This window comes from Salvelinus namaycush, chromosome 16, assembly GCF_016432855.1.
Source record: "Salvelinus namaycush isolate Seneca chromosome 16, SaNama_1.0, whole genome shotgun sequence".
Taxonomy (NCBI): Eukaryota; Metazoa; Chordata; class Actinopteri; order Salmoniformes; family Salmonidae; genus Salvelinus; species Salvelinus namaycush.
Window position 1 is genome coordinate 12,291,062 of NC_052322.1, and position 119,724 is coordinate 12,410,785.

The 119,724-nt window shown below is 42.5% G+C and overlaps 1 protein-coding gene across 2 annotated transcripts; it reads left to right on the forward strand.

Annotated features, from left to right (window-relative positions):
* The first annotated feature begins 48,008 nt into the window (after positions 1–48,008).
* Positions 48,009–113,835, forward strand: stat6 (signal transducer and activator of transcription 6, interleukin-4 induced). 2 transcript variants are annotated; one of them, XM_039010457.1, is made up of 22 exons: positions 48,009–48,332; positions 62,682–62,825; positions 68,261–68,403; positions 68,557–68,701; positions 75,483–75,566; positions 75,909–76,098; positions 81,704–81,813; positions 82,157–82,305; positions 86,995–87,111; positions 88,229–88,405; positions 96,902–96,989; positions 97,250–97,372; positions 97,998–98,090; positions 98,248–98,451; positions 104,021–104,115; positions 104,493–104,626; positions 104,847–104,996; positions 105,221–105,287; positions 105,478–105,546; positions 105,717–105,764; positions 108,067–108,174; positions 110,801–113,835. In XM_039010457.1, the coding sequence occupies exons 3-22, from the start codon at positions 68,273–68,275 to the stop codon at positions 110,859–110,861; spliced, it is 2,343 nt and encodes a 780-aa protein (XP_038866385.1). In that variant the 5' UTR covers positions 48,009–48,332; positions 62,682–62,825; positions 68,261–68,272; the 3' UTR covers positions 110,862–113,835. The 2 variants fall into 2 exon arrangements, with proteins under 2 accessions (XP_038866385.1, XP_038866386.1); XM_039010458.1 differs by lacking the exon at positions 62,682–62,825.
* The last annotated feature ends 5,889 nt before the right edge of the window (positions 113,836–119,724 follow it).

Here is a 119,724-nt window from a genome sequence, read left to right on the forward strand (position 1 = left end):
GAACTTAAAGCTTGGTCGCAAATGGGTCTTCCAAATGGACAATGACCCCAAGCATACTTCCAAAGTTGTGGCAAAATGGCTTAAGGACAACAAAGTCAATGTTTTGGAGTGGCCATCACAAAACCCTGACCTCAATCCAATAGAACATTTGGGGGCAGAAACTGAAAAAGCGTGTGCGAGCAAGGAGGTCTACAAACCTGACTCAGTTACACCAGCTCTGTCAGGTGGAATGGGCCAAAATTCACCCAACTTATTGTGGGAAGCTTATGGAAGGCTACCCAAAATGTTTGACCCAAGTTAAACAATTTAATGGCAATGCTACCAAATACTAATTGAGTGTATGTAAACTTCTGACCCACTGGGAATGTGATGAAAGAAATAAAAGCTGAAATAAATCATTCTCTCTACTATTATTTTGACATTTCACATTCTTAAAATAAAGTGGTGATCCTAACAGACCTAAGACAGGGACTTTTTACTCTGATTAAATGTCAGGAATTGTGAAAAGCTGAGTTTAAATGTATTTGGCTAAGGTGTATGTAAACTTCCGACTTCAACTGTATGTAGCAGAAAGGTTGTAAAACAACAAAAATATATTTGTCCTCCACAGAGGTGGGGTGGTGGAGGGGATAATAAAAACATACAAAATAAATGAATAATACATTCTGTTTTTTAAACGGCCCCCTTAGAACCGCCTAAATTCGTTGGGGCATGGACTCTACAATGTGTCGAAAGCGTTCCACAGGGATGTTGACTCATGTTGACTCCAATACTTCCTACAGTTGTGTCAAATTCTGGATGTCCTTTGGGTGGTGGACCATTAATGATACACACGGGAAACTGTTGAGCATGAACAACCCAGCAGCGTTGTAGTTCTTGACACAAACCGGTGTGCCTGGTACCTTCTACCATATCCTGTTCAAATCCACTAAAATATTTTTTTATTACCCATTCCCTCTCTGAATGGTACACATACACAATTCATGGCTCAACTGTCTCAAGGCTTAAAAATCCTTCTTCAACCTGCCTCATCCCCTTAATCTACACTGATTGAAGTGGATTTACCAAGTTTCATCAATAAGGGCTTTCACCTGGATTCACCTGGTCAGTCTATATCATGGAAATAGCATGTGTCTTTAATGTTTTGTATACTTGGTGTACACTGAAGTTGCATACCAAGACGACATTGAATGTTCCTGAGTGGCCTAGTTACAGTTTTGACTTAAATCGCCTTCAAAATCTATGGCAAAGGCTTGAAAATAGCTTTCTAGCAATGATCAACAAACAACTTGACAGAGCTTGAAGAATTTTTAAAAGAATAATAATTGTACAATCCAGGTGTGCAAAGGTCTTAGAAACTCAGCCAGAAAGACTCACAGCTGTAGTAGCTGCCAAAGCTGATTCTAACATGTATTGACTCAGGGGTGTGAATACTTATGTAAATGAGATATTTCTGTATTTAATTTTCAATACTTTTGCAAACATTTCTAAAAACATGTTTTGACTTTGTCATTATGGGGCAATGTGTGTAGATTGGTAAAAAAAACTACAATTTAATTAATTTTGAATTCGGGCTGTAACAACAAAATGTGGAATAAGTCAAGGGGTATGAATACTTTCTGAAGGCTCTGTATGTCTCGTGACACAGGGTGACATGGGGGAGAAATAGCTCAGTGTAATCCTACTCCAAACATTTTGAGACCGGGGCCAAAATGGAAAGGTGATGTAGAGAGTCATGAGGATACCTATTGACACCTGTGGGTATTTTACATACGGGAGAGCACGCGGGAAGTCAGGAACATACACACGGGAACATACTATATACGTACTGTACACATGGGAACACACAAGCACCTGCACAGGAACATACTTATTCCAGACATACACACATGGGGACATACTTAGTCCACACATACACAGATGTTCTCCTTCAAATATACTATGACATTTTACTGGAAAATAGATCTACAGTTCTTGAACAATTTGAACATTGTGAAATATTTTAGTGAGACTTTCACTGGCTAATCCACTTTGCTACACAGTTTACACCGTTTCTATGCCGACATTCCACATGGCTACCTGACCAATCACTTTCAATGATCATTTACATGATTTGCCGTTTTCCTCAGTTCATGCTGTGTGTGTGAGTGTGTGTGTGTGTGTCTGTGTGTGTGTTTATGCTCCTGTACGTGCCATTGTGTGTGTGTGTCCTCTCCTCAACAGTTCATGTGTGGTGCTGTACTTGTCCATGGGGTACTATTGATCAGGGTCCTGCTGAAACTTGTGACTAAAGCTTAAGTCTGTCCCAAGAGAATAAATCACAGAATTGCCCCTTTGCTTATCAATAAGGAAGTGTGTGTGTGTTTATCAATAAGGGTAATGACAAACATCATGGCCCCACCTCGACAGAGGCTGCATCCCAAATGGCACCCTATTCCCTACACAGTGCATTCTTTTTGACTAGAGCCCGATGGGAATAGGGTGCCATTTCGGACACACCCAGAGTCCTACTGGCAGGAGTCCAGCACTGGCTACTCATGGATTGGCTTGATCTTTCTTAGTGGGAACCTACTCTTTACTATGTAAATGAGACAAGATAAAAGCAGTCACAATCTAGAGACTAGGCAGGATTTCTATTGAACGGTGTCAGGGATAAAGGACCTCTACATTCTGTTGAGTGAGTTTCACTTCACAACGAGCCTGTTTAGACTTGACTATGAGTTAGGTATCTCCATTCAGAAACTGTGTATTTGTAGTGTGTCTCTGTCAAGCCTGGAAGGACTAAGTGAGGAGATCAGATTTAATCATTGCGAGTCCACAGAGATCTAGAGATGTGCTGAGCTGGTGCTTTAGGACGGACGAACAGACAGACATACAGACACTGCAGATGCAGCAATACGTCCTATCCTGGCCTGCATGGCCTGGGCTCTCTGGTCTCTCACTGGCAAAACTGGTTGCAATGTATCATGTCATTCTGTCAATTTGCCTAAATAGACAAAACAAATTCAAAGAGGGAAAAGACATAAGGTAGTACAGAGACACAGTAGTTATTTTCCTAGAAAGTTATTGGGTCGGCCCAGCCAGTGAAATAGTATACGTGGTGACTCATAAAAGCCAATAAAATGTCTCCAGGTTTCTGTTTCCACCCTGATGATTCCTGTTGGGTCTCCACGTCATTAAGTGGATGGAGAACAACACAATGAAGAGGTTGACTTGTAAAGCAGGGCCTGGCTGCTTAACAAACACACACACTCATGCGTGCACGCGCGCACTAAACGCAGGCAAAATCACTCATGCACACACGTGCACAAAAACACAGGGTTTACTAGTACCATTTCATTATGACAGAGTTTAGGGCCCCCAGTGGTCTTCCCTTGAATCAATTCATTTAAACTCCAATAGGATCTCCACACCACACACTTGTGTGCAGATACAATATACACTTCTAAGACCCATAAGCACGCATGCAATACACAAAGGCACAATCACACACACACACACACCCCAGTGACGGTCGCAACGTTTAAGATGAGGGTTGACTAGGGCTGTGGTAGTTCTGAAATTTCATCAGCTGGTGATTGTCAAGCATATAGCTGTCGGTCTCACGGTAATTGAAGTTAATTAACATAAACACATTTAGTCTTTTCTGGCTTCCACACATAGCTTACAAGCCACCGATGCTGACCTTTGGAACATCTACATTTTAAAAAGTCTAATAAATCCATGTAATATAGCCTACACCTTCACAATAAATCCATGATTTATTTTAGACAGGTCTAAAGAAGCACAATATAAAGAAAATGTAGTCTATTTCAGAAGAACAGAATAGCATTCTCTGAGTTTTGGCTATGTCAAATGGCTGTGTAGCTACACTAGTTAATGTAGCAGACAAGATGTTCTTAGAACTCCGTGGCATTATTTTATAAATTATTATTTTATAGTATGAAGAATACAATTGAACAAAGCTGAATAAAATAGAAACTATATTTTCTCCAAATGATTCTGTGTTGAGCGGTTAACAAAGAAATAGGTACTCCTATATGCTTAATTTAGAGTTTTTCATGAAACTTTAGTTGTTCTACAAACATTGGGCTATATGCTTTGATTTTTAATACATTGTAAGGCTGCATGATGCGACTCTAATGATGATTTGAAAAAAGTCGCTTGAAAAGCATGAGCTCTGCTTTGTCTGTACACACTATCAGTCTCTCATTCACAATTTGTCAAGCACTTGATAATGCCTAAAACTTTACGGCGGCATCCCCTTTGTGTGGCAGTAATGCACCCTAAAAAAATCCATGCCTTTTGCAGCCATTGACCATTGTGCCCTTCTCCCTGCTGCGCGTTCCAAAGCACCTTTCACTCACATGGCTCTCCATCCTGTCTTTCTCACAGGCTACAAGTGAAGACAGAAACATCGGGGACGCAACTGCGCGCATCCTTATCCAATTCTAAAGTGCATATTGAAGATATTGGAAGAACTGTCCACATTTACTTTTTGTCAGCCAACAAACAGCAAAAGCACTAGCCTATGTCAGTCTACTATCCCACATAGTACAAAAGTTTACCTATTCTATTCGAGAAATAAATATTCCAAACATGGTCTGGGACAGTTGTGGGATGCGATAGATCCCAAATTAATACAACCACTATCATCCCAAACATGTTTTTACGCAATGTGGCTGACGCAACAGATCAGAACGTTTAGCTTTAAATGTTGATAAACTATTAGTCTATTTCGTCACATTATAAGTGCAGCAAATGCACACATGGCAGTAGGCTATAAGGGTGAATGTTCCATTAGCGGGAAAACACCATTATCATAAGTGACCGCAAATGCGATTATGTATGTTTGTATTTTAAAGGTGTATTTTTATAGTGAAAATTATTTTTCCCAAACTTGAAATTCACGCGCTGCTTATGTATGCCAGTTAGGCTCTACACCCCTTGCAAAGCGGATTAAGGTGCTTAATTTTAAGAAATGATTTGGCCACTTTAGTTGTGATACAAATCTTATCAAAACATATAGGCCTATGGGCTAGGCTACATGAGGTGTGCGACTGAGTCCAAAAAGTTGCACAAAAAAAAAAGAAGGTATTTGTTTCTTATGCTGGGCATCATTCACAAGTGATTATTCAGAATTCACAAGTGATAGGCTAATATTGTCACCAAATCAGATTATTCTTGATTTAATCTTGTCTTTACATATACTAAATAATATATGTGTGAAATTTGTTTTGATTTAGAATGGACCATTATCTTGCACCTGTCTCGAAACAGGGGCAGCGGGAAAAAATATATGTCATCTATGCACTTAAATAGCGAATGGAAGATGCTTTTTCCCTGGTTCATTTTCATGCCAGCCAGGTAGGCTATACTTCTGTTGTAAAGAGAAGCAATGTGCTTAATATTAGGAAAGTTGAGAAATAAATATAGTAGGCCTAGCCTATGGAAAGCTGATGGGAGCCCCCTCTTTTTAATAGAGGCCATCATTCTTTTTTCTCGTGCAATTGCATAGCCTATAGAAATGTTGCACAACATGAGCTTGTGAGCCCTCATGAAGTGTTTGATTAGATTTTCCATTTCATTTGCATTAATGTCAGAGTGATTAGAGGGACAATAAAGTGCTGAGTACCAGGAAGTTAGCAAGTTTGGTAGGCTACTAATGACCATCAGCAGCATCAGAGCTTGGAGAAGCCTAATTACTGTGACTCAACGGTCACGTGGAATTTGACTGCCTTCATGACTCGTGACCGCCGGTGTGGCAGTAATTCAGTCACCACAACAGCCTTAGGGCGGGCGATTAAAAAAAAATGTGTATGGCCTTATTTCTATTACAGACTGTCACTCATATTCCATTCACCCAGTCCAATGTAACATCGATAGGTTTAGGCTATTACATGATACAACTATTTTCCCTATACCCATCATGAGGTTGCTACAACCTAGACTTTCAATGAAAGTTTATAACGTAGGTGCACAGGTCAAGAGAAATATGTGACTAATCAAGGTGACAGTGACACATTCAATACCGCCTTGCACACTCTTGCCTTCATCTAGCTGATCTAGGGTGTAATAAATAGTCGAACAGTTGCAAACAAGAGTTTCTATTGGACAAACTCAGGTATGTTTATCCCCATTTCATTCCATTAGCTTCCGTTTAAGAAACGTTTTTCAACAAAATAAGCAGAATGAATACGTCCCTGATCACACGCAAACACAATTACTTTCATAGCAGCCACTTACAAACAGCATGATCATTTTGCTCGTAGTAGCATTCCTTCTCGCATCTATGCACTCTCCTCCTCTCACTTTTTCCCTTCGCTTGTGGACATCAATGCACAACACATGAGCTGTCTGTGACCAGGCAAAAAAACCTTTCCAAGCCAAACCTCATCATAACCGCTAACTGCTACACACAGCCTACCTACATCGTTGTAGCTACTAGAACTAACGCATTAATAAACCCGCTACAATCATGCAGTAGAGTGTACAGTCAGCAAGGAGTTTAGTAGTTCACTGGCAGGGCCCAGTGGCAATAAATGAATTCAACCAAAACCTTACATTGACTAGCTAAGTGCAAAACTAGCTAAGTGAAAGTGAACAAAAAAAATACAACTAAATATAGTTAGCTCTCTCTCTGGCAAGCAGTGCGTTGCCAAAGCAGCGAGCTAAAAGTACAGGGTGGACACATACGCACACACACACACACACACACAGAGTGCATGCAGAAATGTAGCTGTGTCTGTCACAAATCACATCCACCGGCCCTGTGTACAATGTATTATCAGAATGCTAAGAGAATGTAGGCCAAGCATGGAACTCTGTTCCATTTTTACGGCATTACTTTTGACCATGGCTCATAGGGCTCTGGTAAAAAGTAGTACACTATATAGGGAATAGGGTGCCATTTGGGACGCATATTCCAAAGTAGCAGCCACATAGCATTGCCTGGCTACAGGATTAGAAGATGGTTTACAGATCAACATGATCAACAAGACAAGTCACGCAGGTATTAAAATACTACAGTGACGTACAGTGGCTGGAGCCTTTGCTCTTTATCTCACGACAACATTACAGCATTATCTATCTGAAGTCTGGACCACAGAACACAACACAGAACAATTGGATTGAAATCTTAGGCTATGTTCCAAATGAGTTTGTGTGCACGTAACATTTGCATAATCGCTTACATTTAACATGTGAAACCATATTTTCACATATATTAACTTTAGAGTTCATATGTTAACACCACCTTTAAAGTTTCACATGGAAATATGTTTATAAACAAAGTAAATGTAAACATATAGCCTAAAAACATTAAAACTATAATTTTGATATTATGGATGGTCAGTACTTGAATAGAGAGTGTTTGCATTTCTCGAGCTCCATCCCTCAGCTTTTTACCAAAACTGTGGCAGGGAGTACACTTTGTTAATATTTCAGTTAAAGAGGCAATCGGCAGTTGAAACAATAACTAAGCATTCTCCCCACTTGTTTCTGTAAAAAGAGAGATTATTATATCCACGTGTCCGAAAACGATGTGTTTTTTTTCAAAGTCATTTTGTACGGGAGAGACATGACTGTAAACTGTTTGTATAGAAAAAGATAGTCCATTGTTTTCTGTATCTTAATTTAATCCAACGCTTACTGGAATCAAATGGTGTGTTTTTGGTTCACAAGACAAATTGTGTGGTTCTGGCGTAGGGAGGAAAGGTCAGCATCATAAAGGTCTTGTGAATGTTCTTTTTCATTTACGGGAAGAAAGAGAGAGGCCGTCTGGGCAGAGCAGAGTAAGGCAGTATAACTGGGCCTCCCGCTCCGAGCCTCCAACCCTACCTAGACTCCAATCCTGTTATCGTGGGGATTTGTTCTGCTGGCCCTATAATAGATTACTCCTCAAGGAAAGAGAATGTACTTGATTAGCTAGACAGCAATTTAATGGGATTGTCAGAATAGGCAGCGATAAATCAGCTTTTGTGATTAAATGGAATCTCCAGTAAAAGATGTACGTCTGTCTCCAAATCAATAACTATTGAATGTTCTCCATTTGTTCCTATGTAGTGGAGGAGAGTGGGAAAAACCCAGAGAGAAACAAAACCAACAGTTCCGACAAGGTAATGATCTCAGCCAGGCGCCGGTGGCGAGAAGCGGCCTTCTTGTTCTACAGGGAGGGAGGGAGGAGAGAGAGAGAGGGCAGGGGAGGGGAGACACACAGACTGGAGGCAGAGATATGAGAAAGGGAATGATAGAGAAAGAGTTAAAGAGAGAGAGAGAAAAGGGGCAAAAACATTTGTGTTTGAGATAAGGAGCGCAGCATTGAGGGAGAATTGGAATAGTTCCGATGCAGTCAAATATATTGGAACCCTTGCACTTTAAAATGGAGTACAATATTCTGTTTTTTCTTTTAAAAACTGGTCGTAGGGCTATGTTTTTCATATAGGTCACTGCAATTTACCACTGGTGAGATAAATTACACATAAACAAGAATCATTGCCTCTAACCAAATTAATTTTTTTCTTTCTTTGAAGTGAAAAATCTCACTTTCAGCTTAGATATTTTTTTCTTGGTCCTGTGCAGTTGTAAATCAAACAAAAACATGGGTAAACACCAAAAGTTGTTCAATTTAAATTTATTCTAGGAGAAATAGTGAATTGTGCAAGGGTGCCAATACATTGGACCGCATCTGTTATTGGTCTGATATAATTTCCTGGTGCCTCTACTGCAGCTGCAGCCATAGCTCTGATACTGTGAGTGAATGCATGTGGGTGTTTCTTAGACTGAGCTGAGCAGCAGAGAAATACACCATTAGATTGTTACGAGGTGTCTCTCTCACTGTGATTTAACACTAGTGGGAAGCAGCGTTTGCTTGGTCTATTAGAGGGAAATGAAACTGGACTGTGGACTGGAAGCTAGAGGCCAAATACTGCCGGCTAGCCTACAGCCTATGACCCCATGCAGTGATGGAGTGCTGCCCTGTTCAATTAGCCAGCGCTGCTCTCTGATTGGCTCATACAGAGACAGAGATCAACGCCCAGGCAGTGGACTGAACACACATTCTTACAATGTATTGGTTCTTCTCACTAAATAGATAGACTTTTCGTTTTGCAGAGGTCATCCCAAGGTTATGGCAGAAAGAACAATGGACTTGTATATAATCAGATGCCATATCAATACATACTGTGGCTACATGCAGTAAACCATGTAAGTCAACAGAAATATTACAAGTTAGTCTATTCAGTGTCACACACAATCTTTCAGAGCCTATTGAAACCATAGACTTTCAGTGAAAGTGGAATGGCTGTATGTATAATTTGAAGGTCAGTAGGCTGTACACTGTGAAGGTGTGGTAAACATCTGCATGGATACAGTCTGCTCTGTGTCTCACTACTCTACAGATCAGAGAGAGAGAGGAGAGAGAGCAGGGCTATAATGAAGACTAGTAGGAGGGGGGCTGAGGGGAGATGGGAGCAGCAGGCTCAGAGGTTCCAGGTCCCACCGGTCTCCTGCTCTACATTCCTGCTGCTTTGATACTGGGGGGTTCCCCATGTCTGTCCATCATCATCCTAGCCACCACACACGCGCAAATTAACGCACACATGCATGCATACACACACACAATCCCCCCCTCCAACACACACACACACACACACTACCCTCTGCCTTTCCTCCCCCAGTTCAGAGGAATTCAGTATCTCTGGACAGTGTTCCATTTCTCACAGGCCACATCCTTGATAGCTTAATGGCCCCTGGCTGAGGAGAACATGGAGCTGGGATAGACAGTGCTGTATCCCAAATGACACCTTAATCCATTTATAGTGCACTATATAGGAAATAGGGTGTCATTTGGAATGCGGGTACCGAGGGAGTACCAGGGAGCCAAACATAAAAGTCCTCTTCTGTATTCAACTCATGTAAAACCCAGGGAATATTGATCTTAGCTATGGAGTTATTATCAGATGTTACAAAAAGGCCATGGTGGGTCTGTTGAAGAGGACAGTGGCTTTCATTCAACACTATCCATGAGTGCATAGCACATTCAGAGAGGGATTTAGAAGCAAATTAAAACAGATGAAACACTTCAAATACACAGATAGTCCCAAAATTTGGGCACTTTTATCTCAATGAAGTTTAAAGCCAAGGAATGTTGGATTATGGTGTTATTGTCAGATGATGTTACACAAAGACCATGGTGTCGGTGTGTCGCAGCTTAGAGGCCAGAGGACACTGAGTTCTGATGGATAGAAGGTCTGTGCTGTTTGTCCTCTTCTGTTTACCTGGCAATACAACCCTTTCTCTCTGCGAGGTACAAGAGGCCACACCGAGGGGGTCTTTCAGATGCAATAGTTCTCTCTGTTAGGTACAAGAGGTCTATATTGGCTACAGAGGAGCACAGCCTTTCATGGGCTGTAGTGGTGCAACACAAGGCCAACAGACAGACAAGGGTCCAGTGCCTCGAACATTAGAGAAAAACAAAAACACTGAGCGTCAATGCATTGCATGCATGCTGTAAACAATGTGTCAATGCATGCTGTTACTCTGAAATGGACACAAGAGCGGACCCAGAGCCAATTCAATCTCTCTCTTTCTATTCAGCCCTGTTTCATGTTGTCTGTACATAAAGATGGAGATGGAGAGATGAAGAGTGAAGGAGAGGGATGGAGAGTAAGAGGGAAGGCGTTGGTCCTCTGCTCTCCCACTCGTCTTGGCATCCTACCGTCTGTATCACAAGGGGACAAAGAACACAGCTATATTTAAGGCCACTCCGTATAAAAACAAACATGGACACACCCACACAGGTTCCTAGGTCCATTCAGCCATAATTTAGGCCACTGTGTTCAGTCAGCTCTGCTCTGCTCATTGTCAGTGCTATTTGCAAGGCCTTTTACTTTGACATGAAGAGGACTGTGCCGTCCGCACCTCCAAGGTTTGTTCATTTTCTGTAGTGAAGGCAGAGCACTGATGGTCAGCCATGTTAACATTGATCTGTACCTCTTTACGGTAGGGAAGGCTTTTGTTCAGAGATGGAGACCAGTCTTAGAAAGATGTCATTTTTCATGACACAAAGCAAATTTGTGGGAAAAAAACGATAACATTTATATGAGATGGAAGGAGTGGAAGACCACATAGTTGATCAATGGCTAGATAGAGGTTTGAAAAGGTTTGTACATTAATTCATTTGTTTGGTTACCATCTCCTCTCCACATACGATTACGTCCACACACTTTTAGACAGTCCACTCCTCTCACCCAGCTACCTCTTGTCCTTGGTCTCACCTTTTAGTCTATTACAGTAATAAACGTGCACTGTGTACGCTCATAACTGCCAACAAGGGTCAAGGGAAGCAAAAGGCAAAGCACTATGACAAATGTGGAATATATGTCAATAAATAAACTCATACTGAGTTTCTATGTAGACTACAGGGTGGAAGAACATAAAAAAAGTGTCACCTACTCATAACACAGTGGTGTTCAGCGTCCGTGCTCACAATACTTCTACGTAACGTTAGATTTTTTTTTTTTTTAAGTAACGGGATAATAAAATAATAAAATATGAAATAGTTTTTAGCAAGGCTGAGAGAGAAAGGCAGAGAGACCTGCACTACCCTGTGCTGGCTGACCTACAGGGCTCTATAAGAGGACCATGAGAAGATTTTACAGCCTGTACTTCTGCTGCTGCTCTCTGTCATTTCTGTGTTTAGTGTGTGTGTGTGTGTGCGCATGGTTGTGTGTATAATGGCATGAGTCATGGCTATATGGCTGTGCTCAGCTGTGGGTCTCTTTATGGCACTCATACCTATGATTGGGAACCAGAAGAACGTCAATGTGGACTATCGTTACCCCAAGTGTAGGCTGACCTCGAACCAGCAACCCTGTGTCATTGGTTCTGCTGAGTGCCATGTACATGGGGGCCGGGAGAGAGAAGATAGAGAGAGAGAGAAAGGTGAGAGAAAGATAGAGAAAGAGAGAATACAGATTATTGGAGGAGTGGTGGGATCCTAGGTTAATTTCAGGTGTTGTGGAACAGTTTTTAATATATGTGTATATGTGCTCCTGTGTGTGTGTGTGTGTGTGTGTGTGTGTGTGTGTTTAATACAGATCCTGCAGCAGTGTGGTGGACAGAGGAGGGGTGTGTGTTATAGGGGATAATTGGTTTTGGGGTTGCCACAGATGGGTCCGGATGATCTGGTAATGAAGGCGAGGACAGAGGAAGGGACCATCAAGGACAAACCAGTTTTAATGCTCAGCTCTCCCTATCTATTCTTCACCATCACACCACCATGGCTCTATCAGTGTTGCTGGGATGGAGATTCAATGGTACTGTGTTGTGGTTGTTGCCCACTTATTTGGTCCATATTTTCAGGTGCAGAGCTGTCTTGATCCACAGCTGGATTTTCTGCAGCATGTCCTACACTGAAACATATGCTACAGTGTATTTAGGGAGTCTGAGCTTGCTCCCATCACCACAGACATTCGGAGTGAGTGTTTACCCTATAAGAACTCACCACCAGGCGGGATGTCTCTGTGGAGTGAGCTGTTATAACAGCACGCCTGGAGGGCCACTGGATTCAGAGATGGCACCATAGGTTGAAAAGTGGTGTGGCATAATTCGTACATGTCTTTTCTGGGGCCTGGAGTTTTTCCTAATTTCATAATCTGGTCAGGTAAAACTTTGGGTCCTATTTGTAGGCTATGACTGTCACGACCTGACCGTAGAGATCCTTTTTATGTCTCTATTTTGGTTGGTCGGGGCGTGAGTTTGGGTGGGCATTCTATGTCTGGTGTTCTATGTTGTCCTTGTTTTGTATTTCTGTGTGTTTGGCCTGGTATGGTTCTCAGTCAGAGGCAGCTGTCTATCGTGGTCTCTGATTGAGAATCATACTTAGGTAGCCTGTTCCCACCTGTGTTTGTGGGTGGTTGTTTTCTGTTTAGTGTATGTCACCTTGCAGAACTGTTCGTTTATCGTTTTTGTTGTTTTGTTCTAGTATTCGTATTCATTAAAAGGAATTATGAATACTTAACACGCTGCACCTTGGTCTTCTCCTTCTCCTCTATACGACGATCGTTACAGAACCACCCACCAACAAAGGACCAAGCAGCGTGGGAACATGGACTCCTGGACATGGGAGGAAATTTTGGACGGCAAAGGACCATGGGCACAGCCGGGAGAGTATCGCCGTCCGAAAAAGGAGCTGGAGGCAGCAAAAGCAGAGCGGCGACACTACGAGGAATTGGCGCGAGGTAACGGGCACGAGAGGCAGCCCCATAAATCTTTTTTGGGGGGCGGTACACGGGGAGATTGGCGGACTCAGGTAGGAGACCTGAGCCAACTCCCTGTGCTTACCGTGGCGAGCGTCGTACTGGTCAGGCACCGTGCTATATGGTGGAGCGCACGGTGTCTCCAGTACGTGTTCATAGCCCGGTGCGCTACATCGCAGCTCCTCGCATCTGCCGGGCTAGAGTGGGCATCGAGCCAGGAGTGGGCATCGAGCCAGGAGGGATGATGCCGGCTCAGCGCATCTGGTCGGCATCATCTCCTCGGCCCGGGTTATCCTTCGCCAGCGTTGCGCACTGTGTCTCCAGTGCGTCTGCACAGCCCAGTGCGTCCTGTGCCTGCGCCCCGCAGAGCCAAAGTCACCATACAGCCAGGACGGGTTGTGCAGGCTTTTTTCTCGAGACCTCCAGTGCACCTCCACGGCCCGGTGTATCCGGTGCCTCGGCCAAGGACGAGGCCTCCTGCATGTCTCCCCAGCCTGGTGAGTCCTGTGCCTGTGCTAAGCCCTAATCCTCCTGCATGTCTCCCCAGCCTGGTGAGTCATGTGCCTTCTCCCAGAGTCAAGCCTCCAGTGATGATCCATGGCACGAAGCCTCCAGTGATGATCCATGGCCCGAAGCCTCCAGTGATGATCCATGGCAAGGAGCCTCCAGTGGTGATCCATGGCACGAAGCCTCCAGTGATGATCCATGGCACGAAGCCTCCAGTGATGATCCATGGCACGAAGCCTCCAGTGATGATCCATGGCAAGAAGCCTCCAGTGAGGATCCATGGCACGAAGCCTCCAACGAAGGACGTCAGTCCGGAGCCTCCAGCGACGCCCTCTAGTCCGGAGCCTCCAGCGACGCCCTCTAGTCCGGAGCCTCCAGCGACGGGCTTCAGTCCGGAGCCTCCAGCGACGGGCTTCAGTCAGGAGCAGCCAGAGTCTCCCTCCTGTCCGGAGCAGCCAGAGTCTCCCTCCTGTCCGGAGCAGCCAGAGTCTCCCTCCTGTCCGGAGCAGCCAGAGTCGCCCTCCTGTCCGGCGCAGCCAGAGTCTCCCTCCTGTCCGGCGCAGCCAGAGTCTCCCTCCTGTCCGGAGCAGCCAGAGTCTGCCTCCTGTCCGGAGCAGCCAGAGTCTGCCTCCTGTCCGGAGCAGCCAGAGTCTGCCTCCTGTCCGGAGCAGCCAGAGTCTGCCTCCTGTCCGGAGCAGCCAGAGTCTGCCTCCTGTCCGGAGCAGCCAGAGTCTCCCTCCTGTCCGGAACAGCCAGAGTCTCCCTCCTGTCCGGAGCAGCCAGAGTCTCCCTCCTGTTCGGAGCAGCCAGAGTCGCCCTCCTGTCCGGAGCAGCCAGAGTCGCCCTCCTGTCCGGAGCAGCCAGAGTCGCCCTCCTGTCCGGAGCAGCCAGAGTCGCCCTCCTGTCCGGGGCCCACTGCGAGGGTCCCCGGTCCGGGGTCGGCGGTAAGGGTCCCCGCTCAAGAGGCGCCACCTAAGTGGGCCAAGACTAAGGTGGAGCGGGGTCCACGTCCCGCACCAGAGCCGCCACCGCGGTGAAATGCCCACCCAGACCCTCCCCTATAGGTTCAGGTTTTGCGGCCGGAGTCCGCACATTTGGGGGGGGGGTACTGTCACGCTCTGACCGTAGAGATCCTTTTTATGTCTCTATTTTGGTTGGTCGGGGCGTGAGTTTGGGTGGGCATTCTATGTCTGGTGTTCTATGTTGTCCTTGTTTTGTATTTCTGTGTGTTTGGCCTGGTATGGTTCTCAATCAGAGGCACCCCCCTTGTAAATCGGATTAAGGTGCCTAATTTGAATAAGTTATTTAACCACTTTAGTTGCGATACAAACCTTATCAAAACATATAGGCCTGTGGGCTAGGCTACATGAGGTGTGCGACTATGATTCGATTAAGACGCAAAAAAAAGGCATTGTTTCTTTGCTGGGCATCATTCACTAGTGATAATATATAATTCACAAGTGATAGGCTAATATTGTCACCAAATCAGACTATTCTTCATTTAATCTTGTCTTTACATATACTAAATAATATGTGAAATTTGTTTGGATTTAGAATGGACCATTATCATGCACCTGTATCAAAACAGGGGCAGCAGAAAAGAATGTGTAATCTATGCACTTAAATAGCGAATGGAGGAAGCTTTCCCGTGGTTCATTTTTGTGCCAGCCAGGTAGGCTTTCCTCCTGTTGTAAAGATAAGCAATGTGTTAAATATTAGGAAAGTTGAGAAATAAATATAGTAAGTCTAGCAACATGAACTTATGCGTTCTCATGAAGTGTTTGATTAGATTTTCGATACATTTGCATTGATGTCAGAGTGATTAGAGGAACAATAGAGTGTTGAATACCAGGCAGTTAGCAAGTTTGGTAGGCTACAATCACGTGGAATTTGACTGCCTTCAATACCGCCAGTGTGGCGGTAATACGGTCACCGCAATAGCCCTAGGCTCAACTAACTCTTTGGCTCATTTTACCTCACTCTACCCCCTTTTATGCTGACAGGAAGACTTCTGTATCTCCACACACACGCGTGCACATGCACGCACACACACACAGCTTGCCCAGCCAGTGGACTTGAACCAATGAAATAGTCCCAAAAGTGCAGGCTCCAACAATTTGGTAATCTAGGCATGCTCAAGCCTCAATCTAACGTTTTAAGTATTTGAAAGAAAACAAATTTGAAGCCATGTCTAGCTCACTCACTCTCTCCTCACCCTTTCCTCCCCTCGTAGTTCAAACCTGATTGGGGTGAAAGTTATGTGCAGCCATAAAATATCTAGTATTTACTAAGCAGATAAGACAGTTTGAATGTACCATACTCTTCTCACTATAATTATTATTACCAGGATTTTTTAAACTGTTCTAAGAATTATGAAAAGTGCCCATTGATGGAGACTGGAATTTGAAGATCACATTTTTACCTGTGGTACTAAAAACGTACATGCTTTACCTTGCATGTCATAGCCAGCCAGCAGGTAGCGAAACTCCCCAAAATAGAAGAAAAGTGGTAGCACAACACCACAAATAAGAGTCCTGTCCAAGGTGTGTACTTGTCCATCAAGCTGCCTCGCTGCAGAAACAGGAGCTAGGCTCCTGCCCTTTGGGCACTGGCTTAGTTACTTACCCTACAGCAAATACAAAGATAACATACACATTCTTACTTACCCTACAGCAAATACAAAGATAACATACACATTCTTAGTTACCCTACAGCAAATACAAAGATAACATACACATTCTTACTTACCCTACAGCAAATACAAAGATAACATACACATTCTTAGTTACTTACCCTACAGCAAATACAAAGATAACATACACATTCTTAGTTACTTACCCTACAGCAAATACAAAGATAACATACACATTCTTACTTACCCTACAGCAAATACAAAGATAACATACACATTCTTAGTTACCCTACAGCAAATACAAAGATAACATACACATTCTTACTTACCCTACAGCAAATACAAAGATAACATACACATTCTTAGTTACTTACCCTACAGCAAATACAAAGATAACATACACATTCTTAGTTACTTACCCTACAGCAAATACAAAGATAACATACACATTCTTAGTTACTTACCCTACAGCAAATACAAAGATAACATACACATTCTTACTTACCCTACAGCAAATACAAAGATAACATACACATTCTTACCCTTTATCTCAAGTATGAAAACAAGTTAAATATGAATAAGAGCATCTGCCAAATTACTAAAATGTCAAATGTAAAAATCTCTCTCTCCTTCTTCACCGCTCTCTCCCTCTCCACTTGGACACACACAGATGGGCCAGTGTTGTTACAGTATGCTGGGCCAGCCACCGGAATGTGTGTGTGTGCGCGTGTCCGTGTGTGTGTGTGTAAGGCAGTACCATACACAGATGCCAGCTCTCCTCTGATCCACGTCCTATTAAAACAGCACCAATAGGACCAATCAACCGATCACTTTTTCAAACAGCCCTTTGTTCCCCTGAACCAACAACAGCTGGGAACTATTATCTGTCAGGACAGGACATAGGACACAGTGGCAGAAAGTATTGCCTTAGTTGCTAGTTAGTCCATTACATTGTGTCTGGCTAAAACTGTAGCGCTGTAAATTATATCTGTCCTACGGACGGTGTACCCCTCCACTCCCTTGTTGTATCGTTGCATCTGCCACAGTGCATCCTCAATAGGGTTGCAAAGGCAGGGTATATTATGGGAAATCACCAGTAAACTACCATAATTCCGGTAACTTAAGGAATACATGGAATTTTATCAGATGACATCTGATAGTCTTTTTGGGTACTTCAGATGATCACAGGTGTCTGTAATTTTCTCTGACGCTCCGTGTGGCATTATCACATGTAAAATATATTTTTTAAATCTAATAGAATGATTTTCAAATATAAAAATTGAATGACAAATCTGCATCCTAACTACACTGAACAAAAAATATAAAACGCAACGTGTAACAATTTTACTGAGTTACAGTTCATCAGTCAATTGAAATAAATTCATTAAACTCTAATCTATGGATTTCACATGACTGGGAACACAGATATGCATATGCTGGGCACAGATACCTTAAAAAAAGGTAGGGGCGTGGATCAGAAAACCAGTCAGTATCTGGTGTGACCGCCGTTTGTCTCATGCAGCACGACACACCTCCTTCTTGATCAGGCTGTTGATTGTGGCCAGGCTGTTGATTGTCCCACTCCTCTTCAATGGCTGTGTGAAGTTGCTGTATATTTGCGGGAACTGGAACACACTGTTGTATACGTCAATCCAGAGCATCCCAAACATGCTTAATGGGTGACATGTCTAGTGGGTATGTAGGCCATGGAAGAACTGAGAACTTTTACAGCGTCCAGGAATTGTGTACAGATCCTTGCGACATGGGGCTTTGCATTGTCATGCTGAAACATGAGGTGATGGCGGTGGATGAATGGCATGACAATGGGCCTCAGGATCTCGTCACGGTATCTCTGTGAATGCAAACGGCCATCGTTAAAATGCAATTGTGTTCATTGTCCATAGCTTATGCCTGCCCATACTATAACCCCACCGTCACCATGGGGCACTCTGTTCACAACGTTAACATCAGCAAACCGCTCACCCACATGACGCCATGCACGCTGTCTGCCATCTGCCCGGTACAGTTGAAACCAAGATTCATCTGTGAAGAGTACACTTTTCAGGCGTGCCAGTGAGGAGGTGAGCATTTGCCCACTGAAGTCGGTTACGACGCCGGATTACAGTCTGGTCAAGACCCTGGTGTGGACGACGAGCAAGCAGATGAGCTTCCCTGAGACAGTTTGTGCAGAAATTCTTCGGTTGTGTAAACCCACAGTTTCATCAGCTGTCTGGGTGGCTGGTCTCAAACAATCATGCAGGTGAAGAAGACGGCTGTGGAGGTCCTGGGCTGGCGTGGTTACACGTGGTCTGCGGTTGTGAGGCCGGTTGGACGTTCTGCCAAATTCTCTAAAATGACGTTGGAGGCGGCTTATGGTCTGGAAATTAACATTCAATTATCTGGTAACAGCTCTGGTGGATATTCCTGCAATCAGCCTGTCAATTGCACAGTCCCTCATAATTTGAGACTTCTGTGGCATTGTGTTGTGTGACAAAACTGCACATTTTAGAGTGGTCTTTAATTGTCCCCCAGCACAAGGTGCACCGGTGTAATGATCATGCTGTTTAATTAGCTTCCTGATATTCCACACCTGTCAGTTGGATAGATTATCTTGGCAAAGGAGAAATGCTCACTAACGATGTAAACAAATGTGTGTAAACAAAAGGGATGTAAACAAATGTGTGCAAAATACATTTTTGTGCATATTGAACATTTCTGGGATCTTTTATTTCACATGTTGCGTTTATATATATTTTTCAGTTTACAGTAGAAACCATTAACTTAGTGAATACCATTGGTGTTTAATATGAGGGTTTCCGCATGAAATATCCTTTATATATTTTGACACACTTATTTTTTTTATTTCACCTTTATTTAATCAGGTATGCCAGTTGAGAACAAGTTCTCATTTACAACTGCGACCTGGACAAGATAAAGCAAAGCAGTGCGACAAAAACAACACAGAGTTACACATAAACAAACGTACAGTCAATAACACAATAGAAAAATCTATGTACAGTGTGTGCAAATGTAGAAGAGTAGGGAGGTAAGGCAATAAATAGGCCATAGAGGCGAAATAACTACAATTTAGCATTAACACTGAAGTGATAGATGTGCAGATGATGATGTGCAAGTAGAGATACTGGGGTGCAAAAGAGCAAGAGGATGAACAACAATATGGGACAATATAACAATATAATATTTTATGGCAACATGTCTTCCAATGTGTCTGTAAATGTTTTGCGGGCCAAACTGGTGGCATTTCTGAAAAAAGACAATAGTTAGAAGAGTTGCAGAGGTAACAGAAAATAATGCCATTGTTGATTAGATGTTATTTCTATTAATTAGGCTATTTTCTCTTGAACCATAGTCTATCCACTAGAAACTCATGAACACGGATAAAATAATTAAATAAGAATACTATATTATTTGTTATTCAAGTATAAATTACCTAAATTACCATAGATTACCTGTTAATTATCAAAATTACAGTAACTTTGGTAGATTACCAACAGTTTTGCAAGCCTAATCCTCAATCTCTCCACTCCTAGCCTGGTCCAATACTGCTGTAGAGTAGCCAACTCTTCTGTCATTGTCAAACCTTGTATTCGCATCAGTAGGCTAAGTGACTGAAATGCATCAGAAAAGTATTGGAAAGTTTAGGAAAACATCAGAGAAGCTCATCAGGCCTAGTGTGTGTGTGTGTGTGTGTGTGTGTGTGTGTGTGTGTGTGTCTGTGTGTGTGTGTGTCTGTGTGTGTGTGTGTGTAGACAAGATCTGGATTGCTTTCAATTGCTAGACCAATGATCATGAGCACTCACCTCAACTTAGCTAACATTTCCCAGCCTAATTGTACCAAAGATCCAAAACGGAGATTCAGTGAAAACCAAAAATCTGACATTGATTGATTTATCAAGATGAGTTCCCATGCTTGTCTCAAAGCAGCGCAATGAATCTGTCCCAATCAAAATGGTTCTGAAATTATCAGTTGACCACACATGGCAATTGCTTTAGATTTATGGTAACCAGTGGTCTAGTGCTATTTTTATAGGTAGCCTACCAGAGCACTATTTTATTACTATTATAACTAAGCCATCATTTCTGAATGAAAGTTGGTACCGACATGAAGCCTATTGTATAAAATAATTTTAGAATAGGCCTATACATCAAATGCATCATCCAAATTGCATGATTGCCTACACATACTGTAAGTGGCTAAAGGGGGAAAAAAGAATACAATCCTAAAACACCAAATTAGGCCTACCTTATTATAAATTAGGCCATCATCACTGTCAATCGTGTTTTAGAGCAGATTAAGTTAAACACAACTACAGCACGAGAAGAAAAAAAACGTTTCAGCACAATCATCCTAAATTGTCATAAGAAATTACGTTTTTTTTTGTGTAACATTATCATGCTATTATATTATATTTGTTATGTAGAATACTGATTCATTAGGTGATCTTGGGAGACATAGCACTATTGAGAAGTGGCGTGCTCCGCTGCACACCGGCAGAACTACACCCCTGATTCTAACGTTGGATGACTTTGTGAGTTTCACATAACCACAGCTCTATGAATTAAGTGGCGCAACCATTTTTTTACACCACAGCAGCAGCACAAAATATTCAGGGCTGTCCCAAAATCATTCGGGGTTAAAGCCCTGAAAGCTAGGTCCTGGTAACGTCCATGCTGTGCACCTGCCAACTTTCCTTCAATTTGCAATTTGCTGAAACTATGTCACCAGAAAAAGCATCCGAGTGAGCGAAACAGCGCCCCTCTGTCTTACTATATGTAGCCCATGTATCTGATGCTGTCTGGCCAAAAAGAGTATGACATGCCATAATCTTTTTATTGAGACAGCATCAGACGCATGGGCTAAGCAAACAGTGGTAAGAAAAAGTATGTGAACCCTTTGGAATTACCTGGATATATGCATAAATGGGTCATCAAATGTGATCTGATCTTCATCTTCATGAGGTTAAGAAGAATCCTAGAGTGTCAGCTAAAGACTTACAGAAATCTCTGGAACATACTAACGTCTCTGTTGACGAGTCTACGAAACGTAAAACACTAAACAAGAATGGTGTTCATGGGAGGCCACCACGGAAGAAGCCACTGCTGTCCAAAAAAAACATTGCCGCATGTCTGAAGTTTGCAAAAGTGCACCTGGATGTTCCACAGCAGTACAGGCAAAATATTCTGTGGACAGATGAAACTACAGTTGAGTTGTTTGGAAGGAACACAAAACACTATGTGTGGAGAAAAAAAGGCACAGCACACCAACATCAAAACCTCATCCCAACTGTAAAGTATGGTGGAGGGAGCATCATGGTTTGGGGCTGCTTTGCTGCCTCAGGGCCTGGACAGCTTGCTATCATCGACGGAAAAATGAATTCCCAAGTTCATCAAGACATTTTGCAGGAGAATGTTAGGCTCTCTGTCCGCTAATTGAAGATCAACAGAAGTTGGGTGATGCAACAGGACAATGACCCAAAACACAGAACTAAATCAACAACAGAATGGCTTCAACAGAAGAAAATATGCTGTGGCATGACCTCAAGAGAGCAGTTCACACCAGACATCCCAAGAATATTGCTGAACTGTTTTGTAAAAAGCAATGGCCCAAAATTCTTCCTGACCGTTGTGCAGGTCTGATCAGCAACTACAGAAAACGTTTGGTTGAGGTTATTGCTGCCAAATGAGGGTCAACCAGTTATTAAATCCAAGGGTTCACATACTTTTCCCACCCTGCACTGTGAATGTTTACAATGTGTGTTCAATAAAGACATGAAAACATATAATTGTTTGTGTTTTATTAGTTTAGGCAGACTGTGTTTCTTGTCTATTGTTGTGACCTAGATGAAGTTCAGATCAAATTTTATGATCAATTTATGCAGAAATCCAGGTATTTCCAAAGGGTTCACATACTTTTCCTTGCCACTGTGCATGTCCTTCACATACAGTTGAAGTCAGAAGTTTACATACACCTTAGCCAAATACATTTAAACTCAGTTTTTCACAATTCCTGACATTTAATCATAGTATAAATTCCCTGTCTTACGTCAAGTTAGGATATCCAATTTATTTTAAGAATGTGAAATGTCAGAATAATAGTAGAGAATGATTGATGCCCGCTTTGATATCTTTCATCACATTCCCAGTGGGTCAGAAGTTTACATACACTCAATTAGTATTTGGTATCATTGCCTTTAAATTGTTTAACTTGGGTCAAACATTTTGGGTAGCCTTTCACAAGCTTCCCACAATAAGTTGGGTGAATTTTGGCCCATTCCTCCTGACAGAGCTGGTGTAACTGAGTAAGGTTTGTAGGCCTCCTTGCTCGCACAGGCTTTTTCAGTTCTGCCCACACATTTTCTATAGGATTGAGGTCAGGGCTTTCTGATGGCCACTCCAATACCTTGACTTTGTTGTCCTTAAGCCACAACTTTGGAAGTATGCTTGGGGTCATTGTTCATTTGGAAGACCCATTTGCGACCAAGCTTAAACTTCCTGACTGATGTCTTGAGATGTTGCTTCAATATATCCACATAATTTTCTTTCCTCATGATGCCATCTATTTTGTGAAGTGCACCAGTCCCTCTTGCAGCAAAGCACCCCCACAGCATGATGCTGCCACCCCCGGGCTTCACAGTTGGGATGGTGTTCTTCGGCTTGCAAGCCTCCCACCTTCTTCCTCCAAACATAACGATGGGCATTAATGGCCAAACAGTTCTATTTGTGTTTCATCAGACCAGAGGACATTTTTCCAAACGGTACGATCTTTGTCCCCATGTGCAGTGGCTTTTTAATGGCGGTTTTTGAGCAGTGGCTTCTTCCTTGCTGAGCGGCCTTTCAGGTTATGTCGATATAGGACTCGTTTTACTGTGGATCTAGATACTTTTGTACCCGTTTCCTTGAGCATCTTCACAAGGTCCTTTGCTGTTGTTCTGGGAATGATATGCACTTTTCACACCAAAGTACATTCATCTCTAGGAGACAGAACGAGTCTCCTTCCTGAGCGGTATGACGGCTGAGTGGTCGCATGGTGTTTATACTTGCATACTTTTGTATGTACAGATGAACGTGGTACCTTCAGGCGTTTGGAAATGGCTCCCAAGGATGAACCAGACTTGTGGAGGTCTACAATTGTTTTTCTGAGGTCTTGGTTTTTCTGAGGCACCAAGTTTGAAGGTAGGCCTTGAAATACATCCACAGGTACACCTCCAATTGACTCAAATTATGTCAATTAGCCTATCAGAAGCTTCTAAAGCCATGACATAATTTTCTGGAATTTTCCAAGCTGTTTAAAAAGGCACAGGCGACTTAGTGTATGTAAACTTCCAACCCACTGGAATTGTGATACAGTGAATTATAAGTGAAATAATCTATCTGTAAACAATTGTTGGAACAATTACTTGTGTCATGCACAAAGTAGATGTTCTAACCGACTTGCCAAAACTATAGTTTGTTTACAAGAAATTTGTGGAGTGGTTGAAAAACGAGTTGTAATGACTCCAACCTAGGTGTATGTAAACTTCCAACTTCAACTGTACATGTCCTCTGCCTCGATGACGATGGCAGTATTTTCAGCAGCACCTGTCTTTTACTAAATAAATGTGTATTGTATCCTGCTAGAGTCTAAGGCCTGGGTTTCTACTAAGCTAACATATGGAATTGTTTTAAGATGGTCATACCGAGGATCAATTTGCTATTTGATTTAGAATTTTAAGACTGCTGTAGGTATCAAAAATATGATTTTTTTTAAATGAAACATTGAATTTGCCCTCTGCTGCTATCAGCCCATAGAAACGCGTAGAAAAACAGATTGATACATGGAAAAACAGATCATTTTGAAGTTACTGTCCTACAGTATATCTGAGTAATATCAGAAAACTCCGATTTTTTTACCGTAGAATTACCAGATTACCTTTCATGTGGGAAATGCCCTTTCACTTCAATAAATGTTTCTGCCCGGTACCAGGTTACCTTCAGGCAAGACCCGTGACACTTGTGGTGGTTGTAGAGCAAAACAGAGAACATCATGTTCATGAGAGTCTCATCTTTCCATAGAGGGGTCATATTAGTGTGTAGCCAAAACCGTTCGAACGCTACAGACGTTTGAATTAAAACATTTTAAGCTCAGCTCATGAGGACCCTTGATAATGTGAGGCATAAGGCAATTTCCTCTTCTTGCCTAATGGTAAGTCCGTCAGTGTGTTCACTGTCTCAAGTTGGCGAACCAACATCATCCGGATGAGTTTACCCATCGGATGTAGAAGTTTCCCCTTGAAAAGTCTTGTTGCTGACACCAATAACAAATTGCAATCTGACTCCAATCAATCGTGGACCGGATTGAACCCCTTAAGTCTTTAAGGGAGGCAGGGGAAAATAATCCATTTACAATTTACATCAGCCTCTGTCCAATGTGTTGAAAATGGTAAGAAAGAAGACAGTGCCAAGGACTGCATCGTAATTACATCCTAACACACACACACACACACACAAACGCACGCACGCCCACACACATATGCACGCACATGCATGCAAAAACACAGACATACAGTCACACGCACACACACGCACACACAACCAACAGTTGTGGGTGTGATAATCAATGGTTCGGGACCACAGCTCCAGGTATCCACAGGCCTGCCATTATTATACACTGGCTGGTCAATACATTGATACACACACAGACACTACAGACACACACTGACAGGTCTCAACCAGGGGGGAACGGATTTGTGTCGCACCAACGGGCAGTGTGTGCTATGTAGCTGCATCTTACGTAGAATTGACTTCCTGGAAACTGGGGATGGGCTGACACACAATGGAGGCGATGGGAAGAGGACACCATTGAGATAACTGTAACAGATTGAGGGACGGGAGGGGAAGAGGAGAGGTGGTTTCCTAGTGCCAGAGGCTATAGCCATGTTGTGCTGCAAGGGGCAAGATGTGATGGGAAATAAGAGACGTGTGAAAGTGCTATGCAAGGCAAGCGCTGGAGTGTGAGGCTTAGTTTGTCTCAGTTTATTCCTATAGTCCAGGACCACACCATGCAGGAATCTTCTCTATACACGCACACACTACAACAACACAGCAGCTGCACATCTAGAGACAAAGCAGCAGAGAATCAGAGAGCAGGAGGTGGCGAATAGTCAAATAGGTTTTGTTTTCCAGTGAAGACAGAAAGATACATAGAGAGCGAGCGAGGGAGGGCAAAAAATGAGCAGGCTTGAAGGGCTAAAGCGTTGGAAAAGTGTGGAGGGAGGGAAGGAGGGAGGGGGACAAAAGGGCCATTGTAAAGGGGAAGAAGTGTCCCCAGAAAGGAGGGAGAGAGAAAAGAAAGAAAGCCACCACTTGCTGGTCCCTTGGCCCTATTGTGAGTGGAGCTGCGGAGGGAAAAGCAGCCACGCATGACAGATGTCCCTGGCTATTGTTCTAGCCATCAGCTAGATCGCTCTCCCAGGCTCCTACCATCAGCCTCCTCTTTCTCTCTGCCTCCTGGTCAGCCTGGGTCTGGACAGGATTCCATGAGACAGCCTCCCCTCCTCTGGGACTGGGAGAGCTGGGAAAGACATCCCACTCTTTCTCGACTCACGGTCTCGCCACTCTCCATTCTGCAGCCCTGTGGAGTCGGAAGTCTGGGACGGGCGTTGTGTGTGTGTGTGCGCACCACACACACACTTTTCCCCCATTAGTATTTAGGCCTACTTCAATTAATTATAATTGATTTGTACACACAGACAAAACAACACACATCCCAGAACAACAATGCAAAGTGCTGTGTCATGCTTTTGTTATTGTTGACTTGAGAATGAGAAGGTGTAGCTAGACGCTGCATCTTGAGTCAGAGCGGCAGTGATGCCATGCATTCCTCATTCAGTCTACTCACCATGTGGCCAACCTACAGAGCCAGCGTGTCAGCCTGTCACTCAAAGCAACACTGTGCCAGTGGGGATGTGAAAATAACAATGGGCCAGTCTGGTTAATGGCTGAGAGAAACTAGCACACAATCAGTCATTTCTCACACTGTCTGCTCTCTCCTCTGTTCTTTCAGACAAAGATACACACACACAAACACACTCAATCCCTCTACAATCAGTTACCCCTAGAAAACCCCACCCCCCCATGCCGGTTAACGTTAATTTCAAAACATAGACACGCACAAGCACAAAAGCACATTCCAATTTGTAATGCCTTCACAAGCTGTGTTGGTATTAAGGGGGAAATGTGAGAGAGACAGAGACAGACAGACGATCCAATCAGAGTGAAAAAGGCTTTTTATGTACGCAATTAATGTTTACCACAAGAATCAATGGCCACCTGTTTAATCATTCAGTGAATTTAAGCAGTACAGAGACACAGAAGCTCTACAGTAACACCCAGGAGGTGTTTCACCTTCAGCACAACAATAGTTTCTGTCTATTAACATCTCTTTCCTTCCCCTGTCTTTCTTTATCAAACTTAGCTTCCGATGAGATGGCCCAATTGACCTATATTTCTCCTTAACGGCAGTCAGTAAGTCAGTCGATCAGCTCTCAGTAACGTCAACAGAGGAGCAAAATCAGCATGCAACTCTTACACAACATTGTCATTAGTCAGTAAACGACCCACACAGTCTGAGTGTGTACTTGACTTCACTGTTGAAACCCAGACTCGTCACACATAACATTGATTTCTGGATTTCTTATTTTCCGCTTTGAAAGAGCCAAAAGCTATTTCTTGCACTGCAGGAAATGTAGAAGAGCCTTGTGACTTAAAACACATTCACTGAAAACCCACACTAACACACAAATACAGTGCCTTCGGAAAGTATTCAGACCCCTGGACTTTTTTCCACATTTTGTTACGTTACAGCCTTATTCTAAAATTGATTAAATTGTTTCCCCCCCCCCTCATCAATCTACACACCATACCCCATACTTCTTGGGTATGACGCTACAGTACAAGCGTGGCACACCTGTATTTGGGGAGTTTCTCCCATTCTTCTTTGCAGATCATCACAAGCTGTCAGGTTGGATGGGGAGCATTGCTGCACAGCTTTTTTCAGGTCTCTCCAGAGATATTCAATAGAGATCAAGTCCGGGCAATGGCTGGGCCACTCAAAGACATTCAGAGACTTGTCCCGAAGTCACTCCTGCATTGTCTTGGCTGTGTGCTTAGGGTCGTTCTCCTGTTGGAAGGTGAAGCGCCGCCCCCAGTCTGAGGTCCTGAGCGCTCTGGAGCAGGTTTTCATCAATGATCTCTCTGTACTTTACTCCGTTCATCTTTGCCTCAATCCTGACTAGTCTCCCAGTCCCTGCCACTGAAAAACATCCTCACAGCATGATGCTGCCCCCACTATGCTTCACCATAGGGATGGTGCCAGTTTTCCTCCAGATGTGACACTTGGCATTCAGGCCGAATAGTTCAATCTTGGTTTCATCAGACCAGAGAATCTTGTTTTTCATGGTCTGAGAATCTTTAGGTGCCTTTTGGCAAACTCCAAGCGGGCTGTCCTGAGAAGTGGCTTCTGTCTGGCTACTCTACCTAAAAGGCCTGATTGGTAGAGTGAATTCACCACAGGTGGAGTCCAATGCACCTGAGCTACATTTCAAGTCTCTCTGAATACTTAATTTGAAATCGGAAGTTTACATACACTTAGGTTGGAGTCATTAAAACTTGTTTTTAACCACTCCACAAATTTCTTGTTAACAAACTATAGTTTTGGCAAGTCGGTTAGGACATCTACTTCGTGCATGACACAAGTAATTTTTCAAATAATTGTTTACAGACAGATTATTTCACTGTATCACAATTCCAGTGGGTCAGAAGTTAACATACAAAGTTGACTGTGCCTTTAAACAGCTTGGAAAAGTCCAGAAAATTATGTCATGGCTTTAGAAGCTTCTGATAGGCTAATTGACATCATTTGAGTCAATTGGAGATGTACCTGTGGATGTATTTCAAGTCCTACCTTCAAACTCAGTGCCTCTTTGCTTGACATCATGGGAAAATCTAAAGAAATCAGCCAAGACCTCAGAAAGAAAATTGTAGACCTCCACAAGTCTGGTTCATCCTTGGGAGCAATTTCCAAACGCCTGAAGGTACCATGTTCATCTGTACATACAATAGTACGCACGTATAAACACCATGGGACCATGCAGCCATTATACCGCTCAGAAAGGAGACTCGTTCTGTCTCCTAGAGATGAACGTACTTTGGTGCTAAAAGTGCAAATCAATCCCAGAACAGCAAAGTACCTTGTGAAGATGCTGGAGGAAACAGGTACAAAAGTATCTAGATCCACAGTAGAATGAGTCCTATATCGACATAACCTGAAAGGCCGCTAAGCAAGGAAGAAGTCACTGCTCCAAAACCGCCATAAAAAAGCCAGACTACAGTTTGCAACTGCACATTGGGACAAAGATCATACTTTTTGAATAAATGTCCTCTGGTCTGATGAAACACAAGTAGAACTGTTTGGCCATAATGAACATCGTTATGTTTGGAGGAAAAAGGGGGAGGCTTGCAAGTCGAAGAACACCATCCCAACTGTGAAGCATGAGCGTGGCAGCATCATGTTGTGGGGGTGCTTTGCTGCAGGAGGGACTGGTGCACTTCACAAAATAGATGGCATCATTAGGAAAGAAAATTGTGGATATATTGAAGCAACATCTCAAGACATCAGTCAGGAAGTTAAAGCTTGGTCACAATTGGGTCTTCCAAATGGACAATGACCCCAAGCATACTTCCAAAGTTGTGGCAAAATGGCTTAAAGACAACAAAGTGAAGGTATTGGAGTGGCCATCACAAGCCCTGACCTCAATCCAATAGAACATTTGTGGGCAGAACTGAAAAAGCGTGTACGAGCAAGGAGGCCTACAAACCTGACTCAGTTACACCAGCTCTGTCAGGAGGAATGGGCCAAAATTCACCCAATTTATTGTAGGAAGCTTGTGGAAGGCTACCCAAAACATTTGACCCAAGTTAAACAATTTAAAGGCAATGCTACCAAATACTAATTGAGTGTATGTGGGAATGTGATGAAAGAAATAAAAGCTGAAATAAATCATTCTCTACTATTATTCTGAGATTTCACATTCTTAAAATAAAGTGATGATCCTAACTGACCTAAGACAGGGAATTTTTACTCGGATTAAAATGTCAGGAATTGTGAAAAACTGAGTTTAAATGTATTTGCCTAAGGTGTATGTAAACTTCCAACTTCAACTGTATATAAATAAGGTATTTCTGTTGTTTCTTTTCAATACATTTGCAAACATAAAAAAAAAAAATGTCTTCGCTTTGTCATTATGGGGTATTGTGTGTAGATTGCTGAGGATTTTTTATTTTATTTAATCCATTTTAGAATAAGGCTGTAACATAACAAAATGTGGAAAAAGTCAAGGGTTCTGAAGTGATTCCTCAAGAAAACACAGACAAAAGAAGACTAATCCCTAGAATAGTCCTTTGGAGGAAGTATTGTTGACATATATTTGACATGTGTCTAAAAGCATAACTGAGAAATGATTGATAAAAGTTAGCATATTTATGACATTTTGGCAAAAAATGTTTCTTTTCAAAATATTGTTGAACATAACATACTCTACGTGGAAATCAAAGTTCAAGAGTAGGATTTCTGCTACTTTTAGAGTTATGATCCAATTTGTAAGCATTACCAACAGAGTGAATGTGAAAATGGATTCAAAATGGACACCCTTTGCTGGTGATTTGCAGGATGTGCAATGATTGTCTATCATGCCAATTTCTCTGTATAAGATGCTTTGTATAAAATGTTTGCTTTGTAGCATCTACAGTTGAAACATTATGGAGTCTTGAAGGAGGCCTGGGTATGCCCCACATATCATGAATATGCCAACTTTGCTTAATTACTTCTCAATTATGATTTTAGATACAAATGTAAAATATATGTCAACAATCCTTCCTCCATGTAGCCTACTTTTGACCAGCTAACAGACTAATCACAGATCAAGCAACATGATGGACTAAACGTTCAAATCCTGTTGCGGCAAGATTATTTAGCTGTGACAATACAAGTCAAATTAAGATCCTATATCTGTAAGGCCTAGAGTCTGTACCTCAGCCTAGGCCACCAGTCAAATTAAGTCAAATGAATGAATGTAAACGTTTAGCCCCCTGTGTGCACCATCACGCACACACACACACACAGCAATACCCTGGTCCCCTGGTTCCTACAAGTTTAGGTGACCCCAGTCAACATCAATCAGATAGGACACAACAGGGAGAGGCGACACTGGGGAAAGCCCTGGTCCACAACGGTTTTAATAAGCACATGCTGGATCGGATGGTATTGTTGGATAGAAGGATGCAGAGCAGATCGGCTCCTTTTCTCCTGGCCCAGCGTAGGCTATAAGCCAAGCATTGTCCTGTCCAGACCTGGGTTTAAAATCATTAAAACAAATTTAAAATCATTAAAACAAATTAATCTGTGCTTGATTGAGATAGCCTGGCTTAATGGACCAATATAATAGTCCCAAAACTGCTAACTCTGCCCAATTGTTACTCCTGGCAGGCTAAAGTAAACGCTCAAAAGTACTTGAAAGATATCAACCATTATTTGAACCCAGGTCTTGTCCAGCCTTCACCACAAATCAACAGCAATTATGCTGAGGCCCTGGATGCATGAGCTATACAGATGAGTGGATCATCTATTTGGGAGGATTTAAGACTAATCTGCCATTTCTGTTCCACAAATCAAATCACAATGGGAATAGAATACATATCACATAAAGACAATGCACCGAAACATTGGTTAAAAAGCACATGGAAGCAGACAGAAGCGGACCGGGATTCTGAGAATAGACAGGAAGAAGAATATTTGTAAGGAGTCGGGGAATGGGACAAGATATAGAAAACAGACAACAAAACGGAAGCTCTAAGTTTCAAGAAGCCAAAATGACCTCCTGCTAGTTTAAAGCCCCTGCATGGACACACTGTGCTGTGCTATGTTGTGCTGTGGGCCTACATGGGAATCTGTAGGTGTCTTTTTAGAGGCAGGCTGAGCTCTGTAATATCTTTCAGAGACATAAAAGTTATTTTGACTGTGGGGAACACCATTATACCATAATCCCATGTCTTGTGTTAGAGATAAAAGTTATCAGGAGAGTATGAAATACCAAAGCTTGCCACGCCTTTCATCCTGCAACGTGTGTACCGCAGTAATGGTGTCATGGCCAGGGAGAAAGGGGAAGTGTTGTTCTGGTCTGTAGGGTATTGCAGGTTGTCTCTGTCAGTTAGCCCCCCCCCCCCCCTCCCCTCCCTTCCTTCCTTCCTCAGTTCCTCTCTCCCTCTGATTGCTCTGGATGGTCATTTCATTACCCTTCATTCCCAGACACTTACAATCCTATTACCTAGCTCCAGCCTTGGCTTTCAGCCACAGCTCCAGTGTGTGTGCGTGCGTACGTCCATGTGTGTGTGTGTATGATCCGTCCTCGGCCTCCGCTCTACCGTACCACAACGCAGCAGACACAAGACATTGATCTGGGTTGTAAAGGCACTGGGCAGCTACAGCATGGACGCATCGAAGACATGACAACTCAGAGGTTCACAGCATCAGCAGGATCAATAGAGAGGAGACAGGCGCGAGGCTTCAAAGGACATGCAGGGGAAGAGTTAACACTGTCGGATAATGTCATCAATGGACTGCTAGGCTATAGAAGAACTCTGTAGATGAACAGCCAGATTAAATGGTTAAATCACACTGTTTCACAAATATTATTTGTGTATTTTTTTCTACAATTAGTTTTTATTGCTTTTCCATTTTACTCAAATCGAGCATATTTTAACCTCGTACAACATCAACATACAGTGAGCTCCAAAAGTATTGGGACTGTGACATGTTTTTTTTGCTCTGTACTCCAGCACTTTAGATTTGAAATAATATGGTGTGCATACTGTAAGCTTTAATTTGAGTGTATTTTCATCCATATCGGGTGAACCGTTTAGAAATACAGCACTTTTTGTAAATAGTCCCCACATTTTAGGAGACAAAGTATTGGGACAAATTCACTTATATGTGTATTAAAGTAGTCAGAATGTTTGTATTTGGTTCCCAATTCCAAGCATGCAATAATTACATCAAGCTTGTGACTCCACAAACTTGTTGGATGCATTTGATGTTTGTTTTAGTGGCATTTCAGATCATTTTGTGCCCATTAGAAATGAATGGTGAATAATGTATTGTGACTTCTATTGTAAATAAGAATAGAATATGTTTCTAAACACTTCTACATTAATATGGATGCTACCATCAAATTAAATTAAATTTTATTGGTCACATACACATATTTAGCAGATGTTATTGCGGGTGTAGCGAAATGCTTGTGTTCCTAGCTTCAATATTGCAGTAGTATCTAAAAACGATTCACAACAATACACACAAATCTAAAAGTTAAAGAACGGAATAAAGAAATATCAGATTGAGCAATGTCGGAGTGGCATTGACTAAAATACAGTAGAATAGAATACAGTATATACACATGAGATGAGTAAAGCAGTATGAAAACATTATTAACGTGACTAGTGTTGCATTATTTAAAGTGGCCAGTGATTCCAAGTCTATGTAACAGATGTATAATGTACTCTCCGTGCGTTGTGTTTTCTCAAAATAAATCACTTCGGCCAGTGGTCCCAGTTGAGCATCATTTATTTCTGTTGTTAAATGGAAAACAGCAAGTTAGCTGTGCAGGGCTTAACGGTGTTGATGGCTGTCGATGGCAAAATCCCTTGCATCACATTTTCCTACTGGGCGAACAAAATACACAAATACAATACAAAATATAACATGTGTAAATACCTGTTGTTAAATGGGAAACAGCACGTTAGTTGTGCAGGGCTTAACGGTGTTGATGGCTGTCGATGGCAAAATCTGTAGTATGAAGACAACTGTGTTAGCCGTGGCTTATGTGACCATGACATCGGTGTATGCTAGCTAACACAATTATTTACAGCAATCATATGCCAAAGCACATCCCAGAAAGCCCCTCAATCCCTAACAGGTACCATATACCCACACATGTATAAATCAGTAACGTACAGCAAACTTGTACACATTGTAAAATAGAAAACAGTATTCAGAACGTGACCTACCCCTTGCATCACATTTTCCTACTGGGAAGACCTGACGTTCGCGATCTCCATCTATCTGCAAGCGGGGCCAATCACAACACACCTTATTGTCATCAGAGTTGAACTAACCAATAAGAATGCTTGAACATTAAATACACATTTCTTTAGACGCAAGTGGAAACATAACCAACCCTGTTACATCTATGTACATTTGAAGTCGGAAGTTGACATACACCTTAGCCAAATACATTTAAAAACTCAGTTTTTCACAATTCCTGACATTTAATCCAAGTAAAAAGTCCCTGTTTTAGGTCAGTTAGGATCACCACTTTATTTTAAGAATGTGAAATGTCAGAATAATAGTAGAGAGAATTATTTATTTCAGCTTTTATTTATTTCTTTCTTCACATTCCCAGTGGGTCAGAAGTTTACATACACTCAATTAGTATTTGGTAGCATTTAAATTGTTTAGCTTGGGTCAAACATTTTGGGTAGATTTCCACAAGCTTCCCACAATAAATTGGGTGAACTTTGGACCTTTCCTCCTGACAGAGCCGGTGTAACTGAGTCAGGTTTGTATGCCTCCTTGCTCGCACATGCTTTTTCAGTTCTGCCTACAAATGCTCTATAGGGCTGGGGTGAGGGCTTTGTGATGGCCACTCCAATACCTTGACTTTGTTGTCCTTAAGCCATTTTCCCACAACTTTGGAAGTATGCTTGGGGTCAGTGTCCATTTGGAAGACCCATTTGAAACCAAGCTTTAACTTCCTGACTGATGTCTTCAGATGTTGCTTTAATATATCCACATAATTTTCTTTCCTAATGATGCCATCTACTTTGTGAAGTGCACCAGTCCCTCCTGCAGCAAAGCACCCCCACAACATGATGCTAGCACCCCCGTGCTTCACAGTTGGGACGGTGTTCTTCGGCTTGCAAGCCTCCCCCTTTTTCCTCCAAACATAACGATGGTCATTATGGCCAAACAGTTCTATTTGTGTTTCATCAGACCAGAGGACATTTCTCCAAAAAGTACAACCTTTGTCCCCATGTGCAGTTGCAAACCGTAGTCTGGCTTTTTATGGCGGTTTTGGAGCAGTGGCTTCTTCCTTGCTGAGCGGCCTTTCAGGTTATGTCGATATAGGACTCGTTTTACTGTGGATAAAGATACTTTTGCACCTGTTTCCTCCAGCATCTTCACAAGGTCCTTTGCTGTTGTTCTGGGATTGATTTGCACTTTTCGCACCAAAGTAAGTTAATCTCTAGGAAACAGAACGCGTCTCCTTCCTGAGCGGTATGACGGCTGCGTGGTCCCATGGTGTTTATACTTGTATGCTATTGTTTGTATAGATGAACGTGGTACCTTCAGGCGTTTGGAAATTGCTCCCAAGGATGAACCAGACTTGTGGAGGTCTACAATTTTCTTTCTGAGGTCTTGGCTGATTTCTTTTGATTTTCCCATGGTGTCAAGCAAAGAGGCACTGAGTATGAAGGTAGGCCTTGAAATACATCCACAGGTACAACGCCAATTGACTCATTTAGCCTATCAGCAGCTTCTAAAGCCATGACATAATTTTCTGGAATTTTCCAAGCTGTTTAAAAGGCACAGTCAACCTAGTGTATGTAAACTTCTGACCCACTGGAATTGTGATAGTGAATTATAAGTGAAATAATCTGTCTGTAAACAATTGTTGGAAAAATGACTTGTGTCATGCACAAAGTTGATGTCCTAACCGCCTTGCCAAAACTATAGTTTGTTAACAAGACATTTGTGGAGTGGTTGAAAAATGAGTTTTAATGACTCCAACCTAAGTGTATGTAAACGTCCGACTTCAACTGTATATTGGGCAGCAGCCTCTAAGGTGCAGGGTTGCGTAACCGGGTGGAATCTGGCTAGTGATGGCTATTAAACAGTTTGATGGCCCTAAGATAGAAGCTGTTTTTCAGTCTCTTGGTCCCAGCTTTGATGCACCTGTACTGACCCCGCCTCCTGGATGACAGCGGGGTGATCAGGCCGTGGCTCGGGTGGTTGATGTCCTTGATGATCTTTTTGGCCTTCCTGTGACATCGGGTGCTGTAGGTGTCCTGGAGGGCGGGCAGTGTGTCCCCGGTGATGCGTTGGGCAGACTGTACCACCCTCTGGAGAGCCCTGCGGATGCAGGCGGTGCAGTTGCCGTACCAGGCGGTGATGCAGCCCGACAGGATGCTCTCAGTTGTGCATTTGTCAAAGTTTGTGAGGGTCCAAGCCAAATTTCTTCAGCCTCCTGAGGTCGAAGAGGCGCTGTTGCGCCTTCTTCACCACACTGTCTGTGTGGGTGGACCATTTCAGATCTTCATTGATGTGTACACCGAGGACATTGAAGCTTTCCACTTTCTCCACTGCGGTCACATCAATGTGGACAGGGGCGTGCTCCGTCTGTTGTTTCCTGAAGTCCACGATCAGCTCCTTTGTTTTGTTGACATTGAGTGAGAGGTTATTTTCCTGGCACCACTCTCCCAGGGCCCTCACCTCCTCCCTGTAGGTTGTCTCGTCATTGTTGGTAATCAGGCCTACTACTGTTGTGTCGTCTGCAAACTTGATGATGAGTTGGAGGCGTGCGTGGCTACGCAGTCATGGGTGAACAGGGAGTACAGGAGGGGGCTGAGCATGCACCCTTGTAGAGCCCCTGATTTGAGGGTCAGCGAAGTGGAGGTGTTGTTTCCTACCTTCACCACCTGGGGGCGGCCCGTCAGGAAGTCCAGGACCCAGTTGCACAGGGCTGGGTTCAGACCCAGGGCCCCGAGCTTAATGATGAGCTTGGAGGTTACTATGGTGTTGAACGCTGAGCTATAGTCAATGAACAGCAATCTTACATAGGTATTCCTCTTGTCCAGATAGGGCAGTGTGCAGTGCAATGGCGATTGCATCGTCTGCGGATCTATTGGGGCAGTAAGCAAATTGGAGTGGGTGTCAGGTAAGGTAGAGGTGATATTATCCTTAACTAGCCTCTCAAAGCACATCATGATGACAGAAGTGAGTGCTACGGGGCGATAGTCATTTAGTTCAGTTACCTTTGCTTTCTTGGGTACAGGAACAATGGTGGACATCTTGAAGCAAATGGGGACAGCAGACTGCGATATGGAGAGATTGAATATGTTACGGTTAACATGCTTAAAATGTCTTACTCACGTCGGCCACAGAGAATGAGAGCCCACTGTCCTTGGTAGCGGGCCGTGTCGGTGGCACTGTGTTGTCCTCAAAGCGGGCGAAGGTGTTTAGCTTGTCCAGAAGCAAGACGTTGGTGTCCGCGAGGTGGCTGGTTTTCCCTTTGTTGTCCGTGATTGTCTGTAGACCCTGCCACATATATTTAGTGTCTGAGCCGTTGAATTGTGACTCCACTTTGTCTCTGTACTGAAGTTTTGCCTGTTTGATTGCCTTACGGAGGAAATAACTACACTGTTTGTATTCGGCCATATTCCCAGTCACCTTGCCATGGTTATGTGGTTGTTCGCGCTTCCAGTTTACCGCAAATGCTGCCCTCTATCCACGGTTTCTGGTTTGGGTAGGTTTTAATGGTCACAGTGGGTACAACATCTCCTATACACTTCCTGATGAACTCAGTCACCGTATATTCGTTGATGTTATTCTCAGAGGCTACCCGGAAACATATCCCAGTACGCGTACTTCCTTATTACAGGTAGCCCTGAATGAATCGTGAATAATGATGAGTGAGAACTGTTCCAGTTGTGGTTTAATACTTTAGACATGTTAGGAAGAGGATATAGTTTTGTTGATGACTTGTCTAGAGTTGCATCCGCTCACAATTAAAATACCACCCTCTCCATATAATATTCCGGTTACATTGAGAAAGATTTAGTATAAGATCATTAATGAACATTGGGTCCTCTTCATCTGGGCAATAACAATTCAGTAGAGTGACTTTTTAATGTGCTAAGTTTCCCTTATAAAACGTCCATTTGGGTTTGTAGTAAATTCTGTAGACTTCAATGGGATTTAGTTTTTTTATCAATGAAAATGTATACTCCTCTGGATATTAAGTAGTAGGTGGAGGAGAATGACAACCCATCCCAAGCTTACCTAAACCTGATGACGGTGGTTGATTTTTTTTTTTTAATTCTTAAACCTTAATTCTTTTGACAGCCTCCACAATTCCATTGACATTCCATGGCACACATGTTCATGTATTCATAACACATTATATTGAAATGGGTCTTTACTAGGGTTGTGGCCGTCATGAAATATCAGCCGATTATTGTCATGCAAAAGACTGCCGCTCTCACCATCTTCACAGTAATTGAACGTTAATTAATATAAACAATATAAAAAGTCTAATAAATCAATGTAATATACACCATCACAATAAATCCTATATTTATTTTAGGCAGGTCTAAAGAAACATGATATAGAGAAAATGTATTTCAGAAAATGTATTTCAGAAGAACAGAATATGAGTTGGCCTACTGTATGGGCCATGCCATAGGCTGTAGGTTTGTCCATTTAGTAGATAAGATAGTCTTATAAATCATATGCCATTATTTTATATTATATGGTTTTATAGTAAGAAGAATATAATGATAACTTTGCTGAATAAAATAGAAAGGATATTTTTTCCATTCCGAAGCTAGTGCGCATATGAAGTGGCTATGTTGACCGTAAAAGTCATCATTTGAAACAGGTCCTATGCGCTAGATTTAGAGTTATTTGGCAACTTTAGTTGTGAATGATACAAACCTTAAAACATAGATGGGCTGCATGATGTGACTATATGATATATTGATGATTTGAGAAAGTGCTCGGTTCCTTGCCTCAGGCTGCACTGTTCTCCCATCAAGTGATCATATTTTCACCCATCAGACTATTCTCAATTGAATCTGTAAAAGCAGTTCAGATTTAGAATGGCCACTTATCAAATGGGCAGGGGAAAAAAATATGTCATCTGTATGCAAACAATAGCAAACAGAGGCCGCTTTCCGCTTGTTCGGGTAAGCTACTCCGGTTATTTCACTCCACTCATCAACCACTGTTTGATGAGCATGCAGCCTCTCTGCCAGACAGGTGATATTTCACTCAAACTCTGTATGCCTTGGGCTCTCCAATCCTGTTCCTGTAGCTACCCAATGCTTCATTTGGGAAACCAATTGAAATCTATTTGGGAACATCAATACTAACATGTTTTCACAGCGAAACATGCTCGCTCAAGAAAGGAATGAAGGAGAGAGAGATGGAAACGCACAGTGGTGAGATATTCTGTAGCTAAAAAAGGTAATGTGTAAGCCTATTAATTATGAAAATATTAAAAAGTTCCACATTTCTAGGCTATTCAAAATCAAATACAAATTCATTAGAATTGTAGGCTAACTCTGCACAATCAATGAACCAACAGCATTGCCTAGGCCTATATGTTCTCTCCCAGACTCATGGATAGAAAGTTTGGAGCTTAGCATAAGGTAACCAGTCCATCCAGGATGCATAATAATGCAGTCAAAGGTGATTACTAGAATTTGTTTAATTTTGGAGCATAGGCTAGACCAACTATGTTCAGCTTTTTAAAATGTTTTTCTTTCTGCTGTGCGTAATATGTAGTAGGCTATGTATTGTATAATGGCTCAATCACTATTTATTTTTGAATAAATGGGGGGGTGCTTGGGCTCATATATAGGCCTATGCATAAGATTGAATATGCATATAGTGTTTTGAATGAATCATCACATTAGAGAGCACTGTCCATTTTGTTGTGTTAGGCTTTCAAACAACATCCACAACCACCATGTTTTCCACTCAGCTCACAGTGAGGTGAGTTTTAAAAGCACATACTGTTTTGATGATGTGTTTGATGTGATTTTTGATTGCATTTGCATTGATGTCAGAGTGGTTAGAGGGACAATAAAGCCCTGAGTACCAGGCCATTAGCCAGGTCGTTAGCTAGTTGGGTACTACCAACACATGTCCAGAGAGCATAAAAGGAGATTATCATGACTCAATGGTCACGTGGAATTTTACTGTGGTCACCGCAATAGCCAAAGTCTTTACATAATTTTTGTCTCATATTGACTCCATACATTATGTAAGTTGTTGATTCACTACATAAATAGCTACAATTAAAATAGTATTGCTCAATCCTCAAGCTTCTTAGTGGGCATATATTAACAAGACAATAAATTCCTCATGTTCCTTTTTCACCTCTTCCCCTTTGATGCTTCCCATATAAACCTGTCCTGTTCTATTGCACAGATGAGAGAGCGACCTTATTGGTGCCGCTGTAGAGGTCTTTCCCCTTAAATGCAGGTTATTGGTCAGTGACTATGTCTCTGTGCAATACAAAATAAAATATATACATTATAAAGTCTTGACCAGACTTAAAGTGGAACTCGCAGCATTTTAGCAATAAGAAACCTTATTAAAATCTGCTCATATACACCCCCAGGAAGAATATTATGCTTTTTTTTCTGACATTGGAGCACTTCTGTTTACAGGCAGTAGCAACAGCGCAACTTTAGATCATTAGAAAGCATTCGCCAAAAGCCCCAATACACCTGAATGGATTTCTGAAAATATGTAAATACCACGGGAGTCCTCTTACATTTGGGAACTATTCATCAACAACAAAAAGATCAACAACAAATGTTGGCCAGAGCGAGATGAGCTAAAATCTAATAAGGGAACAGCTTGTAGTTGGTTGATAGAAATTGCACTGATAAACAAATGGGGAATAGTAGTCTGCTCGCCCTTCTGCAGCTTGCCTGCCAGTGCATGTTTGTCCCAACCCACGTTTTGACAACTCAATGGGAACTTGCCTGCCTACCCGCCCATTTGATCGATGCCAAATACATTTCATTGACAACTAAGAGGTATGCTAACTGCGGATAAAAGCCGTTCAAGTTCAGCATAGCTAGCTAGTAAAGTGAATCACTGAACAAAAATATAAATGCAACATGTGAAGAGTTGGTCCCATTTCATGAGCTGAAATAAAAGATCGCAGAAATTGTCCATACGCACAAAAAGCTTATTTCTCACATTTTTTTGCATAAATTTGTTTACATCCCTGTTAGTGAACATTTCTTTTTTGCCAAGATAATCCATCCATCTGACAGGTGTGGCATATGAAGAAGCCGATTAAACAGCATTATCATTACACAGGTGCACTTTGTGCTGGGGACAATAAAAGGCCACTCAAATGTGCAGTTATATCACAAAACACAATGCCACAGATGTCTCAAGTTTTCAGGGAGTGTGCACTTGGAATGCTGACTGCAGGAATGTCCACCAGAGTGGTTGCAGAGAATTTTATGTTAATCTTCTCTACCATAAGCCACCTTCATCGTCATTTTAGAGAATTTGGCAGTAGGTCCAACTGGCCTCACAACCGCAGACCACGATTAACCACGCCAGCCAAGGGCCTCCACATCCGACTTATTCACCTTTGGGATCGTCTGAGACCAGCCACCCGGACAGCTGATGAAACTGTGGGTTTGCACAACCGAAGAATTTCTGTACAAACTGTCAGGGAACCATCTCAGGGAATCTCATTTGTGTGCTCATCGTCCTCACAAGGGTCTTGACCTGACTGCAGTTCGGTGTTGTAACCAACTTTAGTGGGCAAATGCTCACCTTTGATGGCCACTGGCACGCTGGAGAAGTGTGCTTTTCACGGATGAATCCTGGTTTCAACTGTACTGGGCAGATGGCATGTAGGGTGTCGTGTGGGCCAGCGGTTTGCTGATGTCAACGTTGTGAACAGAGTACCCCATGGTGCCGGTGGGGTTATGGTATGGGCAGGCATAAGCTACGGACAACAAACACAATCACATTTTTATCGATATCAATTTGAATGCACAGAAATACGTAACAAGATCCTGAGGCCCATTGTCGTGCCATTCATCCGCTGCCATCACCTCATGCTTCAGCATGATAGTGCACAGCCCCATGTCGCAAGGATCTGTACACAATTCCTGGAAGGTGAAAATGTCCCAGTTCTTCCATGGCCTACATACTCAGACATGCCACCATGAGCATGTTTGGGATGCTTTGGATCGACGTGTACGACAACGCGTTCCAGTTACCGCTGATATCCAGCAACTTCGCACAGCCATTAAAGAGGAAAGGGACAACATTCCACAGGCCACAATCAACAGCCTGATCAACTCTATTCGAAGGAGATGTGTTGCGCTGCATGAGGCAAATGGTGGTCACACCAGATACTGACTGGTTTTCTGATCCATGCCCCAATTTTTTTTTAAGGTATCTGTGACCAACAGAGGCACATCTGTATTCCCAGTTATGCGAAATCCATAGATTAGGGCCTAAATAATTGATTTTAATTGACTGAGTTCCTTATATGAACTATAACTCAGTAAAATCTTTGAAATTGTTGCATGTTGCGTTTATATTTTTGTTCAGTGTAGCTAACTAAATGACACCTGAATCAAAAATGATATGAGTGGAAAAAGTTGGCCACTCACCCACTCGTCCAATGACAAAATCATCCCAGCAGCTAGCTAACTTCATGCTCTGAGTTTTTATCTGGCTAAATAAATAGCTACATAAATAGATACGCTAGCCTATTAGCCACATTATGATTGACTTGTTAGTCTGATTGTATTGACATTCCCAGCCTTATTTACATTCATCAGTTTTTGTCCAAAATATTGAGTCATTGAAACTGAAACAGTCTTTCCCGAATGGCTGGAGGAAGCAAACAATGTACAACACCAGCTGTGATTTACAACCTGCTAGAAGATACCCATGGACTTCAGTCAGTGTGCTAATGCTAGTTAGCAATTGCGCTAGTCTTAGACTTAAACTTCCTTCAAAATGCACGCATCTGTCTCTAGGGAAGTAGATAAAGGGCCTCATTCCCAAAATATCCCTTTAAGCAATGTGCGTTATGAAGGAGAATAAAAAATAAATAATACATAGTATATATACACACTTATGATTCCATTGCCCAACTAGGACTAAATGAGACACTTCTTTTATGATTATTATTTTTTATACATTAAAAGAATGTCATTACACATAATCTCTGACAGTAAGGGGGTCTGGGTCGTTGCATGTTCAACTCCCGTACCCATTCCCAACCACTGCGGAGTGAGTGTCAGCACTATGTGTCTATGCTATGTGCAGTCAACTAGCATAATTAGTGTTTTTGAAGTATGTAAATATAGTGATAATTATTAAGGAGTCCTGTCTAGGTTCTGCCTTCTGAGATAGATTTGGCACTTCTAAAGTAGACATTGATCCTTTATCCTGGCCAGCATGATAGGCCTACCTCTTGTTTTCTTTTAAGCCAAAGGAAAGGAATAGGCTATCCCTCGTAGGGTCAATAAGAGAAAAACACTCTCCATATAATTCTCCAATTAAATGTATGCAAACAGATGCAGGCCTATAACCACTGGAGTAGCCTACGCTTCCGTTGTATTGCACGCAACCACATGTGGGGAGCATTCGCATTTGACCCATCGGGGAACAAAGCGGGCAGATCATTAAGAGCGGGGTGGTATAATGACTTGTAACATCAATGCAACATCTGTCAGCTCTGGGCACCGGTAGAGCCTAAGCGAGTGCGTCCATTTATTCACCTGATTTTTCGGAGTTTATCGGCTATATGTTCAGTTGGCCAAGCTACATTTCTTGTACATTCCACCTTGGGATTCAGTTAATGAATGAATGTGGATATAATTGTTCAACAAAGAGCTAGAGATAATAATTGATATGTGCTATAACCTTGAGAGGCTGTAGAGCCATCAGGGGTGTTCACTATTCAGGTGCTCATGCCTCCAGTTGTCTGAAGCTTCCTTTAAACTGTGGCCTGCGTCGTCCAGCAGTTACAGCCACTGACCCCGGCACACATGTATGCCAGAGTCGACATGGGTTCGAATCTGGCCCACTCACTGCCCTTTGACTCACCCTCCCCCATCTTTACTATCACTTCAATAAAAAGCTCAAAGAACTATGAAAGGAGTGGTCCTGCACTTCAAACCCCTGAAAATACAACTCTGAATAGAACCTGAAAATAAAACCAACACCTCATCTGCTCTCTATAACTACCACCTCATCCCCAACTTGAGTGGCAGGTAGCCTAGTGGTTAGAGTGTTGGACTAGTAACCGAAAGGTTGCAAGATCAAATCCCTGAGCTGACAAGGTACAAATCTGTTGTTCTGCCCCTGAACAAGGCAGTTAACCCACCGTTCCGTAATTGAAAATAATAATTTGTTCTTAACTGACATGCCTAGTAAAATAAATAAATAGAGAAAACAGTCAGAGCCAGTCTGCCCACCCACCAGGTCCCCTGTGGAGAAGAGGGCCTTGTAAGGTATTATCCATGATCCCCAGCTTTTTAAGCTTTTATTATCTCATTACAAGACAAGACCGGCAACCATTTTTATGTAGCTAGCATCCCCACCAGCCCCAGTCCCAGCACTGGACCACCAAGCCTCTTCCTCCCATCCCAAACCCCAATAAATCTGTCTCCCTAACCCCAGCCACTTGGCCCTCTCCATTTCATTTATACTACCAGACCTGTCCCCACTGTTTCCCCTAAAACAGAGAGAGAGAGAGGACGGGAAGAAGAAATAAATTGGGGAGAGGACAGAACATGAAATTAGATAGTATACAGCAGGAAAGGTGAGACTCTGAAAAGAGCCTCAAAGCTAGTGGCCGTGTGATAAACTCTGTGGTCTCCCAATATTCCCAACCCCCTCTCCTACTCCATCCCTCCTGCCTCTCCATTTCCCTGCCTGCCTGGCCCTACCCCTGCACCTCCTTTTCCCCTGCCTACCCCTACCTTGGTAGGCCTGCAGTGCAGTGCCCCATGCCCTGAGTGCGCTCACTGGAGCGCAGGCCCCCGTAAGAAAGGATCCCATTCACACAGCCTGACTCCAGATGCTGGCTACAACACTCCTCCAGGCTATGGCAGGGAGAGAGAGAGCAAGGGAGCGAGTGAGCAGGAAAGAGAGATAGGAATCTGATGGCCATCATTAACAGGCTAAATACATTTTAAAGATGACGTGCTGAACTGTTGACCCCTGGTGGTGATGTTAATAGGCCTGACCGTTATTGTTTTGTCTCAAACCATATATCAAACTGTAATATTAGTTCCCATTTCAAAGGTTTATTTGCTGTGAGGGACAAATTCTGTTATGTGTTACATCCACTATAATGACTGATTTAGTATTGGGCAATGTAGAAACAGGGAAGCTAAGGGGCTGTGTAAAGAAAGAGAGAGAGAAAGAAAGAAAAATAAATAAATAATTCCTTCTCGCTTTCAAGCAAAATAGTCTTACCTTTATCAAATCAATACTCTGGCTCTATTCTCCACCCTTCTGTGGCGCTGTTCAAAACCTGTAAAAAAAGAAAACCTTGGTTAAGACATAAGAAAACAACCAAGTACAATATCGTGTGTGTGTTGCTAGTGTTTCACTCATGACAACCTTCAGCTGAACTGTGTCTTTCTGGTATGTGGACCATCTCAAACAGTGTTTCAATGGTGCAGTCCTTCAGCCATGCAGAAAATGAAAATAGCCACGAACAGGACAGGGCAAAATACTACAAAACACACACATAGGAAACCCTAACTGCGGTACTTCTGTTCTGAGAGAGAAAGAGAGTTGAAAGAGAGAGGTCTGCCAGGAAATGGTGTGGGTGTTTGTGTCAGTAAGCACAAGGAGCTGATCGTGGACTACAGGAAACCGGGGGGTGAGCACGCCCTCATCCACATCGATGGGGCTGCAGTGGAGTGGGTTGAGAGCTTCAAGTTCCTTGGTATCCAAATCCCTAAGGACTTAAAATGGTCTACTCACACGCGCACAGTCGTGAAGAAGGTGCGACAGCACCTCTTCCCCCTCAAAGTTTAAAAGGTTTGGCATGGTCCCTCAAATCCTCAAAATGTTCTACAGCTACACCATTGAGAGCATCTTGACTGGCTGCATCACTGCTTGGTATGGCAACAGCACCACCCTCGATCGCAAAGCGCTACAGAAGGTAGTGTGGACAGCCCAGTACATCACTGGGGCCACACACTCTGCCATCCAGGCCCGGAAAATTGGCCTTGAGTGACTCCAGCCACCCAAGCCATAGACAGTTCTCTCTGTACAGCAAGCGGTACCGGTGCATGAAGTCTGACACCAACAGGCACCTGAACGGCTTCTATCCCCAAGCCATAAGACTGCTAAATGGCTAACAGAATGGCTACACAGACTGAGTTGACCCTTGTATTTTATTGTTGTTGTTGCACTGTCTCTATGCACAGTCATAGGACGACACACTCACACACACTGACACTTCAACACACACATAACATGCACACACATTTATACTGACTCTACACACACGCACTCTTCATTTACCCTGCTGATACACTGTTAATCATAACATGTCCTGATGCTTAGTCACTTTACCCTTACACATATCTACCTCTATCAACTTAGTATCCCTGCACATTGTAAATATGGTATTGGAACTGACCCTGTAAATAGTATGCCTACTTTCTCATGTTCTTCTTATTGTGTGTTTTTATTCTACCTTATGTTATTTTAAGTGCATAATTGATATTGATTACAGCATTGTGGTGCAGACACATTAAGCTTCATCACTGCAAACGTTACTAGTACACCATGATGCACACACACACATACACACAACCAATCTGTACACACACACAGGAAGCCTTTACATACAAAAACACAGACAAGAACACAAAGAGAAACACATACAAACATACTCAGTGAAACACGCAATTTAACTGTTTTTAGCGGTCCCCTATAACCAACCCGATCACTGATCTAAAAAAAATAATTAAAAAAATCAGCATTCCCTGTCCTAATACTAACCCAAGCAGGAAGAAGCAAACACTGACAGGACCTAATCGATCTACAACCAGGCTTATATCATGGTGGTTCTATGTCCAACACATCCACTGACCATGTTGAGGTCATTGCATACATCCCAATTGTTCTATCCATCAGAGAACATCTCTCCACCTCATGTAGTGCCCTGGCCTCCTCGCTGCCTCTGCTGAGGGCAGTGAATGAAGAGGAATCAAATTTAGGCGGTCTAACAACTCCCTCTTGTGGCATCTCTATGGTCTCACATCTAAAGTCAAACACATTTGCACATTGCATCCGCAAACACATTTGCAATGGAAAGTTACAGCAAAGATACTGATAACTTCCCCTTTCATCTGTGGTTACAGTAGCATACCCTAAATGTTTAGATAACACGCTCATGGTTAGGCCGTTGAACGATATTTAAATGAAGTTAATTTGGACTTCACTTCAGCCTATGATGTATTATCATGTTCAATCGAATTTGCTCTAGTGCCCACCAGCGTTCATGTGGGCATGGTGGCCTGTCAGATCTGGAGGTTGAGGCGCACGCAACTAGAAGGCAGCAGACATCTAACTTGATTACATGACACGTAGGCGGTGGCTAAAGTAGCCTAATTGGCAAATGGCCTTTGTTCTAATATGATTGTAGCCATACACTTAATGACGGATATGGAAATGTACCCATCTTACCTTGTCTGCTCGTGGGATTCGAACTAGGGACTTTTCGGTTACTGGCCCAACGTTCAAGTGTGCCAAGAAAGGTGAAATGACGCGTAAGGATACAAGTGTCTGGTCATCATTACACATGAACCAAAGTAAATATGTACATGTCTGTGGTTTGTATATGTCATTACTTTTTAAACCAATATGCTATGACTATGTCCCCCAAAGATGATGCACCATTTATGTCTGTCTATTCACCTCATGAACGTATGCCAACAGTACTGCGTGGGCGTGCATGCCGGAGTCCTGAGAACCCAACAACAAACACCTGTTTTACTGGAAGTTACTGTGTGTAGTGTGCGGCAATGCTTTCGTCCGCCTACCGTTACCATTCAATGGACCTTTACTATGTCTGTTACTATAATATCATGCCCATTGGCTAGCACTGTATGCTTGGTTAGTTTCGTTTTCAGAGTGCCAGCAGCTTAAAGTCGTTTACGCAGTCATTTTACACGGATATGCAATGGCAAAGTAAACTCAACTCCGTCCTATGGACGGTATCCATATTACAGGGATCTAAACTAGAGCTATGATATGCATATCGAATGTATTTAATGCTTCCTCAATAGCAGATAGGCCAGTATGTAAATTCTATAGTAGTTTCAAATGGTCTCTATTTTACAGATAAGCCACTGACTATATCATTTTTGTAGGACCCTTAATTTGAATATATGTAGAGGTGGAATGGTATTATTGAAGTATGATAGACCATATATCCGTATAATAATACATAATAACTCCATATATCATTTATAAGAAGGGGATGGTTTCTTGCACAATTTAGAGCAAACCGAAACAACTCACTAATTTGTGGTAAATTTGTAAAAAAAAAAAAGAAAAAAAAAGTGTGAATACAAACCAAATGTTATTGATACCATGAAACTGTTGTTCCATAAGATAAGCAGGCTACCCTGCTATGTATTTTTTTTATTCCCCCCTCCCCCTTAAGTATGTGAACGTAAACGTGATCCACGATCACTTCCGTAGACTACATTATTAAATGCGTTTATTTGCGTTATGCCTAACAGGGAAGTCCTCTCCTCCTCGTTCACCTTATTGCACCAAAACCTTATTCGGCCGCGACATTTTTATTTTCCTTTGCTAAACTTTTAAGAAATAGCCTAATAGTCAACAGGCTATGCTGTTGTAGATGGATTGACGTTACAACTGTACGATATACATATTCAGCTGTCTTCACATGAGTGAGGGAAGACGGAGAGAAGAAACGGAACGGAATTATATCTAACTCTTTTGAAATGTTTATAGCTGACTTTTATTGAGTTTGTGAACGGTAAGTTATTGATATCCTAAATATGTCTGATATTGTAGTTAAATTATGCAATAACTACACAGAAGATCGATTTTTATCAAACATTCAAGTTTTAATCGTTTTGGCAGCCTGTTGGTGCGTTCACTGCGCAATCGAAAGTGCTTTCTTCAGTTGAAGTTCGTCAACAATTTATAAGATCAAATATTTTTAGAATACAACTACCAACACTGTCATATAATTGTAATTTATATCAACATGCATAAGCAGATCCATGATTATTCAGGGTATGATTATTTAAGGTCGGCCTTCCTCACTCTGTTTATGTCTTGACGTTATGTCTTGAGTTGTCTCTATGTTCTGCTATTCTAGGCCGACATGAAGTTCTCAAACTAGTGATTTTCAGTAGTCTAACTTATTTAAAATCATCATGGTTATGATCACTGTGGCTTATTAACCCATTATTATATGGTTGTTAACCCTAAGTAGTTTAACTGTAAGAAGTACAGTGTAAGAATAAGTAAGTACCATAGGCTAGCTACACTGTACTTACAGGAATAATTCAACATTAGCCTAGGCCACTGTAATGTAAAGTGTCACCAGTGGTTGCTGTTGTTGTTGTTGTTGTCTGAGTTGCATGTGTATCAGGCCTACAATCATGATTGATTGTATGGTTTTCAAAACCCCCCTTTTTATTGAATGAACAAATGCATGTAAAAACAATTTATCTTACCCTACCATCCAGTGTTGTTTGGTCTCGAGACCATACATTGAATGTCTCGGTCTTGTATCAGTGTCGGATACATTGACTAAGTCTCCTCGTAATTTCTTCCTGAGACCAGCGGAGTAAAAAACGAATAATTACACTATATATACAAAAGTACAGTTGTTTTTCACCCACTCCACAATTTTCTTGTTAACGAACTATAGTTTTGGGAAGTCGGTTAGAACATCTACTTTGTGCATGACACAAGTCGTTTTTCCAACAATTGTTTACAGACAGATTATTTCACTTATAATTCACCGTATCACAATTGCAGTTGGTCAGAAGTTTACATACACTAGGTTGGCTGTGCCTTTTAAACAGCTTGGAAAATTCCAGAAAATGATGACATGGCTTTAGAAGCTGCTGATAGGCTAATTGACATAATTTGAGTCAATTGGAGGTGTATCTGTGGATGTATTTCAAGGCCTACTTTCAAACTCAGTGCCTCTTTGCTTGACATCATGGGAAAATCAAAAGAAATCAGCCAAGACCTCAGAAAAAAAATGGTAGACCTCCACAAGTCTGGTTAATCCTTGGGAGCAATTTCCAAACGCCTGAAGGGTCCAGTGCATCTGTACAAACAAAAGTATGCAAGTATAAACACCATGGGACCACGCAGCCGACATACCGCTCAGGAAGGAGATGCGTTCTGTCTCCTAGAGATGAACGTACTTTGGTGCGAAAAGTGCAAATCAATCCCAGAACAACAGCAAAGGACCTTGTGAAGAGGCTGGAGGAAACAGGTACAAAAGTATCTATATCCACAGTAAAACGAGTCCTATATCGACATAACCTGAAAGGTTGCTCAGCAAGGAAGAAGCCACTGCTTGAAAACCGCCATAAAAAAGCCAGACTACGGTTTGCAACTGCACATGGGGACAAAGGTTGTACTTTTTGGAGAAATGTCCTCTGGTCTGATGAAACACAAATAGAACAGTTTGGCCATAATGACCATCGTTATGTTTGGAGGAAAAAGGAGGATGCTTGCAAGCCGAAGAACACCATCCCACCGTGAAGCACGGGGGTGGCAGCATCATGTTGTGGAGGTGCTTTGCTGCAGGAGGGACTGGTGCACTTCACAAAATAGATGGCATCATGAGGAAGTAAAATTATGTGGATATATTAAAGCAACATCTCAAGACATCAGTCAGGAAGTTAAAGCTTGGTCGCAAATGGGTCTTCCAAATGGACAATGACCCCAAGCATACTTCCAAAGTTGTGGCAAAATGGCTTAAGGACAACAAAGTTAAGGTATTGGAGTGGCCATCAAAGCCCTGACCTCAATCCTATAGAAAATTTGTGGGCAAAACTGAAAAAGCGTGTGCGAGCATGGAGGCCTACAAACCTGACTCAGTTACACCAGCTCTGTCAGGAGGAATGGGCCAAAATTCACCCAACTTATTGTGGGAAGCTTGTAGAAGTCTACCCGAAACGTTTGACCCAAGTTAAACAATTTAAAGGCAACCAAATTTGCTACCAAATACTAATTGAGTGTATGTAACCTTCTGACCCACTGGGAATGTGATGAAATAAATAAAAGCTGAAATAAATCATTCTCTCTACTATTATTTTGACATTTCACATTCTTAAAATAAAGTGGGGATCCTAACTGACGTAAGACAGGGAATTTTTACGAGGATTAAATGTCAGGAATTGTGAAAAACTGAGGTTAAATGTATTTGGCTAAGGTGTATGTAAACTTCCGACTTCAAATGTATGTGGACAACCTTTCAAATTCGTGGATTTTGCTATTTCAGCCACACCCACTGCTGACATGCGTCTAAAATCGAGCACAGCCTCAGCCATGCAGTCTCCATGAAAAAACATTGTCAGTAGAATGTTCTTACTGAAGAGCTCAGAGACTTTCAACGTGGCACCGTCAGGGATGGTACCTTGACAGCAAGTCAGTTCATCACATTTCTGCGCTGCTAGAGCTGCCCTGATCAACTGTAAGTAGGAGCAACAACGGCTCAGCCGCGAAGTGGTAGACCACACAAGCTCACAGAACGGGACCGACAAGTGCTGAAGCTCGTAGCGCGTAAAAATAATCTGTTCTCGGTTGCAACACTCACTACCGAGTTCCAAACTGCCTCTGGTAGCAACGTCAGCACAATAACTGTTCGTTGGGAGCTTCATGAAGTGGTTTTCCATGGCCGAGCAGCCGCACTTAAGCCTAAGATCCCCATGCGCAATGCCAAGCGTCGACTGAAGGGGTGTAAAGCTCGCAGCCATTGGACTCTGGAGCAGTGGAAAAGTGTTCTCTGGAGTGATGAATCACGCTTCACCATCTGGCAGTTGGATGGACGAATCTGGGTTTGACAGATGCCAGGAGAACGCTACCTGCCCCAATGCATAGTGCCAACTGTAATGTTTGGTGGAGGAGGAATAATGGTCTGGCACTGTTTTTCATTGTTCAGGTAGGGCCCTTAGTTTCAGTGAAGGGAAATCTTAACACTACAGCATACAATGACATTCTAGGTGATTCTGTGCTTCCAACTTTGTGGCAACAGTTTGGGGAAGGCCCTTTCCTGTTTCAGTATGACAATGCCCCCATGCACAAAGCGAGGTCCACACAGAAATGGTTTGTCGAGATCGGCTTGGAAGAACTTGACTTGCCTGCACAGAGCCCTGGCCTCAACCCCATCGAACACCTTTGGGATGAATTGGATCGCTGACTGCGAGCCAGGCCTAATCTCCCAACATCAGTGCCCGACCTTAATAATGCTCTTGTGGCTGAATGGAAGCAAGTCCCTGCAGCAATGTTTCAACATCTAGTGGAAAGCCTTCCCAGAAGAGTGGAGGATGTTACAGCAGCAAAGGGGGACCAACTCCATATTAATGCCCATGATTTTGAAATGAGATGTTCGATGAGCAGGTGTCCACATACTTTTGGTGATGTAGTATATCGGCTTCATTCATTCAGCGCATAAAAGCGATTCGCCAGGCAAAATATATACACCCTTTTCTTGAAACAATATTATCTTATCGCCTATTGAAACCTTGGATTCCTACTTTAATAGTAACATTACTGTCCTTTACTTTAATTAAAAAATATCCTCAAACTTTGTCAGAATTTCGTTGACTCGCTGGTAGGGAAGAGTGGAGGAAATAGTTTGACATTTGCAAGCTCACTATTAGTAAGGGTTGACAGAAGGTAATATTAACAGGCTTTATGTTATTCCCTATTATAGACATGTTTGCACAGTAGCAAACCTATAGGACATAGGCCTTCAGTGTGTGATTGGACCTAGGCCTTCAGTGTCTGACAGGCTCCTGATGCTGAAAGGACAGCAACCGTAATACCAGCGCACTCATGTAAGAGAGTGCACTTTTTTTTAATCACAAAAGGCCAGTGGTGTAGTAGAGGCTATACGCAGGTATAAGCCATATACCCACTTTGTTTTTCAGTGGGCATTGCCTATACTCACTTCTTAATCACTTCTGTTACGTATCAAAGTAATTTAGTGGAGGTATACGACTTATTAATTATGTAGTACAATAGAGAAATCATGCACGAAGTAACCTACACAATTGCAAAGCATGTGAAATATATTCACATCCGTGCAGCACACATAGCCTAGTTTCAGCAGAATATAATCTGCAGGCAGCAAGAGCATGCAGCTCTCAACTGGTTGTCACATGGAGCAGCTCACAGAATAATGACATCGGTAGCTGGTAGGTAGGAAAGAATTAAAGGGCAATTACACCCTCCAAAAATATATTTGTCAATTTTTCCAAGACCTCAAAAATGGTCTCATGATGTGGTTTAAGCATTGTTGTGGACTTAGAAAATCACATTTCTGTCATTTTTTGTATTTTATTTTAAAAAGTGTGATTTTGACAGTGAAAATCTGAAAAATCTATAGGAAAATCTAGGATTTTTCACACAGGGCACCTTACCTTCACACAGGACCCACTTCTCCAGGCACCGCTACACTACTGCATAGGGCAGATGGAAAGACAGCAGTCTTATCACTCTGAGATAATAAGTTAGTAGGTCCCAATCATAAGAATACAAAAACACAACCATTAGGCTAAGCATTTCCCAATCTCAATTTACAACTATTACTTCACATTGCAAAAAACATTTCACATTTTGCACCAAAGGTGATGTAAAGTTTAAATGCAACAATGTTTCACACACAAGTTATTTTCAAAGCGATGGCTAACAACAGCATGAGAGTTGCAATAATTAACACAGTTCCACTCACCACATGATGATAATTTGAAACTTATTTTTGAAAGTTATTCTTGAAAAGGGAGAAGCTAACAAATTAGCAACAACGTCCTCTTCGATAACACCTGGTGCAGCTGCTGCAAACTAGCCTACAACAAAAGCTAGCTAGCTAGACTGTGGGAAAACTACTTCTAGCTATTGCACAGTGACCTGTTGGCCGTCGAGAAGGCAGAAGTTTCCATGTTTTCGTAAAAACGGTCCCACCCATTACGAGTCAATGTAATTGGTTGATTCCACTGTCACTCCAAAATGTGGGGTGACACTAATACAGTTGAATGGCAGATGCCTTCAATCAAGCTTCTGATGGCCTAGCCAATGACAGACATAGCTAGCTGAGACCACCAAAGAAAAATCCTGATTGAATTTTTTTGCTAACCCTTTCCTTTCTAACAAAAACTGAAAAGATTGAATCAGAACATAATTGAAAATAATAATATTATTATTATTATTTTTTAATTATTTTATAAATCCTTAGCCTTTCTCTGAAAGCATAGATGGCCCTCATTGTTCCCCACTGTCTTTGGGTTAGTAGAAATTTGTAGAGTGGCTCTATTTGCAATCGGCATGCATTTTTTTCGCCATTCTGAATGTGTAAAGAATAAATGTCCATACAGTATGTTCTTCTGAAATATGAACACAGAAATATTGGACATTTTGAACTTTTATTATGTTGATGATTTGACAAAATTACAGTCATGGTCTTGCATTGGACTCACATTTTTCTGGTGTCTGTCTTGACTCTGTTTCGGACCTCTCGCTCCCCTCCTGGTATTGGTCTTGAGTCGGTCTCACCCCCCTCCGGTCTTGGTCTTGACTCGTACTCGATTCGCCCCGGTCTTGATCTTGAATCAGTCTCGCTTTAAGTGGTCTCGAACACAACACTGATATCCTAATTGAAGTAAACTAACAGACAAATAATACTTCCACTGCTACTTACAGCTATTTCACTTCACATCTACCTGTAGTTAAATAATTATACATATATTCCTAATTTCCTCTTTCCACAAGTGCTGGATTGTCACCCACAGTGGCCAATCCACCATTCATTCTGGGTTTGATACCATTCTGGTATGAATGCATGACTGTAAATTTGTATTGGGACTATGTATTGTATTTTTTTTTTTTTTAAAGACTAGGGGACATAACATGTAAACCAGTTATTTTTTCAAACAAAAATCATTTACATCCAGTGATTTATAAAGTTCTCAATGAATATGTACAGTTTTCATATATAAATAGGACATATGGAATGTCATTTACACAAACACAAGGCAGGTAAAGGTAGAGCACATCCTCCGATAATTCTTATTTAGAAATCGTTCAATAATTATTTACTGGGCAATACAGCAAGCTTGTTATAATATGTAGCTGCTATTTTAGATGGAACTCAACATGTCAGCTGTGTGTTCTCTCAAATGTCTAATAAATGAGTCTTTATAAACCAAGGTTGAAGCAAAGCAGATACTGGTTTGTATGTAACATCACGGAGAAGAAAAAATACCTTTTTTTATTTTTTATCCCCTTTTCTCCTCAATTTTCGTGGTATCCATTCGCTAGTAATTACTATCTTGTCTCATCTCTACAACTCCCGTACGGGCTCGGGAGAGACGAAGGTCGAAAGCCATGGGTCCTCCGAAGCACAACCCAACCAAGCCGCACTGCTTCTTAACACAGCGCGCCTCCAACCCGGAAGCCAGCCGCACCAATGTGTCGGAGGAAACACCGTGCACCCGCCCCCCTCGGTTAGCGCACACTGCGCCCGGCCCGCCACAGGAGTCGCTGGAGCGCGATGAGACAAGGATATCCCTACCGGCCAAACCCTCCCTAACCCGGACGACGCTAAGCCAATTGTGCGTCGCCCCACGGACCTCCCGGTCGCGGCCGGCTGCGACAGAGCCTGGGCGCGAACCCAGAGACCACTGCGCCACCCGGGAGGCCAAAAAATACCTTCTAAATAATGGGCCATTTAGTTTTATTACGTTTTATATTAAGAACCTATGCATATCCCAATGTTGTGATAGTTACCACTCGGATACAGTACATAAATAACAATGTTAATAATTTTATAATAAAATATTAAAAGTGCAAGCTTAACACTTGCGGTGTACAAACTTAACATGATGAACAGGAAGGACATTTTTAGACTGAAGGAACCATTTATTAGAATGTAGGTTTACACCTACTACCTATATGGGTTGCTGTCTGGAATGAGGGGGGATGTCACATATTAGCCATTTTCAGTTTGACAAAGTGATATGTTTTGGACCAAAGTTTCCAATATGAGACCAATTTGAGTGATAGTACCCCAACTGGTAGGTACAGTATCTTTGTAAACCTTGTGTGTTGTATGTATACTTCAATGCCAGACCTGACTTATACACCATTGACAGTAGGCTACCTCAGGGATACACCAAACATGGTTGATAAGGAGAAACATTGTTAGTATCATCGTTAGGCCTAGGCCCAGATTTAGAAGTTTCTAGGAACTTAAATGTGCTTTTGAGTCATCGTCCAATCACAGATCCTTTCCTTAGAAATCCAAGAACTCGAGCACATTGCATACATACTCATTGAGCAATAATGCTTGGTGCAGGTTCAGACATAGCAAACTATGTTTATTTTGCAGTGGGAGGTCACATCACAGTGTTCTTAAATCACTTTGGCACATTTATCAGGCACAAGTGGTTCTGGATTTGCCGTTGGCAAAAACAGAGATTTCTGCACATGCATGATCCACTAGCCTAATTCCAGTGTTGGGGAATGGGGAGTAGTGAACTACATGCAGTTCAACTAGTAATTTTAATAACTTTTTAAATTTTGAGGTAGCTTGGTGGTAGTTCCAACTATATACACTACTGTTTGGGGTCACTTAGAAATGTCCTTGTTTTTGAAAGAAAAGCACATTTATTGTCCATTAAAATAACATCAAATTGATCAGAAATACAGTGTAGACATTGTTAATGTTGTAAATTACTATTGTAGCTGGAAACGGCAGATTTTTTATGGAACATATACATAGGCGTACAGCCCATTATCAGCAACCATCCCTCCTGTGTTCCAATTGCACTTTGTGCTAGCTAATCTAACTTTTAAAGGCTAATTGATCATTAGAAAACCATTTTGCAATTATGTTAGCATAACTGAAAACTGTTGTTCTGATTAAAGAAGAAATAAAACTGGCCTTCTTTAGAATAGTTGAGTATCTGTAGCATCAGCATTTCTAGGTTCGATTACAGGCTCAAAATGGCCAGAAACAAGGAACTTTCTTCTGAAACTCGTCAGTCTATTTTTGTTCTGAGAAATTCCATGCGAGAAATTGCCAAGAAACTGAAGATCTCGTACGACGCTGTGTACTACTCCCTTCACAGAACAGCGCAAACTGGCTCTAACCAGAATAGAAAGAGGAGTGGGAGGCCCTGATGCACAACTGAGCAAGAGGACAAGTACATTAGAGTGTCTAGTTTGAGAAACAGCAAGTCCTCAGCTTCATTAAATAGAACCCACAAAACACCAGTCTTAACGTCAACAGTGAAGAGGCGACTCCGGGATGCTGGCCTTCTAGGCAGAGTTCCTCTGTTCAGTCTGTGTTCTTTTGCCCATCTTAATCATTTTATTGGCCAGTCTGAGATGTGGCTTTTTCTTTGCAACTCTACCTAAGTGACCCCAAAGTTTTGAATGGTAGTGTACATTCAAATCTTGGTAGTGTTTTCTGTAGTTAATTACTTTTTTGCCATGTAGTGGTGTAGCTAACTAGTGGAACTACACACAACTTTTTTTTCAAAAATAAAATTACATATGTATAAAGTAGGCAAGAATTTCCTTCTTTTCTGGCATCAGACCTGCCTAATTCTCACAAGAAACACTTTTTGTGTGCCGAATCTCACTTTTTTTCTTTAATAGGCTAAATCCCACATACTGTTACCATTTGACTACAGAGTGATCTGCAATTTGTAGCCTATGAGATTTCAGATTTAGATATTATATTTTTTCACGAGGTTGTTTGGAAGTATCGAACTGTAACTTTAGTTAAGTAAACTATATTTTTCTTAAAGGTTGTACAGTAATTTCATGTTATTTTTTCTGGAGGGGAGTGACATGCAGCTATTTAGGCAAGCTATATGTAGCCTACACAGCATATCAAACAAGCAAGACACAGACAGTCAGTCAATAGCGATTTACTGTTATTTTTTCATCATCATTGCGAACATTGGCTAAACAGGAGGCAGACTGCTGGCTATACAGTGCATTCAGAAAGTATTCAGACCCATTGACATTTACATAAGTATTCAGATTTAGGTATAGGTGACTTGGGGGGGTTGTATAGCTCACCATTGGTAGAACCGCCACTGATTACAGCCTTGAGTTTTTTGGAGGTATAACGCTACAAGCTTAGCACAGCTGTATTTGGGGAGTCTCTCCCAGTCTTCACTGCATATCCTCTAAAGCTCTGTCAGGTTGGATGGGGACCGTTGCTGCACAGGTCTCACCAGAGATGTTCAATCGGGTTCAAGTCCGAGCTCTGGCTGGGCCACTCAAGGACATTCAGAGACTTGTCCCGAAGCCACTCCTGTGTTGTCTTGGCTGTGTGCTTAAGATCAATGTCCTGTTGGAAGGTGAACCTTCGCCCCAGTCTGAAGTCCTGAGCACTCTGTAGCAGGTTTTCATCAAGGATCTCTTTGTACTTTGCTCCGTTCGTCTTTCCCTCAATCCTGAATAGTCTCCCAGTCTCCCTGCCACTGAAAAACATCCCCACAGCATGATGCTGCCACCACCATGCTTCACTGTAGGGATGGTGCCAGGTTTCCGCCAGACGTGACTGTCATGGTTCCACCTGTCACCAGTGGGCGGCAGAGACCGTCCTAGAGACATTAACGACACTCAGGTGTCTCCAATTTACTCATTATGGTTTCTCTGTTAAAAGAAGTGTGTTTTCTGTTGTCCTTTGCAGAAGCTTGAAATGTTTACCTTGTGTGTTTGTTTCCTGAGTGAGGTTTTGGAGACTTAGTGGGATTTTTTTCTCAAATGTACTGTGATCTTGCGGCTACTGTTTCTCAGTAAAGTAATATGTTTATCCTTAACCACTGATTCCTCGTCTGGTCTCTTCTCTGCACCTGGGTCCAACCTTACCACGTCACAGTGACGCTTGGCATTCAGGCCAAAGAGTTCAATCTTGGTTTCATCAGACCAGAGAAGCTTGAGTCCTGTAGGTGCCTTTTGGCAAACTCCAAGCAGGCTGTTGTGCCTTTTATTGAGGAGTGGCTTCTGTCTGGCCTCTCTACCATAAATGCCTGATTGCTCAGTTTGGCCGGGCGATTGCTCAGTTTAGCCGGTTCCAAACTTCTTCCATTTAAGAATGATGGAGGCTGCTGTGTTCTTGGGCACCTTCAATGCTGCAGAAATGTTTTGGTACCCTTCCCCAGATCTGTTCCTCGACACAATCCTGTCTCGGAGCTCTACGGACAATTCCTTTGACTTCACGGCTTGGTTTTTGCTCTGACAACAGTTGGACCTTATAAAGACAGGTGTGAGCCTTTCCAAATCCAGTCCAATCAATTTAATTTATCACAGGTGTACTCCAATGAAGTTGTGAAACATCTCAAGGATGATCAATGGAAACCGGATGGACCTGAGCTCAATTTCGAGTCTCATAGTAAAAGGTCTGAATACTTAAGTAGGGTATTTCTGTTTTTAATACATTTCTAAAAACCTGTTTTTGCTTTCTCATTATGGGGTATTGTTGTAGATTGATAAACTAATTTCATCCGTTTTAGAACAAGGCTGTAATGTAAAAATATTTTGAAAAAGTCAAGTGGTCTCAATACTTTACAAATGCACTGTATATATTTTTGGAACCTTCGGTCAAATCGCAGCTGTTCTGAAATTTGAGGCAGAGAGATAGGCTACATCATTCTATCGACCAAATTGGTTGAGGGTTCAGAAGAGGGTGAGTAAAGAGAGAAACGTGTCACGATCGTCTATGGGTGAGAGAGGACCAAGGCGCAGCGTGTGCAAAATACATTCTCTTTTATTTAGAGAAGGGAAAACACGAAACGAACACTGAATACAAACTAAACAAAACAACAAACGACCGTGAAGCTAAATGACGTAAGTGCATAGACAAGCAACAAACGTTTAACATAGACAATTACCCACAAAACCCCAATGCCTATGACTGCCTTAAATATGGCTCTCAATCAGAGACAATGAACCACAGCTGCCTCTAATTGAGAACCAATCTAGGCAGCCATAGACATACAAACACCTAGACAAGACACTGACCCCTTTACCATACAAAACCCCTAGACAATACAAAAACACATACATTCCCCATGTCACACCCTGACCTAACTAAAAAACATAAAGAAAACAAAGAATACTAAGGCCAGGGCGTGACAGTACCCCCCCCCCCAAAGGTGCGGACTCCGACCGCACAACCTGACATTGAAGGGGAGGGTCCGGGGTGGGCCTTATTATGGCGGCGGCTCGGGTGCGGGACGTGGCCCCCACTCCACCATTGTCAATACCCGCTTTGGTGGCGCCTCTGGAGCGGCGACCCTTGTAGGAAGTCCCGGACTGAAGACCATCCCAGAGGGCGCCACCGGACGGATGGGTAGCTCCGGACTGAGGGGTAGCTCCGGACTGAGGGGTAGCTCCGGACTGAGGGACGGCAGCTCCGGACTGAGGGACGGCAGCTCCGGACTGAGGGACGGCAGCTCATGGCTGGCTGACGGATCTGGCTGCTCATGGCTGGCTGACGGATCTGGCTGCTCATGGCTGGCTGACGGATCTGGCCGCTCATGGCTGGCTGACGGATCTGGCCGCTCATGGCTGGCTGACGGATCTGGCTGCTCATGGCTGGCTGACGGATCTGGCTGCTCATGGCTGGCTGACGGATCTGGCTGCTCATGGCTGGCTGACGGATCTGGCTGCTCATGGCTGGCTGAGCAGATGGATGGCTCAGATGGGGCTGGGCAGACGGGCAGTTCAGGCGCCGCTGGGCAGACGGCAGACTCTGGCCGACTGAGGCGCACTGTAGGCCTGGTGCGTGGCGCCGGAAATACCGGACCGTGCAGGCGTACTGGCTCCCTTGAGCACTGAGCCTGCCCAACCTTACCTGGTTGTATGCTCCCCGTCGCCCGACCAGTGCGGGGAGGTGGAATAACCCGCACCGGGCTATGTAGGCGAACCGGGGACACCATGCGTAAGGCTGGTGCCATGTAAGCCGGCCCGAGGAGACGCACTGGTGGCCAGATGCGTTGGGCCGGCTTCATGACATCCGGCTCAATCCTCAATCTAGCCCTGCCAGTGCGGGGAGGTGGAATAACCCGCACCGGGCTATGAACACGTACAGGAGACACCATGCGCTCTACTGCGTAACACGGTGTCTGCCCGTACTCTCGCTCTCCACGGTAAGTACAGGGAGTATGCGCAGGTCTCCTACCTGACTTCGCCACACTCCCTTTTAGCCTCCCCCCCCCCCCCCCCCCAAGAAATTTTTGGGTTGTACTCGCGGGCTTCCAGCCTTGCTTCCGTGCTGCCTCCTCATATCGCCTCCTCTCGGCTTTAGCTGCCTCCAGCTCTTCACGAGGGAGGCGATATTCTCCCGGTTGTGCCCAAGGTCCCTTTCCATCCAATATCTCCTCCCATGTCCATGAATCCTTTATGCGCTGCTCCCGTTGCTGCTTTACACGCCGCTTGGTCCGATTCTGGTGGGTAATTCTGTCACGATCGTCTATGGGTGAGAGAGAGGACCAAGGCGCAGCGTGTGCAAAATACATTCTCTTTTATTTAGAGAAGGGAAAACACGAAACGAACACTGAATACAAACTAATCAAAACAACAAACGACCGTGAAGCTAAATGACGTAAGTGCATAGACAAGCAACAAACGCTCAACATAGACAATTACCCACAAAACCCCAATGCCTATGACTGCCTTAAATATGGCTCTCAATCAGAGACAATGAACCACAGCTGCCTCTAATTGAGAACCAATCTAGGCAGTCATAGACATACAAACACCTAGACAAGACACTGACCCCTTTACCATACAAAACCCCTAGACAATACAAAAACACATACATTCCCCATGTCACACCCTGACCTAACTAAAAAACATAAAGAAAACAAAGAATACTAAGGCCAGGGCGTGACAAAACGTGTGTGTATAATAACACACTTTTTCTTTGCAACTCTGCATAGAAGGCCAGCATCCCGGAGTTGATGTTATTTTAATGGACAAAAAAAATGTGCTTTTCTTTCAAAAAACAAGGACATTTCTAAGTGACCTCAAACTTTTGAACGGTAGTGTATATAGTTTGTATTTGTTTGTTGTCTTCAGTCAATTGCAAATGTGCTTCGTGTTTTGGAACATGAGCCATTTCGATGATCTGTTTAGAATTTCGTGAGTTGTAGCACATACTTGTGAAAATGGCACCAAAGTGATGAAGAAAAACTGTATTAAAGCTCTATCTCCCATCATAACACAACAATAATCCAGCAGTGTATGTGTGTGTGTATGTGTGTGCGTGTGTGTGTGTGCATGTGTATGTGCTCATGCATGCATTGTGTGTGTGTGCACTGGCTCACGTGCGCGGTGGCGTGTGTGTGTGTGTCTATTTGAGCTGTTTGTGGTTTGAGAAGTTAATTAGGAAATCTGAATAATTATGTAATCCTAGAAAGTTCTTGCTAAACTCAACATTTCCTCATCTCCTTACATCAATTTCAACCTGTATCAAGTTCCGGTCAAAGGGACATGAAATTATTTAATAGTTTGTAATTGTCACGACTTCCGCCGAAGTCGGTCCCTCTTCTTGTTCGGGCGGCGTTCGGCGGTCGACGTCACCAGGCCATCGCCGATCCACTTTTCATTTTCCATTTGTTTTGTCTTTGTTTTACACACCTGGTTTCAATTCCCCAATTACATGTTCATTATTTTACCCTCTGTTTTCCCCATGGTTTTTGTGAGTGATTGTTTTAGTGTAAGTTCGGTCCGATGTTTGTGGGCTTGGTATTACTTCATGTATTTGGAGATTTTGAGTAAACTTCATTGTGTTACTCATCTCTGCTGTCCTGCGCCTGACTCCTCTGCACCAGCTACACCCAGAACCTTACAGTAATTCACATATCTTATCAGGCTTTTATTGTTCACCTGTTAACTGAGAAGTAACTGTTTATTCTATAGGATACCAATGGTGTATAGGTGATCTAATGTATGATAGGTGATACCAGTGACATGATGTACTATGATTGCATACTTTGATTGCATACAGTGTCTCAAAACTCTGAGTGGTCCACAATGTGGTTTTTAAATCTGTATTGTGTACTGTAATATTTTGGATTGACACCTAAGTAACATGTTCTAACTCTAGGAGTGAAGAGCAGGAGGTTCCCACTAACACTGGACAGGATGAGAGTGTCCTCGTAGAGCTGCCTTTGAGCTGCTGCCTTCCTAAAGTCTTCAGAAGAGTAATTGTCTTAACACCGGTCAGTGAGTCAGAAAGCACAGTAAAAAGGTATGTTTGGATTAGTCTGATGTTTTTAATCATTTATGTATGGTGATGGCAGACAAATGTCCATCCTATTCTATTATATGGCCACGAAGAGATCTATCTCTGTTTATCAGATCCACATGCTCAAATGCTTTGAGTAGCATACATTATTATGCCAAATGTTTTGGTTAAGCTAAACAAACCAGCATTCATCTACTTACAGTTGAAGTCGGAAGTTTACATGCACTTAGGTTGGAGTCATTAAAACTTGTTTTTCAACCACTCCACAAATTTCTTGTTAACAAACTATAGTTTTGGCAAGTCGGTTAGGACATCTACTTTGTGCATGACACAAGTCATTTTCCCAACAATTGTTTACAGACATATTATTTCACTTATCACACTCTATCACAATTCCAGTGTGTCAGAAGCTTACATACACTAAGTTGACTGTGCTTTTAAACAGCTTGGAAAATTCCAGAAAATGATGTCATGTCTTTAGCAGCTAATTTGAGTCAATTGGAGGTGTACCTGTGGGTGTATTTCAAGGCCTACCTTCAAACTCAGTGCCTCTTTGCTTGACATCATGGGAAAATCTAAAGAAATCAGCCAAGACTAATTGTAGACCTCCACAAGTCTGGTTCATCCTTGGGAGTAATTTCCAAATGCCTGAAGGTACCACGTTCATCTGTATAAACAATAGTATGCAAGTATAAACACCATGACACCATGCAGCTGTCATACCGCTGAGGAAGGAGACGCGTTCTGTCTCCTAGAGATGAACGTACTTTGGTGCGAAAAGTGCAAATCAATCCCAGAACAACAGCAAAGGACTTGTGAAGATGCTGGAGGAAACAGGTACAAAAGTATCTATATCCACAGTAAAACGAGTCCTATATCGACATAACCTGAAAGGCCGCTCAGCAAGGAAGAAGCAAGCCACTGCTCAAAAACCGCCATAAAAAAGCCAGACTATGGTTTGCAACTGCACATGGGGACAAAGATCGTACTTTTTGGAGAAATGTCCTCTGGTCTGATGAAACAAAAATAGAACTGTTTGGCCATAATGACCATCGTTATGTTTGGAGGAAAAAGGGGGATGCTTGCAAGCCGAAGAACACCATCCCAACCGTGAAGCACGGGGGTGGCAGCATCATGTTGTGGGGGTTTTTCTGCAGGAGGGACTGGTGCACTTCACAAAATAGATGGCATCATGAGGAAGTAAAATTATGTGGATATATTGAAGGAACATCTCAAGACATCAGACAGGAAGTTAAAGCTTGGTCGCAAATGGGTCTTCCAAATGGACAATGACCCCATGCATACTTCCAAAGTTGTGGCAAAATGGCTTAAGGACAACAAAGTCAAGGTATTGGATTGGCCATCACAAAGCCCTGACCTCAATGCTATAGAAAATCTTTGGGCAGAACTGAAAAAGCGTGTGCGAGCATGGAGGCCTACAAACCTGACCCAGTTTCACCAGCTCTGTCAGGAGGAATGGGCCAAATTTCACCCAACTTATTGTGGGAAGCTTGTGGAAGGCTACCCGAAACGTTTGACCCAAGTTAAACAATTTAAAGGCAATGCTACCAAATACTAATTGAGTATGTAAACTTCTGACCCACTGGGAATGTGATGAAAGAAATAAAAGCTGAAATAAATCTTTCTCTACTATTTTTCTGACATTTCACATTCTTAAAATAAAGTGGTGATCCAAACTGACCTAAAACAGGGAATTTTTACTAGGATTAAATGTCAGGAATTGTGAAAGACTGAGTTTAAATGTATTTGTCTAGGGTGTATGCAAACTTCCGACTTCAACTGTACATCAACAGAGCAAAATTGGTTGAAAAGACGCCATTACAGCAGGTTTCTGTTTGTAACAACATCATTTAAACCAGTTTTGCCCACTGGGTAGTTGGTGCTAATTAATATCTCTCAAACCTTTGACCTCCTCTGGAGCAGGGATTGACAACTTTGATGGGGATGGGGGGCCACAAAAAAATCATAACTCATCATGAGGGGCTGCAGTTGCTCGTGGGTCTGAGAAGCCGTTTTAAAGTTAATTTCTTGCAATTCTGCACACTTTGCCATAGGATGGAGGCAAATGTTTGCAGTTTTTAATATGATAACTGATGATCAGTGGGCCCCACCCTGGTTGGTAATTTGACCATGCGTACTACAAGTTTAGATAGCTGTCCGCTAGACTAACTTGGCAATCTAAAAAGTGTTAGCTGTCATGGGCTAATTGAATGACTGCTGATGCACAACCACATTTTTAAATTGCACCTGGTGTGTTCTATTATTCAAATTCTCAACAGCAAGTTGAGACACCGACTGAGTTTTCCAAACTTTTGACTGGTACAGTATATACAAAAGTATGCGGGGGGGCACCCTATTCAAATGACACCCTATTCTATATGGGCCCTGGTCAGAAGTTGTGCACTTTAAAGGTAATAGGGTGCCATTTGGGAGCCAAGAAATGTTTTCACTAAAGAAGAGCTCTTTGACTAGAATAGCAGGTGATTGCTCATTGTCAAAGTGCGTGTTTAAGATCAACTACATTGCAGTCTGGGCCCGTATTCACAAAGGGTTTTAAAGTAAGAGGGCTGATATACGATCATATTTCCCTTTTAGATCATTATGAATACAATTATATGAATACTCTGAGACTTTCTGTGAATACGGGTCCTGCACTCCAAATAACTACTAATCACAGTATGTGACCAAGATGAGGAATTCTGCACTTCAAACATGCCAACTGACAGTACAGTACAGTTAGAGAGAAACAGGAAACCATGGGGCTAGCCATAGGTTCCTTCCCAAATGGTGCAATAGGTTACGTCCCAAATTGCACCCTATTCCCTACATTGTGCACTACTTTTGATGGGCTCTGGTCAAAAGTAGTGCACTATGTAGGGAATAGGGGTCCATTTTGGTTGTAGGTCACACAGCCATATACTGTAGAGAAGAGGAAGAAGTGAAAGTGTTGTAGTGCCACTTAACTGGGTCCTAGTCATAGAGCTGGGCGTTATCGCCAAAAATCCATAATGCGATAACTTTCCTGAATTGATTAATGATAAAATAGAGCAATACGTTTATAACATTAATGTGCACCACAGTTTTATTTATTTATGTATTATCCTTTAAACTACCACTACTAGTTTGATGGTTGTAGCCATCAATTGCCCCATTAACAATCACTTATCAAATCAAAGTTTATTTGTCACATGCACCGAATACAACAGGTACAGTGAAATGCTTATTTACAGGCTCTAACCAATAGTGCAAAAAAGGTGTTAGGTGAACAATAGGTAAGTAAAGAAATAAAACAACAGTAAAAAGACAGGCTATATACAGTAGCGAGGCTATAAAAGTAGCGAGGCTACATACTGACACCGGTTAGTCAGGCTGATTGAGGTAGTATGTACATGTAGATATTGTTAAAGTGACTATGCATATATGATGAACAGAGAGTAGCAGTAGTGTAAAAGAGGGGTTGGTGGGTGGTGTTTGGCGGGACACAATGCAGATAGCCCGGTTAGTCAATGTGGGAGGGAGAACTGGTTGGTCGGCCCAATTGAGGTAGTATGTACATGAATGTATAGTTAAAGTGACTATGCATATATGATAAACAGAGTAGCAGCAGCGTAAAAGAGGGTTTGGGGGGGTATAGGGGGGGCACACAATGCAAATAGTCCGAGTAGCCATTTTATTACCTGTTCAGGAGTCTTATGGCTTGGGGGTAAAAACTGTTGAGAAGCCTTTTTGTTCTAAACTTGGCACTCTGGTACCGCTTGCCATGCGGTAGTAGAGAGAACAGTCTATGACTGGGGTGGCTGGGGTCTTTGACAATTTTTAGGGCCTTCCTCCGACACCGCCTGGTGTAGAGGTCCTGGATGGCAGGCAGCTTAGCCCCAGTGATGTACTGGGCCGTACGCACTACCCTCTGTAGTGCCTTGCGGTCAGAGGCCGAGCAATTGCCGTACCAGGCAGTGATGCAACCAGTCAGGATGCTCTCGATATTGCAGCTGTAGAACCGTTTGAGAAATATGAGAAAACATATTTAATTTCAAACTTCACATTTCTCTAGTATAGGCTACTTATCGTAATGAACATTATCGTCAAAATGCTTGCGATAAGTGATCCGTATGGTCAGTGTTGATCATTTTCAGTTTATCGTCCCAGCTCTACAGTATCAGATACAGTATTGGTGCTTTTCACCTCATGTTACACAATAATACCACTCTTTACTTTTTCTCTTTACTTTTTATTTTACAGGTGAATATAGGCTATAGGTGTGTTAAGATGTGACAATATTCAGCTATGTGTAACAACACAAACACAATACCGTCATTTCTGTATTGTCATCTCTTGGCTCTAGTATAGCTACACCTGTGGGCCAAAGATAAAAACAACACAGAAAGTGCTAGCCTTTCCTGTCCTCCCCAAAACAGATTTCAGAACACCCAGAACAAGATAGATTGGGGGTCAGGCAATATATTGTCTTGTTGGGGACTTGACCCTCTCTATATCCTCACTTTGCACACAGACTTTTACTGCCTTCATGTCTTGTTCTAGACTCTCCTCCATGTGTTCCAGATTTAGAACACTCAAAATAACAACAAAATAGATTGGGGATCAGTCTCACGACTGTCCTGTCTTGTTCTGTACTGTTTATCCTACTGCCATGTATTGTCTGCTCGGCATGTCTTGCATTTGCACCGCATTTCTTCTGTAGTTCTCGTTTTTGTTGCTTTAATCTGTTGAGGGGTGACGGCATTGCGCTATTAACATAACACTAGATGGACAATGATGAAACATTTTATTTGTCTCAGTCCCTCCACTGTCCTGTTGGGGACTTACTGTATGTTATTTTATTACTGAGTTAGGATAATAATTGACATGTCTGAAAGTGAATGTTCTGAGGGGTATACTACAAAGCAGAATCGAGGAGTTAGCCAGCTAACTTTGATAAGCAACAAGAAATAACTATAGCTAAACTTAGATATATATATATATATATTTTTGTTAAATCAATTAGACCATGTCCATTTCAAGCTTATCTTTCCCCCAAAAATTAAAGACTACATCCTCGATCCTGATCCTGCTTTGTAGTATACCCCTCTGGTGTTTTGGTGTTTGTATGATGCATGGACCCTACATTGACCTCGTGTCAATCTTCTTTAAAAAAATGACCTCTTTATGATGGATTTATATTCACAGATTTATCTCAAGTATTCCCTATTCCCTTTGGTTTAAGATGGAATTCAATCAAAGCTACATTAGCTGACACATTAACTGTTAATAACACAGCAATGTGGCTTTGAATGAATTGAGCCAAAGGGTCTGGTATAACATTGTGCACTCTATAGGGAATAGGGTGCTATTTGTGATGCAGCCTGTATGTTTATGGATATATTACATCATTCAATGTCCTTTATTCCTGTCTCTTCCAGCTCTGCTTCACCATGGCACAGTGGACGCAGATGAAACAGCTGATCCCCTATCTGGCCACACAGACCCTCAACGAGCTCTACTCCCCCTCCTTTCCCATGGACGTCAGGTGCTACCTGGCCAACTGGATTGAGGAGCAGAGATGGTATGACGCACACATAAAGCACACATACAGTGTGAATTTTGACAAATAAAAGTGGGAAAGTGGATACACAAATACACCCTAAACACACCTCTCTCTCTCTCTCTCTCTCTTTCTTTCTTTCTTTCTCTCTTTCTTTCTTTCTTCCCTCCCCAGGGAGGACTTTGAACCAGAGAAGGTAGACCAGGAGCCCCAGGCTCTGACCCTGCTCGATCAGATCATATCCTGCCTACAGAATCTAGCCAGGCAGAACCCCAATGTGGTGGAGAGTATGAGGCTGCAGCATATCTCCAGGAACATGGTACAGTAGATACACACACACTTATCCTCTCCACCAAACACACACACACTTGTAAAAATGGATCCCCATTCAAAATCCTATTTTCCCTAACCCCAACATTTTTTACTGAGTGTTTTCTTTTTATTGACCAGGAAATTAAAATGTGCGGACACATTCTCTTTATGTCCAACAATAAGAATTTCAGTCTTATCTTGATTTAGCTGGAGGAAGTTGTGAGCCATCCAAGTATTTACAGTCACTTTTAATGAAACTGGGTTCCACTTGATCTCCATCATAACATAATGAGCACAACAGTATTCTTTTTTCGCAAAACTGTAAGTCATTTCTCATTGCTTTCACACACAATGCAAATGCTAAGCACATTGTTGCTAAACAGTAAACACAACTCTACAAAAGACACAAAACTCAGTTGTGTAAATCATTTAAAAAAAACATTTGGTCACAGCTGATACAAATTACTCGAATGAATGTGAACCTCTTTTGCACATGAGCAAAACTTCTTCGCATAATTGTTCGATCAGCAATCAGTCCTTAATTCAGACATAAAAGAGTTCACCTCTGAGTTGCTGTTTCCAAGAACGGGCCAAGTAAGAGGCCGAGAGCAAGGACAAAGGAGAGATAGAGGGGCCCTCAGTTGATATGGAAAAAGGTCAAATTAAGCCTTTTGTTTATGGATGTTCATGCTCTTGAGTGACATTCTTTCTGCATTGGTCATCTTTGGTAACACTAATACAGCCGATGATGTGATAATATGTTTACTTGCCTTTTAAGGTCATACTGTGTCACGATCGTCATAATAAGCGGACCAAGGCGCAGCGGGATATGAGTACATCTTCTTTTAATAGAGATGACGAAACACGAAAACGAACACTTTTACAAAAAACAAAACAACAAACGACCGTGAAGCTACAAACGTTAGTGCATACACAAGCTACAAACGTTAAACATAGATAATTACCCACAAACACTTAAAGCCTATGGCTGCCTTAAATATTGCTCCCAATCAGAGACAACAATAAACAGCTGTCTCTGATTGAGAACCAAATCAGGCAACCATAGACTTTCCTAAACACCTACACTGAACACAACCCCATACATACTACAAAACCCCCTAAACAATACACACACCCTAAACTAGACAAAACACACAAACATCCCCTATGTCACACCCTGACCTAACTAAACTAATCAAGAAAATAAATATAACAAAGGCCAGGGTGTGACAGTACCCCCCCAAAGGTGCGGACTCCGGCTGCAAAACCTGACACAGAAGGGGAGGGTCCGGGTGGGCCTTCCTATGGTGGCGGCTCGGGTGCGGGACGTGGACCCCCCTCCACCATAGTCACTACCCGCTTTGGTGGCGCCTCTGGAACGGCGAGTCCCGGACTGATTAGCATCCCATAGGGCGCCACTGGACGGAGGGGCAGCTCCGGACGGAGGGGCAGCTCCGGACTGAGGGGCAGCTCCGGACTGAGGGGCAGCTCCGGACTGAGGGGCAGCTCATGACTGGCTGACTGGCTCTGGCGGATCCTGGCTGACTGGCTCTGGCGGATCCTGGCTGGCTGGCTCTGGCGGATCCTGGCTGGCTGGCTCTGGCGGATCCTGGCTGGCTGGCTCTGGCGGATCCTGGCTGGCTGGCTCTGGCGGATCCTGGCTGGCTGGCTCTGGCGGATCCTGGCTGGCTGGCTCTGGCGGATCCTGGCTGGCGGATCCTGGCTGGCTGGCTCTGGCGGATCCTGGCTGGCTGGCTCTGGCTGGTCATGGCTGGCTGGCTGGCTCTGGCTGGTCATGGCTGGCTGACGGCTCTGGCTGGTCATGGCTGGCTGACGGCTCTGGCTGGTCATGGCTGGCTGACGGCTCTGGCTGGTCATGGCTGGCTGACGGCTCTGGCTGGTCATGGCTGGCTGACGGCTCTGGCTGGTCATGGCTGGCTGACGGCTCTGGCTGGTCATGGCTGGCTGACGGCTCTTGCTGGTCATGGCTGGCGGACGGCTCTGGCTGGTCATGGCTGGCGGACGGCTCTGGCTGGTCATGGCTGGCGGACGGCTCTGGCTGATCCTGTCTGGCGGACGGCTCTGGCTGATCCTGTCTGGCGGAAGGCTCTGGCTGCTCCTGTCTGGCGGAAGGCTCTGGCTGCTCCTGTCTGGCGGAAGGCTCTGGCTGCTCCTGTCTGGCGGAAGGCTCTGGCGGCTCCTGTCTGGCGGACGGCTCTGGCGGCTCCTGTCTGGCGGACGGCTCTAGCGGCTCCTGTCTGGCGGACGGCTCTAGCGGCTCCTGTCTGGCGGACGGCTCTAGCGGCTCCTGTCTGGCGGACGGCTCTAGCGGCTCCTGTCTGGCGGACGGCTCTGAAGGCTCATGGCAGATGGGCGGCTTTGCAGGCTCAGTACAGACGGGCGGCTTTGAAGGCTCAGTACAGACGGGCGGCTTTGAAGGCTCAGTACAGACAGGCGGCTTTGAAGGCTCAGTACAGACGGGCAGTTCATGCGGCGCTTGGCAGACGGCTCTGGCTGGTCATGGCTGGCGGACGGTTCTGGCTGATCCTGTCTGGCGGACGGCTCTGGCTGCTCCTGTCTGGCGGAAGGTTCTGGCTGCTCCTGTCTGGCGGAAGGCTCTGGCTGCTCCTGTCTGGCGGAAGGCTCTAGCGGCTCCTGTCTGGCGGACGGCTCTAGCGGCTCCTGTCTGGCGGTCTGGCGGACGGCTCTAGCGGCTCCTGTCTGGCGGACGGCTCTAGCGGCTCCTGTCTGGCGGACGGCTCTAGCGGCTCCTGTCTGGCGGACGGCTCTAGCGGCTCCTGTCTGGCGGACGGCTCTAGCGGCTCCTGTCTGGCGGACGGCTCTGAAGGCTCATGGCAGACGGGCGGCTTTGCAGGCTCAGTACAGACGGGCGGCTTTGAAGGCTCAGTACAGACGGGCGGCTTTGAAGGCTCAGTACAGACGGGCAGTTCATGCGGCGCTTGGCAGACGGACAGTTCAGACGGCGTTGGGCAGACGGGCAGTTCAGGCGCCGTTGGGCAGACGGGCAGTTCAGACGGCGTTGGGCAGACGGGCAGTTCAGGCGCCGCTGGGCAGACGGGCAGTTCAGGCGCCGCTGGGCAGACGGCAGACTCTGGCCGGCTGAGACGCACTGTAGGCCTGGTGCGTGGTGCCGGAACTGGAGGTACCGGGCTGAGGACACGCACCTCAAGGCGAGTGCGGGGAGAAGGAACAGGGCATACTGGACCCTGGAGACACACTGTAGGCCTGGTGCGTGGTGCCGGAACTGGAGGTACCGGGCTGAGGACACGCACCTCAAGGCTAGTGCGGGGAGAAGGAACAGGGCATACTGGACCCTGGAGACGCACATTAGGCCTAGTGCGTGGTGCCGGAACTGGTGGTACCGGGCTGGGGACACGCACCTCAAGGCTAGTGCGGGGAGTAGCAACAGGACGCACAGGACTCTGGAGAAGCACAGGAGGCTTGGTGCGTGGTGCCGGAACTGGTGGTACCGGGCTGGAGACACGCACCATAGGGCGAGTGCGTGGAGGAGGAACAGGGCTCTGGAGACACACTGGAAGCCTGGTGCGTGGTGTTTGCACTGGTGGTACTGGGCTGGGGCGGGGAGGTGGCGCCGGAAATACCGGAGCGTGCAGGCGTACTGGCTCCCTTGAGCACTGAGCCTGCCCAACCTTACCTGGTTGTATGCTCCCCATCGCCCGACCAGTGCGGGGAGGTGGAATAACCCGCACCGGGCTATGTAGGCGAACCGGGGACACCATGCGTAAGGCTGGTGCCATGTAAGCCGGCCCGAGGAGACGCACTGGAGACCAGACGCGTTGAGCCGGCTTCATGGCACCTGGCTCAATACTCAATCTAGCCCGGCCGATACGAGGAGCTGGTATGTACCACACCGGGCTATGCACACGTACAGGAGACACCATGCGCTCTACAGCGTAACACGGTGTCTGCCCGTACTCTCGCTCTCCACGGTAAGTACAGGGAGTAGGCGCAGGTCTCCTACCTGACTTCGCCACACTCCCTTTTAGATCCCCCCCCCAAGACATTTTTTGGGCTGACTCACAGGCTTCCTACCGCGTCGTCGTGCTGCCTCCATTCGCCGGTATCCCTCCTCGCACTGCGCCAGAGAATCCCAGGCGGGCTCCGGCATTCGCCCTGGGTCGATCGCCCACCTGTCGATCTCCTCCCACGTAGTGTAGCCCAGATCCTGCTCCCATTGCCATAAATCCTGTGTAGGTGGGTCCTGTTGCTGTTTCACACGCTGCTTGGTCCTGGGTTGGTGGGTAATTCTGTCACGATCGTCATAATAAGCGGACCAAGGCGCAGCGGGATATGAGTACATCTTCTTTTAATAGAGATGACGAAACACGAAAACGAACACTTTTACAAAAAAACAAAACAACAAACGACCGTGAAGCTACAAACGTTAGTGCATACACAAGCTACAAACGTTAAACATAGATAATTACCCACAAACACTTAAAGCCTATGGCTGCCTTAAATATGGCTCCCAATCAGAGACAACAATAAACAGCTGTCTCTGATTGAGAACCAAATCAGGCAACCATAGACTTTCCTAAACACCTACACTGAACACAACCTCATACATACTACAAAACCCCCTAAACAATACACACACCCTAAACTAGACAAAACACACAAACATCCCCCATGTCACACCCTGACCTAACTAAACTAATCAAGAAAATAAATATAACAAAGGCCAGGGTGTAACATACTGTAAATATAGTACAAACAAATGGCACAGACATATTGTATAAAAGAAGGTTAACCATGTTAGGGTATATTGATAGTTGTAGTTAGTATTTATTGGGCCATTATGTAACGATTGATTGAAATGACTTTTCATTAGATAACAAGTTGTATGTTTTGACGGAGGTAGTTGATTTGGTGTCAGTTTGTGTTAATTGTTTTGAACAAGTCAATTATTTTTGGACAAAGAAAAAGCAAAACTGTAAATCAATACAGTCTAAAAATGTATCCGTGGAGCTAAAATAAATGACACATAAATGTAAAGCGGAGTATTTTCTGTGTAGCAGTGAAAATCAATGCTGTGCTTTCTGATAACGCTGCCAAGTTGTAACATTTATAAACTGAACAGTAACGGACCCAGAATCGAACCTCGAATGCAGCACTTAAATCCAAGAGTACAAGAGAGCTGTTTGGCATCTGTGTTGGCTCTATGATCATTTACCACTTTAACTGAGGCTGTCTGTGCTGTGGTGGGCACAAAAAAAGATAGGATTTTTTTTTTTTAAACAGCTAGCGCTTAAAAAATAATTTCGCTGTTTAAAAATAAATTCCTCCAGAAATGTACTTAAGAATAGAAGTTTGGAGAGTGGCCGAAAATGTATAACAGCTGAAGAATCTAGATTACTTTTCTTCAGACACATAGCAGTTTTTACTGCAGTGGGGAAAGTGACTGTGAACAGGGAGTGATTAGCAATAGCTTGCACTTCTTCAGATATGCAATTCTAAACTGTTTTCAAGAAGGTGGTGGGGATAATCCTAACCCTAACCTAGAGAGACTCCCCCTGAGGAAGTTGATGACACTATTTCAAAGCAATTTCCTGTCCTAGAGAGGAAATGCATGTTCAGGTTCCACCAGCGGACAAAGGCTATTTATACATATTCACAAATTGGGTGTGGGAATCTCTACATGGAGCTGATAAACATCAACAAATAGGGCACTGACAGCTGTCAGTGTAGCTAGCTAGCATGCTAACCTTATCTAGCTAGCTAGCTAACTATCTTGCTAACCTAATCTAGCTCATGGTTTTGTACAAAGTGGGCATTTCGGATTTGTCACTTCAAGCCCTAATACACTGAGTGTACAAAACATTAGGAACACCTTCCTAATATTTGCCCTCAGAACAGCCTCAATTCGTCAGGGCATGGACTCTACAAGGTGTCGAAAGCGTTCCACAGGGATGCTGGCCCATGTTGACGCCAATGCTTCCCACAGTTGTGTCAAAATATCTCGATGTCCTACGGGTGGTGATCCATTCTTGACACACACGGGAAACTGTCTCAAGGCTTAAAAATCATTTTTTAACCTGTCTCCTCCCCTTCATCTACATTTATTAAAGTGGATTTAACAAGTGACATCAATAAGGGATCATAGTTTTCACCTGGATATACCTGGTCAGTCTATGTCATGGAAAGAGCAGGTGTTCCTAATGTTTTGTACACAGTGTATATCATACTTTGACTAAAACGATGACTTAAATTGTTGGCAACATCATGGGTAATCTTCGGCCATCGTCTTTCAGCTCTAAATAGTGGATTTCTACTGGTGTGGGCATTTGACCCTAAACCTTAAACCTAAAATAGCAGTTTTGCTTTTCAGTATTGTTCTTGTTTTCTTATTTTGTCAGGACATTCTGGTCAAGTCCACACACACGCATACGCACACACACACACACACACATACACACTAATGATACTGAAGTGGCCCACTCAGGGCCTTATACATGGCCTTCTCACCATTGTTTACTGTAAAGAGAAAAACTGAAAATACAGGTTTGAAAGCATACAGTTCAGTAGCCTAGGTGCCAGTCTGTTTCTACTCTCTTGCCAAGTCCTTATGGAATTGTCACACATGGAGTTAGCAAGATAGCACAAACAGATCTAGGACCAGTCTAACAGTTCTCAGTACTCAGAGGGAACATGTTGTCCTCAGTAATATTGTCATCTTATATTGAATCAACTGACCTGACTATGTGGATATGGTCTGGTGGTTGATGGGAACTCTGCCTGTCTTCCAGAATATGTTCCGCTCCCAACCCTTCCAGCTGGTACTCACAGTCAGGGATGTCCTGAGGAAGGAGAGAGAGCTGCTCAGTCAGGCGGTAAGTGTAACAGAGCCTTTAGCTCAGCGCGCCAACACAGTCTTGGGGCACATAGGAGGGCCACAGAAACCACAAAAGTTCACTTCCAAGACAAAATATGTTTTGGATTGTTAATATGACAAGAAAGCTCCGTGTAAAACATTTGACTTTTTTACATTTGACTTTTAAAACATTTGAATGTTTAATATGTGGGCATAATAGGTAATACCAGTCCGCCCCCCTCCATAGTTTACCCAAATCCCCTCACTCCACTTCCCCCTGGCCCCAACCCAGCCCAGAACCCCATGGGCTCTGCCCCCACCACCAGACACACCTCTAATACGTTGTCTTCCCCCTCCACAGTCTACCCAGATCCCGGCCCTAGCCTTCTTCTCTCAACCCCCAGCCCAGGATTCCATGGCTGCAGCCCCCCCCACCAGGGACGTGGACCTGCTTGTGCTCAAGGTGCTTGAGATCCAGGACTGCAGACAGCAGATCCACCAGCTGCAGGAGGAGCTCAACTGGGAGAGGCAGAACTATGAGTCCATGCAGGGTGAGAAATACCAAAGACACATATTACTAAGACGGGGAATAGTTAGCATTTCCCCATAGCAAAACATGTCACACTTAGCCGCAATGCTAATTCGAGCTGAGCATTTGCATAGCAAATAGCTATGGGTGAGGCAGAACTATGAATCCATTCCGGGGCATGAGATGGCTGGGGATAAAGAGATTCTCTGGTACTTTTGTATACTTTTTAGCCAGTAGTTCTGAAAGTAGCGCTCACGAGCCAAAAGTGGCCCCATTTAGACGTTTTTAATCAAAAATCGACTTACAGTCAAGGGTGCATACATTATGTGCACCACGTCATTGTGCATCTTGCTAGCTGTCACTTAAATAGCGAGGTTCTGAATCTCATTGGCTGGAACTCGAATTGCTAGTGGGCTGGTCCATGTGGGAGGAAATGTAGGGAAAATGGTGCCGCACAGCTTCTAGTAAACACTCGCTTTTAAACTAGGGATTTTGTGGCTAATTGAGGTAAAACAGTAATTCAGCTCGTAGATTATGCATGTATGAACTACACACTGACACATTCAGCCCAAGTTGAAAAAATAGTTGTCGCTAAATTTCCGGAGCATGTCTTTAAGTAATATTTCCCCCTTAGTCATGCATGGACTTTTATGGGATGTGACGTAAAATGTGACTTTAGTGGACGTTAGGATTCGTCCCTATATGCCACTCAGCAGACACTTTTATCCAAAAAGACTGTATATTGAGTACATACATTTTTTGTCAATTTACCAGTTGAGCCAGTTGGAACCTATACAAATCTGGATGGAAGCTACAGAATTTAACACAACATACTTCTTTGATCTGGGTTTAATGTTCTGACAAATTGGCCCCCATATGGCACCCTATTCCTTATAATATGCACTACTTTTGACCAGGACCCATAGCTGCCATTTGGGACACAACCTAAATATACTGTATGGATTATTACTCATGCTCAGACTAGTTTGTCAACTACAATACATGTATGTGGACAACCCTTCAAATTAGTGGATTTGGCTATTTCAGTAAAATCGAGCACACAGCCATGAAATCTCCATAGACAAACATTGGCAGTAGAATGGCCCGTATTGAAGAGCTCAGTAACTTTCAACATTGCACCGTCATAGGATGCCACCTTTCCAACGAGATAGTTTGTCAAATTTCTGCCCTGCTACAGCTTCCCCGATCAGCTGTAAGTGCTGTTATTGTGAAGTGAAAACATCTAGGAGCAACAACGGCTCAGCTGCAAAGTGGTAGGCCACACAAGCTCACAGAACGGGACCAGCGAGTGCTGAAGCGTGTAGCTCGTAAAAATCGTCTGTCCTCGGTTGCAACGCTCACTACCGAGTTCCAAATTGCCTCTGGAAGCAACGTCAGCACAATAACTATTTGTCTGGAGCTTCATGAAATGGGTTTCTATGGCTGAGCAGCCGCACACAAGCGTAAGATCACCATGCGCAATGCCAAGCATCGGCTGGAGTGGTGTAAAGCTTGCCGCCATTGGAGCAGTGGAAACGCGTTCTCTGGAGTGATGAATCACGCTTCACCATTTGGCAGTCCGACGGACGAATCTGGGTACCTGCCCGAATGCATAGCGCCAACTGTACAGTTTGGTGGTTGGAGGAGGAATAATGGCCTGGGGCTGATTTTCGTGGTTCGAGCTAGGCCTCTTAGTTCCAGTTAAAGGAAATCTTAACGCTACAGCATACAATGACATTCTAGACTATTCTACGCTTCCAACTTTGTGGAAACAGTTTAAGGAAGGCCATTTCCTGTTTCAGCATGACAATGCCCTCGTGCACAAAGAAATGTGCATACAGAAATGGTTTGTCAAGATCGGTGTGGAAAAACTTGACTGGCCTACACAGAACCCTGACCTCAACCCCATCGAACAACTTTGGGATGAATTGGAACGCCAACTGCAAGCCAGGCCTAATTGCCCAACATCAGTGCCCAACCTCACTAATGCTCTTGTGGCTGAATGCAAGCAAGTCCCCGCAGCAATGTTCCAACAATTTGTGGAAAGCCTTCCCAGAAGGGTGGAAGGCTGTTATAGCAGCAAAGTGACAACCAACTCCATATTAATGCCCATGATTTTGGAATGAGATTATTGCCCAGCAGGTGTTTACATACTTTTGGTCATGTAGTGTATGTGGTTCATAGTTATTCTGAGGAATTTAGTTGTACCCCCAAGGTCAACTCTTATTCCAGATTCCTCACTGTTGTTAGTTTGAGAACCTGGCCAACCACATTCTATTCAAATTCAATGGTAGAAGCAGCTTGATGTAGCAGAGTTTGTAATCCCTATGGTGTCAAGATTAAGTCAATTCATATGAAACGGGTCTTCCACAATGGAAATCATGGCTTTCACAGCCAAACATGGTTCAATCAATCACATGTATTTATAAAGCCCTTTTTACATCAGCAGATGGTTATACAGAACCCAGCATAAAACCCCAATGAGCAAGCAATGCAGATGTAGAAGCATGTTGGCTAAGAAACTCCCTAGAAAGGCAGGAAACTAGGAACTAGGAACCTCTAGAGCGGCTATTCCCAAACTATTCCCAATGCCGTTGGGGGTACGCCAAATAAAAATGTAATACACATTTTCAAACAGTCCATTTAGCTTTTCCAACGGGGCTATACATTTGGGTGATGTTTTTTTCTCACTGCCAAAAATCAAATTAAGCCATCTAGTGTTCAGCGAAATAACAACACAATGTCAAATACAGGTAATAATTAACATCCAATCACATTAACCTTTACTCTCTCGCAGGAAACCTTCACTCTTGCGCAAACATTTTGAAACGAAACATGTCAATTTGAAAAATAAGCCACTGGAGTTTTTGGAGCGAGAATTAAGACGACATTCGAGTAGTAAGACATGTATAAACTGCAACAGATACCATTAATAAGAAGGGGCTCGAAGCGTCTTATATGGTGAGCTACCGAGTGGCTAGGACAGGCAAGCCCCATACTATTGCGGAGGACTTAAATATTCCTGCTGCCGCGGATATGGCTGGGACAATGCCGGGGGAAAAGGCCAAAACTATCCAGACAATGCCTTCATCAAACAACACTGTTTCACAACGCATCAGTGACAAGGCAGGAGATGTTTTGAAACAATTACGCATACAAGCCAGTGAATTCTATCCGTTACAGCTGGATGAGTCAACAGACGTGGTGGGCCTGGCACAGCTCCTGGTAGATGTCCGTTGCGTTTATGGGGGGTCAATTAAGGAAGACATCCTCTTCTGCAAACCACTGGAAACCAGGACAACAGGAGAGGATATTTTTAAAGTACTGGACAGCTTTGTGACATCAAATGGACTTTGGTGGTCAAGATTTGTTGGTATCTGTACTGATGGCGCAAAACTCTTGTGTATTTTCTGCATTATGCAATGATATGGGCAGCAACCATGCAACGCTTTTACAACATAATTCCGCTGCTTATCAAGGGGCAAAGTATTGACACGTTTTTTTTTATTGAGAGATGAGTTTAAAGTTTTCTTTACCGACCATCATTTTCACTTGTCTGACCGCTTGCATGATGATGAGTTTTTCACACGACTGGCCTATCTGGGTGATGTTTTTTCTCACCTGAATGATCTGAATCTAGGATTACAGGGACTCTCCACAACTATATTCAACTATATTCATCGTGCTGTTAAGACACTGATACCCTTTGCAACCACAGTGGATTCTTGGCCCTCACTAGCATGAAAACTAAATACAGGCACAGATTGTGTGTGGAAAATGATTTAAGACTGAGACTCTCCAATACAACATTGCAGAGTTATGTGCATCCTTTCAAGCACACCCTTCTCATTAACCTGTGGTAAGTTATTCACAATTTTTGATGAACAAATAAGGTTTTATATGTAAGATGGCTAAATGAAGAGCTTTTTGTCACTTCCCACGAGCCGGGTTGTGGCAAAAACTCACACTCATTCTTATGTTTAATAAATGTATTGTTTAGTGTGTGTGGCTGGCTTACAATGATGGCAAAAAACAACATTTGAGAGTGAGCTGACCCTGGTGCTAGAGGGGGTACGCACCTGGAGGTTGAATGTTTGAAAGGGTACGGGACTATAAAAAGTTTGGGAACCACTGATGTAGAGGAACCAGGCTCTGAGGGGTGGCCAGTCAGTCCCCTTCTGGCTGTGCCAGTGTAGATTATAAGAGTACATGGCCATTAAGGCCAGATCGTTCTTCAAGATGTTCAAACATTCATAGATGACCAGCAGGGTCAAATAACAGTGGTTATAGTGGGTGCAACAGGTCAGCACCTCAGGAGTAAATGTCAGTTGGCTTTTCATAGCCAGAGAGAGGGAAAGACAGAGCTTTTGACTAGCTTTTGAATATCTCCCAGGATACATAGAGTACATTGTTGCCTGATGACTTTAGCAGACATAAAATATAGGAAGGAACTCCCTGTTGCTGAGAGACTGGGAACAGAGAGCTGGGCCAGTATTCATTAAGTATCTCAGAGTAGGAGTGCTGATCTTGGATCAGGTCCCTCACTGTCCATGGGATCTTATTCTAAAAAGCACTCCTGTTCTGAAACACTTTGTGAATATGGGCCCTGAGCTCATGGCGGACTTAGGCTGTGTTTACACAGACAGCCCAATTGTGATCTTTTGCCAATAATTGGCCTTTGACCAATCAGATCAGATCTTTTACCAATAATTGAGTAGAAGATCAAAATTGGGATGCCTGTGTAAACACAGCCATTTTATTCTGTGTCTAGTTGAAATGAGGCCCAGTGTGCATTATTTTCCTCCAAGGCCCTGCGACAGACTAGCATCCTGTTTAGGGGGTGTACTAGTACCAATGACTGTATATATGATTGGACAAAGCCATTGATCAAATGACACCATTAATTCCATTAATTCCTCAATAGCGCATTTAAGCCAAATTAAGTCGGTTAAGATGGCGTCTCATGGAGACATAACATGCACAGTTGAGCTTCTCCAGGAAGTGAAGTTGCAGGCTAGCTCAGTGCTGCCCCCTCTCATTGAGTAACTCAATTTGAAGGCCGACCGGGTTACTGCAGGCTGCAATAAGCAACTAAATTATCCTTATAACTTCTTCTGTGCACAATTTTAAAATAATCGGTTCAAGGACATACATCTGGTGTGTTAGAAGCAATTATTGGTACCATGATTGTCTTCAATTTTTATTTCTTTTTTACACTAAGATTAACCATGAAGATAGTAATTTTTCCATTCACAATAATGGGGATCCTGTTTTCTGCTAACAATGCTTGCAGTACCGCAGTCGTCCTTGAACTTCCTTGGCTTCAGTGAGAGGGGGCAGTCGCCTCCCCTGACTTGTGCCTCACGCTATAGGAACAGGAGATATGCTCCTGACTTATGGGCCATTCTGTCTCGGACAAGGCTACTTTGACTGCGTTTACACAGCATGGCAAATTCTGTTCACTAATTGGTCTTTTGACCAATCAGATCAGCTCTGGAAAAGAACTGATGTGAAAATATCTGATGTGGTTGGTCAAAAGACCAATTAGTGGAAAAAATATCCACATTTGGCTGCATGTGTAAACGGCCCAATAAAATAAATAAATGTTACATTTAATTGGGTGACAGGCACTCTCCAGCAGACCCAGACCAATGGGATGGACCCCAGCATGTCAGAAGTCACCAAACTCCAGACTAACATCAAACAGCATGAGTACAATGGCCAAGTCATAGCCAAGGTAAGCTATTACGTAACACACACAATTGTTGTTCTCACGTGTGAGCCTGCTATTGTTACATCTGTCATGAGAGACTATACCTGAAGTTGTCTAAAACATTTTGCTACAGTGTGCCCTTCTGAACATGACCCTGCTACACCTATACTCTAAGTGGATCTCTATGGCCGGAGGGCCATCTAAACTAGTTTTGTTTGTCTCTCCCTGTATGAACTGTTTGTCTCCCTGAGGTCGGAGTTTCCCAGTACTGTAATCTGTGTTTGCCTTTCTCTGCATAACTCTCTCTCTATAAGCTAAACTATGTGTGCGTATGTGTGTTCGTGTGTGTGCATGTGTCTGTTTGCAGAAGCGTGTCCAGCTGCTCCAGGAGGCAGTGTCTAGTCTGGAGAAGTGTCAGTCTCGTCTGATCAGCAGGATCAAAGCCTGGAGGTGGGAACAGCATCAAGCTACTATTGGACACCCCTTCGATGACAACCTCAGCCCTCTGCAGACGTGGTGAGGCCTGCGCGCGTGTGTGTGCAGTGGTGGAAAACATATTCATTTGTCATACTTGAGTAAAAGCAAATGCTATACATAAAATTCCTTATATTAAGCAAACCAGATGGCACTATTTTCTTGTTATTTAAATTTACACACAGACAGACGCCAACACTCAGACATCATTTATTTAACTAGGCAAGTCAGTTAAGAACAAATTCTTATTTACAATGACAGCCTACCAGAAGGCAAATGGCCTCCTACAGGGATGGAGGCTGGGATTTAAATAAAATATATATAGGACAAAACACACATCACGACAAGAGAGACAACACTACATAAAGAGAGACCTAAGACGACAACATAGCATGGCAGCAACACATGAAAACACAGCATGGTTTCAACACAACATGACAACAGCATGGTAGCAACATGGCAGCAGCACAACATGGTAGCAGCACAAAACATGGTACAAACATTATTGGGCACAGACAACAGCACAGGGCAAGAAGATAGAGACAACAATACATCACGCAAAGCAGCCCCAACTGTCAGTAAGAGTGTCCATGATTGAGTCTTTGAATGAAGAGATGGAGACAAAACCGTCCAGTTTGAGTGTTTTTTGCAGCTCGTTCCAGTCGCTAGCTGCAGCGAACTGAAAAGTGGTGCGACTCAGGGATGTGTGTGCTTTTAGAACCTTTAACAGAATGTGACTGGCAGAACGGGTGTTGTATGTGGAGGATGGGGGCTGCAGTAGGTATCTCAGATAGGGAGGAGTAAGGCCTAAGAGGGTTTTATAAATAAGCATCAACCAGTGGGTCTTGCAACGGGTATACAGAGATGACCAGTTTACAGAGGAGTATAGAGTGCAGTGATGTGTCCTATAAGGAGCATTGGTGGCAAATCTGATGGCCGAATGGTAAAGAACATCTAGCTGCTTGAGAGAACCCTTACCTGCCAATCTATAAATTAAGTCTCCGTAATCTAGTATGGGTAGGATGGTCATCTGAATCAGGGTTAGTTTAGCAGCTGTGATGAAAGAGGAGCAATTACGATAGAGGAAACCAAGTCTAGATTTAACCTTAGCCTGCAGCTTTGATATGTGCTGAGAGAAGGGCAGTGTACCATCTAGCCATACTTCCAAGTACTTGTATGAGGTGACTACCTCAAGCTCTAAACTCTCAGAGGTAGTAATCACACCGGTGGGGAGAGGGACATTCTTCTTACCAAACTGCATGACCTTTGTTTTGTTAATCAAGACAAGATTAAGGGCAGAGAAAGCTTGTTGGACACTAAGAACACTTTGTTGTAGAGCGTTTAACACAAAATCCGGAGAGGGGCCAGCTGAGTATAAGACGTTGTGTTTTTTGCATATAAATGGATGAGAGCTTCCTACTGCTTGAGCTACGTTGTTGATGTAAATTGAGAAGAGCGTGGGGCCTATGATCGAGCCTTGGGGTACCCCCTTGGTGAGAGGCAGTGGCTGAGACAGCATTGTCTGACTTTATACACTGCACTCTTTGAGAGAGGTAGTTTGAAAACCAGGCCAAAGACCCGTCAGAGACACCAATACTCCTTAGCCGGCCCACAAGAATGGAATGGTCTACTGTATCAAAAGCTTTGGCAAAGTCAATAAAAATAGCAGCACAACATTGCTTAGAATCAAGGGCAATGGTGACATCATTTAGGACCTTTAAGGTTGCAGTGACACATCCATAACCTGAGCGGAAACCAGATTGCATACCGAGAGAATACTATAGACATCAAGAAAGCCAGTTAGTTGATTATTGACAAGTTTTTCCAACACTTTTGATTAACAGGGCAAAATGGAAGTTGGCCTAAAACAGTTAGAATCAGCTTGAGTTCCCCCTTTAAATAAAGGATGCACTGTGGCTACTTTCCAAGCAATGTGAACCTCCCCAGAGAGGAGAGACAGGTTAAAAATAGGCTTGGCGATGATAGGGGCAGCAACCTTAAATAACAAAGGGTCTAAACCATCTGAACCAAATGTTTTTTGGGGGTCAAGTTTAAGGAGCTCCTTTAGCACCTCGGACTCAGTGATCGCCTGCAGGGAAAAACTTTGTAGCGGGGCAGGGGAAAAAGAGGGAGGAGCATCAGGGATAGTCACATTAGAAGGGGTGGGAGATGTGGAAATCTTGGACATCCAACAGACGTCCAACCTCTGACTTAATGAACTGGTGATTAGAGCTCAGCCATGTGCTCCTTGTCAGTAACAACCATATCATCAACATTAAGGGACATGGGCAGCTGTGATGAGGAGGGTTGGGTATATTCTCCAGGTCTTTAACCATTTTCCAGAACTTCTTGGGTTAAACCCACAGAGAGAACTGCTCCTTAAAGTAACTAACTTTGCATTGGCTTCTTCTGTGGTGTCCTCCCATGAACACCATTCTTGTTTAGTGTTTTATGTATCGTAGACTCGTCAACAGAGATGTTAGCATGTTCCAGAGATTTCTGTAAGTCTTTAGTTGACACTCCAGGATCCTTCTTAACCTCATTGAGCATTCTGCACTGTGCTCTTGCAGTCATCTTTGCAGGATGGCCACTTCTAGTGAGAGTAGCAACAGTGCTGAACATTCTCCATTTATAGACAATTTATCTTACCATGGACTGATGAACATCAAGGCTTTTAGAGATACTTTTGTAACCCTTTCCAGCTTTATGCAAGTCAACTTGCAAATTCTTAATCTTAGCTCTTCTGAGATCTCGATTGTTCGAGGTATGATTCACATCAGGCTCTTCTTCTTGTGAATAGCTAACTCAAATTTTGCGAATGTTTTTTATAGGGCAGGGTAACTTTAACCAACATCTCCAATCTCGTCTCATTGATTGGACTCCCGGTTAGCTGACACTTGACTCCAATTAGCTTTTGGAGAAGTCATTATCCAAGGGGTTCACATACTTCTTCCAACCTACACTGTGAATGTTTAAATTATTTATTCAATATAGACAAGAAAAATACAATAATTTGTGTGTTATTAGTTTAAGCACACTGTGTTTGCCTATTGTTGTGACTTAGATGAAGATCAGATCACATTTTATGACCAATTTATGCAGAAATCCAGGTAATTCCAAAGGGTCCACATACTTTTTCTTGCCACTGTATGCATAACAACAGCATCCCTTCATATACATAGAGCTTTACTCACATAGGCTACCCGTAAACAGTCAACCATACCACAAAGATGTTCAGATACCTGAGGAGCCATGCTACCCTGTCCATACGCACGGACAAGCAGACACATGCCCAGCCGCCGAGACACATGTCCCCGCCCCCCCCCACCTCCATGCGCACGCGTATCCGACTGCATTCATCCATATAAAACAACTTCTCTAGGCAAATGACTATTAAACAGCTAAAGCCTATGGGTAAACACATATACAAATGAAGACTCAAGTTTCAGATTGTCGTGTTTGAATATGAGAGCCTTTTTATGCAAACTGCCTGTAAAGGTTAATCCTCTGTGAATGACTGGTTTGTCTAATCAATTATGACACACATCAACATTTGTATATGTTTGCAGATGCACGATTTGAAGTGTAACATTGCTTTGTGACCTTCTGTCATTTCTCCCCCCCTCTCTCCTACCTCCATTCCCCCCCTCTCTCACTATCCCTCCCTCCCCCCTCTGTCTCAGTTCAATTCAAAGGCTTTAATGACATGGGAAACATATGTTAACATTGTCAAAGCAAAGTAGCTAATAAATCTAAGTGAATTTAACATAAAAAATGATCAGTAAACATTACACTCACCCATAAGAATAAAGACATTTCAAATGTCATATTATGTCTATAAACAGTGTTGTAACGATGTGCAAATAATGAAGTACAAAAGGGAAATAATAAGTACAAAAGGGAAAATAAATAAACATAAATATGGGTTATATTTACAATGGTGTTTGTTCTTCACTTTTTTCCCCTTTCTTGTGGCAACAGGTTACACATATTGCTGCTGTTATGGCACACTGGTATTTCACCCAGTAGATATGAGAGTTTATCAAAATTGGGTTTGTTTTTGAATTCTTTGAGGATCTGTGTAATCTGGGGGAAATATGTGTCATACATTTGGCAGGAGGATAGGAAGTGCAGCTCAGATTTCACCTAATTTTATGGGCAGTGTGCACATAGCCTGTCTTCTCTTGAGAGCCAGGTCTGCCTACGGCAGCCTTTCTCAATAGCAAGGCTATGCTCACTGAGTCGGTACATAGTCAAAGCTCTCCTTAAGTTTGGGTCAGTTATAGTGGTCAAATATTCTGCCACTGTGTACTCTCTGTTTAGGGCCAAATAGCATTCTAGTTTGCTCAATGTTTTGTTAGTTCTTTCCAATGTGTCAAGTAATTATCTTTTTGTTTTCTCATGATTTGGTTGGGTCTAATTGTGTTGCTGTCCTGGGGCTCTGTGGGGTCTGTTTGTGTTTGTGAACAGAGCCCCAGGACCAGCTTGCTTAGGGGACGCTTCTCCAGGTTCATCTCTCTGGCTCTTTGATGGCTTTGTTATGGAAGATTTGTGAATTGCTTCCTTTTAGGTGGTTATAGAATTTAACGGCTCTTCTGGTTTTTGATAATTAGTGGGTATTGGCCTAATTCTGCTCTGCATGCATTATTTGGTGTTTTACATCTCTCTTTCTCTCTCTCTCCCTCCCCCTTCTCTCTGATGAATTTAACACCCTATCTCTTCCTCTTCGAGGTGTGAACAACTCCTGGGGGTGAACGGGAAGTTGAGACAGGAAGTGATGCTGGCCGGGGAGCCAATCCCAGAGCTGCAAGAGAGACTGGGACGTCTGCTGCAAACTCTAATCCAGAGGTCGGTTGTGTTGCCTATAATAGTGTGCTACTTATGAAAAGGGCAAATAAGACTGGTTTAAATACTAGTGCACTATATGGAATGCTGTTAGTTCTATGTTCACTTGCATAGTCCCCTAGTAAATCCCCTGTCCTCTATGCTTTGTATGTTGTATTGTCCTGTAATCTTGGTTAACCCAGAACTAAAATTGTGGTACCATTTATGTTTACGTAATCTGTCCATGAGAAAGTATATGTCCTGTATGGAGTTTTAAAGACGCAAATCAAATTTCTGTGGAAACAGACAGTAAAAACTAATCTTAGTCCCTCATCCCTCATTGACTGTGCTTTCAACCCAAACTGTAGGATTATTAAAACACCGTTTTGTGTTTTCTTGATATGTTTGATAGTGATCTAATTCGTTAATGTCGTGGTATTATGTATTAGAAAACTAATTTGCCTTCACTGAAATGTCTTCAGTTTGAAAACCAAACAAACCGTTTTTGTAGGCCCTGCTGGAACCCACTTGACTTAACGTTGTCCCTCCCTTTATGACCTGCCAGTCAGCCAGCCCACTGGACACAGATGTCAGTTCAACATCTACTTTTGATTTACATTTGATTGAGTTGTCAACTAACATGAATTCAACGTGCAATCAACAAATATATTAAAGTTGGATCTTCTTTTTTTTTACAGTAAATTCCTTTTACATTGATGACTTTTTGTAAATTCACTCAGTTTTCCATGTTTATTCAATGTCGTCACATAGATTTTTTTGTTGTTGAAATGACATGAAAACAACGTTGATTCAACCAGTTTGGGCAGTGGGAGGGCCTTTCTAACACATAGTGTTATGCCTGAGTCATATTGTTGTTGCTGGTCATATCATGTTTGGGTGTTATTTTCCCTTTTTCAGGAAATGCTCTGAATCGACAATGTTTCCCCAGACAAGTACCCCATTCCTTTAAAAACCTTAAGTAGTGCGGACATACCAGCACACTACTGACTCATTTTACTAAGTCATGTTTCCTCTCCTGTGCTATGCTGTTGCAGCTCTCTGGTGGGGGGACATTATGGCTACCAGTCCACACATCACAGACCCATTGATCATTCTACTAACTCTATTTCTATGGTTGCAGCTCCCTGATGGTGGACAAGCAGCCTCCCCAGGTGATTAAGACCCAGTCTAAGTTCTCCACCACAGTGCGCTACCTGCTGGGGGAGAAGGTGGCACCCGGAAAACCAGTCCTCTTCAAGGCCCAGATCATCACTGAGGCCCAGGCTAGGAACCTCGGACAGCTGGGCAGCGTACCCAGGTCAGTGATGTAGTGGAGTACTTCTCAACCTTTTTTTGTACCGGGGACAGGCAAGCTACAGTATTTTTTGTGTTGGGACCAGTATGTTATGGTCCTTCTTCCTGTGACTGCTTCCATCAGCAGACCGGATGTTGAAAAACACTGTGGTGGATGGTTAAGTTTGCATCACTACTGACTTGCTGAACTACAGTGGGTATCATACATTTTCACCCCGTGGATTTCTTCACATTTTATTGTGTTACAGAGTGGGATTAAAATGGATTTAATTGTCTTTTTTACATTGGAGTCATTTAGCAGACACTTATCCAAAGCAACTTACAGGAGCAATTAGGGTTAAGTGCTTTGCTCAAGGGCACATTTTCACCTAGTCAGCTCGGGGATTCGAACCAGCAAACATCCGGTTACTGGCCCAACGCTTTTAACCGCTAGGCTACCTTTTTGTCCATGATTTACAGAACATAATCAAAGTGGAGGAAAAATAAAACACTTATTTACCTTGATTAAATAAGTATTCACCCCCTAAGTCAATACAGGTTAGAAACACCTTTGGCAGTGATTAGAGCTGGGAGACTTCTTGGGTAAGTCTCTAAGAGCTTTGCCCACCTGGATTGTGCAATATTTGCTTATGAATCTTTTCAACATTTTTCAAGCTCTGTCAAGGTGTTGGGGTCTTGCCATAGATTTTCAAGGAGATTTAAATTATAACTGTAACTTGACCACTCAGGGACATTCAATGTCTTCTTGGTAAGCAAGTCCAATGTAGATTTGGCCTTGTGTTATAGGTTATTGTCCTGCTGAAAGATGAATTCCTCTCCCAGTGTCTGGCTTAAAACAGATTGAAGCAGGTTTTCCTCTAGTTTTGTGCCTGTGCTTAGCTCCATCTCATTTATTTTTATCCTGAAAAACTCCCCAGTCTTTGCCGATGTCAAGCATACCCATATCATGATGCAGCCATCACCCTGCTTGAAAATAAGGAGGTAGTTACTCAGTGATGTGTTATGTTGGATTTGCCCCAAACTTAAGGTTTTACATTTAGGCCAAAAAGTGTATTCCTCTGTTGTGTTGTTGTTGTTGTTGCAGTATTACTTTAGTGCCTTGTTGCAAACAGTATGCATGTTTCGGAATATTTTTATTCTGTATATTTGTATTCTTCTTTTCTTAGGGACCTTATGTATGTTGTATGTATGGGGGACAGTGAAAGAGTTAGTCATTCAAAAATCATGTCAATTTATGTGATTTGTTAAGCCACATTTGACTCCTGTGTGAAATTTAGGCTTGCCTAAAGAAAGGGGGTGAATACTTATGCAACGACTATATTTTTGTGATTTAATTTGTAAGAAAAAAAATGGAATTCACTTTTTACTTTGAGTATTTTGCGTAGATCAATCACACACACAAAAAAAAATCACAATTACATCTATTTCCATCCACTGTGTAACACATACCCACTGTATGAGACATGAAGCATTGTTGTCCCGGACCCAGGAAAGCCATGGCATGGTTTGTGATCAGAAGGTAGAGAAAAGCTATAAAGTTGAATTGGTCTGAATTGGTCAAAAGCTCTTGCCAAATGTCGTTTAGTAGTCTACATCATTTTTCACCAGTGGGAAATTTTGGATTGAGGAAGTTAAATTAACTTCCTCAAACAAATTTAATATTGGCTATTTCTTTGTTTACATATTTGTCTGCTAACATTTGGCTTCCTCTATTACTTGATTACACTTAGCCCACTCAGTCACTTAGATAGAATGCATACAAACTAAAATAGATTGTAAACCCATGACAAGATGGCCAAAAAAGAGTCTTCTCTCAATCTGATTAGAGAGTTAACCTTACTTATAATAAGGGTTACGTGGAGAAAATCTGACATCTCTGGAATGAAAATGGATGACCCTCCCTTCAGCAAACCCTCCCGGGAAGCTTAAAAGAAAACAAGTCCCCTATACCCAAAATAATAATTAAAACAAAGTGGATAGCAGAGAACATGTCTACCATTTACTCACTTCTTGGACAGACCAGAGCCTTAGATATGCCGTTTTAGAAACTGTTCCAAATAGCTTAATCAATTGATAGTGACAGAATTAGTTTACTTCCCAAGCAAAGTCAATTTCTTCTCTCCTCAGCTATAAAAAGTTGTAGAGCAGCCTCTGAATGTCAAAGAAACTAAACAATGATATCCCCATATACATTGGATTCACATCTTTCCTTGTTTCTAGCATAAAGCATCACGGACCAAAGCAATGTTGTAGATCACTTTATTCAATCGGATCCGTTTAGTTTTTTTCAAAATCTTAAGCCAACAATGGGTAGGCCTGTGCTTTTAGCCAGTTTCTTTAGTAAAAGGTAGGCTTATGGCATACCTTCTCATACCCCCTCAATTCAAGTCCTGGTTTTAATTTGACAGCCCTTCACTGACACGGAGCTAGACTATTTAAAGAGTGCATGGTGGGTGGAGAAATTGTCAGACAAATCTACTCTCTGTTAATCATATATGTATAGTCACTTTAACTATACATTCATGTACATATTACCTCAATTAGCCCGACTAACCGGTGCCCCCGCACATTGGCTACCTGGACTATCTGCATTGTGTCCCAACGCCCACCACCCACAAACCCCTCTTTTACACTACTGCTACTCTCTGTTTATCATATATGCATAGTCACTTTAACCATGCCTACATGTACATACTACCTCAATTAGCCCGACTAACCGGTGCCTGTATATAGCCTCGCTACTGTTATTTTTCACTGTCTTTTTACTGTTGTTTTTATTTCTTTACTTATCTATTGTTCACCTAATACTATTTTTTACCTAAAAATTGCACCAAAATTTGGTTAGGTCCTGTAAGTAAGCATTTCACTGTTGTATTCGGCGCACGTGACAAATAAACTTTGATTTGATATAGCAGCCTATAGCCTAATATAATCTTCCAAACAGATAGACCTACCTCTTATTTCTTCATGTCAAATAAATAGGGTCAACACAAAGCCCTCTTGTTGTAAGTAAAGTCTAATTAAAAGGAAGATGGTTGAAATGAATTATGCCTACTCGAATTTGCCTACTTTCAGCATCATGAGCTGTCCATTTCCGATTGATTGTGCCCCGGCTGCTGCTTTAATTTTCAGCACAAAAATGTAACTCGAATCTGGCTTATTGTGAGGTCAATAACTCTGATAAATACATAATGTGCAAGAAACATATTGTTTTTATTAAAATCAATTATAATAGTAGCAAACTATCAAAGTTGACCTCCGGTCCTCCTCATCTTCGCGCTCTCCTTCTCAAACTGAACAGAACATAGACTAGTTCGTGTTCTGGACTTGGCCTTATCAAAAATACATTTCAGAAGAGTTCTTTGACTCTCCTCTTGAACTGCTACTGTAGCATTGGTAAGGCAGCACAAAAATACATTTTGATCAGCAAGAGCAGAGCAGGCCGGGGCTGGGCCGGAATATCCATTGCAGTGTGTAACGCAGCCTAGTTTTATTTACACCATCCCATCAGACTCGGGAAGGAAGAACATTTTCTTAGCAATATAACTGCTCTCTGCTTCTCTGAGCATGCACTTTGTAGCCTATAGTGTATAGGCTATGGATAATTTGTTTGAGCACACAGAATAGCCTATAGGCACATGTGATATTGCACGCCCAGCAGAGAATCAGAGATGAGGGGCGGCATCGGGCACACATCGATATACAGTACATTCGGAAAGTATTCAGACCCCTTCCCTTTTTCCACATTTTATTACGTTACAACCTTATTCTAAAATGGATTAAATAAAAATGTTCCTCATCAATCTACACACAATACTCTGATAAATACATAATGGGCAAGAAACATATTGCTTTTACACACAATATCCCATAACGACAAAGCGAAAACAGGTTTTTAGATTTTTTAGCAAATGTATTATAAATGAAAACAGATATCTTATTTTACATAAGTATTCAGACCCTTTGCTATGAGACTCGAAATTGAGCTCAGGTGCATCCTGTTTCCATTGATCATCCTTGAGATGTTTCTCCAACTTGATTGGAGTCCACCTGTGGTCAATTAAATTGATTGGACATGATTTGGAAAGGCGCACACCTGTCTATATAACGTCCCACAGTTGACAGTGCATGTCAGACCAAAAACCAAGCCATGCGGTCGAAGGAATTGTCCATAGATTGTGTCGATGCACAGATCTGGGGAAGAATACCAAAACATTTCTGCAGCATTTAAGGTCCCCAAGACCACAGTGGCCTCTATCATTTTGAAATGGAAGAAGTTTGCAACCACCAAGAGCTGGCCAAACTGCGCAATCGGGCGAAGGGCCTTGCTCAGGGAGGTGACCAAGAACCCGATGGTCACTCTGACAGAGCTCCAGAGTTCCTCTGTGAAGATGGGGGACCCTTTCAGAAGGACAACCATCTCTGCACACTCCACCAATCAGGCCTTTATGGTCGAGTGGACAGACGGAAGCCATTCCTCATTAAAAGGCACATGACAGCCCGCTTGGAGTTTGCCAAAAGGCACCTAAAGGACTCTGACTATGAGAAACAAGATTCTCTGGTTTGACAAACCAAGATTGAACTATTTGGCCTGAATGCCAAGCGTCAAGTCTGGATGAAACCTGGCACAATCCCTACGGTGAAGCATTGTGGTGGCAGCATCATGCTGTGGGGATGTGTTCCAGCGGCAGGGACTGGGAGACTTGTCAGGATCGAGGGAAAAGTGAACAGAGCAAAGTACTGAGAGATCCTTGATTAAAACTTGCTCCAGAGCGCTCAGGACCTCAGACTGGGGCGAAGGTTTACCTTCCAACACTACAATGACGCTAAGCATAAAGCCAAGACAACACAGGAGTGGCTTCGGGACAAATCTCTGAATGTCCTTGAGTGGCCCAGACAGAGCCCGGACTTGAACATCTCTGGAGAGACCTGAAAATAACTATACAGCGACACTCCCCATCCAACCTGACAGAGCTTGAGAGCATCTGCAGAGAAGATTGAGAAACTCCCCAAATACAGGTGTGCCAAGCTTGAAGCGTCATACCCAAGAAGACTTGAGGCTGAGTTTGCCAAGCACATTTTTGTCCATCAAAATAACATCAAAATGATCAGAAATACAGTGTAGACATTGTTAATGTTGTAAATGACTATTGTAGCTGGAAACGGCTGATTTTTTAATGGATTTTCTACATAGGCATTAGGCCATTCCAGTGTTTTACTTGCTATATTGTATTTACTTCGCCACCATGGCCTTTTTTTTCCCTTTACCTCCCTTATCTCACCTCATTTGCTCAAATTGTATATAGACTTATTTTTCAAATGTATTAGTGACTGTATGTTTGTTTTACTCCATGTGTAACTCTGTCTTGTTGTATGTGTCGAACTGCTTTGCTTTATCTTGGCCAGGTCGCAATTGTAAATGAGAACTTGTTCTCAACTTGCCTACCTGGTGAAATAAAAATAATAATGAAAAATAGGCGTACAGAGGCCCATTATCAGCAACCATCACCCCTGTGTTCCAATGGCACGTTGTGTTAGCTCATCCAAGTTTATCATTTTAAAAGGCTAATTGATCATTAGGAAACCCTTGTGCAATTATGTTAGCACAGCTGAAAACTGTTGTCCTGATTTAAAGAAGCAATAAAACTGGCCTTGTTTAGACTAGTTGAGTATCTGGAGCATCAGCATTTGTGGGTTCGATTACAGGCTCAAAATGGCCAGAAACAAAGAACTTTCTTCTGAAACTCGTCAGTCTATTCTTGTTCTGAGAAATTAAGGCTATACCATGCGAGAAAATGCCAAGAAACTGAAGATCTCGTACAACGCTGGGTACTACTGAGGTCAGGGCTTTGTGATGGCCACTCCAATACCTTGACTTTGTTGTCCTTAAGCCATTTTCCACAACTTTGGAAGTATGCTTGGGGTCATTGTCCATTTGGAAGACCCATTTGCGACCAAGCTTTAACTTTCTGACTGATGTCTTGAGATGTTGCTTTAATACATTCACATAATTTTCCTCCCTCATGATGCCATCTATTTTGTGAAGTGCACCAGTCCCTCCTGCAGAAAAGCACCCCCAGAACATGATGCTGCCACCCCCATGCTTCACGGTTGGGATGGTGTTCTTCGGCTTGCAAGCATCCCCCTTTTTCCTCCAAACAAAACTATGGTCATTATGGCCAAACAGTTCTATTTTTGTTTCATCAGACCAGAGGATATTTCTCCAAAAAGTACGATCTTTGTCCTCATGTGCAGTTGCAAACCGTAGGCTGGCTTTTTTATGGCGGTTTTGGAGCAGTGGCTTCTTCCATGCTGAGCGGCCTTTCAGGTTATGTCAATGTAGGACTCGTTTTACTGTGGATATAGATACTTTTGTACCTCTTTCCTCCAGCATCTTCACAAGGTCATTTGCTGTTGTTCTGGGATTGACTTGCACTTTTTGCACCAAAGTACGTTCATCTCTAGGAGACAGAACACGTTTCCTCCCTTAGCGGTATGACGGCTGCGTGGTCCCATGGTGTTTATACTTGCATGCTATTGTTTGTACAGATGAACGTGGTACCTTCAGGCGTTTGGAAATTGCTCCCAATGATGAACCAGACTTGTGGAGGTCTACAATTATTTTCTGAGGTCTTGGCTGATTTCTTTAGATTTTCCCATGATGTCAAGCAAAGAGGCACTGAGTTTGAAGGTAGACCTTGAAATACATTCACAGGTACACCTCCAATTGACTCAAATGATGTCAATTAGCCTATCAGAAGCTTCTAAAGCCATGACATAATTTTCAGGAATTTTCCAAGCTGTTTAAAGGCACAGTCAACTTAGTGTATGTAAACTTCTGACCCACTGGAATTGTGATACAGCTAACTATAAGTGAAATAATCTGTCTGTAAACAATTGCTGGAAAAATGACTTGTGTCATGCAAAAAGTAGATGTCCTAACCGACTTGCCATAACTATAGTTTGTTAACAAGAAATGTGTGGAGTGGTTGAAAAACAAGTTTTATTGACTCCAACCTAAGTGTATGTAAACTTCCGACTTCAACTGTATATACACATATCTTTTTAGAATATTTTTGCCTTTATTATTCCCCGTAAACCCTACCACCCTTACCCCAATTGGAGTAAACTAATAAACAATAACACTTAGGCTTCTACTTCCAGTTTATACATACTATATATATATTTTACAGACACAATCTATTTTACAATAGTTATATTTTGTTTGTTTTTAGTCCAGGCCTTCCTCTATTTCTGATGTCCATCCAGTTTGATTTCTATTTGCCATATATTTGTAACTGTGCTATTTCACAAAAGTTCTGAACCTATGTACATTTTACAGTCCCTGTATGTTTTACATTTGTTATCTTGGTTTTATTAGTCCCACCCTTCAGCTCTATTCAACCCCTCCCATCTATCTCTTAACACCATCCATATTGGATTTCTATTTGCCATATATGTTTCAACTGTGCTGTGATGCTTCACAAAAGTACTGAACCTTTCTATTCTCATAGTTTCTACAGATTGTAAATTAAAGATACAAATTTTTGCTAAAATAACTATTATATTATTGATCGATTGACTATGACTTATCAAATCACCCACTATTGCTATCTGCAGCATTAGCTCTAGGTAAATGTTGCAATTCTTCAGCCATTATTTGAGCTGTGACCAAAAACGAGCTACATATGGACAGTACCAAAATAAATGATCTAATGACTCTGCCTCCTCGCAGAAAAATCTGCATAGCTGGGAAGATTGTATCCACCATATATTTAACATTCTATTGGTTGCAAGAATTTTGTATAATAATTTAAGTTTAAGTTTTGATTCCGGCGTCTTTTTGCATGTAAATTCATACACCATGTGCCATGCAATCGGTACATCGAAAGTCTCTTCCCAACTATGGGGTCTGAATACTTATGTAAATGTGATATTTCTTCTTTTTTTAAATATATATATATATATATAAATGTGGGAAAAAATCCAAACCTTTTTTTTTAGCTTTGTCATTATGGGGTATTGTGTGTAGATTGATTGAGGGGGGGGAAAACAATTTAATCCATTTTAGAATAAGGCTGTAACGTAACAAAATGTGGGAAAAGTCAAGGGGTCTGAATATATTCCGAATGCACTGTATAGCCTAATAAGCAACTAATTCCAAAACACTGATAAATATTGAACTTTCAGCAATTACAAATTACATGTCCCTCCCCTGGACTAATAAAAAAAAAAAAACTAAACCCTTCCCTTGACTGAAATGTAAAAAGCATGACCCTTCCCCATTTTTCTCCAGGTACCCATTCTGTACATTTCAATCCATCCCTTAACACATTTCTGTGAGCAACTTCCTTGGTGGCTGTCAATAGTTGTGCAGAGAGCATAGTAGGCCAATTAGTCATAATCTACAATAGACACGGATATCACTCACCATATTACTGTAGGCCTTTAAGAAGTTATATTCGAGTCTAAATAAGTGTTTTTGTTCTGTTTATTCCAGTGAGAATGTTGGAGAGTTGATCAATAACACAGCCATTTTGGAACACAACACTTCCAGCAAGAGTACATGTGCCACCTTCAGGAATATGGTATGTACTGCAGCCTTGCTTTTACCATGCACTGTCAAACTTCTTGTGTCGCTTCCTGTAATGTCATATTTGCCAGATTTTTTTTCAACCAGATTTGAAGATTAAAAAAATAAAAAAATAATCTGTATGTCTTAAAGATATGTAAGAAAAAGTCATTCTTATAATTATTTCAAAATGAAATTATAGGTCATAAAGCTATTTATCTTGTTCTGTTGTTATATTCTTCATAAAGTGATATCTTATTCTGTAATTTCCTCCAGTCTATTAAGAAGATCAAGCGAGCAGACAGAAAGGGGTCAGAGTCTGTTACAGAGGAGAAGTTTGCTCTCTTCTTCACCACAGAGATCAGCATCACTGGCTGTGACATTCCCTACAGAATACAGGTCAGGTGTCCTTCTCCCCTCCTTTTCTGCTCCAAATCCTTTCTCCCTTTGGCCTCTGTAATGTTAATATTCTATTCAATTCAACATTTAATAACACTTGTACAGCCCGATCAAACATAGAGGTACATGTCAAAGCTCGAATGACACCACTGTGTGGTATGACAAAGTATTGGTCTCTTTCTACACTCTTTTTCTGGTCTCGCCCATTTGCCTGTGTAATGTCAATTGAGGTTTGACATGTACGATTAGACATCACTTTTTATCTCTTAACGTCTTGGTAATAGCAGTATTATAGCACAGCAGGCCTGAGACATGCAGACAGATTGTGCCACATCTCTAAATTCTCTTAGGGTGACATGTGTTATTAACCTGGTCCCAGATCAGTTTATGCTCTTGCCAACTCCATTGCTGTCATTGGCATGACAATTCCATAAGGAGTTGGCAAGAGAGCAGAAACAGACTGGCACCCAGGCTGAAATGTTATTAATTTGAACTGCAAAATATACAGCATCTCACGACACACTGTACAAGTATAGTTTAGATCCTCAATGGAAAGGTTTTGTCTTGATGATCAGTTATTAGTATGGCTGTACTGACATGGTGTTGCTCTCCTGTGTGCTTGTAGATGATCTCTGTGCCGGTGGTGGTGATCGTTCACGGTAGTCAGGATAACAATGCCCTAGCAACCATCATCTGGGACTGTGCCTTTTCTGAACCAGTGAGTGCCTGCCTTTGGCCATCCCTCGTTCTCTTGCTCTCTCACTCTCTAAACTCTCTTCCCTCTCATATCACACCCACTATCAACACAGACTAAACAGTATGTCTGCTCACTTCACTCACAACATCAACCTTCTCTAATCTTATGACGTCATCAGGAAAGGATTCCGTTTTTGGTTCCGGAGCGCGTTCCCTGGAAGCAGATGTGCAGGACCCTGAACAGTAAGTTCATGTCGGAGGTCGGAACGCAGCGTTGCCTAGACAACTACAACCAACACTTCCTGGCCCAAAAGATCTTCGACAAGCCAGACATCGCTGGAGACTACAGCAACATGCTGGTATCCTGGGCACAGTTCAACAAGGTGCACGCACGCACGCACACACACACAAATCAAATTTTATTTGTCACATACACATGGTTAGCAGATGTTAATGGGAGTGTAGCGAAATGCTTGTGCTTCTAGTTCCGACCATGCAGTAATATCTAACAAGTAATCTAACCTAACAATTTCACAACATGGACACACACACACACACCAGTCTTTACCCACTGGGTACAAACTGGTTGAATCAATGTTGTTTCAATATACTTTGTCAGCGTATTGTGACTTGGAATCTACATGGACAATACATTCGATTTAAATACATATATATTATGCATAAACAGTTGATTTGATGGTGACATTTCAACCACATTTTATGTCATCATGGTAACCGATTTTCAACATAGACAAACATTGTATAAAATATGTTGAATTTGTAACTTTGTAACAACGTCAGATATTCAATCTTATATCCACTATCAGAAAAAAAACAGACTGGGCAGCACCTCCTACTGGAGAGTTGGGTCTACCTACAGTGATCCATTTGGTCTCCCATCCAGTGTTTTAACCAAGCCCAGCTTTGATTTTTGTCACTGACTATTAGCAATGTGCTATGGTGAGAATGACTACTGAGAGATCTCTTAATAACTAAATAGATTCACTGTTGCTATTGACGTAATTCCAAAGGGTAGATTTAACAGATGAAATGTAACCTTACTTTACAAGTCATATGTCATCAATGAGACTATTTAGGCCTATATAGCATTTACAACAGCTATTGTTTCAATTTAACCCAGGGTTCAACTAAAAATAGACTATATATAATTAATATGTTGGATTCACGTCTCAACCAAACATCTAACTTAGAATAGGACTAAATCAAACTTTATTTAAAAGTGCATTTAAAAAGTGCTATTTAGTCCTATTTAACTTTGATTTTTGGTTAGGATGGAGACCTAAATCCAACATATCAATTATTAATTTGTAGACAAACTGGATCTTGAATTGTGTTTTGGTTGTCAATGCAAACAAATATCAACATTTGAATGAGATGCATCTTCTGCTTGGCTAGTTCTATCCGGGCCACTGACTTAATCTGGTTTTAATTCCAGTTTGTCTACAAATTAATGATTCATGACCAAAAACCAAAGGGAAAGAATAGGATTAAGCCAGTGGTTCAGATTAAACTATCCAAGCCTTAGATACAGTACATATCCTTTAAATGTTGATATTTGGTTGCGTTGTCAACCAAACACAATTCATTATTACTTTCCTAATACAGTAAATAGCCTAACGTTAAGGCTGTCTTACAAACTAATGTAACATTCAACCTTAAAATGAGTAACATATCCATGGCCACATTGAGGTTTCTGTTAATAAATGTCTTCTTATGTAATCATAGCAAGGTTGCAGGTCTGTACAGAATCTTGAACAACATTGATCATGTACTTTTAATGTAATCTCAACTACAATCCAGGGCCCGGTTTCCCGATAGCAATGGAATTTAGGGTTATGAATATTTTAAGGATGCATCTTTCCTGCAACGGCCGAAGATGTACCACGCGTTTCCCAAAACACCACGCAGACAAAACGCTCGCTAAATGCGCCATTGAGGCATGTTTCGATACTGATAGGATCAAAAGAAAGGCAGCGCTGCCCTTCGATCAGCTTTCTCCATTCAAATCTTACCTTAGCATTAGTTATTCCACAATACTGACGACAGATCAGGTCCTAGAGAGATAGTCACGAACGTGAGGAGAGACGGACCAAGGCGCAGCGGATGTTGAGTTCCACATATTTATTATAAAGTGAAACTTATCAAAACAAAACAATAAATCAAATAAACTAACAACGAAACGTGACTACGTGGTGTACATGCACAAAACACAAAATAGTATCCCACAAATGCAGGTGGGGAAACAACCTACCTAAATATGATCCTCAATCAGAGGCAATGATAAACAGCTGCCTCTAGTTGTGAACCATATTAGCACCCACATAGAAATATCTATACTAGATCACCCCCTAGTCACGCCCTGACCTACTACACCATAGAGAACTAAGGGCTCTCTATGGTCAGGGCGTGACAGTACCCCCCCCCCCCCCCCAAAGGTGCGGACTCCGACCGCAAAACCTGAAACCAAATGGGGAGGGTGGGGGGGGGGGGGGTGATTAGTGTCGGTGGCGGCTCCGGTGCAGGTCGTAGCCCCCGCCCAGACCCCGGATCCGGCCATGGCGCCGGGCTGAACGCCGTGCCTGGACTGGGCATTGGCGCAGTGGAAGGCTCCAGCCTTGGAGCGGGACAGGACGCCGTGCCTGGACTGGGCACCGTCACAGAAGAAGGCTCTTGCTATGGAGCGGGACTGGACGCCGTGCCTGGACTAGGCACCGGCGCAGAGGGAAGCTCCTGCCATGGAGCTGGACTGGGCACCGGTGCAGAGGAAGACTCCTGCCATGGAGCTGGACTGGGCATCGGTGCAGAGGAAAGCTCCTGCCCTGGATCGGGACTGTGGACTGTCGCAGGAGGTTCCGGACTGTGAATGCGCACTGGAGGCCTAGTGCGTGGAGCCTGTACAGAACGTACCGGACTGGGAAGGCGCACTTGAGGCCTGGTGCGTGGAGCCGGCACAGGTGGTACCGGACTGTGAAGGCGCACTGGAGACCTGGTGCGTATAGCCGGCATCAATTGTACCGGTTCAATGACACACTTCGCACGGTAAGTGCGAGGAGCTGGCACAGGACGTACTGGGCTGTGAAGGCGCACTGGAGACCTGGTGCGTATAGTCGGCATCAATTGTACCGGAACGATGACACACTTTGCACGGTGAGTGCGAGGAGCTGGCACAGGACGTACTGGGCTGTGGAGGCGCACTGGAGACCTGGTGCGCAGAGCCGGCACAAATGGTACCGGACAAATGACACGCTCCTCAATGCGAGTTTGGAGAGCTGGCACAGGACGTACAGGGCTGGGAAGGTGTACTGGAGACCTGGTGCGTGGAGCCGGCACAGATTTTACCAGACTCATAGCACGCTCCTCAGGATGAGTACGGAGAGCTGACTCAGGTGGCATTAAACTGATAACACGCTCCTTAGGGCAAATGTAGTGCATCTCCCATCAACTCAACAACTCTCTCCGTTCTCTCTCCTCCAATATCTCCATCCACTCACTGACGGTCTCTGACTCTCTCCGTTCACTCTCCTCCAGTTTCTCCCTCTTCTCCCAGACTGGCTCACTCCTCGGCTCCGCCGACCACCCCTTGTGCTCCCCCCAAAAATATTTCCGGGCTGTTTTTTGGGCTTTCTTTGTGGCCGCGAACCCCGGCGTCGTCGCTGTCCTCCTTTCTCTCTTTGCGTCCTCTGTGACTCCTGCCAAGGAAGGATCTCCTGTCCTTCCATTATTTCTTCCCAGGTCCAACTTATTTTCCCCATCGTAGCACGCTGCTTGGTCCTTGATTGGTGGGATATTCTGTCACGAACGTGAGGAGAGACGGACCAAGGCGCAGCGGATGTTGAGTTCCACATATTTATTATAGAGTGAAACTTAGCAAAACAAAACAATAAATCAAATAAACTAACACCGAAATGTGACTACGTGGTGTACATGCACAAAACACAAAATAATATCCCACAAATGCAGGTGGGGAAACAACCTACCTAAATATGATCCCCAATCAGAGGCAACGATAAACAGCTGCCTCTAATTGGGAACCATATTAGCACCCACATAGAAATATCTATACTAGATCACCCCCTAGTCACGCCCTGACCTACTACATCATAGAGAACTAAGGGCGTCTCTATGGTCAGGGCGTGACAGATATTATCACCTATGGCTGCAAATATTGAGGCGTCTTATTCTAATGCTTAACATATAATAATGCACTCAATCAAGATTTTGGCACATCATCAAGCATGTTAGGATACATATCATTATCAAAAATTACAGATTACCCAAATAGCTAAATAAAATTCAATTGAATGAACATGAAATTGATTTTAATATCTTTGAAATGTAAACACCTATCTGGCCTATAGGCCTACTGTACACTGAGTGTACAAATCATTAAGAACACCTGCTCTTTCCATGACATCGACTGACCAGGTGGAAGCTATGATCCATTAATGATGTCACTTGTTAAATCTACTTCAATCAGTGTAGATCAAGGGGAGGAGACAGGTTAAAGAAGGGTTTTTTAAAGCCTTGAGACAATTGAGATATGGATTGTGTACGAGTGCCATTCAGAGAATGAACGGGCAACACAAAATATTTAAGTGCTTTTGAACGGGGTATGGTAGTAGGTGCCAGGCGCAACAGTTTCCCATGTATATCAAGAATGGTCCACCACCCAAAGAACATCCAGCCAACTTGACACAACTGTAGGAAGCATTGGAGTCAGCATTGGAGCTTTAGACACCTTGTAGAGTCCATTCCTTGACGAATTGAGGCTGTTTCGAGGGCAAAATAGGGGGGTGCAACTCAATAATAGGAAGGTGTTCCTAATGTTTGGTATACTCAGTGAAGGCTATTTATCTGTTAATGCAGTCATCTCAGTTTTCATTTGAATCCTTTGCTTGTTTGTAACAATTGCACAGACATTGGCAACTTTGTATTTGTAGTCAACTTTGCGGTCACAGAGAGACAGATAAACATATTGAATGTATGTTTAGAAGAGATCTTCTATGAATCAAGTGACGCAGTAGGTGACGCTGTTCTATATGGTCTGAGGCAGTCGCTAAAGTGCATTTTCAAGTGCAACTTTAGTAACGATGGTTTTTGGAAACAGCTCAGAGATTTAACCATGTTCCTACGAAGGTTCTAACGATGAACTTAGCCTTAAGATGCTTTTGGGAAACCAGGCCCTGGTCATTTGGTTGTGCTATTATATGAAGCACCGTGATAACACATTAAGTTGTATAAATACAAAATATCTGACATTGTATCCCCATTTGAACTTTGTTCTGCTTTTAAATGGTTGAAAGTACAGTAATAACACATTTGGATGTGAAGTTTAAACCAAAAGTCAGACATAGTTTTTCCATTGGAACTTTGTTGTCACGTGTGCTTCCTCTCCGGCCTCTAGTTAACCAGGCTGCTCGTTATGGCGCACACCTGTCACCATCGTTACACGCACCTGCGTGCCATCAGACTCACCTGGACTCCATCACTTCCCTATACATGTCACTCCCTTTGGTTCCTTTCCCAGGCATCATTGCTTCTGTTCCTGTGTCAGTTCTGTGCATTGTTTGTGTTTCTTATTTTTGTATTATGTTGTGTTTATTTATTAAAACACTCACTCTCTGAACTTGCTTCCCGACTCTCAGCGCACATCGATACAATTGTGCTTTTAGGTGGGTTGAAGCATAGGGATAACACATTGGGAATTCAACAAACTTCTGGCTGAGTGGGTGAATAAAGGTTGAAATCTCATTGGTCTCAACCAAATATTACCCACATTTCTACGTTGAAATTACGTGGTGTGCCCAGTGGGTAGGCACCCACCACCTCTAGGGTAACTCCATATGCCACATGATTGCTAGTAATATTGTGGACAGAACAGAGTGAAATGTAACAAGCAGAGGGATTAAACAGTGTAATTTCGTTGGTCAGGAGGTGCTCCCTGGACGACCTTTCACCTTCTGGCAGTGGTTTGATGGTGTGATAGAGCTTACCAAGAAGCACCTGAAGAGCTACTGGAGTGACGGGTGAGTCATGTCTGCCAGTCAGAGACAGAGCTAGGCCTGTTCATTAAGCACCAAACGGAAGAAAACAGACTGAAACAGGAAAGGACTACCTGAACTTATCCAATAAGAAATGCTTGTTTTAATTTGACTTTGAAAATGTTTTTGCTACAGTGTGTCCTAATAAATAAGACTGTCTACCAGTGAGAGACACAGAGAAGACCTGGTTTCAAATAGTGTTTCAAAGATTCAAGCCTGTTTTGAGTGTCAGATGGACAGGGTTTGCACCTTTGGGACTATTCCATTGGTTCAATCGAGCACAGTTAAAGTATTTAAAAGAAAATGTATATGACTCACACACACATAGATAACTGTGTGTCCTGGTGTCTTCCTTCCTCTAGGTTGATATTTGGTTTCATCGGTAAGCAGCACCTCCACCTGATTCTGAAGGACCGGCCCAACGGGACCTTCTTACTGCGCTTCAGCGACTCTGAGATAGGAGGCATCACCATCGCATACGTGGCTCCATCAGAGAGTAAGGGTTTAGTCTGTCCGTCCGTCTGTCTGTCCACTCAAAGTAATTTTCCGACTTGGTTTACAGTCTCTATTGGAGTTTCTCATGCTCTGTTTTTCCATTCTGACTGCTTACCTCTGGAATGGAACACTGGATTCCAGAAATCCTGAGATATATTCCTATTAAAGTGGCCTTTCTTTCTCTCTCCTTTCCTCCCTCCAACCTCCATCCCTCTTTCCAGACGGGGGCCAGAAGATCCAGAATATTCAACCGTCCACCAAGAGAGACTTGGAGATCCGTTCCCTTGGTGACCGTATTCAAGACATCGACTTCATCACACACGTGTATCCAGATCTGCCGAAGAATGACGTGTTCCGAAAATACTACACAGGCAAGTCCTATTGTTGACCAACGAGAGAGTGGGGCGGGGGGCGGAGAGACAGCGAGCGAGAGGCAGATAGATAGACAGCGAGAACGAGAGAGACAGAGACACACAGAGAGCGATAGAATATTATTTGTGAGAAGAAGCTTTGAATTAGATTAATATTATGACAATTGTAAGAATTCTCAGTTTAAATGGGAATTCCAATCTTCTTCCCTGCCTCATTTGACCAGATAACCCGTTACCTCGGGATACCACCTCGGGATACCTCTTAGTCTCCATCCAGACCAAAGTAGGAGTGTAAGTTACACAGAAACTATGTAACTAACCAAGGTTCTGTCCCAAATGGAACCCTATCCCCTATATAGTGCATTACTTTTGACCAGGGAATATGGTGGCATTTGGGACATAACCTTGTTACCTAACATGATGTTGTTAAAAGCATACTATGTGTTGTGAATTATTGGTGTGTGTGTGTGTGTGTTTGCAGGGAAGCCCACTGTGACTCTCCTCAGCGCAGTGAGACCCCACAGGACAACAATTCCTCTTTCTATTCCATGTGAGTCTGAATCACTTACTTACACACACACACACGCCAGATGAGTCTGAATCCCTCACTCACATGTACACACACACACACACACACACACACACACACACACACACACACACACACACACACACACACACACAAACAGACTTCACAAGGTCTTCATCATTCTCTCTTAGGGACCAGGGGAATGGAGCCAGTGCATCACCATTCTACTCTCTCTCTCCGTAAGTACCTTGTTAGTCAATGTGATAAACTATACAGTGCCGGGAAAACACATTTACTAGACACTCTTGTCCAGATTTGCAGTTAGTGCATTCATCTTAAGATAGCTACAGTGCTGTGAAAAACTATTTGTACCCTTTCTGATTTTCTCTATTGTTGCATATTTTTGATACTATATGTTATCGGATCTTCAAACAAAACCTAATATTAGATAAAGGGAACCTGAGTTTACAAATAGCAAAAAAAAAGTATACTTGTTTTATTTATTTAATTAACAAAGTTATGCAACACACAATTCCCATGTGTGAAAAAGTAATTGCCCCTTTACACTCAATAACTGGTTGTGCTGGTTCAGCTGCAATGACTCCAACCAAACGCTTCCTGTAGTTGTTGATCAGTCACTGTGGAGGAACTGCTTTAACTCAGTGACATTTGTTGGTTTTCAAGCATGAACTGCTCATTACATGTTCTGACAGAACATTTCAATTGGGATTAGGTTTGGACTTGAGTAGGCCATTCCAAAACGTCAAATGTGCTGCTTTTTAGCCATTTTCATGTAGACTTGATTATGTGTTTTGGATCATTGTCTTGCTGCATGAGCCAGCTGCGCTTCAGCTCACAGATGGATTACATTCTCCTGTAGAATTCTCTGATACAGAGCAGAATTCGTGGTTCCTTCTATTAAGGCAAGTCGTCCAGGTCCTGAGGCAGCAAAGCATCACCAAACTATCATACTACCACCACCATGATTGACTGTTGGTTAAAGGTTCTTACTGTGGAATACAGTGTTTGGTTTTCGGCAGGCATAATGGGACCCATGTCGTCCAAAAAGTTGACAGAAGTTTGCCAAATATCACCTGAAAGCACCTGGATGATCATCAAGACTCTTGGAAGAATGTTCTATGGACAGATGATTCAAAAGTTTCGACGACATGGGTACCATTATGCCTGGCAAAAACCAAACACTGGATTCCACAGTAAGAACCTCATACCATGGTTTGTGGATGCTTTGCTGCCTCAGGACCTGGACAACTTGCCTAGTCAAAGTCCAGACCTAATCCCAAATGAGGTGTTGTGGCAGGACTTGAAACGAGCAGTTCATGCTTGAAAACCCACAAATGTTGCTTAGTCACAGCAGTTCTCCATGGAAGAGTGGGCCTAAATTCCTCTACAGCAACATGAGAGACTGATCAACAACTACAGGAAGTGTTTCGATGGCACAACCAGCTATTGAGGGGCAATTACTTTTTCACACAGGGGCATTGGGTGTTGCATACGTTTGTTTATGCAATAAATGAAATAATTATGTAATTGTTGTGTTATTTGTTCACTCAGGTTACCTTTATCTAATACTAGCTTTTGATTGAAGATCTGATAACATTCAGTAACAAATTAAAAAGAGGGCAAATACTTTTTCACGGCACTGTAGGTAAGACAACCACATGTCATAGTAAACATTTTCCTCAACAAAGCTGCTATCAGCAAAGTCAGTGCTATTAAGAAAAGAGAAGTGTAAGTGTTCCTGCAAGACAGGCAAGTACAACAGTAGGGTGTAGGGTATTTGGTTGTCACACTTTTTACTCTGATGCGTATTTCTCAGCACCAGTATATATTAAGACTCATTTCAACGTTAACATCTCTTATTCCAACATGGAGTCGTTAGTCAGCAAACACACTCGGTTCAATTGTGACAAACAGCCCCATCACGGGGTTGGATGTCACAATAATACATTCTAGTAGGTTATTCCTTTTGTAACAAGAAATGAAGCAATGTAGCACACAGAGTCTTAGAACTAGCCTTACTTTGATCAAACAATATTCCTAACAAAAATCAGTTTTTTTTATGCCTTGAGAACAACATGATATTCTGGGTAAATTTGTGTGTTTATGCATGTGTTTGCAATATTTTCTATGGCCGGTATACGCCCACACCATTCCAATACAGAAAAGCTGCTTTTTAACATACTTAATTTAAAACAGGAAGGAAAACGATTCCCCTCATATAATTAATTCAAGGTCATATTTCATAGGAATCTGGAAACACTGGACATTTGCTTTAAATCCCAGACAGACTCCGTCAGTTTCATGTCTCATGCAATTGTGAGCTACTGTGAAGTTCATGTGTTGACCAGTAACAGGACTCTAGCCTGAGTGCCAGTCTGTTTGCTGCTATCATGAAAACTCGTTGTCACTGGAGTTGGCAAGTTCAAAAACAGGCTAACTTGACTCATCTGGTTAAATAACAGTTACATAATTGAATATAGCTACAAATAAAAATCAAAGTATTTTGTATGTTCTCATCAGGAACAACCAGTTCCACACCCCCTTCCAGCTGGCCCCAGTACCCCTACAGGGGGGGATGTATCCTGACCCCCTCTCCAATCCCAATGGACTCTTCCCTGGCCCGGACATGTGAGTGACACCACACTCGAAGAGGGGATATGTAGTGCTTTCAAAAAGTATTCACACCCGTTGACTTTTTCCACATTCTGTTGTGTTACATCCTGAATTTAAAATGTATTAAATTGAGATGTGTCACTGATCTACTACACACAATACCCCATAATGTCAAAGTGGAATTATGTTTCTAAAAATTAATAAAAAATGTAAAGCTGAAATGTCTTCCAGACTCATATCAAACATCTCCAATCCAAAATCAAATCTAGAGTCGGCTTTCTATTTCGCAACAAAGCCTCCTTCACTCACGCCGCCAAACTTACCCTAGTAAAACTGACTATCCTACCGATCCTCGACTTCGGCGATGTCATCTACAAAATAGCTTCCAATACTCTACTCAGCAAACTGGATGCAGTTTATCACAGTGCCATCCGTTTTGTTACTAAAGCACCTTATACCACCCACCACTGCGACCTGTATGCTCTAGTCGGCTGACCCTCGCTACATGTTCGTCGTCAGACCCACTGGTTCCAGGTCATCTACAAGGCTATGCTAGGTAAAGCGCCGCCTTATCTCAGTTCACTGGTCACGATGGCAACACCCACCCGTAGCACGCGCTCCAGCAGGTGTATCTCACTGATCATCCCTAAAGCCAAAACCTAATTTGGCCGCCTTTCCTTCCAATTCTCTGCTGCCTGCGACTGGAACGAATTGCAAAAATCTCTGAAGTTGGAGACTTTTATCTCCCTCAACAACTTTAAACATCTGCTATCTGAGCAGCTAACCGATCGCTGCAGCTGTACATAGTCCATCGGTATATAGCCCACCCAATTTACCTACCTCATCCCCATACTGTTTTTATTTATTTACTTTTCTGCTCTTTTGCACACCAGTATCTCTACTTGCACATGATCATCTGATGATTTATCACTCCAGTGTTAATCTGCTAAATTGTAATTATTCGCTCCTATGGCCTATTTATTGCCTACCTCCTCATGCCTTTTGCACACATTGTATATAGATTCTCTTTTTTTCTTTTTTTTCTACTATGTTATTGACTTGTTTATTGTTTACTCCATGTGTAACTGTGTTGTTGTCTGTTCACACTGCTATGCTTTATCTTGGCCAGGTCGCAGTTGCAAATGAGAACTTGTTCTCAACTAGCCTACCTGGTTAAATAAAGGTGAAATAAAAATAAAATAAATAAGTCTTCAACACTTTTGTTATGGCAAGCCTAAATAAGTTCAGGAGTAAAATGTGCTTAACAAGTCACATAATAACTTACATGGACTCACTCTGTGTGCAATAATAGTGTTTAACAAGATCTTTGAATGACTACCTCATCTCTGTACCCCACACATACAATTATCTGTAAGGTCACTCAGTCGAGCAGTGAATTTCAAGCACAGATTCAACCACAAGGACCAGGGAGGTTTTTCAATGGTTTGCAAAGAAGGGCTCCTATTGGTAGATGGGGAAAAAACAGACATTGAATATCCCTTTGAGGATGATGCTGTTATTAATTACACTTTAGATGGTGTATCAATACACCCAGTCACTACAAAGATATAGGCGCCCTTCCTAACTCAGTTGCCGGAGAGGAAGGAAACCGCTCAGGGATTTCACCATGAGGACAATGGTGATTTTAAAACAGTTAGAGTTTAATGGCTGTGATAGGAGATAACTGAGGATGGATCAACAACATTGTATTTACTCTAGAATACTAGCATAAATGACAGAGTGAAAAGAAGGAAGCCTGGACAGAATAAAAAAAATATGGCAAAGTGTTATATTTGGGGCAAATCCAACAAAACACATCACTGAGTACCACTCTTCATATTTTCAAGCATGGTGGTGGCTACATCATGGTATGGGTATGCTTGTCATTGGCAAGGACTAGGTAGTTTTTCAGGATATAAAGAAATGGAATAGGCTAAATCCTAGAGGAAAAACTGGCTCAGTCTGCTTTCCAACAGACACTGGGAGACAAATTCCCCTTTCAGCAGGACAATAACATAAAACAGAAAGCCAAATATACACGAGTTGCTTACCAAGATGATATTGAATGTTCATGAGTGGCCTAGTTGCAGTTTTGACTTAAATTGACTTGAAAATCTATGGTAAGACTTGTGTAGCAATGATCAACAATCAACTTGACAGAGCTTGAATAATTTTAAAAAGTATAATGTGCAACAATTGTACAATCCAGGTATGCAAAGCTCTTAACGACTTACCCAGAAAGACTGACAGCTGTAATCGGTTCCAAAGGTGATTCTAACATGTATTGACTCAGGGGTGTGAATACTTATATAAATGAGATATGTCTATATTTCATTATCAATAAAATTGCAAACATTTCAAAAAAAATAAAAAATAAAATCACGTTGTCATTATGGGGTATTTATTGTGTGTAGATGGGTGAAAAAAAGGAATTTAATGGATTTTGAATTCTAGCTGTAACAACAAATTGTAGAATACGTTAAGGGTTATGTATTTGAGGGGTATGTATTTGAGGGGTATGTATTTGAGGGTTATGTATTTGAGGGGTATGTATTTGAGGGGTATGTTAAGGCACTGTATTTGACACTTCACTGGGACAGCACTTCAGACTCCTCCATATACTGTGTGTTTGTGTTTTCAGGTCCCAGGGCCCGACTACTGAGATGGAGCTAGAGGAGATTCTGAACACACTCTCGGAGTAGGAGAAGGAGGAGTAGGAAGAAGTGGAGGACGAGGGGGGAATGTAAGAGGAGGAGGAGCCCAGTGGAGACAGTTTCTCATCACTCTGATCTAACAAAGTGGATATTCGTCAAATCAGTCTTGATTTATGTATTGTAACAGGCCCATAATGTGCTTACTCAAGTCCGTTTTGGATGTATTTGGCTGTTCCCTTACAAAAAAAGATTGCCGTTTTAAAACTGCAGTAAAAGTGCATGAACTGCAGTCGACTGTGGTATTTTAAGACGCATAATTGTAGAATAACTGCAATTATACTGCACTCTAACTGCAGTTACACTGCAAAATTACAGCAGTAAAAAAAACGGTGTTTGTTGCATACTGCAGTTATACTGCACTCTGACAGCAATCTTTTTAGTAAGGATTTTCGCTGCATAACATGTAGAAGTTGTCCCTTTTCAGGTTTAGAAGTGACTGCTAAATGCTAACTCCGTTTGTATAAAATGGTTAGCATAGCTAGCATACAGAAATCGGTGGTAGTAATTTTTTAACTGTAATTCAGTTGATTGGTAATGATGACATGAACATGTGATGCGGTTGACATCTATACAAGCATTATACTCCGATTTTTACCTCAACATAGTGTGAAATACGCTTATAAACATTAGCCGAAATGTAAGCTAATTTTGCTGGGGGCAATGAGGAGAATCGGGATCTTTCCCTCACGCGTTTTCATGGCAATTCCATTGTTTTAGTCGAGTTTGATTGACCTATTTACTGCATCTATAGTCCCAGTCGGTATTAGAACGTTGCGGCCCCCTGCCCGCCTGTGGGGAAAACAACCTAGGGTTACCTAGGTTACCCCGTTAGTTCACAGCAAAACCTCAACCTTTTTCAAACGCAATTTTCTTGTTGTCTGCTTGTTTTAGTAAATTACAAAACTACATTTAAGACAAGTAAAACATGTTTAAAGATTACTTTTCAACATTGCCTGCTCCCGAGCGTTCTCAATACTTAGAAAAACGTAATATTGAGGAGCTTCTCTCATGCCCCTTTTCATGACGGTGCTAGCAGCCACGTGAGGGAGTGAGTGATAGCTAGCTACCGACTGGAACATTAAGCTTCAAGTAGTGAGTAGAGTTACAAACGGATTATACTAAATAAGTTAAATGTCTTACATGTGATGTAATGTTTTCCATACACATAGCTATGTGTAGCCTACTTGGACACCGGGTGCCCACTCTCCCACGCCAAAAATCCTGAAGCCACAGGGCTCTTCTCGCAGGCTCTATTTCCCTACGTGGGAGCATTGCAAACCATAGGTTGGGATTTTTTTACCTGATTACATGTACATTGAACAACACAGCAGCTTTTCGGCATGTTTTGTTATTTATGTATAGCAAAAAATTGACAACGAAGTTAGCTCTTTTATAATGGGGTACAATGGGAAACAATGTTTGTATTCTCCAATTTGTGGCCGTGGTCAAGGGGAATTTCTTATGACGTGAATATCGACTCAAGAGTATTGAGAGAGACGAGATGTTCTGAGAGACATAGACATAATACCTATCACTCCTTTCTCCTAGTTCAGTGGTTCCCATTCTCGACTTTTTCCTTGCTGAGGACCACCAGATCTGGGAACCACTGCCCTAGTTTATAATATAGAAGTGTGTTAAAAGCCATTGGATCATCTATTTAGTAAATCTCTTGCAAAGGCTGTGGCCTGGCATTTTGGCACCCAGAACCAAATCTCGCATGCGCATTGGTCTGTTTCGTCTGTCACGATTCTGTCTTTTTTGGGATAAAGGATATGAGACTGATGGATGTACACTAAGGGAAGACTACCACATTATGCAGACAACATAAATAGTATAGTATAGCCAAGACAACGACCAAATGAGTTAGCAATATACCAGCACAAACATATATGGAACCAGGCTACTTACAGTATGAGACTGAGAACAAACTTCTAGGCTTTCTAACACAATGGAATAAACCAGATCACAGCCATATAAAGTACATGTTGGGTGTTCATACAGTACTTACATACATATTTTCTATACAGTAAACTTTGTTTCCATTTAAAGGAGTATTTCAGAAACACCATTTGCACATATGTAGACACTTATGGGGCTGGATATAATGAATATGAGGTTCGAAGTAGGTGAAGTGTTTCTTTAATATACCGGCATCATTATTAGCTGTCAATATGATAGTTCACTATGTAGTAGTTTGATGATTTATCATTGTTTGCTTGTATGTACAAATTATACATTCCTCATATCCTAGTAGATTACAAGGGGACTTCCACATTTTCAGACCCCCCACAAAAAATATTTTTTATTCTGTTTGGATCTCTAATGCTTAAAATGAAAATATCTTTCCATTTTTAAGTTTTCTTTTTATTGTAAATAACTTAGTTTTACCTAGTTTTAATGTCCATAGCACAGAGATGGTTGATTTTACATGGCATCTTATACAGTATTCCATGACATAACCTACATAGTCACATAGTAGAGTGATATTAAATCATTGATTGTTGGGTGATGAGATTAAATATAGTTGTTTCAGATGAGTAGGCACAAATATAGGTTGCTATTATGATAGTATATGTATTATAGAAAACAAAATGTTTCTATTCAATGCTTTGTTATTTCTCTGTCATTTTTACTACGTTACTTTTAAATGACCAGTAGCGCTTTTGTTATCTCTAAGGGAATGTCATACTCCATGATATATTCTGTCTTTTTCTCAACTATGAAAAGGTATCTTGATATTTTGCTCAAACATGTATTCGGAAGCATTCTCTCTTCTTTTTTAAAATTTGTTGTGAGCAAATGAAGCGGGTGTGCACTATAATCAGAATGCTTCACAAGTCATAATTATTCATACTTCCACAATAAATGTATTTCCTATAAATCCCATGGCTATATAAACCAACCCACCTTCACTCAGATTTATTTTCCTTTGAACTATTAAAAGAGTTGTCATAAACTGTCACAACTGTTTACGACATCTGTCATGTCATGGCTATGACAGTCTTATTTAGTCCTTATGTACAGCTGTAGGATCTTAATTTGAGCCAGTTTGTTACAGCAGGAAAATGATCCTGCAGCAACAGGAATTGTGAATTATTATGTGCATTATAAATAATGGACATTTTTTGTAGGGGTTGATACATTTTTCATATTTTAAAGTGGAAATTACTAACTTTAGAAGCCTTTTTAAACCTTGAATACACTACAAGTTTGCATTTCCTGCCATGCAAGAAAATTCTCAGCAACAAAAGAGTGACTAAATTAAGATCCTACATGTATAAGTAGGGTTCAAGTACAATGTAACAGAGTCTGAAGCAAAACTAAAACATAACTGCAGGCTTTTCTCAACAGCAGCTTTTATCAACTCTGTCAGAGACCTCTGAACTCATCCGACGGGAGAAAGGATGTGAGGAATCAAGGAAATGCATTTGAGGTTTTCTCAAGAACTACTCAGCTATCCTTAATATTTTCCATGGAATTGAGTGAGCGTGGATGTCTAAAAGTTGTTAGTCACCAGAGTTTAATGTTATTTGTGGCTTTGTGTTACAGTATGTTACAATAGTCACAGATCCTGGTATGACTAGTTCCAATAATTCCATAATTGTTACTTAGATCTAGTGTTATGGATTTGAATTCAACACGTGACGTGATCACTGTGTCACTACTTTAGACATTTGTTAATAGTTGGTTTCGTTGGTTTTGTGTATCATCATCATAGATGCCCTTATTGCCCGGCTGATTCAATTTAACTAGCCCTGCTTCAATGACGTCATCATGATCATCAAATATAGGCAACAATCCTTTTGCATGTAACAGTATTTGTATGTCTTCTAAACAATATAATCCTTCGACTCTTTCTTGAATTTTGGATTGATTTCCTTTTTTAGACAAAGAAACACAAAACAGACATAGAATCAACACCATGAGGATTAAGACAGGGATTAAAACAACTCTATAACTTGACCAACTGCCATCTGGAGTTTCCACAGTTCAATGATAAGCATACTTCTATTCACCTCCCTCCCAGCCAAGGCACTTGGGCCCATATTCAAAAAAACATTCCAGAGTGGGACTGCTGATCTAGAATTAGTTTTGTCTGTTAAATCATAATGAATAACAGATACTAGATCAGCACTCCCACCAGAGTCACAATGCTTCTTGAAGGAGAATGGCGACAGATTTGTGCTCACAGGCAGATAAACATCTGCTCTAAAGCGCACTAGACTAGTGGTCCTCTGTAGCTCAGTTGGTAGAGCATGGTGCTTGCAACACCAGGATAGTGGTTTCAATTCCTGGGTCCACATGTATGTAAAATATATGCACGCATATAAGTCGCTTTGGCATATACACTGAGTATACCAAACACTAGGAACACCCTCCTAATATTGAGTTGCACGCCCCCCCCACCCTGCTTTTTCCCTGAGAACAGCCTCAATTCGTCAGGGCATGGACTCTACAATGTGTTGAAAGCATTCCACAGGGATGCTGTCCCATGTTGACTCCAATGCTTCCCACAGTTTCTTTTTATTTCCTTTTATTTTTTAAGGAGTGGATCAGCTTAATATTGTGGAAAGATTGTTGCTTCCATCAATGTAATTGTCTGCATCATTTCCAATCCCCCATATCTTTGTTTTGGTAAATATATATATACATATACCTACACATACACATATGCATACATATATAAATACACATACCTACAGTTGAAGTCGAAAGTTTACATACACTTATGTTAGTGTCATTAAAACTCGTTTTTCAACCACCACAAATTTCTTGTTAACAAACTATAGTTTTGGCAAGTAGGTTAGGACATCTACTTTGTGCATGACACAAGTAATTTTTCCAACAATTGTTTACAGACAGATTATTTCACTTATAATTCACTGAATCACAATTCCAGTGGGCCAGAAGTTTACATGCACTAAGTTGACTGTGCCTTCAAACAGCATGGAAAATTCCAGAAAATTATGTCATGGCTTTAGAAGCTTCTGATAGGCTAATTGACATAATTTAAGTCAATTGGAGGTGAACCTGTGGATGTATTTCAAGGCCTACCTTCAAACTCAGTGACCAAGACCTCAGAAAAAATATTGTAGACCTCCACAAGTCTGGTTCATCCTTGGGAGCAATTTCCAAACGCCTGAAGGTACCACGTTCATCTGTAGAAACAATAGTACGCAAGTAAAAACACCATGGGACCACGCAGCCCTCATACCGCTCAGGAAGGAGACGCGTTCTGTCTCCTAGAGATGAACGTACTTTGGTGCGAAAAGTGCAAATCATTCCCAGAACAACAGCAAAGGACCTTGTGAAGATGCTGGAAGAAACAGGTACAAAAGTATCTATATCCACAGTAAAACGAGTCCTATATTGACATAACCTGAAAGGCTGCTCAGCATGGAAAAAGCCACTGCTCCAAAACCGCCATAAAAAAGCCAGACTACGGTTTGCAACTGCACATGGGGACAAAGATCGTACTTTTTGGAGAAATGTTGTCACGGCCGATGAAAGAACTGGACCAAGGTGCAGCGTGGTGAGCGTACATTTTCCCTTTATTTTAGAAATGTCGCAAACAAAACAATAAACCATACAAAACGACCGTGAAGCTTTAGGGCATTAGTGCCACAAACAAAGTTAACTACCCACAACGAAAAGGAGGGAAAAAGGGCTACCTAAGTATGGTTCCCAAACAGAGACAACGATAGACAGCTGTCCCTGATTGAGAACTATACCCGGCCAAAACATAGAAACACAAAATCATAGAAAACAAAACAGAATGCCCACCTCAAATCACACCCTGACCAAACCAAATAGAGACATAAAAAGGCTCTCTAAGGTCAGGGTGTGACAAATGTCCTCTGGTCTGATGAAACAAAAATAGAACTGTTTGGCCATAATGACCATAGTTATGTTTGGAGGAAAAATGAGGATGCTTGCAAGCCGAAGAACACCATCCCAACCGTGAAGCACGGGGGTGGCAGCATCATGTTGTGGGGGTGCTTTGCTGCAGGAAGGACTGGTGCACTTCACAAAATAGATGGCATCATGAGGGAGGAAAATTATGTGAATGTATTAAAGCAACATCTCAAGACATCAGTCAGAAAGTTAAAGCTTGGTCGCAAATGGGTCTTCCAAATGGACAATGACCCCAAGCATACTTCCAAAGTCTTGGCAAAATGGCTTAAGGACAACCAAGTCAAGGTATTGGAGTGACCATCACAAAGCCCTGACCTCAATCCCATAGAAAATGTGTGGGCAGAAGTGAAAAAGCGTGTGCGAGCAAGATGCCTATAAACCTGACTCAGTTACTCCATTCATAAACCATGTGCCATGGAATGGGTACATCGAAAATCTCTTCCCAACTATTTTGCAATTTATATAGCACAGCTGTCAGTTTTTTGGTCCTTAAATGAAATTGGTATATGTTTTTATTTATCACACTTTTCAAATTCATATTCGTTATATAAATAGGCCCTTTTAATTTTGTCTGGCTTGCCATTCCAAATAAAATTGAATATTTTTTGTTCATATAATTTAAAAAGCAGGTCACTAGGTGTAGGCAAAACCATAAGCAAATAGGTAAACTGACTAAAGAGTTAATCAGGGTGATTTTTCCACAAATAGACAGGTATTTTCCTTTCCATGGTAGCAAGATCTTATCTATTTTTGCTAACTTTCTATAAAAATGTATTGGAGTGAGATCATTTCTTTCTTTTGGGATTTGTATACCGAGTATGTCCACATCTCCGTCAGACCATTTAATTGGTAAACTACACGGTAATGTAAAATTTGCATTTTTTGTGATACAATACGTAATATGGTACATTTATCATAATTTGGTTTTAATCCAGAGAGGATAGCAAAAGTATCTAGATCCTCTATGAGGCCGTGGAGAGACTCTAATTGTGGTTTTAAAAGAAATCATGAATCATGAATCATGCTTCCCACAGTTGTGTCAAGTTGTCTGAATGTCCTTTGATTGGTGGACCATTCTTAATTCACACGGGAAACTGTTGAGCGTGAAAAACGTAGCAGCGTTGCAGTTTTTGACACAAACCGGTGCGCCTGGCACCTACTACCATACCCTGTTCAAAGGCACTTAAATCTTTAGTCTTGCCCATTCACCCTCTGAATGGCACTCATACACAATCCATGTCTCAAGGCTTAAAATCCTTCTTTAACCTGTCTCATCCCCTTCATCTACACTGATTGAAGTGGATTTAACAAGTGACATCAATAAGGGATCATAGCTTTGACCTGGATTCACCTGGTCAGTCTATGTCATGGAAAGAGCAGGTGTCCTTAGTGTTTTGTACACAGTGCATTATATTCTTATATTACTAGTCTAGAGCCATGTATGTTCTACTCAGTTCTCCAGGTGTCTGTTTGTGCTGTAGTGAGAGTTGTAACGATTATTTCTACCACAATGTAGGGCCTGTGAGGCAGCCCAGGACTGGTATTGAAGAGAGTAGGAGATTGTCCTGGCTTCTGTGTGCTGTAGTATGCGTTTCTACCACATAGTGTTAGAGCTGATGTTGGAGAGTAGGAGATAGATGGTAGCGAGCTATGAGTTGGATGGTAGAGAGAGGGGCTGTGGATTGGTTAGTTGTGTTGGTGTCAGCAGTCTGAAGCAGAGAGGTGATAGAAGATAAATTCCCCACTCTAGCAGGTTTTAACCCCGTCCTCTGTAAAACAGGCTTACACCCACAATAGAAGGCTTACCAACGCAGAACTGGCCGGGAGGGAGGCAGAATGCATAGACCACAAAAGAGATACAGCAACCAACGAGTTCATTCTGAGCCTGGTCTGTCTTTGCCTTACCAATACCTACAGGCCAGGCAGAAAACAGCTTTTAATATTGCAGATAGATTGTAGCTTCCATCAATGTAATTTTCTGCATCATTTCCAATCCCCCATATATTCTTGGGTAAATATATATATTAGATATTTTTTAAATCATTTTTCTTTTCATTTCCCCTAACCCTACCACCCCTCCCCTAATTGGAGTAAACGAATGGACAACAACACTTACTGTAGGCTTCTACTTCCAGCTTATGCACATTATACGGACACAATGTATTTTACAATAGTTATATTTTGTTTGTTTTCAATCCCACCCTTCAGCTCCACTCAACCCCTCCCATCTATCTCTGAACACCGTCCAGTTTTTATTTTTATTTTCCATATATTTTTCAACTGTGCTGTGATGCTTCACAAAGGTTCTGAACCTTTCTGTTCTCATCGTTTCTACAGATTGTAAACTAAAGATGAACATTTAAGCTAAAAGTATTACTATATTATTGATCGATTTGACTATGACTTTTCAAACTACCCAGCAGTGCTATCTGCAGAGTTATCTCCAGGTAAATGTTGCAATTCTTCAGCCATTCCTGCAACCAAAAACAAGCTACATATGGACAGTACCAAAACAACTGATCTAATGATTCTCTCTGCTTGATTTTAACAAATTCGGTCGTCTCAGACTTGGAGATAATACAGAATTGAGTGTTCTTCATTTATTTCAGTTGTTTGCCAACTCACGAAAATTGTGATAGCATCCAACGTGCTCAACTGAATTTCCTTCATTTCTCCAGAGGTGGCTTGGAAATGACATTTAAGTGTGCAGCTGACTGGCATGAGAGAATAGCTTAGAGTTACACTGATCTTATCATAAAAATCAAACATCCCTTTCCTTTGAATACACATGGTCATTTATATCATACATGGCTCACCCAAAATCAATGTATTCTTAGTTCCATGGTGCTGTACTATAAGCACCCCGGTAAGGGGTAGGCTACATAGTACATATAGGGATGGGATGGAAAGAGTAGGCTAAAGGACCAGCTATTGC

Coding starts and splice junctions, on each gene's coding strand:
- stat6 (XM_039010457.1), top strand. CDS start 68,273: ATGGCACAGTGGACGCAGATGAAACAGCTGATCCCCTATCTGGCCACA. Junction 87,112..88,228: donor CTGCAAACTCTAATCCAGAG/GTCGGTTGTGTT, acceptor CTATGGTTGCAG/CTCCCTGATGGTGGACAAGC. Junction 105,765..108,066: donor CCATTCTACTCTCTCTCTCC/GTAAGTACCTTG, acceptor TGTTCTCATCAG/GAACAACCAGTTCCACACCC.